This window comes from Oncorhynchus masou, chromosome 17 (genome assembly GCF_036934945.1).
Source record: "Oncorhynchus masou masou isolate Uvic2021 chromosome 17, UVic_Omas_1.1, whole genome shotgun sequence".
NCBI classification, from domain to species: domain Eukaryota; kingdom Metazoa; phylum Chordata; class Actinopteri; order Salmoniformes; family Salmonidae; genus Oncorhynchus; species Oncorhynchus masou.
The window spans coordinates 14,712,520-14,856,698 of NC_088228.1; the positions used below are offsets into that span (position 1 = coordinate 14,712,520).

The 144,179-nt window shown below is 41.8% G+C and overlaps 6 protein-coding genes across 17 annotated transcripts; 3 read left to right on the forward strand and 3 right to left on the reverse strand.

Moving 5' to 3' along the window:
• Positions 1-1,172: 1,172 nt before the first annotated feature.
• LOC135558568 (dual specificity protein phosphatase 12-like) lies at positions 1,173-3,705 on the forward strand. Of its 3 annotated transcripts, none has more exons than XM_064992457.1 (7): positions 1,173-1,301; positions 1,677-1,965; positions 2,050-2,163; positions 2,290-2,408; positions 2,725-2,812; positions 2,966-3,143; positions 3,504-3,705. In XM_064992457.1, exons 2-7 carry the CDS (start codon positions 1,712-1,714, stop codon positions 3,654-3,656), a joined length of 906 nt encoding a protein of 301 aa, XP_064848529.1. In that variant the 5' UTR covers positions 1,173-1,301; positions 1,677-1,711; the 3' UTR covers positions 3,657-3,705. The 3 variants fall into 3 exon arrangements, with proteins under 3 accessions (XP_064848529.1, XP_064848527.1, XP_064848528.1); XM_064992456.1 differs by having other exon boundaries at positions 1,174-1,308; XM_064992455.1 differs by having other exon boundaries at positions 1,173-1,965.
• A 4,413-nt stretch (positions 3,706-8,118) lies between these two features.
• Positions 8,119-58,133, forward strand: LOC135558570 (cyclic AMP-dependent transcription factor ATF-6 alpha-like). Of its 7 annotated transcripts, none has more exons than XM_064992460.1 (16): positions 8,119-8,539; positions 8,848-8,945; positions 9,103-9,169; positions 11,997-12,076; positions 12,181-12,268; positions 12,652-12,846; positions 16,062-16,261; positions 29,264-29,449; positions 29,995-30,086; positions 31,602-31,778; positions 34,520-34,585; positions 35,464-35,587; positions 40,711-40,775; positions 41,387-41,498; positions 50,522-50,606; positions 56,963-58,133. In XM_064992460.1, exons 1-16 carry the CDS (start codon positions 8,443-8,445, stop codon positions 57,130-57,132), a joined length of 1,902 nt encoding a protein of 633 aa, XP_064848532.1. In that variant the 5' UTR covers positions 8,119-8,442; the 3' UTR covers positions 57,133-58,133. The 7 variants fall into 7 exon arrangements, with proteins under 7 accessions (XP_064848532.1, XP_064848534.1, XP_064848536.1 ...); XM_064992462.1 differs by having other exon boundaries at positions 41,390-41,498; XM_064992464.1 differs by having other exon boundaries at positions 16,065-16,261.
• Positions 58,134-58,149: 16 nt separating this feature from the next.
• LOC135558569 (olfactomedin-like protein 2B) lies at positions 58,150-65,160 on the reverse strand. Of its 2 annotated transcripts, none has more exons than XM_064992459.1 (8): positions 64,698-65,160; positions 63,397-63,660; positions 63,027-63,134; positions 62,401-62,571; positions 61,720-61,915; positions 60,995-61,474; positions 60,629-60,805; positions 58,150-60,458 (listed from the first exon to the last, which is right to left on the reverse strand). In XM_064992459.1, the coding sequence occupies exons 1-8, from the start codon at positions 64,866-64,868 to the stop codon at positions 59,860-59,862; spliced, it is 2,166 nt and encodes a 721-aa protein (XP_064848531.1). In that variant the 5' UTR covers positions 64,869-65,160; the 3' UTR covers positions 58,150-59,859. The 2 variants fall into 2 exon arrangements, with proteins under 2 accessions (XP_064848531.1, XP_064848530.1); XM_064992458.1 differs by having other exon boundaries at positions 60,995-61,477.
• Positions 65,161-89,306: 24,146 nt separating this feature from the next.
• LOC135558571 (glycogen debranching enzyme-like) lies at positions 89,307-119,687 on the reverse strand. 3 transcript variants are annotated; one of them, XM_064992470.1, is made up of 35 exons: positions 119,556-119,687; positions 118,719-118,878; positions 117,017-117,227; positions 116,642-116,811; positions 115,829-116,032; positions 114,373-114,554; positions 113,451-113,562; positions 112,725-112,851; positions 112,482-112,584; positions 112,278-112,375; positions 111,810-111,949; positions 111,066-111,253; positions 109,840-109,963; positions 109,451-109,549; positions 109,332-109,396; positions 108,222-108,323; positions 106,958-107,113; positions 106,500-106,650; positions 106,112-106,236; positions 105,509-105,621; positions 103,339-103,473; positions 101,276-101,406; positions 100,585-100,721; positions 100,156-100,289; positions 99,409-99,584; positions 98,975-99,077; positions 98,064-98,289; positions 94,648-94,768; positions 94,277-94,412; positions 93,523-93,635; positions 93,147-93,358; positions 90,806-90,903; positions 90,528-90,615; positions 90,246-90,379; positions 89,307-90,160 (listed from the first exon to the last, which is right to left on the reverse strand). In XM_064992470.1, exons 2-35 carry the CDS (start codon positions 118,801-118,803, stop codon positions 90,043-90,045), a joined length of 4,617 nt encoding a protein of 1,538 aa, XP_064848542.1. In that variant the 5' UTR covers positions 118,804-118,878; positions 119,556-119,687; the 3' UTR covers positions 89,307-90,042. The 3 variants fall into 3 exon arrangements, with proteins under 3 accessions (XP_064848542.1, XP_064848540.1, XP_064848541.1); XM_064992468.1 differs by having other exon boundaries at positions 109,332-109,549; XM_064992469.1 differs by lacking the exon at positions 119,556-119,687 and adding an exon at positions 119,199-119,339 and having other exon boundaries at positions 109,332-109,549.
• A 2,168-nt stretch (positions 119,688-121,855) lies between these two features.
• Positions 121,856-132,021, reverse strand: LOC135558572 (uncharacterized). The gene is made up of 7 exons (XM_064992471.1): positions 131,782-132,021; positions 131,281-131,425; positions 130,802-130,897; positions 128,508-128,652; positions 123,167-123,312; positions 122,826-122,965; positions 121,856-122,471 (listed from the first exon to the last, which is right to left on the reverse strand). Exons 1-7 carry the CDS (start codon positions 131,879-131,881, stop codon positions 122,317-122,319), a joined length of 927 nt encoding a protein of 308 aa, XP_064848543.1. The 5' UTR covers positions 131,882-132,021; the 3' UTR covers positions 121,856-122,316.
• Positions 132,022-132,289: 268 nt separating this feature from the next.
• On the forward strand, positions 132,290-139,595 carry LOC135558574 (uncharacterized). Its single transcript, XM_064992472.1, has 5 exons — positions 132,290-132,422; positions 137,422-137,588; positions 138,478-138,579; positions 138,677-138,829; positions 138,952-139,595. Exons 1-5 carry the CDS (start codon positions 132,293-132,295, stop codon positions 139,270-139,272), a joined length of 873 nt encoding a protein of 290 aa, XP_064848544.1. The 5' UTR covers positions 132,290-132,292; the 3' UTR covers positions 139,273-139,595.
• Positions 139,596-144,179: the final 4,584 nt, after the last annotated feature.

Here is a 144,179-nt window from a genome sequence, read left to right on the forward strand (position 1 = left end):
ATGTTTCAGAACACCTACTCATTCAAGGGTTTTACTTTATTTTTACTACTGTTGACTGCTTTTCCTTCACTCTGTGGTCCGACTCATCCCAAACCATCTCAATTTGGTTGAGGTCAGGGAATTGTGGAGGTCAGGTCATCTAACGCAGCACTCCATCCCTCTCCTTCTTGGTAAAATAGCCGTTACATATCCTGGAGGTGTGTTGGGTCATTGTCCTGTTGAAAAACAAATGATAGTCACACTAAGCCCAAATCAGACGGGATGGCTTATCGTGAAGCATTTATTTGGGCTGCAATTTCTGAGGCTGGTAACTCTAATGAACTTGTCCTCTGCAGCAGAGGTAACTCTGGGTCTTCCTTTCCTCTGGCGGTCCTCATGAGAGCCAGTTTAATCATAGCGCTTCATGGTTTTTGCGACTGCACTTGAAGAAACTTTCAAAGTTCTTGAAATTTTCCGAATTGACTGATCTTCGTGTCTTAAAGTCTTAAAGTAATGATTGACTGTTGTTTCTCTTTTCTTATTTGAGCTGTTCTTGCCGTAATATGGACTTGGTCTTTTACCAAATAGGGCTATCTTCTGTATATCACCCCCCCACCTTGTCACAGAGGTTCTCTAGTGCTTCACTCTCTCTCTCTCTTCTGTTCCTGTTGTTTTTGCTGGTAGCTTTCTATCTTCTATCTTTGATCACACCTTTTGATTACACATTTGATAGATATGGAAATTATAGATTTTCTGTAAATTGTTGTGTATTGCCTAATGTGAAAACTGTAGCTTACAGTTCTGCAGCATATTACTTTCAGCACTTCTAAGGGCGATTTGAAATGCCTGTCTTGCATTGTTTGCTATTTGGATTAACTGGTGGTTAAAATGACACAATTTAAAAGATATCATTATGTTGTGTTTTGGAGATTAAACCAATGGTCTCATTACATTTCACTGTGACCAGTTCAGTTTTGTACTAAGAGTTGTGAAAGTGTACCACTCAACAAACCTTTTATTCACAGCTCAGCTGATGAACGCACAATCCGTTCTCGCAAGACAAGTTCGCAATACTCATCTCAGCCTCAATATACGGAGTTGAGCGTTCCTCAGCTGACTGACACAGCTTCAAACTTCGTTCGCCGTGTAGGAACTAAAGTGGAGCTATCTCCGGAACTAAAAGTGTTCTATTTTTGTTCCCTGATTGGTTACAATTAATAACCGGACCAAACAGTTTAGCAGCCACGCATTACGTTTTTAGTTATGTTTAGTAGCTAGCTAGCTTAGTTCTAAACAACTCACTGAAATAGCACACTTCGTTTGTAAGAGGCACGACTGATATTTTTTCCGATAAGAAGAACATTTATATTTAGGCTAGAAACTTGAGTCTGACTTAGCAGAGCCGTATAAATGAGTCTAGCTAGCTTACGTTAGCTAGCTGTCAAAATGATCATTGAGTGAAGATTATTGAAGATTATTAATGGACAGATCATACCTCATCAATTTGTGGATAAAATATACATATGTTATATTCTGATATTCAGGAAGGAAGCTATGTAGTACAGCATATAGAAACAAAATATGCCAGTAGCTAGCTAACGTAGTGAATGACTTAACGTACATATTCACTATATCATATTCATGTATAGCTATGCAGTCTTTAAATGTCACATGCTAACAACAGGTGTATTTCACAGGTCTTCTACCATAGAGAAATCCTGATTGCCAAGCCATGATTCAGGTAGAGGCAGGAGTCTACATCGGGGCAGCATCTGACCTGAGAGATGCCCAGGACCTGACCAATGCTGGCATCACCCACATACTCACAGTGGATTCAGAGCAGCCAGCTTCACCTGATGGGCCATTTAGGATGAAGTATGTCTATTCCCTGGACGAGTCCTCCACAGACCTACTCAGCCACCTTGATGACTGCATACGCTTCATAAGTGATGCTTGCGAGGCATCAAAATCTGTCCTTGTGCATTGGTGCGTGAGGCCTATCAAGTTATTTAATGCATATCATGATAGCCTCACATGCATTTGACATGCAACGCTGTGTTTGTGTTTTAGCCACGTAGGGCAAAGTCGGAGTGCGACGGTGGTGACTGCTTACTTGATGAAATGTCATAAAATGAACTTCGGCGATGCCTATGCCAAACTCCAGCAACTTAAACCTGATGTAAAGTAAGCAAAAACATATGTGATTTTTTTTTTTTTCAACTGCAGGGTCTGGACACTTTGTTATTTAAAGGAAGTACTGTTATCTTTGTCAACTATGTCTATTGTAAAATGTATTTAATTCATGTTTAGGATGAATGAGGGGTTTGTGGACCAGTTAGCACTATATGAGTCATTGGGTTGTGAAGTAGATGTCACCAGCCCCCAGTACAAGCAGTACAGACTCCAGAAACTCACAGAGAAATACCCAGGTATGTCCTGCTGTTTTCCTCACCTCTTCATCCTTTCTGTTATTTACATTTAGCAGATGCACATTTTTCCCCTAGTCGGCTCGGGGAATCGAACCAGCACCTATTTGGTTACTGCCCAACATTCTTAACTGTTAGGCTACGAACCTGCCACCTTTTTTTTCTTTCTTCCAGTTTCAGGACCGCTGTAGTGTATTTCACTGTACCAGGGGACATTACTCTGTTTAACCTAATTGAAACATTCATCCATATGAATTGAATTGCTGCCAGCTCTGTTTTGTAGAGATCCTCTTAAGACCATTGTTTATCCTTGACGCAGAGCTTCAGAATGTCCCAAAGGAGTTGTTTGCAGTGGACCCTTACCTAAGCACCTGTTCTGAGGTGGTATACAGGTGTAAAAAATGTCGGTAAGGGAACTGAATGAAGCATACACACACCTTTCGGTTTCAGATTCTGAACAGAGACTGAAGTGAGAGTGAAAAATAAAGGCTGTCAGCAAGCAACACAAATATTCTTCATGTTCACCCTCTGTTGTTACCCCCTTCTGTTTTCCCCTTTAGACGGACACTGTTCCGCGCTTCCAGTATCCTCAGTCACACTATTGGCAATGGACCGACTGCTTTTGCCTATAAGAAGATGAGTAACCTACCGAGTGGGGACCAGACCCAATGTACCTCCTACTTCACTGAGCCTGTCCAGTGGATGGAACAGGCCTTGTTAGGGGTGATGGATGGACAGGTAAAAATGACAATTCGCTTTCAGATGGAATAGTCGTACTTAGTTAATGCTGGCATAGAATACTCAGAGACATTTTTCTTCAGTTTAAATCAGTTTTAGTCACATTGTTCAGTGTAAAATGAGAATGCATATTTATCTTGGCACAATATAACAGACTTACTGAAGCAGCTTTACTATATTTAGCAGATCAATTAATAAACAGAATTCAGACTGAATGATAGGTTTGTGGGTATGAAAACCTACAAACGATACTCCCCGATGACCACATTTGAGAATAATTAACTTAGCATTTACTTGTTATATTCAGTGTCTTCTAAATAAAAAAACAAAAAAAACTTGTATTTTTCTTATTTTTTATAGATCTTGTGCCCAAAGTGTAGCTCCAAGTTGGGCTCATTCAGCTGGTGTGGGGAGCAGTGTTCCTGTGGTCGATGGGTGACTCCAGCCTTCCAGATGCATAAAAACAGAGTGGATGAAATCAAACACATCAGTATAGCCACACTCAAATCATGAAAATGTAAAAATGATTCATATCTGTAATAAATTTCTCAGAATAGCTGTCTCCATCTTTCCCTGTCTGCCATTGATGGTTCATAGATATTTGAGGTTACCTAGACTATTTCTCCTACTTGCATATTAATTGAATGAGAAGCCCGAGGGCAATTCCAAAGTAACTGATACTGAGACTCAGATTTATCACTTTAAAATGTATGTCAAATAAAAACCAATGATTGCAAAGTTAAACAAATCATAGAACTCTATGCATGTGGACTACCTTTAACAATTTCCACTGAACATTTTACATAAACATATTTACTTGAAAAACAGTTCAGATGCAGAGTTTGGTACCAGAAGGACGGTTTGTGTCATCATTCTGGTACTGAACTTTGCATCTTTGACTAATTGTATTTTTGTAAGATTTTCTGCGGAAATTGTTGAAAGTAGTCCTTGTGAGTGGAGTTGTATGGTTTATTTAACCACGCAATCATTGATTTTTGTTCAACATTTAAAGTGACATCTGAGTCTGTCACTGTGGAATTGCCCCTAACGAGATGGTATTTATTTTTCTATATTACATGCAACTGAAGCAGATTGCACAAACTGTTGATGAGTGTTTTTTTTTTGTGTTGCTCGTAACTTGTTTTGTACATAATGTTGCTGCTACCGTCTCCTATGACCGAAAAGAGCTTCTCAAATCAGCACTGGGATTGCTCACCTCAAACTGGATGTTTTTCTTCAATGAGATGGACGCAAGGGCTATACTGCTGACACCCAGCCCCGTGTTTCGCTGGAGAAGGAAACGGAGATTTTGAGGAAAAAGATCAGGGTGCCTTGTGAGGTTATTAGTGATGGGCATTCCGGCTCTTTTCAGTGAGTCGGCTCAGCTCACCAAAAAGAGCCAGCTCTTTTGGCTCCCAAACAGCTCTTTAAAAAAAATGTTTTGTAGTTTTTCAAGTCAAAGAGTTTGCGATAGTTTGACTATGATTGCTGTTAAAACAATTCTAATTAAATGAAATCATACTCTACCTTAACCACAATTTATTTAAAATGCATTGGTCTGTTGTGAAAAAGAATGCTATTAAACATTTGTATTTAAAGTATAACTTTTTAATGTATATAAACAAAGTGCATATACATCTAACCATTCAAAACGAATACAATCTGAACAGCATAATATAATATTGCACCATATCAAAGAAAAATAAATAATTTGCAAAACTGCAGCATCCTACAAATTGAAATACATTTAAAAAAGGATGCTATTACACATGTGGATTTAAAGTATAACTTTTTAATGTGTATAAACAAAGTGCATCTACATCTAACCATTCAAAACGAACACAATCTGAACAGCATAAAATAATATTGCACCATATCAAAGAAAAATAAATAATTTGCAAAACTGCAGCATCCCACTTAAAACATTAAACTGATCTCTCTTTTCTCTCTCTTCTTTGTTGCCATGTTATAACCAGCAGCACACAGCAATGCTGACCATATTTTGCTTTTATGAGAGATTTGCGTTCAGAAATGCAAGCTGCCTCACTTTCGAGGGGCTGATGCGGTTTCTTCTCTCAGTAATTATTTGTCCCGAGGGGCTCCTCCAAATAGGATCGGACCTCCGTTATGGCATCTGCTGAGGGATTCTTTCGTGCTGCATCCTCAGTTGCTCTCTCGTCAAACAGCATCCAAAAGCAGACATTTGTGGCACTACTGCTGGTGCTTCTGCTCCATCTGATCCCTCTTTTCCTGTTGACCTGGTGCCTGAGCCTGACTGCTGGGGCTGTCCCTCCCTGCTTCTGAGGTTATTCTTCGAAGAGCCTCATCAATCTCTCTGGCATCATTGAAGGCTAATTTCTTAAACCTGGGGTCAAGTGCAGCGGTTTCTGATGGCACGTGATTATATTCCAGTCTGTGAAACTTTCTGTCCATTGATGAACATGGGGTGTCCATCAACTCTCTGGCGGGTGGCTGGGATTCGCTGCAGACCCTGACACAGGAGTATAATTTTCGAGGCTGTCACAGCTGAAAAAAGAGAAAAGTAACTTATTAGTTCAGGTTCATGTTTTGTCTACTAATCCTACATCTCATCTACTGCTCATATACATATATAATACTGGATTAAATAATGATGTAGTAATAACTGCTTACTGGACCTCTCTCCATTGATCTCCACAGTGACCTGCTCAAAGGGTTCCAGGACTCTGCACACTTCCTCCATCACCTCCCATTATTCCTCTTGGGTCAGAGCATCAACAGGTGCATTGACAATGGCCAGGGTAGAGATGATGGCATCCTTTGACTCAAGAAACCGCTTCAACAAATAAAACGTTGAATTCCACCTTGTAGTGCAGTCTTGTTTAGGCCTCAGCTCAGGCATCCCCATCTGGCGTTGTGTAGACTTTAGTTTTTCAGCACCTACTGTGCTTGTGTGGAAGTATTCCACAGCTGCTTTCACTTTGTCCACGGTGGGCTTCGTCACCTTCAGAGCATCTCTTACAATCAGGTTGATTGTGTGGGCTAAGACATGGAGGATGGGTCCATTTTAAAATTTTCTTGGCTTTTCCATCTACTTGCCATTCTCTGGCCACTCTCAACAGTTCCTCTGCCAAGTTCTCTGAGGTGTGTCTGTCACTGAACTCAAAGCAGTCTAGAAGACAGCTAGCCATAAAAAAAATCTTAAATGAAGTGACATGAAATCGACATGTAAGTGGTTACCCTTGATGACTAGCAGTCACTGCTGGACATCAAGGGTAACCACTTCTTACATGTCGGCACCAGTGACTCAATCTATAAAAAAGTGGTCAGATGAAGCATATGCTAAACAGGACTGTTTTGCTAGCATAGGCTGGAATATATTCCGGGATTCTTCTGATGGCATTGAGGAGTACACCATATCAGTCACTGGCTTCATCAATAAGTGCATCGAGGATGTCGTCCACACAGTGACTGTACGTACATACTCCAATCAGAAGCCATGGATTACAGGCAACATTCACACTGAGGTAAAGGGTAGAGCTTCCGCTTTCAAGGAGCGGGACTCTAACCTGGAAGCTTATAAGAAATACCGCTATGCCAAACCATCAAACAGGCAAAGCGTCAATACAGGACTAAAATCAATTCATACTACACTGGCTCCGACGCTCGTCGGATGTGGCAGGGCTTGCAAACTATTACAGACTACAAAGGGAAGCACAGCCGAGAGCTGCCCAGTGACACAAGCCTACCAGACGGGCTAAATCACTTCTATGCTCGCTTCGAGTTAAGTAACACTGAAACATGCAAGAGAGCACCAACTGTTCCGGATGACTGTGTGATCACACGCTCTCCACAGCCGATGTGAGTAAGACCTTCAAACAGGTCAACATTCACAAGGCCGCTGGGCCAGACAGATTACCTGGATGTGTACTCCGAGCATGCGCTGACCAACTAGCAAGTGTCATCACTGACTTTTTCAACCTCTCACTGTCTGAGTCCGTAATACCAACATGTTTCAAGCAGACCACCATAGTCCCTGTGCCCAAGAACACTAAGGTAACCTGCCTAAATGACTACCAACCCGTAGCACTCACGTCTGTAGCCATGAAATGCTTTGAAAGGCTGGTCATGGCTCACATCAACACCATTTTCACAGAAACCCTAGACCCACTCCAATTTGCATACCGCACCAACAGATCCACAGATGATGCAATCTTTTTGCACTGCCGTTTCACACCTGGACAAAAGGAACACCTATGTGAGAATGCTATTCATTGACTACAGCTCAGAATTCAACACCATAGTGCCCTCAAAGCTCATCACCAAGCTAAGGACCCTGGGACTAATCACCTCCCTCTGCAGCTGGATCCTAGACTTCCTGATGGGCCGCCCCCAGGTGGTAAGGGTAGGTAACAACACATCCGCCACGCTGATCCACATCACGGGGCCCCTCAGGGGGGCGTGCTCAGTCCCCTCCTGCACTCCTTGTTCACTCATGACTGCACGGCCAGGCACAACTCCAACACCATCATTACATTTTCTGATGACACAACAGTGGTAGGCCTGATCACCGACGACAATGAGACAGGCTATAGGGAGGAGGTCAGAGACCTGACCATGTGGTGCAAGGACAACAACCTCTCCCTCAACGTGATCAAGACAAAGGAGATGATTGTGGACTACAGGAAAAAGAGGACCGAGCACGCCCCCATTCTCATCGATGGGGCTGTAGTGGAGAGGTTTGAGAGCTTCAAGTTCCTTGGCGTCCACATCACCAAGAAACTAACATGGTCCAAGCACACCAAGACAGTCGTGAAGAGGGCACGACAAACCTATTCCCCCTCGGGAGACTGAGAAGATTTGGCATGGGTCCTCAGATCCTCAAATGATTTTACAGCTGTATCATCGAGAGAGTCCTGACGGGTTGCATCACTGCCTGGTATAGCAACTGCTCGGCCTCCGACCGTCAAAGACTCCAGCCACCCTAGTCATAGACTGTTCTCTCCGCTACCGCACCTATGTGACAAATAACATTTGATTTGAAATAAGTATTTCTCTTTCAGAATACCTTTCTCTATATTTCTGTCTGTCTTACCAGTATTTCTGCTGCTGTGTGCGGCTACTAGTTCAAATAACCTTTATCACTAGCAGGCGAGACCGGCTGGGAACTGTCATGTTTTGTAAATGTCCCATCGCGGGTTCCGTACTAATAGCAGGACGTGTATTTATTTATTTATGGTATTTATAGTGGAGAGTTGACGGCAAACTAGGAAATGTGAACACTTTGTTGTGACCCTTTTGACAATTTCTAACATTAGAAATGGCAGAGTTGCGTTTGGATTTAGACAGTCATCTACAATATGGGCTATTTGACAGCGATTTAGCCGATATTTGCATTGATCATGATGGCGAATGGGGTAAGTGCGATTCTTATTATATAATAATAGCTGTGTTGTAAACACAACGTGCAACTTCATTGACTGTCTGGATATAATGAATATACTCTACGATATTGAATATAACATACGTTTTAATGCCCAGGCGCAGCAGTACTTGTTTTGACTGAGTGTCAATAAGCAACTTTCCCCCTTACTGTTTTTTTTTATGTATTGAGGCTACTTTGGAAACTCACTGGTCTCTTGCAACATTTTTATAGGCGTAATGTATTAGAATAGATACGTTGGATTCTTTCACTGATCTGTTCCCGCTTGCAACATTGTTACAGACACCAACCTGTTTAAAGAACTTGAAAACCTAAGTGATGCAGAACTGCTTCAAGAATTTGAGTTCACACCACCTAATGAAACAACACTGCAACAAGAGGTATTACACCACATTACCCCGCTATTTAATGCTATGTGTTAATATCATACTAGGCTACATCTAAAATTGTTGGTAATAGTAGCTGCCTAACCTACAGTCAGTCTTAGTGACAGCTAACAGACTGAAAGTGACTGCTAACAGACTGCATGTTTCTCAGGTGAATGACATTAATCTGTTACAATGGAGATCCTTCGCCAGTGGAGATACTGACGGTTGCTGCACAGGTAAAAATCACCAGGATTGCATCACTTTCAGTTTAACTATAACAGCCAAGCCAAGGCAAAGTAGGCTGAGTGTAGCCAACCGTCAGAAACACTACTAGAACCCTGTGTCTTCCTGGTAATAGATTCAAATCTCATACAGGAAACACACACCCACACTGTAAAGGGGATTTTCCGGTGAACAGAAAGGAGAGCATTCGTTGATAATATAAATAAAACAATCTATCCAGTTTATAGTAAGATTTCTGGGTGAACACATCCAGAGCCAAAGCAAAGAAAATGTCTCTGAGAAGGCCCTTATATATTAATCACACTGCACCAAATGTTCTGTAAACACCAGCCTGAGAGGCTTGTAGGAAGTCACATTGTGTGTGTGTGTGTGTGTGTGTGTGTGTGTGTGTGTGTGTGTGTGTGTGTGTGTGTGTGCAATCGCCAGATCTCAACCCAATTGAACACTTATGGGAGATTCTAGAGTGGCACCTGAGACAGCATTTTCCACCACCAACAACAAAACACCATATTATCGTATTTCTCACCAAAGAATGGCGTCACATCCCTCCAGTAGAGTTCCAGACACTTGTAGAATCTAGGCGAAGGCGCATTGAAGCTGTTCTGGTGGCTCGTGGAGACCCAACGCCCTATTAAGACACCTAATGTTACCTGTATATTATGAGTGTGTCCTCAAATCCAGTCTGGTATCAAACTTTTACCATAACATTTAATACTGGCAGACATTTAATATTGGCAGACATTTAATATTGGCAGATATTTAATATTGGCAGTTAAACAGGAACATCAGTACTTGCAACAGATAATTATAGAAAACTACTTAAATAAATATGATACTTAGACACCAGAAATTGCCCGGTGTTACCTGAAGTGATGGACATTATCATCAAAGTTAAAGTTGCAGGAGTTGCTACGGAACTGAAACCTTACTTTTCCAGGACAACTGAGCTGTCAGTACAGTCCGGCTGTCTGCTGTGATGGAGGAGAGTTATCGTTCCACCATCGCTGTGGAAACCAGTGTTCTATCAGCTACACTCAGGTCATTGTGGTTTGCATGAATGAAATCACACAAGCTACTTCTGGTGGCCTGGATTGGATGGAAGCATTGAGGTGAAAGCGAAAATATGTTCCTCATGTCAGAAGGTTCACAAGGTACCTTAACTTGCACCTCTTCATCTGTGGGATTGGCCGGCGGAGGCGTGGCAATGCATACACATAGAATTCACAGGTTCATTCGAAGACTATGCTTCTTGTGGACGTGGATGCTCATAGCAAGTGGCCAGAGGTTGCCATCATGAGATTTTTTATTTTTTATTATATTTTTTACTTTCTCCCCAATTTCATGATATACGGTCTTGTCCTATAGCTGCAACTCCCGTACAGACTCAGGAGAGGCGAATCTCGAGAGCCATGTGTCCTCCACTGCTTCTTGACACACTACTCGCTTAACCCGGAAGCCAGCCGCACCAATGCGTCGGAGGAAACCAAAGTCAGCGTGCATGCACCCGGGCTGCCACAAGGAGTCGCTAGAGGGGGATGGGACAAGGACATCCTGGCCGGCCCAACTCTTCCCTAACAATTGTGAGCTGCCTCATGTGTCTCCCGGTCGCGGCCGGCTGCTACATAGCCTGGGATCGAAACCGGGTCTGTAGTGATGCCTCTAGCACTGTGATGCAGTGCCTTATACCGCTGCGCCACTCGTGTGGCCCACCATCATGAGATCTACTAGGGCAGAGAAGACAATGGAGAAGCTTGGAAAAGTGTTTAGACGGCTCGGATCGCCACTCCAACTCGTTAGCGACAACGGACTGCAGCTCCTGTCCCAAGAAAGTGCCACGTTCCCACAGGTGAATGGCGAACTCATCAGGTCCGCACCGTAACATCCATCAACTAATGGGCTGGCAGAGAGATTCATACAGACCATGAAACATGCCTTAAAAGTGTCTCAAGGTCAAGGGACACTGCACCAATGCTTGAACAGCATCCTGCTATCCTACAGGAACACATTGTACGCAAGTCTTCGCCTGCATCAGTTAATGTTGAGTAATGCAACACAGACAGAACCCCCAGTCAGTCAAGAGTGGTCCAGAACTCTGACTCCGTGACACCCTGACCCAGTAGTCGCTGCCTAGGGGCTCACAGTCATCTTCTCAGGAATGCTGTTCATAATGGGAACAATTTAAGTAGGAGGGGAGGAGATGTGGCGTATTGGGGTTGTACCGCAGAGCATCATGGGGGTTGTGTGTTAAGAACTGCACGTTGTAGATAAATGGTTGGACTGATTCCTGTCTCCCGTCTCATCATTATTGAATTCGTATAAAGATTTGGTTATGAAACCCACAAGACATAACAGTTATGTACTGTTTCCCTTCCCCCAAGGGAATGTGTTTGTCTGCATCTACCTGCACATACTGTACCAATTATTTTATATGATATCTGACTAACATAATCAATTGGGGTCTCCGGTTGCTACTTCGTCCATGATTACTACAAGTTTAGATACCTGGCTAGATTAATTTAGCAATCTAAAAAATGTTAGCTGACATGGGCTATTTGAGTGACTGTCAGTGACTGACATAACAGCAGAAAAATGTACAACCAACAGTTTTTTTGTGTGTGTGGGGCCCATCCCTGCCCTACAAAAGGGCCCATCCCTGCCCTAGTCAGTAGACATTAGGTGGCTGCCATGGGCGTGGGATTGCTGCACCTGTGAGGCCCCCAGACTGTGTTGTAAGGTCAATCACACAGGACGTGAAAGAGGATCGGCAATGTGATGCCCCTGCTTGTCAATTGAAATGAGTTCTAATTGTTTCGTTGGCAGATGTAGGAGTGCCTGGGTCCTCCCTATCATCTGGATCTGTGGTTAGTGATACCTCCTCACTGTCACCACTATCCCTGAAAGTAAGATTTCAATTCGCGCAACACTCTCCCCCTATGTGTAAATAGTAGGCTAAGTACTGACTCCTCTCACTAACTTCTGTCTTGTCCCTGCCGATGCGTACCAGCAGGAAGATGATGTGTCTATGCAGCCTTTACCGACTATGTTGTCTCCTGAAAAGAAAATACACAAGCGAGTCAGCCCTTCTCCCAGAGGTGAAACGTCTCTTTGATGTACATGTCACAATATGGTGGATATCTTCCAAAAAATAATTGAAAGTGTCTGTTTAGTTGTATCATAGTTCACCCCTGTATTAACCAGGGGGCTCCCGAGTGGCGCAGCGGTCTAAGGCACTGCATCTCAGTGCAAGAGGCGACACTACAGTCCCTGGTTCAAATCCAGGCTGAATCACATCTGGCTGTGATTGGGAGTCCCATAGGGCGGCGCACAATTGGCCCAGCGTCGTCCGGGTTTGGCTGGGGTAGGCTGTCATTGTAAATAAAAATGTGTTTTTAACTGACTTGCTTAGTTAAATAACGGTTAAAAAAAATTATATACAAAAACACTCTTACTTATTCTCTTACTCTTTTCCCACCAGCCAAGCGACCCGCCCACCCAAACCAGAGGGTGTCCATTCAGCCCAAACTTCCCCCCTCTGTCCTCCTCACCCAACCCTTGGCCCCTCTTCTCAAAACCAGGACCATTGTCATCCAGCCCGTTGGCCTGCAGACTGTGGTCTCAGTGATCAAGGATCCACCGCCCGTGACTGTGCATGCTACTGTACCCTCTACTGGTGAGAGTCTGAACTTTCACACTTTAACTTTACTCTTGTGTTATCTTACAATGAAATAGTATTTTGTATGCCTACTATTATTTGGAGGGGTTTGAATAGTGTTCTGCACAGTTTTTGTTGTGACGAATGCCCCTTTATATTGGTGGGTCTTATTCACTGAAGTAATTCAGGTTATATGGCTTCCTCAGGGGGGGGTACTATGTTAGTCACATGCAATATCTCAGACCCCACTGGCCCGATGTTGACGAAACTTGGGTGAATGATGCGTCTTGTTATAGTAATCTGGAATTCCAAACTTTGAACTCTCTTACCCCGTTTGAGCTACCGTCATGTAATTTTGCACATAAATGCTTTTTTTTCATGACAGAAAGGTTCCCCATAAGGACCTATAAACTCTGCCGCAAAATATATTTTGAATCATTTGTAGGGGTTGCCGGGTTTACTGTTGCCTTGTTACAGTACATCATGGTATTTGTAAGGTAATGTAAAGCTGAAACAACATTCTGTGAACAAAATGAAACATAGGATGTGTATTTGTAACTCCTACGACTGCATCTGTTGTTATTGACCACAAGGTGTCCTCAAAACAGTGGCTGCTGTGCAAAGAAAGCTACTGGCTTCTCCTCAAATGTAACCTAAAGTAGCAGCAAAATAAATGCCTGAAACTAGATCCACTACATCCAAGAACAAAAAAAAACATTGGGGGAGGTTATCTTCTGCACTGTTCAACCAATCCAGTAAATGTAGAGGAGGAGTTAAGATGGAGTTTTGCCTTTTTAACATCCAAAAGTGGAAGTTAAGACACAGGCTCCTCTTTCTATTTCCTCTGAATTCGGAACATCCGGTTGTTAGGGACTCAGCCAAGACTACCTCAAATGTAACACAATGTCCAGTGTATGACCAGTGCATACCATGCAGGATCCTCGAGGACAGACTCTAAAAACCACTGTAGAAATATTGTTGTTTTAAAACGTATATTTCATGAACGCCAGCACAGAGCACACTCATATCAACTACACCCGTCATAACCTCTCATTTATATACCAATGATCAAACAGATACAGTACATCCATCTGAGGCTGCGTTTACACAGGCAACCCAATTCTGATATTTTTTCAACTAATTGGTCTTTTGACCAATCAGATCTGCTCTTTTGTCTATAATTATCTCTGAGTTCTCTCTGAGGCAGCAGGGTCATGGCCCATTAGTAGCCAGACTAAAAGCCTTTAACCTCACTAGGATCTTAGGTCTACTTGTATTATTACAGTGTAATTAGCATGGGAGTGTTTTCCTCTGTAGGCCCCTAATACACTCTATTAGACTTCAGTAGGCCCAGGGCTTTGAAGGGGACCGTGACAGGGCTTTGAAGGGGACTGTGGCAGGGCTTTGAAGGGGACCGTGACAGGGCTTTGAATGGGACCGTGACAGGGCTTTGAAGGGGACTGTGGCAGGGCTTTGAAGGTGACTGTGGCAGGGCTTTGAAGGGGACCGTGACAGGGCTTTGAAGGTGACTGTGGCAGGGCTTTGAAGGGGACCGTGACAGGGCTTTGAAGGGGACCGTGACAGGGCTTTGAAGGGGACTGTGGCAGGGCTTTGAAGGTGACTGTGGCAGGGCTTTGAAGGGGACCGTGACAGGGCTTTGAATGGGACCGTGACAGGGCTTTGAAGGGGACCGTGACAGGGCTTTGAAGGGGACCGTGACAGGGCTTTGAAGGGGACCGTGGCAGGGCTTTGAAGGGGACCGTGACAGGGCTTTGAAGGGGACCGTGACAGGGCTTTGAAGGGGACCGTGGCAGGGCTTTGAAGGGGACCGTGACAGGGCTTTGAAGGTGACTGTGGCAGGGCTTTGAATGGGACCGTGACAGGGCTTTGAAGGGGACCGTGACAGGGCTTTGAAGGGGACCGTGGCAGGGCTTTGAAGGGGACCGTGACAGGGCTTTGAAGGTGACTGTGGCAGGGCTTTGAATGGGACCGTGACAGGGCTTTGAAGGGGACCGTGACAGGGCTTTGAAGGGGACCGTGACAGGGCTTTGAAGGGGACCGTGACAGGGCTTTGAAGGTGACTGTGGCAGGGCTTTGAAGGTGACTGTGGCAGGGCTTTGAAGGGGACCGTGACAGGGCTTTGAAGGGGACCGTGACAGGGCTTTGAAGGGGACCGTGACAGGGCTTTGAAGGGGACCGTGACAGGGCTTTGAAGGGGACCGTGACAGGGCTTTGAAGGGGACCGTGACAGGGCTTTGAAGGGGACCGTGACAGGGCTTTGAAGGTGACTGTGGCAGGGCTTTGAAGGTGACTGTGGCAGGGCTTTGAATGGGACCGTGACAGGGCTTTGAAGGGGACCGTGACAGGGCTTTGAAGGGGACCGTGGCAGGGCTTTGAAGGGGACCGTGACAGGGCTTTGAAGGGGACCGTGACAGGGCTTTGAAGGGGACCGTGACAGGGCTTTGAAGGTGACTGTGGCAGGGCTTTGAAGGGGACCGTGACAGGGCTTTGAAGGGGACCGTGACAGGGCTTTGAAGGGGACCGTGACAGGGCTTTGAAGGGGACCGTGACAGGGCTTTGAAGGTGACTGGGAAGGTGACTGTGACAGGGCTTTGAAGGGGACCGTGACAGGGCTTTGAAGGGGACCGTGACAGGGCTTTGAAGGGGACCGTGACAGGGCTTTATATGTTTGATAATGGATCCTTGGAGGACTGCTGAAGGTGTCTGAGGGAGGGACAGGCTCTCAGCACTAAACAATAGTCTGACTCTGGGCAGAGAGTGGGATGGATCTGTTTATGGGGGTCAGTATCCCATACAGGTGACCTGACATCCTTAGTGATCGCAGATAAGAAAAAAAGACTGCAGTCTGGATTAGAAAGAAAACAAATTTTATCTGAACCCAGGATTAATCAGTGTGATGAACATTGTGAAGAGCTATTGTACATGTTCCTCAGCTCTAAGGATGCTGGCTACTTTGACTGTTCAGTCAGTTATGTTACAGTGATGTACACTGACTGTATTCAATTAGTTATGTTACAGTGATGTACGCTGAGTGAAGGACACCCCAGAGGGACATAGGATGATCTCAGACCTGGATGTGCTTTAGCCAACACTTCTGACTCTGTTATGCCTCATGAGTTATTCAGAGATGGCTAACATCCAGGTTTAGGACAAGGCTAAAACAGACAGAAGGGTTGACCTCTTTCTTAACTGTATCTGGTCTTTGTCAACAGCAGTTCCCACGATGCATCTCCAGCCGAGACTGTTGATTGGACCCCAGATCGCTTCCCCAGCCCCTCCCCTTCTCGCTGTCACCAACCAGGTGTTCACCATGCCAATTGTACCCCATCATGTTACCATGGAGACCACTGCTGTTTCTGGCCCCACCCATCCCATGGCAATGACCTATCACAACACAGCTGTGGACACTGAGGTATGTTTGAAATGCATCTGACCTCCGAACAGCATGTCTGCTTTCCCTCTGTCTGCTTTCCCTGCTTTCCCTGACCTTTTTGGAGAAGAGCCTTCAGCATTGTGTTCTGTCTTATTCCATGATTTATTCCCTCAGATTAAAGGCACACAGTGCGGAAACATCTAGCCTAAAGTAACATCTTACCCCAGTCTTCTTAGGTGCTCAATCTCACAAAAATAGAGGACATGCTGGGGTCTGCCCAGTGTCCATCCAGACATCTGGAGAGAGGTGGGAGAAGTGGAGGTGGTTGGTAGTTAGGAGGGCAAGGCCACTTTAAAACCAATAGGCCCTGAGGGTGGTCAGACAGACAGATATTGAGCACCTGGCTTTTTACTGTGGTAACACTTACCTGGGGTAGTATGTCTCACGGATGGAACATTTAGGGGGTAGAGGGGTGGGGTCGGGTTCTTATGTGTTTGCTAAGTTAAATATTTTTAAGATTTATGTTTTGCAGCTTATAATATGTGTTGAGAAGAGACAAGTTATTGTTATAACAAAACGCTGCCTGGATCTTTAATTTAAAGACCATTGTTCCCTTCGGTCTCAACATACAGTGCCTTGCAAAAGTATTCACCCCCTTGGCATTTTTCTATTTTGTTGCATTACAACCTGTAATTTAAATTGATTTTTATTTGGATTTCATATAATGGACATACACAAAATAGTCCAAATTGATGAAGTGAAATTTAAAAAATAAGTTGTTTAAAAAAAATAAACAAAAAAGAAATTCGGAAAGTGGTGTGTGCATATGTATTCACCCCATTTGCTATGAAGCCCCTAAATAAGATCTGGTGCAAACAATTACCTTCAGAAGTCACATAATTAGTTAAAATAAAGTCCACCTGTGTGCAATCTAAGTGTCACATGATCTGTCACATGATCTCAGTATATATACACCTGTTCTGAAAGGCCCAAGAGTCTGCAACACCACTAAGCAAGGGGCACTATGAAGACCAAACAGGTCAGTGACAAAGTTGTGGAGAAGTACAGATCAGGGTTGAGTTATAAAAAAATATCAGAAACTTTGAACATCCCACGGAGCACCATTAAATCCATTATTAAAAAATGGAAAGAATATGGCACCACAACAAGAGAGCCGCCCACCAAAACTCACAGACCAGGCAGGGAGGGCATTAATCAGAGAGGCAACAAAGAGACCAAAGATAACCCTGAAGGAGCTGCAAAGCTCCATAGCGGCGATTGGAGTATCTGTCCATAGGACCACTTTAAGCTGTACACTCCACAGAGCTGGGCTTTACGAAAGAATGGTCAGAAAAACATAAGCAAATGCGTTTGGTGTTCACCAAAAGGCATGTGGGAGACTCTCCAAACATATGGAAGAAGGTACTCTGATCAGATGAGACAAAAATGTAGCTTTTTGGCCATCAAGGAAAATGCTATGTCTGGTGCAAACACAATACCTCTCATCACCACGAGAACAGCAGATAGCCTAGTGGTGAAAGCATTGGACTAGTAACCGAAAGGTTGCAAGATCGAATCCCTGAGCTGACAAGGTAAACATCTGTCGTCCTGCCTCTGAACAAGGCAATTAACCCACTGTTCCAAAGCCGTCATTGAAAATAAGGATTTGTTCTTAACTGACTTGCCTAGTTAAATAAAGGTACAAAAACACCGCCACAGTGAAGCATGTTAGTGGCAGCATCATGTTATGGGGATGTTTTTCATCATCAGGGACTGGGAAACTGGTCAGAATTGAAAGAATGATGGCGCTAAATCATCTGAAATTCTTAAGGGAAACCTGTTTCAGTCTTCTAGAGATTTGAGACTGGGACATAGCATCTTGCTAAAGCAACACTCGAGTGGTTTAAAGGGAAACATGTAATGTCTTGGAATGGCCTAGTCAAAGCACAGACCTCAATCCAATTGTGAATTTGTGGTATGACTTAAAGATTGCTGTACACAGCAGAACCCATCCAACTTGAAGGAGCTGGAGCAGTTCTGCCTTGAAGAATGGGCAAAAATCCAATTGGCTGGATGTGCCAAGCTTATAGAGACAAATCCCAAGAGACTTGCAGCTGTAATTGTTGCAAAAGGTGGATCTACAAAGTATTGACTGTGGGGGGGGTGAATAGTTATCCACGCTCAAGTCTTCAGTTTTTTTGGTCTTATTTCTTGTTTGTTTCACAATAAAACATATTTTGCATCTTCATAGTGGTTGTGAAAATCAACTGATACAAACCCCCTAAAATCCATTTTAATTCCAGGTTGTAAGGCAACAAAATAAGAAAAATGCCAAGGGGGGTGAATACTTTTGCAAGCCACTGTAGACTTGATCTGAAGCCATACTTGTGATTTTGCTATTCATTGTAAATGTTTGTAGGCCTTTGTAGCAAAACTGTATTTATGATCATATGTTATCCATTCATGCTTTTTACATGCTCTATTTATATCTGTAAATCAGCCAATGACATCAAGGCACACCCAGCCATAACTACAGACACCTGTGTGTCCTTCCAAACTATATAAACTAGTGACCCGCAGTGTTAGTCATTATAGCCTGATGAAGACAGCTTGGCTGTCATTATAGCCTGATGAAGACAGCTTGGCTGCCAATATAACCTGATGAAGATGGCTTGGCTGTCATTAAATCCTGATGAAGACAGCTTGGCTGTCATTATAGCCTGATGAATACACCTTGGCTGTCATTAGAGCCTGATGAAGACAGCTTGGCTATCATTATAGCCTGATGAAGACAGCTGGGCTGTCATTAGAGCCAGGTGAAGATGGCTTGGCTGTCTTTACCACCTGGTGAAAATAGCTTGGCTGTCATTATAACCTGATGAAGACAGCCTGGCTGTCATTATAACCTGATGAAGACAGCTTGGCTGTCATTATAGCCTGATGAAGACAGCTTGGCTGTCATTATAGCCTGATGAAGACAGCTTGGCTGTCATTGTAGCCTGATGAAGACAGCTTGGCTGTCATTATAGCCTGATGAAGACAGCTGGGCTATCATTATAGCCTGATGAAGACTGCTTGGCTGTCATTATAACCTGATGAAGACAGCTTGGCTGTCATTATAGCTTGATGAAGACAGCTTAGCTGTCCACACGTTGGTATCCAATTATTGCATCTGAGCTCCTAGAGTGTGAGGCTCTCCTTTTCTTTTTCGAGGAGAGAAGAGAAACATTTAGAACATTGTTTTTTCGTAACGCAAAACATGTAGCTGTCTCGTTACACAACTGGGATATTTCAGTGTGTTCTTGAAGTGGTCCCTAAAGTGGACATATGTTTTGATTTAGCCTGTTGGCATGTGTGTCATCATCGTAGAGTAAATGTTAGTATTACTGTGGACACCTTGCGCTGGTAGGCATTGTATCATACATTTTAAAAGACCCAACTTCTATGTAAACCCAGCATGAGAGTAAAAAATACCTGGCTAAAGTATCCCATGTTTGGATTAGTCAAGCAACCCAACTGGCTGGGTCAAAATAACCCAGCATGTGTTCTGTTCACTATTTAACCTGTGCTGGGTTAGAGTTTAGGAAATCCCTCTGAGTCTACTTAACCATTCCAACACTTGGTACAAATTGTATTTAAAATCATTGTAAATACTTTAAATGGGTTTGATTGAGCTTGTGTTGTACAATGGGACCAATAGAACAGATACAAAACTGCAAATCCCACCCATCTGGCTGTCACGCCCTGACCTTAGAGATCCTTATTTATTCTCTATGTTTGGTTAGGTCAGGGTGTGACTCGGGTGGGAAAATCTATGTTTTCTATTTCTTTGTTGTTTTGCCGAGTGTGGTTCCCAATCAGAGGCAGCTGTCTTTCGTTGTCTCTGATTGGGGATCATATATAAGTTGTGATTTTCTGTTTGGGTTTTGCGGGGTGTTATTTTCTGTTTAGTGTCCTTTGCCTGATGGAACTGTTCACATTTTTTTTTTTTTTTTGGGGGGGGGTTGTTATTTTTGTTTGAGTGTTTCTTGAAAATAAGTATCATGAACACTTTCCACGCTGCGCTTTGGTCCACTCTCCCCGCTGGAACAAACAGTACAAGTATTTGACAGATTTCAAATAGTTGCACTCAGGTCTGCATAGGAAAGCCCCTTCACTTTACTTAACCATTCCTACAAGGTGACATTAGGACAGCTGGAGCGACTGGTTTATTTAGCCTGGTTTATTTAGCCTGTCTTGAAGGAATAATACCACATAACGGTTAATCACTGTTTAGGACCATATGTAGCACTGTGTTACGTGCAATACTATTATTGGACTTTTCTCAAATTGAAGAGAGTGGAGTGGATAAGCTAACATTAGAAGAATAAAAATATTATCTTATTGTTTTGAGGCAGAGGTTTCTCCAATAAAATCTCTTTAATTAATGCTACGCTATTTGGGTTTTACTGTGGTAGAGCTTGGCAAAAACATTTGACACAGTAGCCCTAGTAATAAATGTAGAGTTGTGTTGGCTCAGTCAGTTTGTTAACAGCTTGTAATCAGTTCTAGAAGTTTAATACTTTTTCAAACTTTGCTGGATAAATATGAAATTGAAATATTGATCTGGTAGCCCAACAGAGACATAAAACAGTCAACAAAGAACATTATTTCCTACTTTCTCAATATGACAGTGCTATTTTCAGGCTGCATCATGACCTTGGCTGAACTCTTAGACAACCTCAGAAAATGTTATTACTCTAGTCTCTAATTGCAGTGAAAGTGTTTTTTTTTCTCCACCTCAATATCTAAGAGCTATACACTATAAAAACAAATGGTTCTATATAGTGCCAAATAAGGGTTCTTTGGTTCGTAACAATATAATCCTTTTTGAAGGTTCTATGAAGAACCATGCTCATACGGTTCTAAATGGAACCTTTGTGGTGCTATTAAGAACCCTTTCCTAAGGTTCTATAAATTACTATTTAAAAAAAGGTTCTATATAGCACCAAAAAGGGTTTGAATGGCTCCTTATAGAACATTTATTGAGAATTTAATCAATGTCAAAGGTTCTACAAGGAACCATACAGGGTTATTCTGGTCAGATATATTATATGGTTAAGTGTGCTCTACACAGTTCTCAATTGACAAGAAACCATCACTGGCCATAATGAAGTAACCTTGCGAGGTGCGAGCAGGAAGGAGTCCTGTTTCTGTACCATGAGACAGACTAGCGTCCTGAAGCTATCGCAGGGCCGTACCCCAATGTTGAGAGCTAAGCATAGATGTACCAGGTCTCATTTTTACAGTCTTTGGTATGACTCAGCCGAGGATTGAACTCCTAACCTTCCAATCTCAGGGCAAACATTCTAACCACAAGGCCACTGTAGTTAGAATGTGATGGCATAACACAACAGATTAGATCAACTGGAATGGCAATCTCACTCACGGTTGCACAAAAAGAGCTGTGAGCAAACCACCCCCCAAAATATTCTGTTTGATTCCAGACCTTCTTTGAGTCTCTGTGTTAGAAGCATTAGCTGTCTCCAAAGCTTCATTACTGTGTGATGGCAAGAATTTAGTGCTGGGAAGTTTCTTTGAAAGATAAGCATTTTGCTGTGTCATGTGGCTTGTCACCTTTCTAGGAGACAAGGATGGCTTGTGTGTGGATGTGCATCTGCATATGTGAGGAAGTTGTTTGTTTACGATAACGGACCAACCATCAGGCCAGGGAGAAGAGGTCATAGTCTTCCTTGTCCAGTCCCAGGGGACTGACATCTGGCTGGTAATGAATTATGTTTGACCTTTAACCCCCGTGGGAACCTTAGCAGGGCATAGTGTCTGAATGGGTCTTTTGAAAGTCCTATCTGTCTGTTCCCAAGGGCGGAGGAGGCCCATAGGATGATGGGTGATTTATCTTTCTGTCAAACCAAAGGGGAGATAAAACAATCGTGGACATCACTGGTAAAACATGACAGTGGCTTCTGGCTTCGCCTCGTACCTAATAACACCCCTTAGGCTGTGAATATATCAGTGCTATCACAGACTTTCACTGCCTTTTTCTGTTACTTATGCTATCACACATGACCGCATGGCATAGTTTTAGAGCTATTCAGAGCTATTTTAGCCTCGTAAATACCAGACTGATTACCCCTGCCTGCCAGATTAGGCAGTTTGCGATGCTAAATCTATGTAGGACCAATGTAGTTTTACCACTTTCAATTCTGGTGGACTCTTACCAATCGTTTGTTGTAGACTGGTAACAGCTACTGAACGGTGATTCTTTTGAAGAACTCCATTATGCAGTCTGACTGTATGTCGAGCAGGTTTAGGATCATGAGTCTTGTCCTGGAGGAATAATTGAGCGATTTCCCTATAGATACAGTTGAATTCGGAAGTTTACATACACTTAGGTTGGTGTCATTAAAACTCAAAATTCAACCACTCCACAAATTTGTTGTTAACAAACTATAGTTTTGGCAAGTCGGTTAGGACATCTACTTTAGGCATGACACAAGTAATTTTTCCAACAATTGTTTACAGACAGATTGGTTCACTTATAATTCACTGTATCACAATTCCAGTGGGTCAGAAGTTTACATACACTAAATTGACTGTGCCTTTAGATAGCTTGGAAAATTCCAGAAAATGATGTCATGGCTTTAGAAGCTTCTGATAGGCTTATTGACATAATTTGAGTCAATTGAAGGTGAAGTCTGGTTCAGGCATTTGGAAATTGCTCCCAAGGATGAAGGTTCCACATTCATCTGTACAAACAATAGTGCGCAAGTATAAACACCATGGGACGACGCAGCCGTCATACCGCTCAGGAAGGAGAAACATTCCGTCTCCTAGAGATGAACTTACTTTCGTGCGAAAAGTGCAAATCAATCCCAATAAAACAGCAAAGGACTTTGTGAAGATTCTGGAGGAAACAGGTACAAAAGTATCTATATCCACAGTAAAACGAGTCCCATATCGACGTAACCTGAAAGGCCGCTCAGCAAGGAAGAAGCCACTGCTCCAAAACCGCCATAAAAAAACAGACTACTGTTTGCAACTGCACATGGGGACAAAGATCGTACTTTTTGGAGAAATGTCCTCTGGTCTGATGAAACAAAAATGGAACTGTTTGGCCATAATGACCATTGTTATGTTTGGAGGAAAAAGGGGGAGGCTTGCAAGCCGATGGAACACCATCCCAACCATGAAGCACGGGGGTGGCAGCATCATGTTGTGGGGTGCATTGCTGCAGGAGGGACTGGTGCACTTCATAAAATAGATGGCATCATGAGGAAGGGTAAAGTATGTGGATATATTGAAGCAACATCTCAAGACATCAGTCAGGAAGCTTGGTCGCAAATGGGTCTTCCAAATGGACAATGACCCCAAGCATACTTCCAAAAGTGTGGCAAAATGGCTTAAGGACAACAAAGTCAAGGTATTGGAGTGGCCATCACAAAGCACTGACCTCAATCCCATAGAACATTTGTGGGCAGAACTGAAAAAGCATGTGCGAGCAAGGAGGCCTACAAACCTAACTCAGTTACACCAGCTCTCAGGAGGAATGGGCAAAAACTCACCCAACTTATTGTGGGAAGCTTGTGGAAGGCTATCCAAAACGTTTGACCCAAGTTAAACAATTTAACCTGTTTGGGATAGAGGGCAGCAATTTCACGTTTGGATAAAAAGCTTCCTGCTACTCTGGCCCAGAAGCTAAATATATGCATATTATTCGTAGTATTGGATAGAAAACACTGACGTTTCTAAAACTGTTTGAATGATGTCTGTGAGTATAACATCACTCATATGGCAGGTGAAAACCTGAGAAAAATCCAACCAGGCAGTGGGAAATCTGAGGTTTGTAGTTTTTCAACTCATTGCCTATCGAATATAGTGTCTATGGAGTCATATTGCACTTCCTAAGGCTTCCACTAGATGTCAACAGTCTTTGGAACCTTGTTTGAGGCTTCTTTTTTATTTTTTATTTTACCAGGCAAGTCAGTTAAGAACAAATACTTATTTTCAATGACGGCCTGGGAACAGTGGGTTAACTGAATGTTCAGGGACAGAACGACAGATTTGTACCTTGTCAGCTCAGGGGTTTGAACTCACAACCTTGCGGTTACTAGTCCAACGCTCTAACCACTAGGCTACACTGCCACTTCTACTGTGAAGTGGGGGGCGAATGAGAGCTGATTCAGCCAGAGGCCTGCCAGAGTGCCATGAGCTGATCACGCGCGCACACGTGAGAGCGACCTGTGTTCCATTGCAATTCTAAAGACATAGGAATTCTCCTGTTGGACCATTATTGAAGATTTATGTTGAAAACATCCTAAAGATTGATTCTATACATCGTTTGACATGTTTCTAGGAACTGTAATAATAATTTGAACTCTATTTCTGCTTTTTGTGACTCTTTTCTCTCACGCAACTTATTGTGAGAAGCTTGTGGAAGGCTATCCAAAACGTTTGATCCAAGTTAATCAATTTAAAGACCATGCTACCAAATTCTAATTGAATGTATGTAAACTTGTGACCCACTGGGAATGTGATGAAAGAAATAAAAGTCAAAATAAATCATTCTCTCTACTATTATTCTGACATTTCACATTCTTAAAATAAAGTGGTGATCCTACCTGACCTAAGACAGGGAATTTTTAAATGTCAGGATAAATGTCAGGAATTGTGAAAAAAGGAGTTTAAATGTATTTGGCTAGGGGTATGTAAACTTCCAACTTCAACTATATATACCAGCTACAAAGTCAAAATTGTGTATATTGTAAAAAATATTTAATTTAAGATTGGGTTTAGGCATTAGAGTTAGCAGTGTGGTTAGGGTTAAAATCAGATGGTATGATTTTGTGGCTGTGCTAGCTAGTGACCACTTTACAGACCTGCCTCGAACAAGATTCATTACGAAAAATGCTAACCTCTGGATATGAGCGTCTGCTAACTTATCAAAATGTAATTGTCTATTGGATGTTTTCCATGAAACCCTTTATCTCAGCAGATCTTACACATCAAACCTGTGACATCACCTCTCACTGACCGAATCCATGTTCCCTGTTGTGATGTACAGTAGTTGTATCACTGGCTTAGCTGCACCGAAAAACAAACAGACAAGTACAGTCGGAATAGATCATTTGTATGGCTCATGGTGGTGGAGAAGGCTTGAGAACCTTTGTTGGATTTGGAATATAATTCACTGTCTTTGAAAAAATACAGTTTACAGTGCATTCGGAAAGTATTCAGACCCCTTGACCTTTTCTACATTTTGTTACATTACAGCATCATTCTAAAATGGATTAAATGTCCCTCATCAATCTATACACAATACCCAATAATGACAAAGCAAACAGGTTTTAGATTTTTTTGCAAATTTATTAAAAGTAAAACACTGAAATATCACATGTACTTTGAAGCAACTTTGGCAGCAAATACTGCCTTGAGTCTTCTTGGGTATGAAGCTACTGAGGTCTGAGGTCCTGAGCACTCTGGAGCAGGTTTTCATCAAGGATCTTTTGCAGCGATGCTCGGTTCATCTTTCCCTCGATCCTGACTAGTCTCCCAGTCCCTGCCACTGAAAAACATCCCCACAGCATGATGCTGCCACCACCATGCTTCACCGTAGGAATGGTACCAGGTTTCCTCCAGATAGGATGCTTGGCATTCAGGCCAAAGAGTTCAATCTTGATTTCATCAGACCAGAGAATCGCGTTTCTCATTTTCTGAGAGTCCTTTGGCAAAGAGTCCTTTAAGTCAGAGTCCTTTAGCAAGCTCCAAGCAGGCTGTCATGTGCCGTTTACTAAAGAGTGGCTTCCATGTGGCCACTCTACTATAAAGGCCTGAATGGTAGAGTGCTGCAGAGATGGTTGTCCCTCTGGAAGGTTCTCCCATCTCCACAGAGGAGCTCTGTCAGTGACCATCGGGTTCTTGGGCACCTCCCTGACAAAGGCCCTTCTCCCCCGATCACTCAGTTTGGATGGGTGGCCAGCTCTTGGAAGAGTCTTAGTGGTTCCAAACTTCTTCCAATTAAGAATGATGGAGGCCACTGTGTTCTTGGGGACCTTCAATGCTGCAGAAATGTTTTGGTACCCTTCCCCAGATCTGTGCCTTGACACAATTCTGTGCTTGAGCTCTACAGACTATCCTTTGACCTCGTGGCTTGGTTTTTGCTCTGACATGCACTGTCAACTGTGGGACCTTTATATAGACAGGTGTGTGCCTTTCCAAATCATGTCAAATCAGTTGAATTCACCACAAGTGGACTCCAATCATGCTTGAGATGTTTCTACAACTTGATCAATGGAAACAGGATTCACCTGACCTTCATTTTGAGTCTCATAGCAAAGGGTCTGAATACTTATGTAAATAAGGTATTTATGTTTTTTATTTGTAATACATTTACAAAAAAAACTGTTTTACTATGTCATTATGGGGTGTAGATTGAGAAAAGAACAAGCTGTAACTGAACAAAATGTGGAAAATTCAAGGGGTCTGAATACTTCCCGAATGTACAGTAAACCTAGAAAGAAACCTAGATAGGAACCAGGCTATGAGGGGTGGCCAGTCCTCTTCTGGCTGTGCCAGGTGGAGATTACAACAGAACATGGCCAAGAAGTTCAAATATTCATAAATGACCAGCATGGTTAAATAATAATAATCACAGTAGTTGCTGAGGGTGCAACAAGTCAGCACCTCAGGAGTAAATGTCAGTTGGCTTTTCATAGCCGATCATTCAGAGTATCTCTACCGCTCCTGCTGACTCTAGAGAGTTAAACAGCAGGTCTGGGACAGGTAGCACGTCCGGTGAACAGGTCAGGGTTCCATAGCCGCAGGCAGAACAGTTGGAGCAGCAGCACGGCCAGGTGGACTGGGGACAGCAAGTAGTCATCATGACAGGTAGTCCTAAGGCATGGTCCTAGGGCTCAGTTCCTCAAAGAGAGAGAGAGAGAATTAGAGAGAGCATACTTAAATTCACACAGGACACCGGATAAGACAGGAGAAATACTCCAGATATAACAGACTGACCCTAGCCCCCCGACACAAACTACTGCAGCATAAATACTGGAGGCTGAGGGGTCAGTAGCGTTTTCCTGTGATCAAATAAAATCCCTGAATGGTTTTGGGTACTGTTAAAACCTATTCTTTAGGACTACCAGGTAGACATCCCTCTCAGGTGCTGTAGATGCCAATTCTCAGATTAAGAAGTGTGCGTGCATGCGTTTGTAAACAAAGGCACTGTATAAACATTGCAACGGCAAGTTCTCCACCGTAAAACAATAATTTGATGGTTGTGCAAGCCTTATGTTATCTCACTGCACAAAAACTGCTGACTTTTCCACCCCACCGCCCAATCCGAGTTCAACATCAATAAACCTGCAGTCAACAGCTGAAATCTAAATCTCTAGAGAGTAGAGACTCATATGCCGATTCATATAGCTTCATATCAAACTCATTTTCAGCCTCTTATTCAGGCTCCCCGTACTCTCAGTTTACACCAGAGCCAGTGAAGTGCCAGATTGCTGACTCTGTCTACCATTGTGGAGGAGGGGTGGTTTGTTCTGTTGACTATACAGTGGTTGCTTAATGGCAGGGTTGACTTTCCCCTTGCAGGACGTGTATCCCTCACTCCCCGAGCATTGGGTAACCAGACATGCTCCTTTTGATTTCTCAGGACCCCCCCCCACGAAACGAATCTGTTTCTACGGAGGCCAAATTAAACAGTGTAGTCTGAATTTGCATAGCTCCAAAAGCCACGCTATCAGATATGTTAGAGAAAGCAGTGAAAGAGCTGGAGCAGTAGACTTTAGCAGGGTTCTCCTGTGGTCTATGGCTCAGTGGTAGAAATACTAGTCTGAGTGCATTGGAGGACAACAGAATGTATGTTAGTCTACTGCTAGGCAGTGTTATGAATGGTCAATGTCTAGTTTTGATATACATTTGGTCGAGTTGTGAACTAACGTGAATACAAAAATGAATATATATATATATATATATATATTAATATATATATATATATATTAATATATATATATATATTAATATAATATAATATAATCAACATGTCATTGAATTTAGGTTAAAGGTTTGGTCAAAAAAAGACTAAATGCCCTTATGTTGATTCAACATCATCACATTGATTTTTTGGATTGAACGGACGTGGACACAACATTGATTCAACCAGTTTTTGCCCAGTAGGTGGAGACTTCGTCTAGATATAGAATACATCTCTATATATGGGTCTGGATTGACATAATCAAATGCTGTCTGCTTTATACAAATGAGATGGAACTGATGCTGTTTTAAATGTGCATTGTTACTCATAAAGTTATTTATTTTATTACCTAAAACATTGCAAGAACCTTCCTCTTTTGGTAATTTAGTTCACTCTGATAATGCCCTCTCTCTCTCCCTCCATGTATGGCTATCATTGAATATATAATCATTAAATAATCCCACCACTATTCCAGCTCCAACTCAGAGATGGAAAAAGGCAGTGTGTGTGTGTGGCGTCTGTTCTGCAGAAACATGCTGGAGTCATTATCAGCTTGTAATTGATTCTGCGTCAGTTTTTCCATCTTTTTCAGCAGCTGCACCTCTTGGGTGTGACTGAGGGAGTAAGTGACTAAATACATGTGCTGTTAGACAAACAAGTAGCTTAGAGCTGCGTACTGCAGGTGCACTGTCTGGGCAGACAAGATGGCGACCAAAAGGTGTTACTGCCGGGTATGGCTTATGTCTGGTGTCACTGACGTCAACAGATTGGTTTTGTAAACCTACAGCCAACATCATCTGCATGCCAAGGCCAATTTACTCTTATTATATAATCCTCAAGCTCTCCTGTGTTGTGGACATCCATTTTGAATTGTTAATGTATTCTGAGTAGGAGTAGTCAGCTGATGCGTGGTATTTGCAACAACATGGTGGTATGCGTTTTGATTTTCTCATACATCCATGCTGAAATATGTATGAACTTTGAACTTTCCCATAAAAGCATCTCTGTATGACCATGTCAGTCACATTATTTGATCAATCCCTCCCTTTCCACCTGTCCAGGTGTGTGTGGAGCGGCGGCGGCAAAGGATGGTGAAGAACCGTGAGTCGGCCACGCTGTCTAGGCTGAGGAGGAAGGAGGCGCTGCAGGCCCTGGAGGCCCGTCTCAGGGGGGCGCTGTGTGAGAACCAGAGGCTGCTCGTGGAAAACGGATCCCTCAGAACCCAGCTGGACGGACTGCTCACTGAGGTGAGCCGGGATTGACACACAGGGCCCGTGTGTGAATACTTTCCAAACGTATCCTTACTTCCTCGCTTCCTGAAGCAATGACTGATCTGACACGAATTTATAGGTTTAAGTGAGGGTTCCATTCCACTGCTTTCACATATGCACTGACTTCAGACACCAGATCACCCACTCATACAGATGTGGGTTCTTAATTTGATCACCCTATTGCAGGAGAACTTTCCTAAACTTGTAGTGTATTTGAGGTTTAAAAAGGCTTCTGAAGTGTGTAATTTCCACTTTCCCTTACAAAAAATATATCGACCCCTATAAAAATGTCCATTTAATCTTAATCCACATAATAATTCACATTTTCTGTTGCTGCAGCTTTATTTTCCTGCTGTAGCAAACTGGTTCAAATTAAGATCCTACATCTGTAGAACACATCCATTTCTATTTCTCGCTGCTTTGATGTGCAATAATCACTGATCTGGGATGATTTGATACAGTTGCAAGTTCAGAGCTTGTACTGATCCAGTCAGGTAATTCTTCTGCACTTTTCTTCACAGAACACTGTGCTGAAGGTGACTGCTCCAAAGAGACGGGCTGTGTGTCTCATGGTCATCCTGGTGTTCTTCGTGCTCAACACTGGTCCCCCGAGGTGAGCATTTTGTCTGTCTGTCAATGGGGGGCTTTTATGTCAGCCAGTCAGTCATCTCTTTGCCATGTCCAGAGCCCGATAATTCACTAACATGCTGTATAAATTACGTGTTTTCTCCCAATGTCTCAGAAAAAGGGCCAAATCCAAGCCTTTTTTTCTCACGGGGGAAGGCTTCGGAAAGTTGGCTGAGAGTCGGGAGAGGAGAAGGGCTCGCTTGAGTTTTCCATACGCTCAGGCTTCCCAGAATTTCAGAACTAGGAATGGGGGAGCGTTGCTTCCCTTTCACGCCGGCCGGTTCGGAAATTAAACCTGGAGATCAGCTGCACATACGTGCTTATTTATAGACTCCAAATGTATTCTATCACTCTGTTCCGATTGGACATGTTCCTTTGAGAGGATTCAATTAACCCTGGCCAGGGAACTTGAACTTTCGCTAATGTTTCCAGTCATAGCTCAAGTCAATATGAAATGTTTTTTCAATTATTAAGGTCCTGCTGGGTTCATCTTTTGTCACTCACACGTTTGGATTCATTTCCAGGCATTTAGAAAAAGGCATTGGTATGGGGTGTGTTTTCATCTGATGCTACTGCACAAGATTTTGACCACTCTTTGGCATTGTTCTGTTGAGTACCTCTGCCAAATCTTACTGGGTCTCGTATTGTTTTGGCTCGAGTAGGAGGACACAAGTTTATTATCCTCTTCTGTATGTATATGTGTGTGTGTGTGCGTGTGCAAGTGTGCGTACATGTGTGTGTATATGCTTGTGTGTGTCTGTGTGTATACATAGGCTTATGGTATGTGGCCTTCAGATTGCAGGACGGTCTAAGACTAAGGCAAATGAACTGGCAAATTACTGCTCTGTTTCAGCAGTTATGGGCAGCCTAGCTGGGTGTAGAAGGTACTTTTTATATCCTAAAGTGCCCTTGTATCCAATAACTTTGAAATGTTTGAATCATTCCTTGATGTAATGTGATTTGTGGATTCAGATAAAGTATTTAAAATTTAGCCTAGAGCGTAAATTAAAATCTTTGATTTTGTTCACACACAATGGATGTAAGTCATGTCTCTCCTAAGCCAGGTGAAGTCTCTGTGTGGTTTTAAGTCTGTATTCTGGCCACAATGCCCAATCCTCTACTTCCTGACCTGTTGTTGTGATCACTCTTCTTCTTGTCTTCATCACCCGTCTTGCTTGTTTCAAGCTTGTGTGCATTTTGACCTTTTTGATAAAACGTTTTAACTTTTTGAGAAAATGATTTGAAGAGCCTTTATGGATTTATAACAAATTAAACACTACCATGAATTTGTGAAATTGGAAACTTTTTTTTGATCTTTGTAATGGCTTTAGCCACCATTGTATGTGAATGCGTGTTTGTGTGTGACTGATTCACTGCAGAACGATTCGGTCCTCAAAGGGAAATGCTCTAATGTTCTTGAACATGTGTGTGTTAGTCCATGTTGTTCTTGCCGTGTTTGGCCTGGCTTGTGTGACTGAAGACCCTGTCCCTCTGGTCTCAGTGTGTGGGAGTCAGAGCCCAGCAGCTCCAGTCTGTCCACGGGGACGCCACAAAGCAGCCGACATCTGCTCAGCTTCTCCCCAGACCAACAGAGGAGAGGGGAGGAAACACCAGCCCCCCAGTCCCCATTGGAGCCGATGGACGCCCAGTACCCACAATCCCACCAATCCAAGGACAGGTAATTACCACAACAAGAACATGAGGGTTCTCGAGTTTCTGGCCCAATATACATATAATGCTGTGTACTGTATGCACACACGGACAGACGGACTGACTGAGGGAGGGAGGGAGAGAGAGAGAGAGGGTGGGGGGGGGCCTACTTGCTTTGGTGCAGCGCTATGTAACAAGGAGATCCAATGGTTTCTGCTAAATCGCTCACTGACTTCTAATTAACAAGTCTATTTACACATCGGGTGCATTAGAGTTAGGCACAGGCTTGGATTGATAGGCTTTAAAGTCACATCTTTGACTTTGCAAAATGCTCACAAACCAGGAAGAATATTTTGTTTTTTAAGAAGGACAAAAAAACTGAATTAAAGAAAGTGGGTACCCTCAAGTGTTGGCTTCTGGAGGAGAATAGGATCCATCCAAGAGAACTTCATTCTGTCCAGGGAACCAGAACTGTAGAGGAATTGGCCGGTCGTTTCAGTTTGACTAAGCATCTATTTCCAGCCCTGTTTTCTTTGTTGGAAAGGAAAGATTGCTCATTTTATCTTGGTGATAATATTTACATCCATTTTATTTATTTAGAGGGGACAGTGCACATTCATCAATATTACAGTAATTCAACATCCATGTAAATGTGCCGGGGCTAGCCAATAGCTTACACAGGACTCCTATATTTACCTTATTTAGACTCATTATTCTGTGGTGAAAAATCACTGTGTTTAATAGGAGCTTTGCAAGCAGAGCACAATATAATAGTATTACTTGTGGCGTCTCTTTTTAGTGGCCAGTTTAATTTGAACCAACTTGGCAAACTAATGTTGTCTCGCAAGTTTCCTCTTTAACATCAGTGTATAATTTCAGCACTAGTTATACTCGTGTTGTGTGTGCAGCTGTAGGATCTTAATTTGAGACAGTTTGCAACAGCAGAAAAACAATCCTGCATCAACAGGAAATGTGAATTATTATATGGATTATAATTTATGGACATTTTTGTAGGGGTTAATACATTTTTTTGTTGGGGCAAATCTACAAGTTTGCATTTAATTCTTAAAAACAAAATAGTGATGAAATTAAGATCCTACATCTGTATCTCACTCAGTCAAAGACTATGACCTTGCTGTGTACAAGTCCTATAGTTGAGTATTTATTTTGGCCTGAGTGATACAAAGCACACAACAGAGGCCTTAAGAGATGACAGACAGGTTTGCAGGAAGCATGCACTGTGCCGTGGATGAGTCCTCCTGTATGTCACTCCTGCAAACAATCTATTCATATCCAGATTGACAGACACTTTATAAACTCCTGGCTCACCACCAGTTGTCCCCATGTGTCCAGATCTCTGCTACAAAGTACTACATAACTTCACTACAAATACCTTGTGGTAGTACAGCAGTAGTCTAACTGGAAGGCTTGGAGAAGGTTACATAGTCTCCCACTGAGAGAGACCACTTAAGGAGTTGAGCATTATGTAACCTATAGCTTAGTCATCTGGGCCCAGGCTATAGAACACAATACTGAATATCATCAAAGTATATGTTCACCAGCACAATGTGTGTGGACTCCTCCTTTTTGGCTTATGGGCCATGTTAATGCCCTTTCTCCACCCTATTGTTCTGATCTGGAGCCCAGGGCTCATCTGGACACGTGGATGTTCCACACAGATTTCAGGAACAGACCATTGATCTAACTATTCCCAGGAGAAATCCAGTCCAAACTCTCTGCTCCTGCTGTGTATGTCTGTGCCTACCTGCGTTTGTGTGTGTGAAGATCCCACTGGCTCTGCTGGTTATTGTTGCAGCTGACTGAGCAGAACTCCGTAAGACTTATTAACTCAAACCGTTTAGTTTGACATCATTAATCAACTCAACCCCTTCTTTAATGTATGGCATTATTCATCAACTCAACCCCTTTATTTATGACTTTGTTCATAAACTCAACACCTTTTAATTGTGACATCTGTAAGAACCGATGCTGGAGATGAGCAGCAGGTACAGGTAGTACACATTTAATGAACGGACAAGTGACAGAACAGGAACAGTGTCAGAACGGGGAACAAACGACATGACAATATGCTGAAGTCGGGGAACAACCTCGGGAACAGACAGATATAGGGGAGGTCATGAAAGCAGGTGATTGAGTCCAGGTGAGTCCAATGAATCGCTGATGCGTGTGACAAGGGAAGCAGGTGTGCGTAATGATGGTGGCAGGAGTGTGTAACGCTGGGCAGCCTGGCGCCCTTGAGCGCCAGGGAGGGAGTGCGGAAGCAGGCGTGTGTAACGCTGGGCAGCCTGGCGCCCTCGAGCGCCAGAGAGGGAGAGCGGGAGCAGGCGTGTGTAACGCTGGGAAGCCTGGCGCCCTCGAGCGCCAGGGAGGGAGAGGCGTGACAACATCATTCATCAACTCAACTCGTTCTTTAATTTATGACTTCATTCATCAAGTTGTTTTGTCTATTGAGTCATCTGCACAGTTTTTGTTCCAGATGCTCGTTTAGAACTGATGAACACCTGGGACGTCCAGAGTAAGTGACTGGTATTCCGGTTAATGCATTAAGGTCTATAGACCACAAGGAAAACCCACAACATACTGCAGTATGGTCCTGTAGCATATCAGCTGCTGAATCACAACGAGATCAGAGGGGAGGGGAATGTGTTGTTGATGATTAATGTCTCCCTCGCTTCCTGTCTCTCTCTCAATCTACCCCTTTGTTTCTGTTATCTTTTTCTCCCCCCCCCCCATCTATCTGTGCTCTAGGTGGGAGGACTATGCTCCAGAGGAGATGGCTTCCCACTCTCCTGTCTCCAGGACCAAGTCCCTCCGGTCAGTACTAACCAAGTCAATCTGATCAGTAGCCTTCTACCAGCAGATCATTCGGTTTGACAACTGTAGGATCTTAATTTGATCACACTTTTTTTTTTTTGCTGAGAATTTTTAGTGTGAGCTTCGCGATTGACATATTCACTGAAAACCCACGGTTATATTATCAGTATTGTACTTTTCATGTAGCCTACTTTTGGCCAGCTAATAGCCTCACCACCGTTTAATTAACATTATGGACTAAACGTTCAAATCCAGTTGCTGCAGGAATATTTTGCTGTGACAATATAGGTCAAATTAAGATCTTACATCTGTACTTAGCCTCAATCGTCCAGCCTTCTTGTCTATATTACCAGTATGAAAGCAATATTTGAACATCCGGTTAGGTAAGACTTGTGTACATCGATTTCAGAATTTGAATTCCATATTGAAGTCACGGTGATAGCTACCTCAATTGAGTATCAATGAGTCCACTCAGTACTCTCTGAAGAGCAAGACTTTGTCCTCCTCATTGTCAAGTAGACTCTAATGTGATCCACGTGGACCACTCATCAAACCAAAGTCTTCACCAGTCGTTTTGACGCCGTCACAGTTGACTGACAAGATGGATGGTGCTCAGTATGAAAACTGATTGCCCACACTTTAGCTCCACCCATGAGGTTGGATGAGGTTCATACTGTATGAAAGCCAGCAGCAGTCTTCAACAGCTTTTACATAGAAAAATCCCTGAAAATCAAAAGTTTTATAATTCCGTCATAATAAAATACAATATGGCTACCAAGTTCACTCCGAAGATGAACAGAAAGCAAATTTTCTTTCAGGCAATCAAAATAAGTTAATAAAGTATGATTTCTAACTGAATATTGGTTCTTCCCCTCTAGTCTGACTCAGAACCTGAGAGGCTGGGTTCATCGACACGAAGAGGAGAGGACCAAGTCCACACGTTCTACCACCGATCAATCCAGACATACAACAACTGAACAGCACACAACCAAAACTGTCCTGGTAGGTTAGACACGCTTCTTCCCTAAAAACAGGGAAAAAGATACTAACTAGGTCCTAAGTTTTCCCTGGTCAGGCAGGTTACATGGCCCTAATAATGAAGACATTTTAATGTCTGATCAGACGTCAGTAATGGGCCTTGCTGATTTTTGGACAGGTTAAGCAGTACCTCAGAGGCTATTTAAACTGTCAGTACGTAGGCCAATGTGTACTCCAGAAGAGGTTTCAGGCCCTTGTCAACACCTCTCTCCGTAATGGCCCATTAAGTAGAGCTGCCACAGCAACATACACATTCTCACTAGACTGTTTATCTTTCTTGTTATGAGGTCACAGCTGCCGACATCTGACACCATTTGGCTAATATTGTAACGATGTACTCTGAAAGTCGGGAAGCAAGTTCAGGGAGTGAAAACATTTAATAAATAAAAGAACAAAACAAACACGAACAGCGCACCGACATAGAACAGAAACAATGACGACTGGGGAAGAAACCAAAGGGAGTGACATATATATAGGGCAGGTAATCAAGGAGGTGATGGAGTCCAGGTGAGTGTCATTATGCGCCTACCGCTTGTGACAGGTGTGCGCCCTAACGAGCAGCCTGGTGACCTAGAGGCCGGAGAGGGAGCACACGTGACAAATAGCTAAATATGTTTTTGTTGTTAAAACTAACACAAATTTAACCTCCGGGTTATAAATTCTTCCTTAGGTTAGATACTGATATTAGTTGATTGCATTTGATTTATTTTTGATATAGCACTTTTTATTTTGTTTTTGACATCTGGAATGTGTTGTCTTTGACAGCTTAAATAGAGAGGTAGAATACTGGGGGCTATAGGTGAAGTGTTACAGTTTCAAACTGGCTTACATTTGAACTCAGACCCAGTGAGTCTAGTCTGTAGTCTGCTGTGCTGCAGTCAGAATGTGAGGAGCCCAAATCATTAAATCAGTTTTACAGACCTAAAATATTGGCCCCACTTGGAGACAAAGTCCTTAGAATTTTTGTGTTTTGCTGTTTTAACTTTGACAGTAACAATGTCTTCATACAGTTTTGTGAAGCTCACAGTCTTTTGGTTCTCACGTTCAGCCAGTACTCAGCAGTGTGTCAGGCTCAGTTACATATACAAATGGTTTGAGGACATTATTGTTGATACATTGTGTTACTGTATGCACCACTTACTCTAGAAATAAAACAAACTAGTAAAAACACCCAAAGATATGGTGCCACTAACATTAGTTGACATGGGAAGCAAATGATAACCAATGGTGTTTCTTCTCTTTGGGAGGATTCCACGTGCATCTCTAGCTTCCTGTGTAAGACATATTTAGGGGTTGCCCAATTGGAAGTGGGGGGTTTCCACTGTGTATGACACCCTCAGGGAGTTCCAGGAAGTTAGGGAATTATCTGTGATGATCGTGGTAAGTAAGAGGAGGAAGAGGATATAAATGAATGTTTAATAATGTTAGTTGTGCAGCGTTTCATGCTCAAGGCTTTCCTGCACACGTAACCCTCATGGCTAGACCTGGTCCTTGACTCAGCCTTTCTTTTCATTAGCTCCATCTCAAATGATACCATATTGTCTGTGTAGTGCACTACTACGGATGATTAGGGGGCCAGAACATAATTACAAATCATTTGTAGACTGCAAATTGAAGTCAAGAAGCCCAAACCGATATAATATTTGTCTAAAGCAGAATCATTTCAAATCAAATCAAATGTTATTTGTCACATACACATGGTTAGCAGATGTTAATGCGAGTGTAGCGAAATGCTTGTGCCTCTAGTTCCGACTATGCAGTAATAACCAACAAGTAATCTAACTAACAATTCCTAAACTACTGTCTTATACACAGTGTAAGGGGATAAAGAATATGTACATAAGGATATATGAATGAGTGATGGTACAGAGCAGCAAAGGCAAGATACAGTAGATGGTATCGAGTACAGTATATACATATGAGATGAGTATGTAAACAAAGTGGCATAGTTAAAGTGGCTAGTGATACATGTATTACATAAGGATGCAGTCGATGATATAGAGTACAGTATATACGTATGCATATGAGATGAATAATGTAGGGTAAGTAACATTATATAAGGTAGCATTGTTTAAAGTGGCTAGTGATATAATTACATCATTTAAAACCTTGCTGACATTTGTATATAATCACATACTGTATATCTCTATTATGCGTGGGAATACGTTGAAACAGATTTCCAAAATTAAAATCACTTTGAGCTGATTTGCTGGTGATTTTACAGTCTTATGTCCAACAATAAATATAAAAATATACTCTATAAATTTGTTTCGCTTCGACCAGTGGGCTACCAGTTGGGGAATCCTGGCATATAGTATTAGTGATAAACTCTTCTCAAGGGAGTACTTTTATAAGTGAGATTTACAGTTTGCACACTGTGCCTCTGGATGTGTTTAACTTCTTCCAGACTTTGGGAAAACCCCTCTGCATTTGCTCTACCAACTGAAGAGGCACAATAGAGATTCATGATTTGTCAGACCAGGAGATGTTGTCTATGTAGCTTTGCACAATGTTGGCATATCCTCACACTTTGACATCATGCATCTGCTTTTTTCTGTGTTCCAACTTTGAAGTACACTTATCAATCAGTTTTGTTTGCCATTTGATGAAAAGCAGTGAGATCTATTTTAGCCCTGTGTAATTCAACCCCAGACTTGGAGTTTATGGGGAAAAACCCCCACTGATCCCAATGAAATGCACGGTAAAGCACAGACTTGGAGAGCCCTCGTCGAATTGGATGAAAAACGCCTGTCTGTAAATCTCTCTCTCCATCCTCACCAACCTGTTGTGCAGAAAGAAAAGGGACAAAGAGGAGACAGGGTTTGTTTTTGTCATATTTCCTGTGATATCACTTGAATATTATACTGCCGTGTCCTACCAGGTCAGGCCAGATTCGTTGCAGAGCTCTTCTTGAAAACCGCTTAGCTCCACTCGTGTAGTCGCACAGGAATAAGGCTAGCACGCATAGTTTTAGGAGGATGGATATTTCAGGTGAAATGGGAATCAAATTTACAGGACAGACTGTACCTGATACAGTCGGGCAAAAGACAAAACTCAAGCTAAAGTGGCGCCACTGTCTCAGATTCTGCAGTAGAAGCTGATTTCTTTTGTAACATTTTTGGTTTCTCTGGTGTGCGTGTCAATATATGCCTGCATTTGGTTTATCTTGATTTCTTACCTCTCTAGCTCAGTGAAGAGGAGCGTGTCCTAAATTGAGAAACTTGGCACAGAAAAAGTTATCTGTTTTTATCTGTTTCTGTATAGCACATCTGTGTGTGAGACTGTTTTCGATAGCATCTAACTTGCTCAATTATGGAGAGTTGGACGAGCATCTTCTAGATTTGCAATCCCTTGCCTCTATCTCCTTTTGCACAGAGCAGATATCCCACTTCCTGGCTAGTCTCCCAGTCCCTGCCTCTGAAAAACATCCCCACAGCATGATGCCGCCACCACCGGGATGGCGCCAGGTTTCCTCCAGCCAAAGAGTTCAATCTTGGTTTCATCAGACCAGAGAATCTTGTTTCCATGGTCTGAGAGTCCTTTAGGTGCCTTTTGGTAAATTCCAAGCGGGCTGTCATGTGCCTTCTACTGAGGAGTGGCGTCTGTCTGGCCATTCCACCTAAAAGGCCCGATTGGTGGAGTGCTGCAGAGATTGTTGTCCTTCTGGAAGGTTCTCCCATCTTCACAGAGGAACTCTGTTGTTCTGTCAGTGACCATCGAGTTCTTGGTCACCTCCATGATCAAGGCCCTTCTACCCCAATCGCTCAGTTTAGCAGGGCGGCCAGCTCTAGGAAGAGTTGTGGTGGTTCCAAACGTCTTCCATTTAAGAATGATGGAGGCCACTGTGTTCTTGGGGACCTTCAATGTTGCAGACATTTTTTGGTACCCTTCCCCAGATCTGTGCCTCGACACAATCCTGTCTCGGAGCTCTACGGTCAATTCCTTCGACCTCATGGCTTGGTTTTTGCTCTGATATGCACTGTCAACTGTGGGATCTTATATAATCAGGTGTGTGCCTTACCAAATCATGATCCATTGAAAAATTGAGTCTCATTGCAAAAGGTCTGAATACCTATGTAAATAAGTTTTGTTTTTTTAAACACATTTGAAAAAGTTTCTAAAAACCTGTTTTTGCTTTGTCATTATGGGGTATTGTGTGTAGATATGTTTTAAAATCAATTTTTAGAAAAAGGCTGTAACGTAACAAATGTGGAAAAAGTCAAGGGGTCTGAATACTGTATATGGAGTTTTAGTGCAAACTAAAATTCAACTGTTTCAATGGAATCCTTATACTGGGGTGTGGTGTACATTTTAGGACACCCTCAGCCTCATGCCTCACCCCTCTTTAATTAAGTCAATAGTCAGCTCTCCTTGAAGCGTGCGGCATGACGATTAACTCCAGGAGGGTTGTTGATTGACCCATTGAGGGGTGAGTTTTGAGGCTGATGGTGTCCGAAAATGTACACACTGATCTTCATCCACAGTGAAACATGTTTTCTCAGCCGAGGGCCACTCATGCAGTGACCCTTTGAACTGGCATGCCTGGATTCTGTCATTGCCTTTGATAGGCTTTAGTCAATTGTTTTTAAAGTGTTACTTTCATCCCATCAATGTTAGTTTTTACAGTAATATTGCATGTGTCATCCAACAATAACGGTTGTATAAATTTTTAATTTAGATTTTTCCTTCAAAATATTTTAAAGGAACTTTTCAGCTTACATTTATTTTGAAGGTTATATACCTGTGCTTCTGTTTCACATGTAAATCACAGGATATGTGTAGAGCAGAGACAGGATGAGGATCAGTGCTTTTTCAGGTAAAACACATAATACAGTGGGCAATGCTGTCAGAGAGCATGGGTAAATCTATACTGGCATACTGGCTAAGGAAATGGTCAAATACAAGAAAAAATATTTATTTATGTGGCAAACAAAATGTCTAAGTTCCACTTGATTTTTTTGTCATCAATCAGCCAAGACAAAAGACACTGATATAGTGTTCTTCATTCAATGATTCAAGTTTCAGAATGGAGCAGTCTGGTTTAATAGCAGTGACTCACTGACCACCATTCTATAACATTTTCACAGAATTCACCTGAGAAGCCTCAGACGACCCAGTCCAGTAACCAGGTTGTAACAGTCAGCTACTCTGAGTAAGTATTCGTCAAAAATGGCAGAAACCATGTGTTGTGCAAATCCATTTTAAATGGACCCTACAGTATTTTCAGTGTCTTACTTCAAACTCTTCAAAATAATTTTATGGTCATGTTTTCCCTTTTGTCTCCACTACTGTGGAGAATGAGAGGCCAAAACAGTTGTTGCTATTTACCAGCCCAACTACAACAGTAGCCTTTGCTACCAAGTCAATGGTAGACCTATGATACATCGATGCCCCACACATACAACTTGTTACACTGTGAGCTAGAAGTGGGAAGATGTTCCTCTAGATTCAACAGGGGAACTTAGAGTACTATTACTAGATTACTTATTCCCTTAAACATAGTAATAGCATGGTAATAACTTTGTAGTAATGTTTCATGTGAAGGAGATGGTGATTTTAGATACAGTAAATGTAGTTACATTTAATCAAGATCTTCTAGGTCTCTTTCTTTTAAATTCACTGACACAGCAGGTTGCAGTCATAAATATTGTCAGACCTTTAAGATGTCAACTAACTTAATTACATATCAGATTTCTATTATGTTAGATTTAGTTTTGATATGTCATATAGTCTATTTCACTGCCACCTCTCGCTCTCTTTCAGCAGACCAGGAAGTGAGGTTCTGGTGTACTACTCACACCATCAAAGCTACAGCGACTTCTTCGATGAGTTAAATCGACGAGGCGATACTTTCTATATGGTGTCCTTTCGCCGGGTGAGTCACTCCATGCATATTCCATAGCATATTCCGTAGAAGCAGGCAACCATGTATCCTTCTGGTTGTGACAATGTGCTGATCTCAAGGCCAAATTAAAATCTGGTCTGTAACTGTTTCATGACACAGTTTTGCCTTCAGCAAGTCTTCAGCGGATGAAACTAAGTAGGGAAGAAATGGAATCATGAAGTGGTTGTGGAACTATTTTTGAAGAGCATACTGAGCACTAATCCAGGGCACCCAAATTCAAGAGCAGATGGTCTTTTGAAGCTCATGGAAATATTTGTTTTTCTTTCCTTCCTCTTTTACCTCCCAAATGCATGAATGAATGGGGTTAGAAAAATGGCTGGTGCTGCTGATTAAACATGTACATTAGCGTTTCAATCATCACATATGAGCGTATTTAATGCATTTATATGTGATTTGTAACTTTATCAGTGTACAGTTAATGATTCACTAATTGACCTTGACACAAATTGCATTGGTGTGTTTTGATGTAGACCTTTTGGATTCTGAGCGAGCACATTCGGACGGGATGTTATGGCTTTCAGAGACCTAAGGCATGTAGACCTTATGAAATCGGTGTCCAAATTCAATCGGTGTCCATCTAGAACAATAAAGAAGATGATCATTGATGCTGTTCTTATATTCCTTTCAATCTGTGTGGTGTTTTGGCTGAAATGACCATTTACGGTAACCAATGGTGTCCGTTTCTTGTTAAGCTACCAGATTGGAATTTCACTGCAATTTTTATTTGATGTTGCCTAACCACTGAGAATCTTTTGATGTATTGATTGAGCACATTGTCCTTCCGTCCCACACATCTTGAAATCTTTTCTCTGTTGAAGTGGAATGATGTAGTTAAACATCTCCAATACATTTACATTAAAGTGAACATTTAAATCATATTCACAACTGTTTATCGGCAACCTCTGCCATTAAAGTCTTTTCGATGACGAGAATGCATACCTCCATTTCATTAAAAACCCATTAACTGTAAACTATGAGATTCTTATATCTGTTATTGGGGCGGCGGGGTAGCCTAGTGGTTAGAGTGTTGGACCAGTAACCGAAAGGTTGCAAGTTCAAATCCCCGAGCTGACAAGGTACACATCTGTCGTTCTGCCCCTGAACAGGCAGTTAACCCACTGTTCCTAGGCCGTCATTGTAAATAAGAATTTGTTCTTAACTGACTTGCCTAGTTAAATAAAGGTAAAAAAAAAAAAAAAAATCCATCTCCTCTGATATGTCTCCAGACATTCCTTTATATATTTGATGGAGTGTTTTATACACTTCTGAGGCTTTGTGAAAGCAGTCTCATGATGCTCATCGGGTGAATCCCTTCTTAGTTCTGTCTGTTTTATTCTCATTCTCAACCATTGCACCCCTAACACCACCCTATTCATTTAGCCATCTATTCAGACAGCCTCTCTGATGTCTTGGTCTGATTTTCTACATTATTCTAACCTGATGACTGGTCAGGAAAGTCAGCAGGGACCATTCTTTGATGGCCTGCCAACGTCTGTTTTGTGAGAACCTGAGAGAGAAAGAGAGAGAGACAAACAGACAGAGAGAAGAAAAGTGAGCTCTGATTGCAATCTCTCAACCCAATTAATTCAGAGCATCAACTCCAAGGGGCCCCTCTTCAGCTCTTTTGTGTGCCCATCAGCTCTGCTCTCTTAGGGCCTTTTATCCAGGATCAGATATCTGTTTCCTAAAGGCCCATTAACTGAGCCCCGATGGAGGCATCAACCCACCCAATCAACCCACCCACCACCTGCCTTCAGACCTGCCTGCATCATTCAGTCCGGATAAGAAGCTCTTGTACAATCGCCATTGTTTTGAATCATGGCCTCAATAGAAACCCTTTGCTGGCAAACCAAGTATGCTCCTTTCCAGAAGGTACTGTACATACTCCGTACATTGAGAGCTGTTGTCAATGTGTCAATCCCACACTCTGACGATCTTAAGCTGAGTGTGACACACGTACAGTAATTGCATGAATTGCACCTGGTTTAACCTCAAACAAGAGTTGTGATGTCATTGGAAATGGCTGCCTGCTTCTGTACGGTCTGTACTTCTAGCCCTCAAATTGGTCATTCAGCCAGCCATTGGATTGGAGTCCCTGTACTAGTAGATCGATTTTTAATTTAAATTCACTTTTTCACTCTTCATGCGATGCACACTGCAGAGAACACCGTAGGAAGAATTATCACTGAATTATCACAGTAAATTATTGTAATAATTTGTTAATGTGTCAATTAATACCATAAGGGATGGGTTGCCAACTGGGTATTTGACACGGAAATAAAATGTCATTCATTAATTTCCTTTTTTTTAAAAATCATTCAGTAGAGGAGAATGTATTTTAGACGAGGGTGTGCAGCTGCAGCCGGCTCTCCTAAACCTAAGCTCTCTGTCTGGCCTGATGGGATGAACAGAGCAGCGTCTGGTCTCAGTGGCCTGTCTCAAAGAGCACGCCATGGCGCAAGTGATGGAAAGAGCAGAATGCTAACTTATTGCATTGGACCATGGCTGCTGTGGGAAAGAAAAGCTGAGCCCAAAGTTTTGTAGGTGAACATGATGATCAGGAATATATTCATACAGTATTTTACTGAATCACTTTTGATGATGATAATTGGCTCGCTGGGGGTACTATGCAAAGGGCAAAGAAATTTTCGGACAAAATGGTAGAAATGTTTCCCAATCATTTTTTTTCTTCCCGAAGCTCATGGAAACGTTCCATCTCCGAGTTCAGGGCTACCCGCTTTTACAATCTTTGCCAAAGAGAATTCTAAAGGGAATTTCATACATTTTTTAAATTTAAAACATTTAAAAAGGTATCCTTTTTTAGATAAAACTACACTAAATATAATCACATCACTAAATAATTGATCAACAGCACTCTGTAGGGTAGCACCATGGTGTAGCCGTAGGACAGCTAGCTTCCATCCTCCACTGAGTACATTGACTTCAATACAAAACCTAGGAGGATCATGGTTCTCACTCTTCCATAGACTTACATAGTAATTATGACAATGTCCGGAGGATGTCCTCCAACCTATCATAAGTTACAGCTAGCTAGCACTGCAGTGCATAGAATGTGGGGAGTAGTTGACTCAGAACTATTTTGAAAAAATTCATTTTGCCTTTTTTTCACTTAGTTTCACTTACTTAGCTAGCAAATGCAGCTAGCTAGTTTAGCTTCCTGAAACACCCTGCTCAAACAGAGGGATGCTATGTTAGCTAGCTGGCTATGTCTATCCAGCACAATAGTGGAACTCTTCCAAGTCAAGGTAAGCTTTTAGTTTTACAAATGTAATGCCACTGGGGCCCTCCGGTGTAAAGTAGATGTGAGAAGGAATACAACGTGGCTGCTATGAAACTGAACTGTGTTTACGTGTGATCTGTGGTGTATTCATTCCACCGATTCTGTTGAAAAAATGTTTCTTAAACAGAAGTAAACGGGGATAAACATACCTGAATTTGTCCAATAGAAACTCTTGTTTGTAACTGTTGGACTAATTATACCCACTAACAGCTAGATGCAGGCAAGCGTGTGCAAGTCGGTATTGAATGTCACTATCTGTCCGTGTCACTGTCTGTCACATCAATTTTGTCTCTCGACCTGTGTGCACCTACGTTGTAAATTTTCATTCATAGGCTAGGTTGTAGCAACCTCATGATGGGTATAGGGAGAATTTGAGTATCATGTAGTAGCCTAAACCTATCGCTGTTATATTTAACTGGGTGATTGGAATATGAATGTCATCTAATATGCTGTAATAGAAAATAAAATGCTCATTAAAAAAAAAATGTTCCTCCTTCATCTGAAATGGCCACAACTGACATAGACAGCTAGCACTATCCCTTAAAGCTTTTACTTCCTGCTTTGCTCCTATGGCTATACTCGCAATAGCCACCAGTCCGCCCATTATGCCATCATTGATTTGAATGGGGACGCCCGTTTTATTCAATCTATTTCTATGTGTTTAACACTGTATCAAAGCTCCATAGTTTTGTCAATGTTTAGAACTAGTGTTATTTGAAGGGCTGGAACAGAACCAGTCTCTCTGTCTATTTCAAGACTGGTTGTCCCTGGCTTCCATGTCTTAAAGCAGTGTTTCCCAACTCCATTCCTTGAGTACCCCACAACAGCACACATTTTTGTTGTAGCCCCAAACAAACGCACGTGATTCAACTCCTTGAGGGCTTGATCGTTAGTTGAAACAAGTGTGCTTGTCTGGGGCTACAACAAAATGTGTGTTAGGGGTTATCAAGGACTGTCTTAAGCCAGAAGTCTCAATGTTTATGTTATTTACACACTGTATTGCGCTGATCCAAACCGTTCCGCTGATCCAAACTGTTCCGTATTTCACTCGGAAGCGGACTAATCATGTTGCTCGCTACCTTTAGCACACGCTAATGTTTACCTTAGCCAGCTATGTTGATCTGAGGCACAGTCACATGTACTCCCAATAGTGGCAGCTGGCTTCAAAACAAAATATTTACCTCTGTGCCATCACTCTACACTGTAAACGTCTGACTTTTTGAGTCTTTTGGTATGAAAACTAGTCCTTGAGAGCCCTAAATTCAATGGTGTGTTTAGGAAGGGACCTCATAGCCCCTTCAAAGCCTACAGTATAGGCCTACTTTATAGTATATCTATGCTACATCAGTGAGCTTTGGGATTAAGTTTCTAGTATTTCCATGACTTCTTCTCTTTTCCCAGGGACAGCTCTGTTTTAACCAGACCTGGGTTCAAATACTCCTTGAAGTATTTTCAAATGCTTTAGCTGGACTTGATTGAGCTGGCCTGGCGCTTTGGAACCAATAGAATAGTCATAAAACTGAAAAACCCACCACTCAGGCAGGTGAAAACAAACATGGAAAGTACTTTTACTGCTGCTCTATTCCAACTGGGAGTGGAACCGTCTGGTCTGGTCAAGCTGGTGACAGCAGTCGCTCAACCATGCATGGATCTCCTCTCCCAGACCACCAATATTTCTCAAGACTTTTAGTTACTGTGTTTAAATGCTAATAAAGGCTAGGGCTCCTTGGAAGGGGCCGAGATGACTGGCTCAATCCACCGCATCCGCCTATGTTGCACTTCCGCATCTGCGGTGAAATGTGACAGAGCTAGAGCAGTGTTTGTCAGACCATGAGACATCCCGAAAATTGGTCTTCTCACAAAATCGTCTGTAGCGTCAACTGTTTTCCCTGTTCTTGAGAGACTCATGAACACGATGATGTTCTGTTTTCCCCTATAACACCTAAACGGGTCTTAGAACTCGTCTGAAGTTGGTACAGCCGAAGTGGTCCGATGACGTGTCTGCTACGCTACAAGACTTATTTGCTGGCGCAGACTGGAATACGTTTTCCGGTATTCATCCAATGGCATTGAGGAGTATACCACCTCAGTTACTGGCTTCAGCAATAAGGGCATCGACAACGTCGTCCCCACTGTGACCGTACTTACATATCCCAACCAGAAGCTATGTGTTACAGGCAACATCCGCACAGAGTTAAAAGCTAGAGCTGCCGCTTTCAAGGAGCGGGACACTATGCCGGACGCTTATAAGAAATCCCTCTATGCCCTCAGACGAACCAGTGATGGCAAAGTGCCAATACATGACTGACTAAGATTAAATCCTGCAACACCGGCTCTGACGCTCGTCAGATGTGGCAGGGCTTGCAAACTGTTACAGACTACAAAGGGAAACCCAGCTACGAGCTGCCCAATGACGTGAACCGACCAGACGGGCTAAATGCCTTTATGCTCGCTTCAAGGCAAGCAACACTGAAGCATGCATGAGAGCACCAGCTGTTCCGGGCGACTGAGTGATCACGTTCTCCGTAGCCGATGTGAGCAAGACCTTTAAACAGATCAACATTCACAAGGCCTCTGGGCCAGCCGGATTACCAGGACATGTACTTAGAGCATGTGCGGACCAACTGGCAAGTGTCTTCACGGACATTTTCAACCTCTCCCTGACTGAGTCTGTAATACCTACATGTTTCAAGCAGACTGCCATAGTCTCTGTGCCCAAGAAAGCTAAGGTAACCTACCTAAATTGATACCGCCCTGTAGCACTCACGTCGGTAGCCATGTAGTGCTTTGAAAGGCTGGTCATGGCTCACATCATCATCTTGGAAATCCTAGACCCACTCCAATTCGCATAACGCCCCAACAGATCCACAGATGATGAATCACACTCCCCACTGCCCTTTCCGACCTTGACAAAAGGAACACCTAAGCTACCGTTCAAAAGTTTGGGGTCACTTATAAATATCCTTGTTTTTAAAAGAAAAGCAATGTTTTTGTCCTTTAAAATTTCAAGTTGATCAGAAATACAGTGTAGACATTGTTAATATTATAAATGATTTTTAATTGAATATCTACATAGGTGTACAGAGGCCCATTATCAGCAAACATCACTCCTGTGTTCCAATAGCACGTTGTGTTAGCTAATACAAGTTTATAATTTTAAAAGGCTAATTGATCATTAGAAAATCCTTTTGCAATTATGTTAGCACAGCTGAAAACTGTTGTCCTGATTTAAAGAATCAATAAAACTGTCCTTCTTTAGACTAGTTGAGTATCTGGAGCGTCAGCATTTGTGTGTTCGATTACTGGCTTAAAATGGCCAGACAAAAATAGCTTAATTCTGAAACTCTTCAGTCTATTCTTGTTCTTAGAAATGAAGGCTATTCCATATGAGAAATTGCCAAGGAACTGAAGATCTCATACAACGCTGTGTACTACTCCCTTTACAGAACAGCGCAAACTGGCTATACCAGAATAGAAAGAGGAGTGGGAGGCCCCGGTGCACAACTGAGCAAGAGGACAACTACATTAGTGCCTAGTTTGAGAAACAGACGCCTCAAGTCCTCAACTGGCAGCTTCATTAAATAGTAGCCACAAAACACCAGTCTCAACGTCAACAGTGAAGAGTCGACTCCTGGATGCTGGCATTCTAGGAGTTGCAAAGAAAAGGCCATATCTAAGACTGGCCAATAAAAAGAAAAGATTAAGATGGGCAAAAGAACAGCCACTGGACAGAGGAACCAGAGTCTCCTCTTCACTGTTGACGTTGAGACTGGCGTTTTGCGGGTACTATTTAATGTATTTACTCATCAATCTGCAAACAATAGTCAAAGTGAAAACAGGTTTAGATTTTTATTTTTTTATTTATTAAAAATTAAGACATACCTTGTTTACGTAAGTATTCAGAACCTTTGCAATGAGACTCCAAATTGAGCTCAGGTGCAACCTGTTTCCATTGATTATCCTTGATGTTTCTACAACTTCATTGGAGTTCACCTGTGATAAATTCAATTGATTGGACATGATTTAGAAAGGCACACACCTGTCTATATAAGGTCCCACAGTTGACAGTGCATGTCAGAGCAAAAACCAAGCCATGAGGTCAAAGGAATTGTCCGTAGAGCTCAGAGACGGGATTGTGTCAAGGCACAGATCTGGGGAAGGGTACCAAAAAATGTATGCAACATCGAAGGTCTCCAAGAACACAGTGGCCTCCATCATTCTTAAATGGAAGAAGTTTGGAACCACTAAGACTCTTCCTAGAGCTGGCCACCCGGCCAGGGAGGTGACCAAGAACTCGATTGCCAAGCTGACAGAGCTCCAGGCTTCCTCTGTGGAGATGGTTGTCCTTCTGGAAGGTTCTCCCACCTCTGCATCATTCCACCAATAAGGCCTTTATGGTAGGTTGGCCAGACGGAAGCCACTCCTCAGTAAAAGGCACATGACAGCCTTGCTTGGAGTTTGCCAAAAGGCACCTAAAAGACTATTAGACCATGAGAAACAAGATTATCTGTTCTGATGAAACCAAGACTAAACTCTTTGGCCTGGATGCCAAGCTTCACGTCTGGAGGAAACCTGGAACCCTCCAGAGGGTGAAGCATGGTGGTGGCAGCATCATACTATGGGGATATTTTTCAGCAGCAGGGACTGGGAGACTAGTTAGGGTTGAGGGAAAGATGAACGGAGCAAAGAACAGGGAGATCCTTGATGAAGACCTGCTCCAGAGCTCTCGGGACCTTAGACTGGGGGGCGACGATTCACCTTCCAACAGGACAACAACCTTAAGCACACAGCCAAGACAACGCAGGAGTGGCTTTGGGACAAGTCTGAATGTCTTTAAATTGCCCAGCCAGAGCCCAGACTTGAACCCGATTGAACCTGGACTTGAACCCGATTGAACATCTCTGGAAATACCTCAAAATAGCTGTTTCAGCGACACTCCCCATTCAACCTCACAGAGCTTGAGAGGATCTGCAGAGAAGAATGGGAGAAACTTCCCAAATACAAGTGTGCCAAGCTTGTAGCGTCATACCCAAGAATACTTGAGGCTGTAATCGCTTCAACAAAGTACTGAGTAAAGGGCCTGAATACTTATGTATTTGTGATATCTCAGTTTTGTATTTTCTAAAAATAAATTTGGAAACATTTCTAAAAACCTGTTTTTGCTTTGTAATGGGGTATTGTGTGTAGCTTAATGAGGGATTTAATTATTTATTTTTTAGCATAAGGCAGTAACGAAACAAAATGTGGAAAAAGTCAAGAGGGTCTGAATACTTTCTGAATACATTGTGTATATAGAAACTGTTTAGTACCACAAAATACATTAAATAAATAAAATCCTGATTTTTTATCTCTCAGATATAGAACTGACACATCAGAACAAACTTCTTTTTAGATTTTTTTTTCTGTTTTTCCATGTAGTGAATTTGTTATTCAATATGTTTGTATGGGCTAAAAGCAGTGTTAGGCCAAATAACATTTTTATTAAAAAAATTTAGACTTCAAGGGGTATGAAAATTCTAACTCGAATAGCAAAATGACCATTGATATGACCTTCTTAAAACAATTCCATATAGCTTAATAGAACCCCCACCCCCACCCTCCGGCTTAGACTATAATGGGTTTAGGACCAGTTCAACTTAGTTAATGCAGTTAGTCATTAGTTATCTAACGCCAACTCTTTCTTTCCTTGTAGGATCACCTTCTGCTCCCTGCGACCAACCACAGCAAAGGGAGAAGGCCAAAGATGTCCTTGGTGTTACCAGCTATTAATGTGAATGGTAAGGACTAGTAACCGATGGGAACTGAGCAATAGCAAGCCAAAAATAACCATTTGACTTTAAACTCTAAGGAAGTTTATTGATGTAAGTTTTGGAGAAGAGCTTTCAGGTAATCAGAAGCCACAGCCAATTTACATCTCCACCTTCCTTCTGTGTATAAACAGACCACCTGCGCTCACTATACACTATAGTAATCAGTTTAGTTACAGCTTGAACAAATGACTGTTTTTGTGATGGCTGAATGCTCACTTTTTCTTTTCGTCTTGAAAGCTTTCCTCTATATTTACTTCCTATTGTATTAGTGACAGAAATAGCTTTCAGGTGTAAACTAAGCTATTTATATTTTTTTTATTTTTTTTGCCTCTCCAGTAGCAGGGGAGGGTTAAGCTTTCGAGAAGAGCTTGTCTGGGGGAGCCAGATAAACGGTTTTAAAATACGAGTTGGCTTATATTACATATGTAGGATCTTCATTTTACCACTTTCTCATGGCAGGATAATTAGTCTGCAGTAGCAGGAAATGTGAATTATTATGTGGATTCTAATTCATGAAAATTGTCGTAGGGTTGATACATGGATTGTTAGGGCAAATCAAATCAGAAATTTGGAAATTACAAATTTTAGAAGCCCTTTTAAACCTTGAATGCAGTTACAGTTGCAGGTACAGTTGAAGTCGGATGCAGGCACAGTTGAAGTCGGGAGTTTACATACACCTTAGCCAAGTACATTTAAACTCAGTTTTTCACAATTCCTAACATTTAATCCAAGTTAACTCCCTGTTTTAGGTCAATTAGGATCACCACTTTATTTTAATAATGTGAAATGTCAGAATAATAGTAGTGAATGATTTATTTCAGCTTTAATTTCTTTCATCACATTCCCAGTGGGTCAGAAGTTTACATACATCCAATTAGTATTTGGTAGCATTGCCTTTAAATGGTTTAACTTGGGGCAAATGTTTTGGGTAGTTTGGTGGTGTTCTTCGGCTTGCAAGCGTACCCCTTTTTCCTCCAAACATAACGATGGTCATTATGGCCAAACAGTTCTATTTTTGTTTCATCAGACCAGAAGACATTTCTCCAAAAAGTACAATCTTTGTCCCCATGTGTAGTTGAAAACTGTAGTCTGGCTTTTTTATGGAGGTTTTGGAGCAGTGGCTTCTTCCTTGCTGAATTGCCTTCAGGTTGTGTTGATGTAGGACTCGTTTTACTGTGGATATAGATACTTTTGTACCTGTTTCCTCCAGCATCTTCACAAGGTCCTTTGCTGTTCTGGGATTGATTTGCACTTTTTGCACCAAAGTACGTTCATCTCTAGGAGACAGAACGTGTCTCCTTCCTGAGCGGTATGACCGCTGCGTGGTCACATGGTGTTTATACTTGCGTACTATTGTTTGTACAGATGAACCTGTTACCTTCAGGCGTTTGGAAATTGCTCCCAAGGGTGAACCAGACTTGTGGAGCTCTACATTTTTTTGGAAATTGGAAATTGAAATACATCCACAGATAAACCTCCAATTGACTCAAATGATGTCAATTAGCCTATCAGAAGCTTCTAAAGCCATGATGACATCAATTTCTAGAATTCTCCAAGCTGTTTCTAAAGGCACAGTCAACTTAGTGTATGTAATCTTCGGACCCACTGCAATTGTGATACAGTGAATTCTAAGTGAAATTATCTGTCTTAACAATTATTGGAACAATTACTTGTGTCATGCACAAAGTAGATGTCCTAACCGACTTGCCAAAACTATAGTTTGTTAACAAGAAATGTGTGGAGTGGTTGAAACACTTAGTTTGGGGTAATTAAAACTAGTTCATGTAAACCTCTGACTTCAAGTGTATGTATTTTAAGCTAGTAAGTATTTCCATACTATGTACTATAATTAGCATTTAACTGTTTAAAAAAAAGGGTAGATGAAGTGTGAAAATTCCAGATTACAAAGCAACCACTGCACTTGATTCTCATAGCGTCTGAGGTTTCAGAGGTACCGTTTCTCATAAAGGCTCTATGCTCAGCACTAAATGCTGTGAGACCACCATGCTTTGGAGTTGTTATCATGGTTCATTCACCAATACTGTCTTTTCAAAGCTCAGTCGATACAGACAAGCGCCTCCGGCCAAAGGAAAACCTCCCTCCCTGGACACCTCTGGGGATCGGATGCCTTCAGTGCAGGAGCCTCACCATTATGGCCTTGAGCCAGGCCCCTGTAAACATACTTTAGTGGGTCCCAGAGGCCCGCCAGTACAGAACATTGCAGAGGCTGCTTTAACCCTCCTCACACTGTTAATGGTCCTGAAACATTCCAAGACCTGTTTCCTGAGTCTTATGGATCAAGTTTGTTATGCAAACATGCATCATCCTACAAAACCTAACTTTATGCTGACTGCTTGTTGATAGCAGTTTTGCTTTCTCTGAATCCAGACATATAAATCTGAAGTTTGGCATGTTTTTGTAGGGAAAGATTCATCATTAACTTCTTTGTTTAAGGTCTAGGCCATTAGCTCCCACAACATTAGCCAGCATGTTTTGGATCTGCTATTATGCAATATCTAGATTAGATCTTTAGAGTGATTATGAGGAGAAGAGGGAGTGGGATAGAGGCGTTGGTGGAATACAATGCAGTCCTGTCATGGGAATGCTTTTGGTTTATTTCTTTATCTCTGTTTCTCTTGCTCACAGTCTGTTTTCTTTTGTTACCACAGTCTCGGTTTCTTTTGTTACCACAGTCTCGGTTTCTTTTGTTACCACAGTCTCGGTTTCTTTTGTTACCACCGACTCGGTTTCTTTTGTTACCACAGTCTCGGTTTCTTTTGTTACCACAGTCTCGGTTTCTTTTGTTACCACAGTCTCGGTTTCTTTTGTTACCACCGTCTCGGTTTCTTTTGTTACCACCGTCTCGGTTTCTTTTGTTACCACCGTCTCGGTTTCTTTTGTTACCACAGTCTCGGTTTCTTTTGTTACCACCGTCTCGGTTTCTTTTGTTACCACCGTCTCGGTTTCTTTTGTTACCACCGTTTTCTTTTGTTACCACCGTCTCGGTTTCTTTTGTTACCACCGTCTCGGTTTCTTTTGTTACCACCGACTCGGTTTCTTTTGTTACCACCGTCTCGGTTTCTTTTGTTACCACAGTCTCGGTTTCTTTTGTTACCACAGTCTCGGTTTCTTTTGTTACCACCGTCTCGGTTTCTTTTGTTACCACCGACTCGGTTTCTTTTGTTACCACCGTCTCGGTTTCTTTTGTTACCACAGTCTCGGTTTCTTTTGTTACCACAGTCTCGGTTTCTTTTGTTACCACCGTCTCGGTTTCTTTTGTTACCACAGTCTCGGTTTCTTTTGTTACCACCGTCTCGGTTTCTTTTGTTACCACAGTCTCGGTTTCTTTTGTTACCACAGTCTCGGTTTCTTTTGTTACCACCGTCTCGGTTTCTTTTGTTACCACAGTCTCGGTTTCTTTTGTTACCACCGTCTCGGTTTCTTTTGTTACCACAGTCTCGGTTTCTTTTGTTACCACAGTCTCGGTTTCTTTTACCACAGTTACCACCGTCTCGGTTTCTTTTGTTACCACAGTCTCGGTTTCTTTTGTTACCACAGTCTCGGTTTCTTTTGTTACCACAGTCTCGGTTTCTTTTGTTACCACCGTCTCGGTTTCTTTTGTTACCACAGTCTCGGTTTCTTTTGTTACCACAGTCTCGGTTTCTTTTGTTACCACAGTCTGGTTTCTTTTGTTACCACAGTCTCGGTTTCTTTTGTTACCACCGTCTCGGTTTCTTTTGTTACCACCGTCTCGGTTTCTTTTGTTACCACAGTCTCGGTTTCTTTTGTTACCACCGTCTCGGTTTCTTTTGTTACCACAGTCTCGGTTTCTTTTGTTACCACCGTTTTCTTTTGTTACCACCGTCTCGGTTTCTTTTGTTACCACCGTCTTTCTTTTTTACCACCGTCTTTTGTTACCACAGTCTCGGTTTCTTTTGTTACCACCGTCTCGGTTTCTTTTGTTACCACCGTCTGGTTTCTTTTGTTACCACAGTCTCGGTTTCTTTTGTTACCACCGTCTCGGTTTCTTTTGTTACCACCGTCTCGGTTTCTTTTGTTACCACCGTCTCGGTTTCTTTTGTTACCACCGTTTTTCTTTTGTTACCACCGTCTCGGTTTCTTTTGTTACCACCGTCTCGGTTTCTTTTGTTACCACAGTCTGTTTTCTTTTGTTACCACAGTCTCGGTTTCTTTTGTTACCACAGTCTGGTTTCTTTTGTTACCCACCGACTCGGTTTCTTTTGTTACCACCGTCTCGGTTTCTTTTGTTACCACAGTCTCGGTTTCTTTTGTTACCACAGTCTCGGTTTCTTTTGTTACCACCGTCTCGGTTTCTTTTGTTACCACCGTCTCGGTTTCTTTTGTTACCACACCGTCTCGGTTTCTTTTGTTACCACAGTCTTTTCTTTTGTTACCACAGTCTCGGTTTCTTTTGTTACCACAGTCTCGGTTTCTTTTGTTACCACCGTCTCGGTTTCTTTTGTTACCACAGTCTCGGTTTCTTTTGTTACCACAGTCTCGGTTTCTTTTGTTACCACAGTCTCGGTTTCTTTTGTTACCACAGTCTCGGTTTCTTTTGTTACCACAGTCTCGGTTTCTTTTGTTACCACCGACTCGGTTTCTTTTGTTACCACCGTCTCGGTTTCTTTTGTTACCACAGTCTCGGTTTCTTTTGTTACCACAGTCTCGGTTTCTTTTGTTACCACAGTCTCGGTTTCTTTTGTTACCACCGTTTTCTTTTGTTACCACCGACTCGGTTTCTTTTGTTACCACCGACTCGGTTTCTTTTGTTACCACAGTCTCGGTTTCTTTTGTTACCACAGTCTCGGTTTCTTTTGTTACCACCGTCTCGGTTTCTTTTGTTACCACCGACTCGGTTTCTTTTGTTACCACAGTCTCGGTTTCTTTTGTTACCACAGTCTCGGTTTCTTTTGTTACCACCGACTCGGTTTCTTTTGTTTTCAGTTTTTTTTTGCGGTGCAGAAGTGGATGCCAGAGAGGAATTTGTTTGATGTGCTTATGGCTTTGTTGAAAGGATATGCTATGCTTATTACATATCATTAGATAATATCCTTGGAGAGGCACAGTGGTGGCTGCATATAATTGCCAGGTGATTGTAACGGTAGGTTGTAATTTTCCCCAGCCACAGAGTGTGGTTGTTGAGAAAGACATATTCTTGCCATAAATAGCTTCCATCTGTAGAAATCAGTTTGATATTCCTCACTACTTGAATAGAAGATTTACCATAGTTTTGTCCTCAGAATCACTCTTCTGGGCTACAACATACGGTGCAAGAATGCCAAGTGGCCTTTTGGGTAACTGTCATAACCAATTGGCCTCAGTTGAAGGCTGCATGGTATGTGGAGGGTAATTGAGTATTTTCATCTCATGATTTGAAATAAGCCATTTCACTGTGTTGTCTTGACAGACCAACATATTTTCTCATGTTCACATAGTTTAATTTATGGTTGGTCTGACGCAAATAGTTCCACCATTTTGGAATTAGCTATGCTCAGGTAAGTGCTGTGCCATTTGGAATAAGGTATGGTCTGTATGAATACACAAGTGTTCCATTTGGAATTAGCTATGAAATAAGCTGTGTGTCTGCCAAACAACTCAACACCTTCAAGTTCCAAGCCTTCACTGTAATCTCGAGACAATGCAAGTGTACACCTGGCAGCTAAAACTCAGATTCCTTGCACAGATATACGGGCGGATTCAGCTCTCAAAAAAAAAAACAGTAACAAAAGTGTTAAATAGAATTTATCTTTAGTGGGTAATATTTTTGAATAGTATATCTACAGTAGTGTATTCAGGTACTATGGGCTTATCATATTAGTTTTCATCAAACATACAGTAGAAACACACATACTTTGAACGTCCATGTGATCACAAAATGTGATCGGTTGCATAACCCTTTCAATTTAATTTCCATATGCATTAATCACCTTTAGATCCAGAGCCTGATCCCTACATGTGCCAATAAATTCCTCCCGCTGGCTAAGCCACATGGACCTGGCCTTTCTAGCCAGGCTGATGGCTTCAGACAGTGTTCTTCCTGGAGCTGGTGTTCAGCCTCCAGCCGTCCTGCAGGCTCCTCAGCCACCTGGCACCAGACAGGGTCTCTGGGAGAAGGCAGTGAACCAAATAATGACTTGCATTTGGGCTCTAGAGCGCTAAGAGGACGGACTTTGGGATTGAATCCTCACAGAGAGACACTAGAAGGGGATCCCCTCGATCCTCATTGGATGTCTTGACCCAAGATGACTGAATATCATTTAGATTTTAACCATATTTTTGTTACTTATTGTATTTCATTACAGACTCTGTCATCAAGGATGACAAATTTGAGGTGATGATGCAGATTGACTGTGAGGTCATGGACACCAAGATCCTCCACATCAAAACCTCCAGCATCCCAGAGTTCCTACGTGCCAACACCACTGACTTCCAGGCTGCAGCATCGGTTGGTGTTCTATCAGACTCTGCCTGAACTTCACTTCAACCGGAATACCTGCCAATCTGAAAGCCTAGAATTTAGCCAACATTTTGATATATTGATAAACTGTGACAATAAATGTAGCTCTGTTGTATCCTCTCTGGAAATGTTCTGCATCAATTTCGCACATCCTCTTATCTTCCACATTTCACAAGTCCTTGTACCTCCGATGTTACAAATCTATCAAGACTTATAAAGAAGTTGTCCAGCAACTGTTTGCCTCCATATTGCTTGGTTTAGAGCATCTGGTTTATGTTAAATTGACAGGCTGCCAATGCAGGCATCTAGGTCACTTGTTAGAATAAATATGGGACTTAATGTTGAACCCTTTGTAACCCCTTCAAAAAATTCCTTCACCGTCTTGACCCTACAGCCATTGCGCTCTTTTAATTAAGCCATCATTTTACCAAATGTAACCTAATACCTTTATACAAAACAGTAATTGATTCTGGACCCTATTGATGGAACCAAGCCACGTTAACAAGATCCTTTTCACATATATTAAAGTTGTTAATAGACATATCTCGTGGAGTTATGATTCTTACTTTTTGTGAAGCCATGTTGAGTGAACAAAATGACTTACTAAAATCCCAAACAATGTAAGCAATACATTTACATTTTTGTCATTTAGTAGATGTTCTTGTCCAGATCAATGTACAGTTTGTGCATTCATCTTAAGATAGCTAGGTGGGACAACCACATATCAGAGACATAGTAAGTATGCTTTCCTCAAAGTAGTTATCAGGAAAGTCAGAGCTAGAAAGGGGTGGGGGGTCAAGTGCAAGTGTGGTTCAGTTGAATGATTATTATTTTTGTGTAGTAGCAGTATCACACAAACATGATGTAAGGTATGATGTGGCCATTATTTTCAGAAAAGTGTACATTTTGGGTGTAAAAATGAATTTGTTTTGTTTGAGTTGCTTAATGGTTTGTCATGGTTTTCAGAGTTTTTCAGAAATAAAACCATGGACAGTAACATGTTCTAATACTGATGACTAGTGTGTGTCAGCATTCATGTTTGAAGGCATTTATTTTATTAAAAGCTTCATTTTAAATTACAGTATACACAACATACACTTTTCAAACTTCTAACAAGCAGTAAGAAATAACCGTGTCTTACTTCGCTGAATGATCTGCTGCCATTTGGGCAGTTAAATGGTGACCATTAAATATAAAAATACAATAACATGTGTTGGGACAAAATGGGAGACATTTTGAGAAATAAAACACAAACAGAGCAACAGAGATTATAAAGTGCAAAACACAATGGCCCTGTAGACTGATCTACAATCCACTAAGACATCAAATGTACACTACCGTTCAAAAGTTTGAGAACACCTACTCATTCAAGGGTTTTGCTTTATTTTTTTTATTTTTTCACATAGTGAAGACAAAACTATGAAATAAGACCTATAGTAACCAAACAAATCAAAATATATTTTATATTTGAGATTCTTCAAATAGCCACCCGTTGCCTTTGACAGCTTTGCACACTCTTGGCATTCTCTCAAGCAGCTTCATGAGGTAGTCAACTGGAAAGCATTTCAATTAACAGGTGTGCTTTGTTAAAAGTTAATTTGTGGAATTTCTTTCCTTCTTAATGTGTTTGAGCCAATCAGTCACAAAAACCATCAAGCGATATAAAACTGGCTCTCACGAGGACCACCACAGGAAAGGAATAACCAGTTACCTCTGCCTGCAGAGGATAAGTTCATTAGAGTTACCAGCCTCTGAAATTGCAGCCCAAATAAATGCACAGACACATCTCAACATCAACTGTTCAGAGTAGACTGTGTGAATCAGACCTTCATGATTGAATGGCTGCAAAGAAACCACTAAAGGACACCAATAAAAGAAGAGACTTGCTTGGGCCAAGAAACACGAGGAATAGACATTAGATCGCTGGAAATTTGTCCTTTGGCCTGGAGTCCAAATTAGAGATTTTTGGTTCCAACCGCTGTGTCTTTGTGAGACGCGGTGTGGGTGAACGGATGATCTCCACATGTGTATTTCCCACCGTGAAGCATGGAGGAGGAGGTGTTATGGTGTGAGGATGCTTTGCTGGTGACACTGTCTGGGATTTATTTAGAATTCAAGGCACACTTAACCAGCATGGCTAACACAGCATTCTGCAGCGATACGCCATCCCATCTGGTTTGGACTTACTGGGACTATCATTTGTTTTTCAACAGGACAATGACCCAACACACCTCCAGGCTGTGTAAGGGCTATTTGACCAAGAAGGAGAGTGATGGAGTGCTGCATCAGATGACCTGGCCTCCACAATCCCCCGACCTCAACCAAATTTAGATGGTTTACGATGAGTCGGACTGCAAAGTCTAGGAAAAGCAGCCAACAAGTGCTCAGCATATGTGGAATCTCCTTTAAGACTGTTGGAAAAGCATTCCAGGTGAAGCTGGTTAAAATAGAGTGTGCAAAGCTGTCATCCAGGCAAAGGGTGGCTAATTGAAGAATCTCAAATAAAAAAATGTATTTTGATTTGTTTAACACTTTTTTGGTTACTACATGATTCCATATGTGTTATTTCATAGTTTTGATGTCTTCACTATTATTCTACAATGTAGAAAATAGTACAAATGAAGAAAAACCCTTGAATGAGTAGGTGTTCTTAAACCTTTGAATGGTAGTGTATATATTTAGGATCTTTAATACAAAAAAGTGCTCGTCCCTTTATTATATGGATCACTACTCGTCTGCTTTTTAATATGCAAATATAACATTGTAGGTCACCTGGTGACCGTTGTCCCATGCGTACAGCTTTTTGTCCTTGGGGTTGTAGTCGATTTGCGTCGTGTATGTGTAGTTGTTTGTGAAAGGTATTCTGGGGATCATTTGGGTGTGTGTGTGCGTATCGAAGGCGTAGGATATATTGGCGTGGGTGCGCTCATAGTTGTCCACCGCATACAGGACACCACAAATGACAAAGGAGTTTCCGTAGAAGTGTCTCCTCAGGCCCGTTCTGAACGTACTCTGGAGGCTGAGGTCGGTCGGGTTCACACGGCTTAGGATGATTACTTCCTGATGGAAGCCCTCCTCATCCAGAGCAGGGTACACTAACCACAGGCCGCTCTCATCCACCGCAAAGTCGATATCCGAGTGTCCTCGCCACCTCCAGGAGGCGTCCTCCTCCTCTAACACTGCGTCGTGCAGCGTCGTCCAGGCCGCCACGTAGAGCAGATGCAGGTCAAACTTGATGATGTCACGGGAGAAGGCGCGGTTGTAATAGAAAGCTCCGTTGTACACCACGTGGCCTGTGCCGATCCAGTTGTACGGTAGCTTGTAGGAATTGGTGAAGTGTCCTGACAGGAAACAGACCAGAGAAATAATAAAGTATTCAATACTGAGCAGCACACATTGCACAAATCAAATGACACCATTACATGAATATATTGCCATGTCTGTCTCGTAATCATGGCACCTAGAACCAAAGCAGTTACTTGGCTTTGAGACTATTCTATTGTGAAAATACCTTGTTTGAAGTTGTCCATGTCATGGAATTCCAGTAGGTGGTTACCGTAGTAGTAGTTGGTGACATATATGACATTTCCGTTGCCTTTTGGGTCCTTCATCCAGGCCCCTTCCTTCCGGCCGTAGGTGTTATGGGTCACTGGGTCCGAGATGGAGGCCAGAGTGTCTTTGCACATGCCTGTAAGTAAAAATACAGAGATAAAAGTAATCTGTACTCCCCTCAGGTATTTAACGATCAAACAAATAACACTATTTCCCTCCCAAAAAGATCAATGTAGTGTATAATACAAATCATGCCTTTTTCAGCATCAAATTTGAATTTTACTTTGGAAAATAAAAAATCTGATCAACCAAAGATATTTTTTACCAGGGACTTTTGGGATCGCCGAGGGGACCTCTGAGGGGCCCTCTGTCCAGCTGATGTGATGCTTGGGTTTGGGTGCACCCGTCACCTTGCTGGGTGGGGCTGTGGTGCTGTTGACCTGTCGCACCGCACCGGTTCGAGACGTGGTCAAAACAGACAAGGTTTCAGGTTTCCTAGTGGCCACTGGTTGAGTGGTGCTTGCGCTTGTCGCAACCATTGTAGTAGTGGTGGTTGGAATGGTTGTGGTCGGGATGAAGACAGTGGTTGATGGTGTCTCGGTAGCTCTAGGGGCAGATGTGGTGGGATTCCCTTGGGGACTAGGGGCTGTTTTGGAGGCACGGGTGGCCTGGTTGTCTGGGTTCCACTTCCTGTCTTGCGATGTTGGTGTCGGGGTGCCTGCTACAGGTCTGGGCTGGGTGGGTCTCAGGAGCTGGTCATCGATGAGCATGTCCATGGAACCATCACCGCTCAGGGCTTCGTCTGCTGCTGGTGAATGAGCATCACAAGCATCATCTACAGTACACCAATATACTCAAGAAGCCTCTCCAATCTCATATTAAACCCCAGAACAAAACATGTCTATAGGCACAGACCCAATATAGAGACCCCCAAAAAGAAGCCATCGACAGCACTAAAATCCATGGGAAGATGTGCTGTATGTTCTGAACTGGATAGACCACTGCTATGTTAGTTGTTCTAGTATATGTCCAGTATTTTAATGGACTTACTGAGCTCCTCAGCTGCTCCATCGTCCACCGTGTTGGCCTTGTAGAAAGTCACTCCTCTGATGACCATGCCGTTGAGTCCCACCTTGCCTTTCATGGGCCTCTGGGGCTCCTCCCTGTTTTGCTGCTGGCTCCTCTTCAGCATGGGCCTGGTGGTCCCCTGGCCCTTGGCCCCAATGTAGCGCTCCTCATACTTCTTCTATAGGAGGATCCAATCACAAAGGCCCAAATGTTACCATTGTGTTATCGTAAAGCTTTTAGTGAGACAACTGTACTACATATTATACCTGTTGATTTTTAGTTACAATAAGTTCTTAGCAGCTATTTGTCGCATGGCAGTAAAGTTTTCTGTTTCTGATTTTAAATTGTAATACTAGGCTACAGAAACAAATGCTATGGTTTTGAACATATTGTTTTTCTGAAAATGTATGCAGTTGAGGTTCAAAGTAAGAAAGTAATTTATTGTCAAATATTCTGAAGTCTGAAGAAAATTCATTGTTTTCTGAGACATCTGGAAACTGTTGTACCAAAAAGCAGACTGGTTTTGATCCTGCCACACTGTAATAAAGACAGCGCCAGGCTACTGGCTACCTTAATGTCTTGCCAACGTTTCCACTACAAGTCCAAAGAGACTGACTGCCTTGGTTAGCATAGACTTTGTGTGTGTATGTGTGTGCGTCTTACCTCTGTGCTAGCATCCTTCTGCAGGGACGGCTGCAACTCAGTCAGACCTTTTCTCTTTTCCATCCACTGCTGGGCTCTTCTCTCCTCTCTCTCCTTCTCTCTCTCCTTTTCCTCACTAGAGGGGCTCCTCATACTCACTTTATCCTTCTCCGTGTGGTTACAAGAAAAGGTCTGGACACCCACAGAGACAAAGCAAAATGGTGAGAAGCCAGTACCATGACCATAGACTCTAAGGCAGGGCTCATCGACTAGATGCAACCGGGGGCAGATTCTTTTCTTGAGCAGATGGTCGGGGGGCTGGAACATCATTACAAATAACCTGTAGACTGCAAATTGACCACAGGGAGCACCAACAGCTATAATATTTGACTAAAACATAATAATTTCAAACCTTGCTTACATTTGTATACGATCAAATATATCTCGCTATCATGTGTGTGAATAATTTGGAACAGATTTCCAAAATGAAAATCACTTGGAGCTGATTTTTTGGTGTTTTTACATTCTTTTATGCCCTTCCCACCCAAATATAATCACCCTCAGGCCAGCAGTTAGGGAACCCTGCTGTAAGCTATGCAAGCTATGACTGCCCATTCTGAAATGCCTATGAGTGTCAGATAACAAACCTTTTCTATATTGTCAACCCGGTTGAGGAGTTTGGTTGTAACTGAGTGCAACTTTAATAGATCCATCCCGTAAAACGCTCCCTCTAGTAACTCCATTACTGTTGAGAGCTGTAAGAGAAAGAGATCAGAATCATTGCAGTACATTTTAGATAACGTACATGTACATGTCGTGCTCCTGTCTCACGCTGTTTTCAACCACATGTTTTCAATCACAGATGTGGACATTTTCATTCAGATCAAATAAAGTTTGAGGAAAAATTCCATTGCAAAGGGACCTGGCTAACTCCTTGTTTTACAAAGTCTATGGGTTATTTTATGATGGACCAGTGTAGTGTTTTTTGTCCTAAGAGGTAGGCGCTTATGTTTTTACCTTGATGTCATCTTTCCCCGCCTCCTGCAGCTTCTTGAACCTGTATTCTCCCTCGCAGGGATTCAGAGCAGAGGGTGGGGCTATACAGGCACACTTTTTACAACTGGGCCCCGATTGGGTCTCCACTGTGTAAAAGTCTTCGGCCTTAGCGACGCCCTCCTCTATCCGCCGGCAGGCACTTCTGCTCAGCGGTCTGACAACACATTTACAGCGACAGTCAGAGCCTTCCGACAGCGTTTTCACTTTGTCATAATCTCCCAGCAGCTATAATTGAGAAGAGATGGGTAGAGCATGGGTAGTCCACCAATTTAGGAGCACACCATTTCACAATTGTCACAGACACAAGGCATTGACACATGCATTGGGTCAGTTCAGTGGAGGCTGGTGGAAGGAGATGTAGGAGGACAGCCTAGTGGTTAGAGCATTGGGTCAGTAACCGAAATGTTGCTGGATCGAATCCCTGAGCTGACAAGGTAAAAATCTGTCGTTCTGCCTCTGAGCAAGGCAGTTAACCCACTGTTTCCTGGGCGCTGTGGATGTTGATTAAGGAAGCCCCTGCACCTCTCTGATTCAGAGGTTAAAGCTGAAGACACATTTCAGTTCGAGGCATTAAGTTACCTAGTCAGACGAGGTATCCCATTTTCCATGGAATGGAATAAATGGAACTGAGTCAAACATGTTGGTTTGATAAATTCTCTTTGTTCCAGTCCCAATCCAGCCACGACAATGAGCCCGTCCTCATATAGCTCCTCCCACCAGCCTCCTCGGGTGCAGTTACTTATAGGATGGATCAACATAGAATATTAATGAGCATGTATACATTTATCACTACATAGGAAAAACTACCATCTCATCTCTCTGATACCAAATATTTTATGCACATTGCACATTGAAATCGACTAATGTAGAAAATGTAGCAAAAAAATACTGCTTTTTAACTCTTTATATGGGTATGAAAAATATTTTTGTCTTACGAACATATTTCACATTTAGGAGAACATTTTAAAACTAAAGTAACTATAATACTAAAATGACAACGCTCGGCGTGCATGCGTAAGTACGCATGATAAGTGCTCAATGTAATAGGTAAACTTTTCCAAGGACAAGATTCATAGACCATGAAGTGTCAATTATTAATATCCTAAACTAAACGAAATTAAAATGCTTGGGGAAATTACATTATTCTTCCTCTGAGTTATTCTCATTAACTGTCGCACTTGCCTTTAGATAGGTATGGGCTGTGCGTAAAATTAGGCTATCTAATCAATCCTGTTACAAATACCGAGGAAGGTCGTAAATACCTGAGTTAAAACGTTCTCCTGGTTGTCCATCTCATCATCTAGCAGTGGTCCGTCGGTCTGTTCTAGTTCCTCTTTTATTCCATTATCCATTACGTCGCTGAATGCAACTTGTGCCCAAGTGAGAGCGACCGCAAACCAAAACAAGAGCAATATCTGCAACCTAGACACCATCTCCTAAACCAGGTGCACAATTGATAAATTGCTAATCAAAAAATGATGTATTTGAAACTCTCTGCAGCGAATAAAAAAAATAATAAAGTCGTTTAAAATATTCAAATGTTGTAATAAGGAATATTCAAATGTTATAATAAGATGTCCATGATAAAATACCAAAAAATGTGATCTCGCAATGGAAGTTAATCCGAGATGTATTTAGAGTCCTGAAAATGATTGTGTTGCCCTCGCTGTAAGTGATAGGTATGACCCCTGTTGATGGTTGGAGGTGAATGAACAGACAGGCAAGTGAACGTTCTAATGGCTGGTTATGGATAGGTGGGACGGACTTTATCATTATTGGATACAGGGTGCAGTCTGTCTCACAGAATGTTACAAGAGATTAAACAATAGTTTTCAAACATAATATTTGGTCATTAATGTTCTTACTTCTTAACTGTATAGTTGTATAAATGCCTCTTCTGGCCATTGGTAAATGTTTGCTATAGAATTCCTGACTACTAGGGTATTATTATAGGTGATATTATTTGATGGACTGCAGAATGAAGCTCATAAATCTGACACAATTTTAGAATAGGCTATTTGTGGTTGAAATAATGAGAAAACGTGAGCCCCAGATTTACCCGATAGCGCCATCTAGGGGATTATTTCTGTCATCGTCTGTTTATGTGATGGACATTAATTCTCCCACCATTTCAGCAACGTGGGAATCAAGATACATGAATATTATCCGTTATATATTATTTAGAGTGAACAGCCATGATACATAGTGTATTTCATAATAATGTGCATTTCCCTCACAGAGTGGATCCTGTCATAACTGTTCAGCAGTTATTTACTGGTATACTGGTCTTGATACACAGGCCACAGGTCTTGCAATTGTTCCTTAGATCAGTAGGTGGACTATAAGTGAACTTTTCCAATGCAGAATATTGTACTCAAATGCCTAAAGTATGAACACAAATGCCTAAAGTATGAACACAAATGCCAATATTGTATGTTTTACTTACAACTTACTTTTGATTATCTTGTTTGGGGCTAATGAACTTGTTTCCCAAATATAACGTCTGGGGGCCAGAAACAGTCATACATGTATTTTCAAGTAATTTAATCTCACCTTTGCTCCAACTTAGACACTTTATTCTGTGTTTGGTAGGTAGTTCTGAAAGGTTCTCTTAAAGAGAGAATAGAAAGTTTCAACAGCCTGTGCTCTTATTAACACAAGTCACTCAAACCAGTGACAATAACCTCCTCACCCTCTGAAGGATAGTTCTCCTAGTTGAGTAATACTTGATTAATAATTCCCTGAGCTGTGGAATATGTACAGTGGGGCAAAAAAAAATATTTAGTCAGCCACCAATCGTGCAAGTTCTCCCACTTAAAAAGATGAGAGAGGCCTGTAATTTGCATCATAGGTACACTTCAACTATGACAGACAAAATGAGAAAAAAAATTCCAGAAAATCATATTGTAGGATTTTTAATTAATTTAATTGCAAATTATGGTGGAAAATAAGTATTTGGTTACATACAAACAAGCAAGATTTCTGGCTCTCACAGACCTGTAACTTCTTCTTTAAGAGGCTCCTGTGTCCTCCACTCGTTACCTGTATTAATGGCACCTGTTTGAACTTGTTATCAGTATAAAAGACACCTGTCCACAACCTCAAACAGTCACACTCCAAACTCCACTATGGCCAAGACCAAAGAGCTGTCATAGGACACCAGAAATAAAATTGTAGACCTGCACCAGGCTGGGAAGACTGAATCTGCAATAGGTAAGCAGCTTGGTTTGAAGAAATCAACTGTAGGAGCAATTATTAGGAAATGGAAGACATACAAGACCACGGATAATCTCCCTCGATCTGGGGCTCCACGCAAGATCTCACACCGTGGGGTCAAAATGATCACAAGAACGGTGAGCTAAAATCCCAGAACCACACGTGGGGACCTAGTGAATGACCTGCAGAGAGCTGGGACCAAAGTAACAAAGCCTACCATCAGTAACACACTACGCCGCCAGGGACTCAAATCCTGCAGTGCCAGACGTGTCCCCCTGTTTAAGCCAGTACATGTCCAGGCCCGTCTGAAGTTTGCTAGAGAGCATTTGGATGATCCAGAAGAAGATTGGGAGAATATATGGTATGGTCAGATGAAACCAAAATATAACTTTTTGGTAAAAACTCAACTCGTCATGTTTGGAGGACAAAGAATACTGAGTTGCATCCAAAGAACACCATACCTACTGTGAAGCATGGGGGTGGAAACATCATGCTTTGGGGCTGTTTTTCTGCAAAGGGACCAGGACGACTGATCCGTGTAAAGGAAAGACTGAATGGGGCCATGTATAGTGAGATTTTGAGTGAAAACCTCCTTCCATCAGCAAGGGCATTGAAGATGAAACGTGGCTGGGTCTTTCAGCATGACAATGATCCCAAACACACCGCCCGGGCAACGAAGGAGTGGCTTTGTAAGAAGCATTTCGAGGTCCTGGAGTGGCCTAGCCAGTCTCCAGATCTCAACCCCATAGAAAATCTTTGGATGGAGTTGAAAGTCCGTGTTGCCTAGCAACAGCCCCAAAACATCACTGCTCTAGAGGAGATCTGCATGGAGGAATGGGCCAAAATACCAGAAACAGTGTGTGAAAACCTTGTGAAGACTTACAGAAAACGTTTGACCTCTGTAATTGCCAACAAAGGGTATATATATATATATAGGTATATAGATAAACTTTTGTTATTGACCAAATACTTATTTTCCACCATAATTTGCTAATAAATTCATAAAAAATCCTACAATGTGATTTTCTGGATTTTATTTTTTCATTTTGTCTGTCATCATTGAAGTGTACCTATGACGAAAATTGCAGGCCTCTCTCATCTTTTTAAGTGGGAAAACTTGCACAATTGGTGGCTGACTAAATACTTTTTGCCCCACTGTATATGCCAGTGTTTATGTAAGGGTAAGAGGTGCAGATCCGTTTAGCTTGGCATCCCTCATTCAAAGCTGTTAGGACAACAGTCTATTGTGTAGGTACAGAGCCCTCCAGCAGTAGCAGTATGTGGTAGCTCGGGAGGTTGAAGTTGTTGCTTTGACAGAAACCTACAACTATGCCACAGCCGCTAGAGGTCCTCTTTAATGGGTACAATGTGTGAGTGATATCACAGATCCTTTTTGTTTAAAAAATACCTGCAATAGTATTACAACATGTCAGGGAGTGCAGCTACTAATCTCAGTGATAATATTTTATTTTGTCGTTGGGGTTGAAGAAAAGTAGAAAATGTAATTGTGTATTAGTCAGCGTTGGAGGTCAGAGTTGTTTGTTGGGTATAAGGTCTCACTGATTTACTTATTTTCCTTTTAGAAATAATAAAAAATTTATGTTATGGTCAGCATGGTCAAACACTTGGTTGGTTTAGGACTGTTTTCCATTTGATACAGTTTCCTTTCCTCCCCAAAGAACTTTGAAGGTGAAAGATTCATTTTTAAGTATTCCATATGATGTGTTCAGTGAACCACAAAGATAGTGAATTCCTAAAAGAGGGACTCTGACAGCAACGTTATTTTGGGTGAAACGTCTGAACATGCCTCTTCAGTCAAACCTTTATATTCACAGTAACACAAGAACAAGATTGCATTATCCAAGGTGACATACTATTGTCTGGTTGGAGTTCAGATGGGTTGGTGCAACCGACCACAGGAAATATATTCAGCAGGTTACCGGACTGGGAAATCTCCTGCAATCTGTTCATTAAAGAGACCCCATCAAAGTCCTCCATAAATATTACATTCATTGGCCTCTATGTAAGATCTTCTGTTGGGGAGCAGGAAATGTTTTGTAGTAACAAGAACTACTACAAAACATACACCTCCCCCTGGGCTTTGGCCTTCGTTTACTCCCTCCTTTTACATCGCTCCATATGGAACAGCTTATACACATTGATGGAAACATGGAGACATTTGGCCAGAAAACCAAGTGAAACAGCTACAGGCTTTATTTCCAGTTGTTGGGGCTGGATTTGACTTCCATAAGCGTATTTAATAGAATATACAGGTTTCATAGATTTTCGGCTTTAAGTGGAACAGTTGTTGGAGTCTGTAACCTTGTTTCCCGGGGAAGACAAAAGCAACATCCTTCCAGCACTGAGAGAATGAATTGCAAGCTTGGGATTGTGTAAATCAATAAAATAATGTTAACAGTATGAAACTAAATCAACTTTACGCCGGCGTATTTATTCCAACTTACTTTCTAGCAGCATGGGAGGAAGGATATTTCAACAAGCTTTCACAGTCTTACTGCAGAATTAGACGTTCATCCACGTTCTCCAAACGTCACATTTTGAAGTTGCTCCTGCTCTGTATCATTCCATATTTCTCCAATGAAAACCAGTGTTTACGACTGGGATTGAACACACAACCTTCTGATCCACCACCACCCACATCCACATCCACATCCACAATGCCCTAGCAAAACTCATGCCCACTTGATAGCAATATCGCTCACTGTTGCCCCTAGTGGCTGGTTTGGAAGGCATTACCCGAGGTTGTCAGGACACGGATAGACGTCCAATTTCAACATCAATCTTGAACAACCTGGCTGGATATTTTTGCCTTAGCTGTGGAACTCTAATCACTTTTGATAGATTGGGGCTCATATTAGAAATGTTGGTTTTGTACAGTAAAGCCTATGCATTGTTCACTCACAGCCAAGACCATTGTGTCTGTGTTTAAAGGATTTGTGAGATATTCCTTTCTTGAAGACCAGGACAAAGAGGTTATGCTCTCAAGGAAAGTCAGTCAATGTTATGCATAAGCAGGACATGAGATTTTAGTGAAATTACCCCACCTCCCCTTCTGTTACATCATAATACCATAGTTCTTGTTACATCATAATACCATAGGTCTTGTTACATCATAATACCATAGGTCTTGTTACATCATAATACCATAGGTCTTGTTACATCATAATACCATAGGTCTTGTTACATCATAATACCATAGGTCTTGTCTTTCCCCTTTTAATACTATAAATAATTGCTTCTCTTACACCCTGTAAAAGCTCACTCACTCACTGACTCCCGCACGCACGCACGCACGCACACACACACACGCACGCACGTACACACACACACACACACACACACACACACACACACACACACACACACACACACACACACACACACACACACACAGGAGAAGAGAACTACTCCTCTACCCCTGCAGGCAGTCACTATTGAAAGAGCCAAACGTAGGTTTTAGAGTACAAGGTTCTGCAAGTCTACAATGTATAGCAAAGCCGGCTTTACCAACCCTCCTTTTCCTCCAGGCCTGCAGGTTGTAAAGCCATTAAAAAGCATCTAGGATTTTCTTACCAATAGGCCTCTTAGTGCAACCCTCCCTTTGAAACTGTGGTTAAGGTTGGGGGGGGGGGGGGCGCGAGCGCATGATTCTGTATTATTCTTATTCACAGCGCTGTCTTGCTATTCTGAACCTTTGAGAGAGCATCCACCAGCAACTTTAAGGTAAATCGCATACTTTTCATTCATAAAAGTTATTTATAATCTTAATCCGTCGTGTGCAGAAAGCAGTGCGCTTCAAACATCGTTGTTCTCAAATGTCTAGTGTGCATGTATCCCGGTACTTGTCTGCAACTAAAGCCTTCGGATGGCAAGAGGATACTCTGTTTCTAGACTACTAACCCATGCTTGCCCGCAACAGTTTCAATCTATTTGGGACTGTATTAGCCAAATTTAGGTTTTGCGCCTTCTCCCCCCCACTCCGTTTTATGCCCAAATACTTTTTCTGGACTCTTTATGCTTCAATATCAAAGCCCCAGCTGGAGTCTACATGTGTGCCTGGAAATGTCATAAGCAGTTGAAGTGGCTGCATATTATTAGAGAACTTCGTAGTCTACTGGACCAAAACTAATGAGGCTGGGCGGGAGACATGGATACCGTACAGAGTTCTACTTTAGTTCTAAATGAAGGAAGGCAGTCTGTAGACGTCTGACATGGGACGATGCTCTAATGCGTTAACAAAACAGTCTAGGCTAGTCTACATCTAACCAACATCAGGGGAACCGTTATAAAACAGCTTCTGGAAAAAAAAGTTAGTTGAACATTTCCCCAACTTTTTTTTACAGACATACATGCGTCAAAACAGCTGTTTAGTGACATATGGTTTTCCAATTCCAAGGGTTAATTTCTATTAATGACATACTCAAGCCTCTTGAATCATCTACATGGCCTCCACCTGACCAGCATCAGACCTGCTCAACTCCGGTGACTTTGAAGTGAAACTGACCAATGTCCAACTGGCAACATGGTCTCAGAGAGAATAATCAAGCATGGCAATATAACACAACCTGTGGTGCCCAGCCCCCTGCCCTAGCAGACAGCACGGAGGCTGGTATGCTGTACCCCGCAAAACTCTGAGTAACTGGCAAACGTGCCCTGATAACCACACAACAACAGAACGTCAGAACACAAGCACACAAAACTGTCCAAGCATGTCGCTACAGATGAAGTAATTTATAATACATCTTGGAGTACGTATAGTATTATAATCTTTATTTGAGACCAGGTTGCTTGGTACATCCTAACAACAAAGAAGAAATATAGCTGTAAGCAGCCATGCCGGGGGTCAAGCTATGGTCCCACAGCACCACCATTAGGACACATCGCCCTAGGACGAGCTACTTCTGAACACCTTACCATGACCATGTCAAACCACAGTGCTGTCTCATCCATGGCAATGATGTTGCTCTCCTTTATCTTCTTTTGCCCTATCTTTTTTTGGTACTCACTGTAGGTCACTCATTAACAATTCATTTAGACCCATCGTTTATTTGAAACAGCCGTTTATTTGGTGAATTATGTGCTGATGCTCGGCTTTAAAAGGGACAGGCAGCAATAGCATCTATGGATGCACATCTTTAAACTCAACATTTTCCAAGAGTCTCGCTAAAACAACACAGCCCCTATAAGCCAATGAGCTGCATAAATGTTTTTTCTTGTCCATCAGCGCTAACATGCGGCCAAACTCAACCGTTCTCTACAGGTTAGTTAGAATCACATCCCCGAGCATGTGTGTGAAATGTAACCACAGTGAGTCAAACAGATCAAGGGATATGAATACGTTCCTGTAACAGTGCCACCGTGTGGTCGATCTGAATGTGCTTCCATATGTTGATTCTTGACAGTGTTTGGAACATGGTAATCAAGTTTTATTACAATACGAATGTCTCTGTCTGAATTATATGCATTTATGTGCCAGGTCACGTCCACTTGAGTGTTTATTGGACAGTATCGGACATATTTTTCGACATACTAGTCTGTAAGAACATACATTGAAAGACCTTGGTCCATTGATGCCATGTATCAAGTTTCGTGCAGACCGATTATTTGGTGCTAGAGAAATAGTGTTTTATGTGTTTTTCACAAAATTCTAAATAGCAGAAAATCCATCATGCTGGACCTTATGGATCCTTGAGGCAACTTTGTTCCTTGTGAGGAGAGGATCATATGTACTGAATTTAATGACTAGGTCACACGGGGTAAGGGGCCTGACCTTTCAAAGTTTGCATTTTCAATTGTGTGTTATAGCGCCACCACGTGGCCATTGGCATGGCATTGCATGAGAGGGTGTGGCCCTTGCTGCTTTACCAACATGCAAGTTTGCACCCTCCTAAGCCTTACCATCTCACGGGAATTATATATATATATATATATATATATATTATATATTTTTTTTTCACCAAATCATCGGCAGGGAAATTATCATGAATTGCTACAAATACAAAAGGGTTTTACACAGCTTCACTACTTGAACCCGTAATTATGGGGAGAATTTACGTTGGTGGTTAGGTGAACTAACGAAGAAGGTTAGGATAATTTACGTGAGAGGATCCAAGAACTAAAACGACATTGGTCAGGTAAATTTATATAGCAGGTTAGGTGAATTGGGTTAAGTTTAGAATAAGTTTTACGGGAAGGGTTTGCTAATATGCTACTCGAACACACAACCTTTGGATTGTTAGACAGTTGCCTTTTACGCTGTAACGCTCAATGAGTGAATGGGTGTGGAGTCAGGCGCAGAGAGCAAAGGATGCGGGAAAAAACACGCTTTCATGTCCAAAAATCACAGGAACAAAATAGTATACCCAACACAGGTGTAGCTATAAAACAAAATAGTACCCTATTAGTACCCTGTCTAAACCCACAGGGCACAGACGTCAATTCAACATCTATTCCACATTGGTTCAAAGTAATTTAATTGAAATGATGTGGTTCAGAGTGGGAAGTAACTAGACCATTGGTAGGTATCAATTGTCCTTGATATGGCTGGGCAACAATCGTCCTTGATATGGCTGGGCAACAATCGTCCTTGATATGGCTGGGCAACAATCGTCCTTGATATGGCTGGGCAACAATCGTCCTTGATATGGCTGGGCAACAATCGTCCTTGATATGGCTGGGCAACAATCGTCCTTGATATGGCTGGGCAACAATCGTCCTTGATATGGCTGGGCAACAATTGTCCTTGATATGGCTGGGCAACAATTGTCCTTGATATGGCTGGGCAACAATCATCCTTGATATGGCTGGGCAACAATTGTCCTTGATATGGCTGGGCAACAATTGTCCTTGATATGGCTGGGCAACAATCGTCCTTGATATGGCTGGGCAACAATTGTCCCCACTGCTGGTCGCCACCACCTCCAAAAAGGTAGTGATTTGGAACTTCCGGGAGGCTCCGGATTTGATAGCCGTGTGCATTAAAACCTGAAAAGTGGGGCCTGCACATTCTTGTTTGGACATGCATCACTCTAGTACCCTAGTTGAGTTACAGAATTGTCAGACTTTTGGGGTTTCTACCCATGTTTGTGATTTCAACAAAATAATTTATTTCATACCTCTTCTTGTGTTCAAAGATGTAAAATGAGTTTGTCTTAAAATCTATATGACTATCATATACAGTTGAAGTTGGAGGTTTACATACACCTTAGCCAAATACATTTAAACACAATTCCTGACATTTAATCCGCGTAAAAATGCCCTGTCATAGGTCAGGTAGGATCACCACTTTATTTTAAGAATGTGAAATGTCAGATTGAATAGTAGAGACAAATATTTATTTCAGCTTTTATTTCTTTCATCACATTCCCAGTGGGTCAGAAGTTTACATACATTCAATTAGTATTTGGTAGCATTGCCTTTAAATTGTTTAACTTGGGTCAAATGTTTCAGGCAGCCTTCCACAAGCTTCCCACAATAAGTTGGGTGAATTTTGGCCCATTCCACCTGACAGAGCTGGTGTAACTGAGTCAGGTTTGTAGGCCTCCTTGCTCGCACACGATTTTTCAGTTATGCCCACACATTTTCTATAGGATTGAGGTCAGGGCTTAGTGATGGCCACTCCAATACCCTGACTTTGTTGTCCTTAAGCCATTTTGCCACAACTTTGTAAGTATGCTTGGGGTCCTTGCCCATTTGGAAGACCCATTTGCGACCAAGCTTTAACTTCTTGACTGATGTCTTGAGATGTTGTTTCAAAATATCCACATAATTTCCCTCACTCATGATGCCATCTATTTTTTAAGTTCCAGCACCAGTCCCTCCTGCAGTTTTGGAGTAGTGGCTTCTTCCTTGCTGAGCAGCCTTTCAGGTTGTGTCGATATAGGACTCGTTTTACTGTGGATATAGATATTTTTGTACCTGTTTCCTCCAGCATCTTAACAAGGTCCTTTGCTGTTGTTCTGTGATTGATTTGCACTTTTCGCACCAAAGTACGTTTATCTTTAGGAGACAGAACGCGTCTCTTTCCTGAGCGGTATGACGGCTGCGTGGTCCCATTGTAATGGCCGTTGTTGGTGGAAGAAGGTGAGGACCAATGCGCAGCGTGGTAAGTGTCCAACGATTGACAGCTGCCTCTGATGAGATCCATACCAGGCCAAACACAGAAATAACAAATCATAGAAAAACAAACATAGACAACCCACCCGACTCACACCCTGACCATACTAAAACAAAGACATAACAAACGAACTAAGGTCAGAACGTGACACCCATGGTGTTTATTACTGTACTATTGTTTGTACAGATGAATGTGGTACCTTCAGGCGTTTGGAAATTGCTCCCAATGATGAACCATTGGGGGGGGGGGGGGTGCTACATGCACAGGACACAAATTCATATAATTTAATAGTTTGCTCGCATCCACCTGTGTGCTGCCACTCAAAAAGAAGAACGAACGTTTTAAAAAGGTACGCTAATACAAAGAATTGATCACCATGATCATAACATTTAGACAAAAAGTAACAATGCATTTAGTATGGAAAAATGGAAAAGAAACAAAAGAAAAAATAAGTGAGGCTCCACCCCATTCCCCTGACCACACCCATTCAACATGTCTCCCTCCAACCACAAATCTTCTGCCCCCGCACCCTTTAACCATGTTTTCCACTCCTTCCCACCCCACCTAGCAACTTGGGTTGGAACGAGGGTTGCTTGTCAGTCCCCCTCATCCCACATCAACCCCCCCACCTCTAAAAAAACCTTTCATTCCTTCTCAGTGGGCCTAAAAAGAAAAGAAAATATATATTTTTTTAAATAGGTACGTGAAGTATATATACAGTGCCTTGCGAAAGTATTCGGCCCCCTTGAACTTTGCAACCTTTTGCCACATTTCAGGCTTCAAACATAAATATATAAAACTGTATTTTGTTGTGAAGAATAAACAACAAGTGGGACACAATCATGAAGTGGAACAACATTTATTGGATATTTCAAACTTTTTTAACAAATCAAAAACTGAAAAATTGGGCGTGCAAAATTATTCAGCCCCTTTACTTTCAGTGCAGCAAACTCTCTCCAGAAGTTCAGGGAGGATCTCTGAATGATCCAATGTTGACCTAAATGACTAATGATGATAAATACAATCCACCTGTGTGTAATCAAGTCTCCGTATAAATGCACCTGCACTGTGATAGTCTCAAAGGTTCGTTGAAAGCGCAGAGAGCATCATGAAGAACAAGGAACACACCAGGCAGGTCCGAGATACTGTTGTGAAGAAGTTTAAAGCCGGATTTGGATACAAAAAGATTTCCCAAGCTTTAAACATCCCAAGGAGCACTGTGCAAGCGATAATATTGAAATGGAAGGAGTATCAGACCACTGCAAATCTACCAAGACCTGGCCGTCCCTCTAAACTTTCAGCTCATACAAGGAGAAGACTGATCAGAGATGCAGCCAAGAGGCCCATGATCACTCTGGATGAACTGCAGAGATCTACAGCTGAGGTGGGAGACTCTGTCCATAGGACAACAATCAGTTGTATATTGCACAGATCTGGCCTTTATGGAAGAGTGGCAAGAAGAAAGCCATTTCTTAAAGATATCCATAAAAAGTGTTTAAAGTTTGCCACACACCACCTGGGAGACACACCAAACATGTGGAAGAAGGTGCTCTGGTCAGATGAAACCAAAATTTAACTTTTTGGCAACAATGCAAAACGTTATGTTTGGTGTAAAAGCAACACAGCTCATCACCGTGAACACACTATACCCACTGTCAAACATGGTGGTGGCAGCATCATGGATTGGGCCTGCTTTTCTTAAGCAGGGACAGGGAAGATGGTTAAAATTGATGGGAAGATGGATGGAGCCAAATACAGGACCATTCTGGAAGAAAACCTGATGGAGTCTGCAAAAGACCTGAGACTGGGACGGAGATTTGTCTTCCAACAAGACAATGATCCAAAACATAAAGCAAAATCTACAAAACTGATAGAGACATACCCCAAGCGACTTACAGCTGTAATCGCAGCAAAAGGTGGCACTACAAATGATTAACTTAAGGGGGCTGAATAATTTTGCACGCCCAATTTTTTAGTTTTTGAATTGTTAAAAAAGTTTGAAATATCCAATAAATGTCATTCCACTTCATGATTGTGTCCCACTTGTTGATTCTTCACAAAAAATACAGTTTAATATCTTTATGTTTGAAGCCTGAAATGTGGCAAAAGGTCGCAAAGTTCAAGGGGGCCGAATACTTTCGCAAGGCACTGTATATGCAGTCAAAAGTGTCAACACACCTAGTCATTCAAAGGTTTTTCATTATTTAAAAAAAAATACATTATAGAATAATAGTGCAGACATCACACTATAAAATAACACATATGGAATCATGTAGTAACCAAAAAAAGTTTGAAACAAATCATAATACATTTTATATATGAGATTCTGAGGCTGGTAACTCTAATGAACTTATCCTCTGCAGCAGTTAGAGTTAACTCTGGGTCTTCCTTTCCTATGGCGGTCCTCATGAGAGCCAGTTTCATCATAGCGCTTGATGGTTTTTGCGACTGTACTTGAAGAAACGTTCAAAGTTCTTGACATTTTCCGCATTGAATGACCTTCATATCTTAAAGTAATGATGGACTGTCATTTCTCTTTGATTATTTGAGCTGTTCATGCCATAATATGGACTTAGTTATTTACCAAATAGGGCTATATTCTGTATATCACCCTGACCTTGTCACAACACAACTGATTTGCTCAAAGGTATTAAGAAGGAAAGAAATTCCACAAATTAACTTTCAACAAGGCAAACCCTTTCATTGAAATGCATTCCAGGTGACTACTCATTAAGTTGGTTGATAAAATGCCAAGAGTGTGCAAAGCTGTCATCTAGGCCAAGGGTGGCTACTTTGAAGAATCTCAAATATAAAATATATTTTGATTTGTTTAACACTTTTTTGGTTACTACATTATTCCATATATGTTATTTCATAGTTTTGATGTTTTCACTATTATTCTACAGTGTAGAAAATAGTAAAAATAAAGAAAAACCCTTGAATGAGTAGATGTGTCCAAACTTTTGACTGGTACTGTATATTGTTTGTATGCTTAGGCTTTATAGATTGTTTATTTGTATGTGTTGGGCTTCAGCTGAGATTATTCTTTACAGAGTCAGGTGTATTTGACCAGGCCTCAATCGTTTCCCAATAATTCTAATGTTATAACTTCTAATTGTTGAAAATAAAAGAGAGCCGCACACTCTAGGAGCTCAGATGCAAAATTTTGTTACCAACGTTTCGACAGCCAAGCTGTCTTCATCAGGGTATTACTTCTAATAGTAACTACATACACTGGCGAATTGGGAGAGAGTGAGGTGATTGCCATCTAAGAGCCAACCTCTTTTTTGCAGTAGTGCCAGCAGTAATCATCTCTGATTTACAGAGAGATTCAAGGAGCTATCATTGTTAAGTAACATAGTAGATACAAAGCATTGAATATTTACATTCATGCACTTCAAAATTGATTTTGTAACAGCATTTAGCTGCTGTGCACTCCCACATCATATGAAGGGGGGGACGCAGTGAACAGTTAGGAGTAGGGGCCAATTTAATCGTAAAACATTTCCTTCATGTTAAATACTATCTGCGAACCTTCTTAAAATGTAAACATTGATGGTTTGGGTTATGGGATGCCCAAGGCCAGATGTTTTAATTGTCTGTTCCAGTTAAAGTTTTATTGGCAAGCTCAGAATATGAACTTTCCAAAAGTTGTTTATATGTATTATAGAGATCAGTTCTATCAGGAGCCTAGATCATTTATTTATGAATCCCACCATAGGATGGTTTGTTAGTTGGGTTTCCCAAGCTGAAAAAAGGAGTTTCCTGGTAATGTGTTCTCAAACCATTACTGTCCATTATATCTGCAAGGGTATGGATTCCACATTTGGACATTTGGGGGGATGCAAAAGGCTGCCCTCCAGATCACAAGGAATGATTGTGACATATTGGAGTATGGGCATGCTATTTTGATTCCCAGTTACATTTGTTTTCTGACATTTTGTGCATTATAGAGATTGTGGGAGCAATAATAGGACCAAAGCGTAGCTTACGCCGTTTAAGGGATATATGCGTGAAGAACATCTTTTCCAGGGCAATAGGATTCACCATATTTCTCTCTATACTCAGCCAGGGGGCAGAATAATCATGTCTAAACCCATTTAGAATGGGATGAAATGCTAGGGCCTGGAAATACACAATTTAAAGTTTGTTATGGATAGTCCTCCTACATCCTTCCGTCTTTGTAAATGTGTTAATTTAATCTGGGATCACTTACCTTGCCATATACACTACCGTTCAAAAGTTTGGGGTCTCTTAGAAATGTCCTTGTTTTTTAAAGAAAAGCACATTTTTTGTCCATTAATTAAAATAACATCAAATTGATCAGAAATACATTGTAGACATTGTTAACGTTGTAAATGACTATTGTAGCTGGAAACGGCAGATTTTAATGTAATATCTACATAGGCGTACAGAGGCCCATTATCAGCAACCATCACTCCTGTGTTCCAATGGCACGTTGTGTTAGCTAATTCAAGTTTATCATTTCAAAAGGCTAATTGATCATTAGAAGCCCATTTGAAAGTATGTTAGCACAGCTGAAAACTGTTGTTCTGATTAAAGAAACAATAAAACTGGCCTTCTTTAGACTAGTTGGGTATCTGGAGCATCAGCATTTGTGGGTTCGATTACAGGCTCAAAATGGCCAGAAACAAAGCACTTTCTTCTGAAACTCATCAGTCTATTCTTGTTCTGAGAAATGAAGGCTATTCTATGTGAGAAATTGTCAAGAAACTGAAGATCTGCTCCCTTCACAGAACAGCGCAAACGGTCTCTACCAGAATAGAAAGAGGAGTGTGAGGCCCCGGTGCACAACTGAGCAAGAGGACAACTACATTAGAGTGTCTAGTTTGAGAAACAGACGGCTCACAAGTCCTCAACTGGCATCTTCATTAAATAGTAGCCACAAAACACCAGTCTCAATGTCAACAGTGAAGAGGCGACTCCGGGATGCTGGCCAAGGAGATGTAACTGCCCAGGGAGCTTTGGTTTCTGAGGAAGCATGTAAGATATGTAACAGACGACAGAGGTTATCTGAGAATAATTTATTTTTAACAAACCCGCTTTAGTACAGATGTACCAGTTTGGGTAAGTTTATAGACGGAACAACAGAATTTTATAAAATAGTTTAAAATCTATGTTTATCAAAGATAAGAGGCTATAGTGAGTACACTGGGTGGCGTCCTTCATTTAAAAAAAATAAAACCTACATTTTGTGCTGTTAATCATTTCAACTAACAGTGGACTTAATTGGTTCCAAAATGTTAAATAAACCTCATGAGGAATACTGTCCCGACTAGGTGATTTGCCTTTATTCCTGTGATCCAATGGCAGTTTGAGTTAATTGAGAGAGAGATGTGGGCTCCCAGCAAGGCGACTTCCTTAGTTGAAGGAAGTTGAGTTCTTCTATCTTTTTAAAAGGACTCAATCGGCCTTGATGTGGATTTACAATTAGAGGTATACAATTCTTCATAGAAATGGGAGAATCTTTGGTTGATTCATTTGGGTTCTGATAGTGATTCACCTGATTCAGATTCAATAGTTGCAATATCCACCAATTGATCATTACTGCGAAGCCTGTTAGCCAGTAGACGACTGGGTCGATTGCCATGGAGAGAGAAGTTGCTACCTGGTCTGAAATGTTTTGTTGTTGTTCAGAACGCTCTAATGTCGTTCCAATTCTGATATCTTATTCAATTGTGATTTATTCAGCCCAGATGCAAATGCAGTTGAATTGTTTTTAATAAAACCTTCGATGACATCCCATAAAATCAGAGGGTCATCGCATGATGATCAAATAGGCTCATATGTCTGTTGAGCCCTACTAGGCTGTACGTTTCATTGGTTCTCTCTTTCTTGTTCTTTTGTGGTTATCCTTAAAGAATATGATTAACCTACCCCACGCTGCATCTTGGTCTAATTACACCAACGAAGATCGTTACAATGCTAGCTATGATGATAGCTACTATAATGAACTCCAGTTCAATCTTACCACACTCCCAAGTCATATTCAGGAAGCCTGGAAATAGAGGTTGAACCATCACACACTCAACCAATCAAGACTTATAAAACGCTTCCAGTTTCTTGCTGTCACCACCTGTTACCATTACACTTATGACAGCCTGATGTAGTTGTTACAACACACATTTGTAAGTGTTACGGAAATGTCTGCCAGTCAAGGGCTGATGAGGCCTGACAGGCTGCAGTGCTGTTAGCACACACGCACACACACATACACACACGCACGCACACACACACAGTTTGACAGTTTGACCCTGAACTGAACCCACTCCTCATACTGGGGGGTGTCAGTCCTCATCAGCGAGTTCGACTCCAGAGTTAATTTAAGCGGCTGATAATTGGGGGCTCAATGACCTCTGGTGGGAAGTGTCCGTGTTCAACCCTGCCTGACGGCCCTGCGTGTGTGTGTGACATACACTGAGTGTACAAAACACGGGTAACTTTCCGTGACATCGACTGACCAGGTGAATCCAAGTGAAAGCTATGATCACTTGTTAAATCCACCTCAGTCAGTGTAGATGAAGGGGATGAGACAGGTTAAAGTAGGATTTTTAAACCTTGAGACAATTGAGACATGGATTGTGTATGTATGCCATTCAACAGGTGAATGGGCAAGACAAAAGATTGACTTTGAACGAGTTATGGTAGGTGGCAGGCACACCGGTTTGTGTCAAGAAATGCAACGCTGCTGGGTTTTTCCACATTCAACAGTTTCCCATGTGTATCAAGAATGGTCGACCACCCAAAGGACATCCAGACAACTTCACACAACTGTGGGAAGCGTTGGAGTCAGAAGTCTGGCCAGAGTGACAGCCATATTTCTAAAAGGCTTTTAGTCAGGCGGTGGGCCATTTAGCGGGAGATTCCCCCCACAGATAAGCACCAGCTGACGACCATTGGCACTCCCCCTGTGGGGTTGGGGGAAAAGGTAAAAAGGAAGATGTGGGTGAAGAGAGAGTGAGTGGAAAGGAGAGAGAAAGATATAGGGAGAGGGGAAAAGAGAGAACAAGAGAAAGAAAGAAAGAAAGAAAGAAAGAAAGAAAGAACAAGAGAAAGAAAAAAAGAAAGAGAGAGAGAAAGAAAGAAAGAAAGAAAGAAAGAAAGAGAAAGAAAGAAAGAGAGAGAGAGAAAGAGAGAGAGAAGGGGAGACTCACATCTGCAGGGGAGGAGTGGAAGAGGTGTTCAGCATCTGGAGTCTAGGTGGGAATTGGGGCTTAGACACATCAAGCTGTCGGACTCTATCTCGTGTTAGTCCTGTGGAAGGCAGGCTAAACATAAAGGTCTGACTCCATCACAGTGGAGCAACTAGAGGTGAACATATAACCTGAACTTATCGTGAACTGTGAGAGAACTTTTGAGTTCATTTCAACCTTACAAATGTTAAGGAGTGTACAGTGAGACCAATAACAGTGTTTAAACTGAGGTATATTGTAATGTCACATTTCATGTAATCACATTTCGCCTGCTCATGCAAGATAAGCTCATATGTTTAACCCTTTCTCTCCATATTGGTCTCACTGTACACTAGAGGTGAACACACCATGAAATTAAAATGCTCCTCTCATTTCAGAAGTACACTATATATACAAAAGTATGTGCCCTTCAAATTAGTAGATTTGGCTATTTCAGCCGTGTATACAATCGAGCACACAGCGATGAAATCTCCACAGTGGCATTAGAATGGTCTTATTGAAGATGTCAGTGACTTTCAACATGGCACCGTCATAGGATGCCACCTTTCCACAAGCCAGTTTGTTAAATTTCTGCCCTGTTAGAGCAGCCCCAGGTTAACTGTAAGTGCTGTTATTGTCAAGTGGAAACATCTAGGAGCAACAACAGCTCAGCCTCGAAGTGGTAGGCCACACAAGCTCACAGAATGGGACCACCAAGTGCTGAAGCACGTAGTGTGTAAAAATCGTCTGTTCTCGGTTGAAACACTCACTATTGAGTTCCAAACTGCCTCTGGAAGCAACGTCAGCACAATAACTGTTCGTCGGCAGCTTCATGAAATGGGTTTCCATGGCCGAGCAGCCGCACACAAGCCAAAGCAATGACAAGCGTCGGCTGGAGTGATGTAAAGCTTGCTGCCATTGGACTCTGGAACAGTGGAAATGCTTTTTCTGGAGTGATGAATCACACTCCACCATCTGGCAGTCCGACAAACAAATCTGGGTTTGGCGGATGTCAGGAGAATGCTACGTTCTCCAATGCATAGTGCCAGCTGTAAACTTTGGTGGAGGAGGAATAATGGTCTGGGGCTGTTTTTCAAGGTTCGGGCTAGGCCCCTTAGTTCCAGTGAAAGGAAATGTTAAGGCTACAGCATACAATGACATTCAAGACAATTCTGTGCTTCCAACTTTGTGGCAACAGTTTGAGGAAGGCCTTTTCCTGTTTCAGCATGACAATGCCCCTGTTTCAGCATGACAATGCCCCTGTTTCAGCATGACAATGCCCCTGTGCACAAAACAAGGTCCATACAGAAATGATTTGTCGAAATCGGTGTGGAAGAACTTGACTGGCCTGCACAGAGCCCTGACCTCAACCCCATCGAACACCTTTGGGATGAATTGGAACACCAATTGCGAGCCAGGCCTAAGCGGCCCAACATCCGTGCCTGACCTCACTGATACGCTTGTGGCTGAATGGAAGTCCCCGCAGCAATGTTCCAACATCTAGTGTAAAGCCTTCCCAGAACAGTGGAGGCTGTTATAGCAGCGAAGGGGGGACCAACTCCATATTAATGCCCATGATTTTGTAATGAGATGTTCGATGAGCAGGTGGCCACATACTTTTGGTCATGTGTATCAACAGAGTCAGTGCTGACAGTCAGTGCTGTCAGCTTCAAGCAGCAGCAGTGCTCCCAGTTTAATGCCAAAGCCTTTGGTAGGAGACACTATGAGTGGGTGCCTTTCTATCAGGCAAGCAATGAATTAGTCATGGCTTTCATTCTCGCTCTTGTCTTTATCCTCATCTATCATGCTTATTTTGTCTCTGACTATGTCCCAATTATCTCTCCTTTCTCCCAAAGGGTGCACTTGTTCACTTCTTTTCACTGATTTGAAAGGAAATTACTGGTATAAGAAATATATTGGAAAATCCCACTAGCCTATGACTCCACCAATCCAATGCTTTTATATTTGTGGGAAGTAGTGAACGAGTGTACACTTCAGGAGATTTGTTTAGCAACAAAACCAACACTTGTGCAACTTTGGGGCAAAAAGGATGGGTTAGGCTTAGATTGTTGACAGTATGTACACTATATTTCCTCTCTAATATTTATTGAAAACATAAAGATATTTGCACAATGAGAATTGGTTCTCTCAAATATATATTTGCAGTTGTTGGTTAGCTAGCTAGTAAATTTGAGACATATTAGCATAGATGTGACTTCAGTCAAAACACCTCAAAACAAGACATGGTATCAAAAACAAGATAAGACTAGCTGAAATGAGCCACCCAAGATCCCCCACACGTCAGCTTCTTGTCATTGTTACTAGCTGTCTGGCCATCCAGAATCACAACAACACACTGCCTTCTTCCCCATTGAAGAGTGCACATTGTTTGGAACTAGGTCTCTAATGAGTTATTGCTAGGTTTTCCTGATTATCTACTCAAATCTTGTTTAGTTCAAAGCATCTACCAAACAATATAGATAGTTTTTTTCTGGTCAGGTTACAGGAAAATGAGGAAAATTATCCCTAGCAATGAGGTCTCTGTTCTCCTCTCTCCCCTTAATGCCCTATACAACAGATGGTGGGGTGTGACAGCAAGCATTACTCCAGTTAAATGGTAGATAAGTGCAGTGTGTGTGGCGGGAATGGCAGCTCCTGCTATATCTGAAGTAGTACAGTATTTATACAGCATATCCTATGTTTTAAGTAACTTTTCAACATCTGTAAAATCAAAGAGCTTCAACCTCAATGTCACAATGTGCCTGGAAATAAAGGCTCAACTAAAGTGGGTGTTATTGTTTTTCCTTTGGATCAGGTTATGTGTTTATTACCAACATTCCTACCGGTGCAACGACATCCAGATCATTGAGAGACGGAAAACAGAACATTTTCTCGGTAACATCCAGATCATGATGTATGGAGATTAATTGGGATACAGTAATTACAATTTTTAAAACTTAACAAGCAGAACATGCTTGGAGGATATTATTCAACTTTAAAGTTTGGGTAGTAGCCCTTTCCTGCAGTCAAATGACCAAATCTCACTCTAGTGGCCTCATGGGTGGAATGTTATTCATATTTTTCATATTTTCATAATTACTAAACATAATTTTTTTAAACACGCCAAACATGCAGTGTTTCTATGTCAAACGGTTTAGTTATATTCCAGTCTTCTGTGATTTATATAAAGTGAAATTTTGGGATGCAAACTCTAAATTTATTATATTTCAACTCAATATCTGACATGATGAAGGTGTCTTCTTCTTTTTTAAACCCCTATCCATGTGTGTGAGGTGGGTGTATACTTTTGTTTCAAAGTAGATTTGTTTAAGACAAAGAAACACTGCATGACCCTGATTTAGCCCACTGCAGTAAAAGGTTAAGTTATAGTTGCTAGAATTAAAAAATATGAGCAGTTGTTGATTTCTGCGTGATTAAAAAGGCCTTATCCAATCAACACTGTCAGGGTTTGTGGAATAAGTAAAAAACAAAATTAAAAAGACAGATATATTTGCTTTGCCCCAGCCCTAGTCCTAGCCGATGAATCAGGACACTCCTTTTTCAATGGGAACACAATTATTGACAATCCCCAGGGACCAGGGGCTAAATGTCATGGTAGGTATTTAGGTACAGTATGTAATGAAAGTAACTAGGGCATGCTTTACAGTGATTACTCAAATAAACCTTGACATGTTGGCTTTGTTGTATATGTGATTACAATTCATCATACTATTTTCTACAAGTACTACAGCCTGAATGGAAAACTGCCCCATATCACATACGAGTACACCATACCTCGCACTCCCGAAGCCAGCACATCCACCCCTAGACTCAGCTCCAGATGAAGTTCAGATACGAGCACTATCCATGATCTCCCCACCTCAGGATCCAGTGGTCCCGGAACCGTGGACCCCAGTGGCCCCAGAAACGATAGGCAACGACATCACCACAGAACTCTCCTTCACCGATAATGAGGCTATGGATCATTATGGAAAGCTGGGAAACCATAGTGACCTTCTGGTCTCGGACGAGCCCCCAGATGTAGACAATGGTCTGGATCATGACCATGAAGGTCTTCCTCAGCCACCAACCAGCCATGCTGGTGTTCAGACCTGTCAGTGAGATCTACCACAACAACCTGGAGAATAAGCTTGGAGACCAGGGATATCCTGCACCTGCTAACTACAGTGTCTGGATATGAACTTTGCATCTGGGCTGTGTATCCACTTGACTATTTAACAGAGTTTTGGTATCTGTATTACCGGACATTGCCCGGTAGTCTGTTTCTTTTATTTGGCAAATTTCTTGATATCTTATAATTATTTATATGGGTCATGTATTTATATTACGGGATATTAGGAAAAGGTTTTGATGCCCTTTTGTGATGTTAGTGTTCTGTAGAATTATGTGACCTTATGTATTAGATTTAAAATAATTTGTCTATGTATTTAACCAGTGACAGATTCAAACTTGATCGACAGTGACTCTCCCGGTTCAAAGAGCACCCATCGACCATCAAAGCCCCTCCGACGAAGCATGTTCCAGGAGGCCCCAGACAAGCCTGGAGGCCCCAGACGAGCCTGCCAGGATGGCTCCAACCTCTGCCCTTTCCTGGAGCTCAACTCCAGCAGCTCCCTGGCCATAACCTGAACCGGCTGGAGATCTACCCAGGCAGCCTCAACCTCCACGGGGGCATGGCCGAGGACAACGCCCCCTATGGACTCCTCTTCGAACCAGAGCCCAATGGGACAGATAGCTTTTACCTCGTCAACCTCCAGCAGGTGGCACCAGTACAGGCCCCTAACACAGAGAGGTGAGCTGCCTCGGTGGAGCGGTGGGGAAAAGATTTTGGGAGTGGGTGAGAGGAGAGTCTGCCCAAATAATGTTGAAGTCGGAAGTTTACATACACCTTAGCCAAATACATTTAAACTCAGTTTTTCACAATTCCTGACATTTAATCCTAGTAAAAATTCCCTGTCTTAGGTCAGGTAGGGTCACCACTTTATTTTAAGAATGTGAAATGTCACAATAATAGTAGAGAGAATGATTTCTTTTAGCTTTTATTTCTTTCAACTTTTATTTATTTCATCACATTCCCAGTGGGTCAGAAGTTTACATACACTGAATTAGTATTTGGTAGCATTGCCTTTAAATTGTTTCACCTGGGTCAAACTTTCGGGTAGCCTCATACAATAAGTTGGGTGTTTTTTAACCTATTCCTTCTGACAGAGCTGGTATAACTGAGTCAGGTTGGTAGGCCTCCTTGCTCACACAGGCTTTTTCTATAGGATTAAGGTCAGGGCTTTGTGATGGCCACTTCAATACCTTGACTATGTTGTCCTTAAGCCAATCCGGCCCACCTTTGAAGTATGCTTGTGGTCATTGTTCATTTGGAAGACCCATTTTCCCATGATGTCAAGCAAAGAGGCACTGAGTTTGAAGGTTGGCCTTGAAATACATCCACAGGTACACCTCCAATTGACTCAAATGATTTCAATTAGCCTGTCAGACGCTTCTAAAACCATGACATAATTTTCTGGAATTTTCCAAGCTGTTTAAAGGCACAGTCAACTTAGTGTATGTAAACGTCGACCCACTGGAATTGAGATACAGTGAATTATAAGTGAAATAATTTGTCTGTAAACAATTGTTGGAAAAATTACTTGTGTCATGCACAAAGTAGATGTCCTAACCGACTTGCCAAAACAATAGTTTTCTAACAAAAGAATGTGGAGTGGTTGAAAAACGAGTTTTAATGACTCCAACCTAAGTGTATGTAAACTTACGACTTCAACTGTAGATGTGCTTTTGTTTGAAGGCTCTTTGCACCTTCATATTGAATTACCACGACTACCTTTATATTAATGACCTAATTTGTTGGCTTCAATTTAGTTTAATTCAGACATTCAATCACCTTTCTCCCTCTGTGTGCATCTCTTTTTCCTATCCTCTGGTTTTATCATTCTTTCTCCTTCTCTCTCCCGTGCGTTCCAGCAGCAATGAGTTTGAGGTGCGATTGCTAGACCATGACATCAGCCTTGCTGACTTGTACAGATGGAAGGTATCTGCCTATGCACCCTGCAGTTCAACATGTACCACAGGTGCAGCTACCAGTCACACCACACATACAATGTACACATACACACACATACTCTCAAACACATTCACATACATTACACCAACATTAACAAACACACATACCGGTACTGGCAAATCACTTCTTGTCTCTTCTCTACACATTGATCATACCTCCCACTAAAGATAGTTTAGTCTCATGAACAAAAGAACCATAAAGGATACATGTTCAGTGGGATATTTAGTGTAAGCCTGATTGTTTAGTATTATATTGGTCATGGTAGTCTATGCTCTGCAGGTATCAGTGTGTCCACTATGATGGCTCGAGGTGGACGAGACTTACTGCAACACCGTGACCAGACCTGCACCCACACATGAGTTCTGCACTGGGAGGAGTGTCCACCAAGGTGACATCACATCAGAGTTCTCACGGACTAGGACCTGATGGTGTGAATTAGGGCTGATACATTGACCGTATTACCGCCACACCGGCAGTCACAAGTCACGACGGCAGTCAGATTCCACGTGACCGTTTAGTCACGGAAATTAGGCTTCTCCAAGCTCTGATGGTAATTAGCCTACCAAACTTGCTAACTGCCTGGCACTCCATTGCCCCTCGAATATTCTGACATCAATTCAAATGCAATGTAAAATCCAATCAAACACTTCATGAGAGCCCATGTTGCGCAACGGTTCTATAAGCTATGCAATTGCGTGAGAAAACAGAGTTGTGATGGTGTCTTAAAAATATTTGTGTCATTCTCAAAACTATTGGCCACGACTGTACACTGTTACTGCATGATGCTCTCGATAGTGCAGCTGTAGAACGTTGAGGATCTGGGGACCCATGCCAAATCGTTTCAGTCTCCTGAGGGGGAAAAGGTTTTGTCGTGCGCCCTTCACAACGGTCTTGGTGGGTTTGGACCATGATAGTTCATTGGTGATGTGGACACCAAGGAACTTGAAACCCACGATCCACTCCACTTCAGCAAGGTCAATGTTAATGGGGGCCCTCCTTTTCCTATAGTCCACAATCAGCTCCTTTGTCTTGCTTATACTTAGGGAGAGGTTGTTGTGAGACAAAGGAGCTGATCGAGTAGGTGTGTCCAGCCTTTTGACTGGTACTGTATAAAAAACATTTATTTTGTGCTGTGTCTAACAATCCGGAGAAAAAAAGCTGGTGAACAGGCTCACCCTATAATGGTTTTCTTCACCTCAACACAAACATCAAGTCAAAGACACAGAATGTCTCATGTTGCAGACTGTTTATGTGACAACACTATGTAGGCAGACACACTTATCAATCACACTATAAACTGGGAACATGCTGACTCATAAAAAGTGGCACCAGATTCACAAGGAGCGATGCATCACATTTAGGGTGGGTTATGGATAGAACAGCTACTCTACAAGTTCTTCTGTCACAGTGATGCTTTCCACAGAGGTTTATTTTTAGGGATCTAAATTCTAATAAAAAGGCATGGAAGCACACAGCAATGGGTTGTCACTTGACTAATTTCATAGTACAGTACATTTTGATACCATCTTTAAAAGGATCTCCATGGACCGGGTAGCAGTGCAGTCGACACACGGTTAAAGTTCAACTGCCTATGAGGTTAGCTGGTTTAAAACAGTCGGTCTTCCAAACCCTTCCAATACTTCATCTTTAATACTTTATCATTAAGTGCTTTAACATTAGCTCATGTATCTACTGTAACACAGGGATCATACCTTGACAACACTAAGTCAGCCGTCAAATGAGGCCGTGAGCAAAAATTTCCCAATGCCGTCCACAACCACTAGAATTGCTGGTGTTCACAAGGCATTACTTTATACTTGCGAGCCCAGTAGGTTTAATGCATAGGGTGTACATGTGGTCCAAAACAAGACAACAAACACCACACTATGAAGGTGAATTAAAACAGTGCCGGACTACAGGAGGACATTAGATCATGGGGCGAGTCTCCGCCCACAGGAAGTGAGGTGCTATATGTCGTGGAGGACTTCCAGCACCGTGGAGATGGACCAGGCCTGTGATTCGCAGCTGAAGGGACAGTACTGGCCATTCTCATTGGTCAGCTCTGGCAGACCCTTCCAGCTAGACCTTAGGGTAAGAAGAGACATGGATGAAAGTTCAAAGTGTGTGTGTGTGTGCACATGTGCAAATGTGTGTGTTAGTGTGTATTTACCTCTCCAGGTGGACATAATGCTGAGAGAGAATGCTCTTCACCAGGTACACTGTCTGTTCATAGGTCTCCTTCCCAAGCTTCTTGGCAAAATAAAGCTTTGCTCGCAGGAAGTACCCAATTGGCCATAGCCACTCCTAAAAAACAAACAAAAAGTAATTAAACCAATCAAATCAATTTAATACATCTTTATTTATACCCTCTGGAGCATTGACATAATAAAGTTAACAATAACTCCTAATTCAAGGTATAATACAACTCAATTCCTCAGTAAGGGACGCTCACCGGTCCTTGGTGGTAGTTGAAACCTCTGGCCACGTTGTAGTTATCGTTGTCCAGGGCATTGTCATAGACACCACAGTACACCATATCACTAGGGGAGAAATTAACTTGATGTCAGTATATGTGCCAGGAAAATAAGTATTGAAAATGAATCAGTTAATGAACAAGTATGAGTGGGGCCAGGAGTTTTTCTTGAACATATGACCTGAATAAGAAAAACTCAGGGCCCTAGGTTCTCCTGGTCAGGTCCCATGGTGATGAGGGATAATGAGGTCTCTTACTCTGGGTCCAACGTCTTCATTCCCAGAGGTCCTAGCAGCTTCTTCTCAGCAATTCCCAGGGCTTTCCAGGCTCTCTCCACAGTGAACAACTCCGGAGCCTCAAGGACAGAATAGAGAACACCATTCAGGTCAACTTATTAACCCATAAGAGTTATTGTGAAGTGAAAATGTCTAGAAGCAACAACAGCTCAGCCACGAAGTGGTAGGCCACACAAGTTCACAGAAACAAGACCGCAGAGTGCTGAAGCTGATAACGCGTAAAAATCATCTGTCCTCAGTTGCAACACTCACTACTGAGTTCCAAACAGCCTCTGGAAGCAACGTCAGCACAATAACTGTTCATCGGGAGCTTCATGAAATGGGTTTCCATGGCCGAGTAGCCACACACAAGCTTTGCTGCCATTGGACTCTGGAGCAGTGGAAACACGTTCTCTGGAGTGTGATCAAGCTTCACCATCTGGCAGTCCGACGGACTACCAATGACATTCTAGACGATTCTGTGCTTCCAACTTTGTGTAAGGCTCTTTCCCGTTTCAGCATGACAATGGCACCGTGCACAAAGCAAGGTCCATACGGAAATGATTTGTCGAGATCAGTGTGGAAGAACTTGACTGGCCTCAACAGAGCCCTGATCTGAACCCCATCGAACACCAACCTCATTAATGCTCGTGGCTGAATGGAAGTAAGTCTTCGCGGCAATGTTCCAACATCTAGTGAAAAGCCTTTGCAGAAGAGTGGAGGCTATTATAGCAGCAAACGGGGGACCAATTCCAAATTGATCATAAATACAGTGTAGACATTGTTGATGTTGTTAATATTGTTAATGACTATTGTAGCTAGAAATGGCAGATTTTTTATGGAATATCTACATAGGCATACAGAGGCCCTTTGTCAGCCCATTACCCTTTGCAATTATGTTAACACAGCTGAAAACTATTGTACTAATTAAAGAAGCAATAAAGCTGGCCTTCTTTAGAAAAGTTGAGTATCTGGAGCGTCAGCATTTGTGGGTTCGATTACAGGCTCAAAATTGCCAGAAATAAATACCTTTCTTTTGAAACTCATCAGTCTATTCTTGTTCTGAGAAGTGAAGGCTATTCCATGCGAGAAATTGCCAAGAAACTGAACATCTCGTACAACGCTGTGTACTACTTCCTTCACAGAACAGCACAAACTGGCTCTAACCAGAATAGAGAGAGAAGTGTGAGGCCCCGGTGCACAACTGAGCAAGAGGACAAGTACATTAGAGTGTTTAGTTTAAGAAACATGTTGGGGCTAGGGGGCAGCATTTTCACTTTTGGATGGAAGGCATGCCCAGAGTAAACTGCCTCCTACTCTTTCCCAGATGGGAATATATGCATATTATTATTACTGGTGGATAGAAAACACTCTGAAGTTTCTAAAACTGTTTGAATTATGTCTGTGAGTATAATGGAACTCATATAGATAAAGATAAATATAGATAAAATGAATCACTAACCTTTGATTCTCTCCATCAGATGACACTCATAGGACATCATGTTATACATGTATTGTGTGTTTTGTTTGATAATGTGCATATATATATATATATGCTTTTGTGACTGAAAAATTGCTGTGTGTTTTTGAATTTGGTGGTCATCTAACATAAATATATGTTGTGTTTTCACTGTAAAACATTTTTTAAAAATCGGACACCATGGGTAGATTAACAAGATGTTTATCTTTCATTTGCTGTATTGGACTTGTTAATGTGTGAAAGTTAAATATTTCTAAAGAATATTTTTTCAGCTGAATGGGATCCCTTTAGGGAACTCCTTGTGCCCCCTAGCCCCAACAGGTTTTAAGAAACAGACGCCTCCTCAACTAGCAGCTTCATTAAATAGTACCCGCAAAACACCTGTATCAACGTCAACAGTGAAGAGGCGACTCCGGGATGCTGGCCTTCTAGGCAGAGTTCTTCTGTCCAGTGTCTGTGTTTTTTTGCCCATCTTAATCTTTTCTTTTTTATTGGCCAGTCTGAGCTATGGCTTTTTCTTTGCAACTCTGCATAACAGTGATGGTTGCTGATAAATGGGCCTCTGTACGTGTATGTAGATATTCCATAAAAAATCTTGCCGTTTACAGCTACAATAGTCATTTACAACATCAACCATGTCTACACTGAAAAATTTGCTTTTCTTTCAAAAACAAGGACATGTCTAAGTGACCCCAAACTTTTGAACGGTAGTGTATATGGGCTAAGGACCAGGGTTGGTGTCAATTCCATTTCAATTCAGTCAATGCTGGAAGAAAACTGACATTACAATGCTTCTCTATGAGAAAAAAACATGCAAAGGATTGAAGGAACGGGGCAACTCACCACCACCATGGCAATGCAAAAGTTGGGCCTGAGCTGGTAGTCACACCAGGGGCTGGAGGCTCCGTGGCTGTCCTTGTAGATGCCTCTCTTGTGGACCAGGTCAGGGTGCTTCTCGTTGGGGTCCTTCTCGTCGTGGGACACATAGAAGTTCCTCTCAAAGTTGGCCAGGATCTTATGGTTCCACTCCTCATAGGAAACCTTCACCTCCTTACCTGCAAGGGAAAACAATCATATGATAAAACATGTTTCATTAGGTCTTATTAGTGAAACAATTGTCTCTGAGGGAGGGACATTGCACATGTATGTTTGCATACATGTCAATGTGTGTGTATGCCAGCACTGCTGGTGGATGTGTGTGTGTCCAGGCAGCACTCACCGTCCCGGTGTATTTTCATGGAGCTGTGGGGGAACAGGCCCTTCTTATGGAGCTCCACCAGCCAGCGCACCGCAGACTTACTGAGGCCCACAATCTCCACCGCTGACCCATCTCTGGAGACACACAACCAGGGAGACAAGTCACATCAAATCAATTTAATATGCATTATTACATCTTCACAAACTTCAGGAGAAGCAGGAAAGACACCCAACTAAAACATACACTGGCTTTTCCCTTTTCCCTAGTTTGGTTTAATTGTATTGTTTTATAGGTTTAAAGGCCCAGAGCAGTCAAAAGCTTGATTTTCCTGTATTTTATATACTATATTTCCACACCATGAGGTTGGAATAATACTGTGAAATTGTGAAAATGATGGCAATGCCCTTTTAGTGTAAGAGCTGTTTGAAAAGACAGGCTGAAATTTCAGCCTGTTGTGGTGGGATGGAGTTTTGGCCTGCCTGGTGACCGGTAAATTAGTAAATAGACCAATAAGAAAGACTGTTCCAAACCTCTCAGCCAAAAACAGCTCGTTTTCAGTTGTCCCCTCCCTACTCAGACAACTCCCAGACAGTCCTAGCAAAATTCTTGTTTGAGAAATTACTCTTTGCTAAGAAGCTATTTTTAGTTTAATTTTGACCATTTTAATTAAATCACATTAAGGTGATTAAATGTTACCCAGAAATAATTTGATGTTGAGATAAAAACAGCTGAATTGGACCTTTGAGAAATAGGGGTAAAGAGGATAGAGTCTTACCTGGGTGTTGCAGGCATGCCCTTGTTGCGAGCTTTGTCACTCTCTCCCATTTTGTCCATCCATGTTCCGCAGTTGAAGCGGTTGCCACCGTAAACAAAGCCAGTATCACGGTGCACTTTGGCCACAACATTGAAGCCTGGGAGCAAGGAGAATAATAACAATATACCATATTTGCTGAAGCAAGACAACAAGCAAGACAATGTGCACCTCATAACAAAAACCTTAAAAACCAAAAAGAGCCACTTGAAGGGAATAACAAGTGGCCCAGAGTTTTTCCTTGTCAGGTAACTTGGTCAGTACAAACTCCTGGTACTACTTATTAACTCAAAGTGTGACCAAAACGAGAGGTGACTAGACTGTGGCAAACTCACCCTCGTCCTTCATGTGCATGTCGATCTTTGGTCCTGCGTTGCGCTCTCTGAAGTCGATTCCCTGCATGTGACGTTGCATGGCCTCGTGGATGACATCACACAAGGGCTGTGTGAGCAGGGACTGAAACACACAAGGATCAAGTTAGACTGTACCTGATGTACAGAGCCTTTAGAAATGTTTCACACCCCTTGACTTTTCCACATTTTGTTGTGTTACAGCCTGAATTTGAAATGGATTAAATTGAAATTGTGACACTGACCTACACACAATACCCCATAGTGTCAATGTGGAAATGTTTGCAAATTAATAAAACATTTGTCAATTAGTATTCACACCTTTGTTATGGCAAGCCTAAATAAGTTCAAGAGTAAACATTTTCTTAACAAATCACATAAGTTGCATAGACATTGAATGACTACCTCATCCCTGTACCCCACTGGTCCCTCAGTCGAATTTCAAACAGAGTCAACCACAAAGACCAGGGAGGTTTTCCAGTGCCTCGAAAACAAGGGCAACTATTGGTAGATGAGTAAAAATAAAAAAGCATACGTTAAAAATATATCCCGTTGAGCATGGTGAAGTTATTAATTCATTGTTTATTTTTATTGAACCTTTAATTACACTTTGGATGGTGTATTAATACACCCAGTCACAAGATACAGGTGTCCTTCCTAACTCAGTTGCCGGAGAGGAAGGAAACCGCTCAAGGATTTCACCATGAGGCCAATGGTGACATTAAAACAGTTACAGAGTTTAATGGCTGTGATAGGAGAAAACTGAGGATGGTTCAACACTGTAGTTACTCCACAATACTAACCTAATCAACAGAGTGAAAAAGAAGCCTTTACAGAATAAACATATTCCAAAACATGCATCCTATTTGCAACAATGCAAGTAATAGTGCAAAGCAATTCACTTTTTGTCCTGAATACAACGTGTTATATCTGCGGCATATCCAACACAACACATGACTGAATACCACTCTCCATATTTTCAAGCATAGTGGTGGATGCATCATGTTATATGTATGTTTGTAATCGTTAAGGACAAGGGGGGTTTTGTAGGATAAGAAAGAAACAGAATGAAGCTAAGCACAGGCAAAATCCTAGAGGAATACCTGGTTCACCAAGGAAACCTGGCTTTCCCACAGACACTGGGAGATGAATTCACCTTTCAGCAGGACAATAACATAAAACACAATGCTAAATCTACACTAGAGATGCTTACCAAGAAGACTGACTATCTGACTACTATGTCTGAGTTACAGTTTTGACTTAAATCTACATGAAAACCTATGGCAAGACCTGAAAATGGTTGTCTAGCAATGATCAACAACCAATTTGACAGAGCTTGAACAATTTCGAAAATAATCAAATAGGCAAATGTTGCACAATCCAGGTGAGGAAAGCTCGAGACTTACTTTATTTTTTACCCCTTTTCCCCCACAATTTCATGGTATCCGATTGGAAGTTACAGTCTTGTCTCATCGATGCAACTCCCGTACAGACTCGGGAGAGGCGAAGGTCGAGAGCCGTGCATCCTCCGAAACACAACCCAACCAAGCCGCACCGCTTCTTGACACAATGCCCACTTAACCAGGGAGCCAGCCGCACCAATGTGTCAGAGGAAACACAGTGCACCTGGCTACAGTGTCAGCGTGCACTGCGCCTGGCCCGCCACAGGAGTCGCTAGTGCGCGATGGGACAAGGACATCCCTGCCGACCAAACCCTGCCCTATCCTGGACGACGCTGGGCCAATTGCATGCCACCCCATTGGTCTCCCGGTCATGGCACACGGTCGCCGGCTGCGACAGAGCCTGGACTCGAACCCAGAATCTCTAGTGGCACAGCTAGCACTGCGATGCAGTGCCTTAGACCACAGCGACACTCGGGAGGCCGGAAAGCACTTAGAGACTTAATCGCTGCCAAAGGTGCTTATACAAATGTGTCATTGTACACTGATGAGTCATGTTATGTTCTTTTAAATCCACAATTTGGATCAGTCCACAGCCTCAGAGGATCTAAATCATTTCCCTAACCTCTGGATTACAACCTAATTAAGTGTACTATATTACGTATTGGATCACAATTATTATTATTATTTTTACATTTGACATTACCATGTAGTTTACCAATAAAATGGTCTGACGGTGAAGTGGGCATAATAGGTATTCATATCCCGAAATAAATGTACTTGTTCACTGACAAGGATGTAAACAAATTTGTGCACAAAATTTGAGAGAAATAAGCCCCTTGTGCATATTGAACATTTCAGGGATATTTTATTTCAGCTCCTGAAACATCGGACCATGTTGCGTTTATATTTTTGTTCAGTATATAATTGCAGCATTTCCGCAAAAATGGAAGAGGCAAGTGGAAAGGGGAGGAGGTAAGGAACTTGTCTGTCGGCCCGAGATTAAAAAACAAAACTGGTTAAAGAAAATTGTGATAAATAAAGAAGTATACAAGTTTAATTTAAGGACCCAAACAATGACAGCTGTGCCATACAGATTGCAAAACAGTTGGAAAGAGATTTTCGATGTACCGATTCCATGGCACATGGTTAATGAACTGATACACAAAAAATGTTGAGTTTTTTCATTAGATTTTGGTGCAAAGAGACAGAATCATTAGATCACTTGTTTTGGCCCATATGTAGCTTGTTTTCAGTCACAGGTATCTTGAGGCAATTTTGCAAATAGCACTGCTGTGTGATATGAAAACTCCTAGACAATTGATCAATAATATAATAGTACTCTTAGCAAAACATTTGATCTTTAATTTACAATCTGTAGAATCTTTGAGAATAGAAAGGTTCAGAAACTTCATGAAACATCATAGCACAATTGAAAAATACTGTATATAGCAAATAGAATATTTAACAAAAAAATATATGGGGGATTGAACATGATGCAGATAATTACATTGATAGAAGTTACAATCTATTTGCAATACTAATGCTCGTCTACCCCCCAAAAATCTATTGACTCAGGGGTGTGAATACTTATGTAAATGAGATATTTCTATATTTCACTTTCAATAAATTAGCTACAATTTCTAAAACATGTTTTCACTTTGTCATTATGGGGTATTATGTGCAGATGGCTGAGAGAAAAACATTTTTTCAATCAATTTTGAATTCCGGCAGTAACAACAAAATGTGGAATAAGTCTAGGGGTATGAATACTTTCTGAAGGCACTGTATGTTGGTGTGGACCTGTATGTGTTTATGGATATGTGTGTCTATATTTGTGCATGTGAGAGTGTGTGGGTGGGAAAGAGGGAGAGATGGAGTGTGTGTGTGTGTGTGTGTGTGCGTGTGTGTGTGTCTGATGTGTACACGTGGGTGTGTGTGTGAGAGAGAGAGGGATGTGTGTGTGTGTATGCATAATGTGTATGTATAGATATGACCTACCGGAGTGCCAGAGACCTGGGGCTCAGAGTCGTCATGGGGGTACATCCTGACCACAGGGCAGCGGAGGATGGCAATGCCCTCGGGCACCAAGGTACAGTAGTCCTGGATGCACTGCAGCCACCACCACACGGCATCACGGCAGTTGAAGCGGGCGCAGATGCCCTCGCCCAACAGGTTGGGGATAAGACCGTGTCTCAGGGTGCCTGCAAATGCCAGGATGATGTTTCTGTAGGAAAAAGAGACATTCAATGAATCAACTGTACTCCAGTGTAATATCCAGAGGTGGAAACCCAATTGTCATAAAAAAAGGAAAGACACCTTAATAGAAAATGACTCAAGTGAAAATCACCCAGTAAAATACTACTTTAGTAAAAGTCTAAAAGTATTTGGTTTTAAATATACTTAAGTATCAAAAGTAAATGTAATTGCTAAAAGATACTTAAGTATTAAAATTAAAAGTATAAATCATTTTAAATTCCTTATATTAACGCCATCATTTTCTTTCTTGTTTTTTTTATTTACGGCTAGCCACGGGCACAGACAGAATTTACAAACAATCATGTGTGTTTAGTGAGTCCGTCAGATCAGATGCAGTAGGGATGACAAGGGATATTCTCTTGATAAGTGCATGAATTTCACAATTTTCCTGTCCTTCTAAACATTCAAAATGGAACGAGTACTTTTGGGTGTCAGGGAAAATATATGCAGGAAAAATAACTTTATTTCTTGAAGAATATAGTGAAGTAAAAGTTGTCAAAAACATCGATAGTAAAGTACAGATACCCTCAAAAAACTACTTCAGTAGGACTCCAAAGTATTTTCACTTAAATACTTTACACCACTGGTTATATATTTTCTAATAGCTAAGAAGTTCAATTAGGATACTACTACAGTACAGACAGAATACACACCTAGCCTCCAGGTGACGACCAGTGACCAGCATGAGTCCACGCAGAGCAATGAAGGTGTCTCGGCCCCAGCATCGGAAGATCCCAGAGGAGAAGTGAGGCAGACCTGTGAAACAGGAAGGCAGAGATGAATAAAGGAAGAAGACGTTCGAATGCAGCTGAAATTCGAACACCAATTCTCAAAACGGTACCGAGACACAAATAGGACTTTGTCAGCTGACAGCTACTGGATTGGACTGAAGCTTGTAGAATTGTGTCAGCTTAAAAATACACAGCGACTGACTATAATAGAGCATTTTGCTGACCAACAATAGACACCACTTATTGGTTTCGTGAATATCAACAGAGAAGAATTATGGTTATTAGGTTGGCATCCGACTACTGTTTACAGAAGTAGAATAGAATATATAATAGAAATTGGTTGTTGCTAGGCAGACCTGCGGCCAGGGAGATGCAGCACTGCTCCTTCTTGCCGGTGTCCTTGTTGAGGCGGTAGGGGACGTCGGGTAGTTCCAGGGACAAGGGAGGCAGAGCCGGGAAACTTCCCACACCACCCATCTGGACCGAGCCCAGAGCTAGCAGTTTGACAAAGGTCGAGCCGTTCTGGACGAAACTGAAAGAGACAGAAACCAGAAAAAAAACATGGTTTTACATAAAAAAATATTGTGCACCATTACTGGACAAAACTGAAGACGCCACGAGAAAATACATATGTTGTAAAAAAGGATAGAGGTTAAAAGTTATTGTCAAAAACATTTAATGGTATGGTTCTGGGTTTCGGCATAAATACCCTTAAAGGTGCAGGGCCTTTTTTAATACAAATATTCTCACTAAATCTAATCATTTAAGAATATTCCATTCTTCTATTGCATCATTTCCTCAATGAATGTTGGGTATGAGATAAATGTTATAGGGTTGTTTGTTTGAGACATCCAGGTGCTAGATTTTAATTTGACCAGTTTCTCGCAGCTTCAGGAAATCTAAATTATTGTGTGGCTTATAATTAATGGAGATTTTTGTAGGGGTTGTTACATTATTAGAACAATTCAAGACTGAAATGTGTAAGTGTAAATTACAAACTTTAGAATCTTTTTAAAACCTTGAATACACTAGAAGTTTGCATTTTCTACTGTGCAGGACATTTCCTGCAACATGGTGATCAAATTAAGATCCTAAATTTGTACCTGGACATCTTGTTGAAGGTGGTGTCAAGAGCCGTGGTGTAGACTCCCACTAAAATGGCATCAAAGTAGCAGGGGATGAGATAGCGAGGGATGTGCTTCAGATAATGGAACATCGCCTTGAGCCACTTCCCCACCTAGAAACAACACATGTTATCTGGATAGCACCAATCTCAAAGATTATGACAACGAAAAATGGTGACAATGATGATAATCATCTTCCTATTATCATACTGCTACCACAGTGGTTGATTTAAAACTCAGGTCTTTGACCTTACCTGGGCTGAGTTGTAGGATTAATTTATATTTACAATAATCATTGTCAAGTTCAGACCATCTCGTTTGTCTACTTCTTACCATCATAAGGCCTATAAAAAAATCAAAAGGGGATTCATTAATTCGGTTTAAATTACTGTCACTCAAACCTCTCACCTCTCCTAGAGCGCCACTGTGGCACACCAGCCTGTTACTGACGTAGTCGATCATCCAGTCCCCCTGTCTCAGATTGTCACACACCGGGTGGCCCAGGTCGTTCTTGGGACGAATGTCCGCCATCACTGACAGAAGACCTGTATGAACACAATGAATCCCGTTTTCAATGTCTAAGTCCAGTTTCATTCAACAATATGTGTACAGCTGCTTGTAGACACAGCTCTATGATGAGCTAACCACCTCAAATCCTAACCTTAACCATTGTGGGGGATGGAAAAATATCTGACCCTGTATCAGTGGTTGGGGCAACTTCCACAATGTGTGCTGACCAGGGTTAGGATTAAATCAGTCAATTCAGGAAGTAAACTGTAAAATTCCAATTTACTCTGAATTGACCGAATTGAAATGGAATTGACCCCAATCCTGGTGATGACTGGACCACCTCACTGTGCACTGGGGCAAAATTGGGCATCCCGAGTGGCGCAGCGGTCTAAGGCACTGCATCTCATCCTGGTTCGAATCCAGGCTGTATCACAACCAGCCGTGATTGTGAGTCCCATAGGGCGGGGCACATTTGGCCCAGCATCCAGGGTTTGGCTGGGGTACAGTGGGATATCATTGTAAATAAGAATTTGTTCTTAACTGACTTGCCTAGTTAAATAAAGGTTAAATACATTTTATTTTACTGTACCTTGCAGGCCACCGTACTTGAAGCTGGTCCAGGAAGGGATGTTGTAGCAGCCTCCTCCGTCCTCCTGTTCCTCAGAGTCACAGCGGAACAGCAGCATGTTCATGTCACCCAGAGTCAGCTTAGACATGATCCTGAATGGGGACAGAAAATGGAGTCACATAACATTAGAACACACCCACCTGAGAGCACAACTGGAGACGACAGAGCCCTGCTGATCAGTATTTCAACACGTACTGTATGGACAAAATGCATCACTATACAAAGCCACCAGGAAAACCCAAACATACTATACCTCCCAAGCCATTGTAAGCATAACGCTTTTCCAATACACTTGGTGAGTGAATTTGGAAAGCATTCAGACCTTCAGTTTTTCCACATTTTTTTACGTTAAAGCCTTATTCTGAAATTGATTAAATTTTTTTTTTACCCCCTCATCGATCTACACACAATACCCCATAAATGGCACAGCAAAACCAGATTTGGAATAACTGAAATATCACATTTACATAAGTATTCAGACCCTATACTCAGTACCCTATACCCATGACAGGTTGCAGTTGTAAATGAGAACTTGTTCTCAACTGGCCTACCTGGTTAAATAAAGGTGAAATAAAGGTGAAATAAAAAATGCTTTGTTTAAGCAGAAATTACAGCCTCCAGTGTTCTTGGGTATGACACTACAAGATTGGCACATCTGTATTTGGGGAGTTTCTCTCATTCTTCTCTGCAGATCCTCTCAAGCTCTGTAAGGTTGGATGGGGAGCGTCGCTGCACAACCATTTTGTTGTCCTATTGGAAGGTGAACCTTCGTGCTCTGGAGCAGGTTTTCATCTCTCTGTACTTTACTCCCCTCATCATCTTTCCCTCGTCCCTGCCACTGAAAAACATCCCCACAGCATGATGCTGCCACCACCATGCTTCACCGTAGGGAAGGTCCCAGGTTTCCTCCAGACAGGATGCTTGGCATTCAGGCCAAAGGTTTCAATCTTGGTTCCATCAAACCAGAGAATCTTGTTTCTGATGGTCTGAGAGTCATTTAGGTTCCGTTTGGCAAACTCCAAGCGGGATGTCATGTGACTTTTACTGAGGAGTGGCTTCTGTCTGGCCACTCTACCATAAAGGCCTGATAGGTGGAGTGCTGCAGAGATGGAAGAAACTTCCAGAAGGCAACCATCTCCATAGAGGAAATCTATCAGAGTGACCATCAGGCTCTTGGTCACCTCCCTGACCAAGGCCATTCTCCCCCTGATTGCTCAGTTTGGTCAGGCAGCCAGCTCTAGGAAGAGTCTCCAAACTTCTTCCATTTAAGAACGATGGAGGCCACGGTGTTCTTGCGGACCTTCAATGCTGCAGAACTTTTTTGGTACCCGTCCCCAGATCTGTGCCTCAACACAATCCCGTCTTGGATCTCCACGGACAAATCCACTTCGACGACATGGCTTGGTTTTTGCTCTGACATGCACTGTCAACTGTGGAACCTTACATAGACAGGTGTGTGCCTTTCCAAATCATGTCCAATCAATTGAATGTACCACAGGTGGACTCCAATCAAGTTGTAGAAACATCTCAAGGATGATCACCGGACACACGATGTACCTGAGCTCAATTTCGAGTCTCATAGTAAAGGGTCTGAATACTTATGTAAATGGGATATTTACATATTTTCTTTTTAGTACATTTGCAAAAATGTCTAAAAACCTGTTCTCGCTGTCATTATTATGTGTAGATTGACTCAGAAATGTTTTTGTTTAATCCATTTTAGAATAAGGCTGTAATGTAACAAAATGTGGAAAAAGTTAAGGAGCCTGATAACTTTCCCGAATGCAGTGTATATGTCTGCAATGCAGTGTATATGTCTGCAATGCAGTGTATATGTCTGCAATGCAGTGTATATGTCTGCAATGCAGTGTATATGTCTGCAATGCAGTGTATATGTCTGCAATGCAGTGTATATGTTTGCAATGCAGTGTATATGTTTGCAATGCAGTGTATATGTTTGCAATGCAGTGCGTGTGTGTGTGTGTAAAGGTACATTTGCGTGTTTTTGTGTGATGTATACTCACTGTGCCAGTGGTGTCTCCAGTATGGGTGGTGTGTGCTGGTCAGGCAGACTGCCAGGCTTGTACTTGGGGCTGAATTGGATCAGGTGATGTCTGATGACTCCCACCAGCCCCTGAGCCTTAGGGTCCAGACTCACCCTGGTGAGGGAAACACATATACACTTCCAGTCAAAAGTTTTAAAACACCTACTCATTCAAGGGTTTTTCTTTGATAGTGACGACATCAAAACTATGAAATAACACATATGGAATCATGTAGTAACCAAAAAAAGTGTTACACCAATCAAAAATATTTTATATTTGAGATTCTTCAAATAGCCACCCTTTTGCCTTGATGACAGCTTTGCACACTCTTGGCATTCTCTCAACCAAGCTTCATGAGGTAATCACCTGGAATGCATTTCAATTAACAGGTGTGCCTTCTTAAAAGTGAATTTATGGAATTTCTTTCCTTCTTAATGTTTTCAAGCCAATCAGTTGTGTTGTGACAAGGTCAGGGTAGTTACAGAAAGTAGCCCTATTTGGTAAAAGACAAAGTTCATATTATGGCAAGAACTGCTCAAATAAGCAAAGAGAAACGACAGTCCATCATTACTTTAAGACATGAAGGCCAGTCAATATGGAACATAAAGAACTTGAAAGTTTCTTCAGGTACAGTCGCAAAAACCATCAAGCGCTATGATGAAACTGGCTCTGATGAGGACCGTCACAGGAATGGAAGACCCAGAGTTACCTCTGCTGCAGAGGATAAGTTCATTAGAGTTACCAGCCTCAGAAATTGCAGCCCAAATAAATGCTTCACAGAGTTCAAGTAACAGACACATCTCAACATCAACTGTTCAGAGGAAACTGCAGTGATCAGGCCTTCATGGTTGAATTGATGCATTGAAACCACTACTAAAGGACACCAATAATAAGAAGATAATTTCTTGGGCCTACAAACACAGAAATGGACATTAGACCTGTGGAAATTTGTCCTTTGGTCTGGAATCCAAATTGGAGATTTTTGGTTCCAACTGCAATGTCTTTGTGAGATGCTGTGGGTGAGCGGATGATCTCTGCATGTGTATTTCACACTTAACGTTTCGACAGGCAAGCTGTCTTCATCAGGGTAATCACAAACACTGCAGGGTGACTCATTTATATAGTGTCAAAAGACACACAGGTGTCGTCATCATGGCCAAGTATGGCCTAATATCATTGGTTAATTCTCAAATATTAAAATGGCATACAAAGAACAGCATACAAAAAACAAGTGGATAGCATACGATCATAGATTAATTTTAGACTACACAAGCTTACAAACAATTACAATGGCAAAACTCACAATAATCACAAGAATGGCTTCAGATCAAAGTCTACGTTTTTGAGACCAAAGGGAGCGAGGGTCTTTCAATTAAAGATCCAAGCAGCCTCTCATTTTAACAATAAATTATCAAGGTCACCCCCTCTCCTAGGGAGGGTGACATGTTCGATGCCAATATAACGCAGAGACGAAATCGAGTGGTTTGCTTCCAAAAAGCATGCAGGACGATGTGTTATGGTGTGGGGGTGCTTTGCTGGTGACACTGTCTGTGATTTATTTAGAATTCAAGGCACACTTAACCAGCATGGCTACCACAGCATTCTGCAGTGATACGCCATCCCATCTGGTTTGGGCTTAGTGGGACTATCATTTGTTTTTCTACAGGACAATGATCCAACACACCTCCAGGATATGTAATGGCTATTTTACCAAGAAGGAGAGTGATGAGTGCTGCATCAGATGACCTGGCGTCCACAATCCCCCGACCTAACCGATTTGGGGTCAGGCTAGGAGACATACTGTACAGGCTCTTCAAGGCTGGAGAGATTCCTGGATTTATGCCATGAAAGGTCAGCCAAAAGCTAGAGGGAAAGGTTTCTTCCTTCGAGCCAAATTTGAACCCGCGACCTAAGGACCACTGCTATTTTACCTACAGTCCTCCGCTCTACCAACTGAGCTATCGAAGGGGTGCAGACTCAACAGTATTATCTGTGAGTTGTGAGTGGACAATAGGGGCTAAACAACAGTGTACAATAAGGAGCCAAACTGGCCAGAGAATATCCCTCATTGGTGTGTGCTACAGTAGACTATGCTTTGAAATTCTATTTAATGTGTGTATATATTGGTCTGCTCATCATGACCTCTGACCTGAAAGCGATGACGCTGCCAGGGGTGAGGCGCTCGAAGATGATCTCCTGGACAAACTCACTGCTGCCCTTAGAAGTCACGCCTGCGTGTTTTACAACGCCACTGTCTTTCAGCTGGGTGACAGGGGACACAGAAGACCAGGGGTGAATAATGTTTCACTACCACATCAAACAGTATGAAGGTGCACAATGGGCGATTGAGAGGAGAGTTGAGGACAATTATGAAATGGCTTTTGCTGGTCTATATAACCAAATATTGTGTGTAGATTGAGGAGGATTTTATTTTTCATACATTTTAGAATAAGGCTGTAACGTAACAAAATGTGGAAAAAGTCAAGGGGTCTGAATATTTTCCAAATGCACTGTAAACTAAATGGCATTCAACAGAAACTGACAAACATTCCAGACAGAATACAGACACAATACCAGCTTGTGAAATGTAACCAGATGCCACTGAAGCTTCTTGCTTTTCAAGACCCAGTCTGAAAATGGATTTGTTTGGTTTGAGGAAATATTTTTCACAAGGCGATCTTTACTGCTCAAGCCCATTGTGACAGGAGGCCTAAACAACTAATTATTACCCACATTCCCAGCGTCACGTCACCTGGATGTGCTCCTTAATCTCCACGGTGTACTCCGGCATGCCGTTGATGTACTTCTCGCACTTCTTGTAGGTCCCGGCTTGCCGGTCAATGATACGCGCCTCCAGAATGACCTCCTCAATTTTACCTGGAGATGGAGAGAGATGAAGGGGATTGTGTTAAAATAGTAGGTGCATACAGGTCAGTAGTGTTCTCCTGTGCCTCTCTTGACATGTTTTTCTCTCTAATTATACTGGTTTTAAATTATCCCTGACTAAGATGGCTGCCATTATCAGCACATTCTAGAGTTCTGAAGATTAATGACATAGGCCACTCAAGTATAATTGTATTTTTATAGATAGCCCATTCTGAGGACAGTGTCTTGTTCATGGTAACAGTGAAGCATCACACCAGGGATAAACATGGGTGGAACCTCCTTCCTGTACTGGTGGTGTTTGGGGTTATGGAAGGCAGTGCGACACACGGCCACCACAGACTGGTGGGTGCTGGGACAGTGACGTGTCACCGCTACAATGTCCTCGTCCACCTGGTCAACGTACACCTAGGAGAGGGCCAGGGGACAAGCAGTGTTACAAACAACTTTTATCAGGCAAATACATTTCCACATTCATACACACATACTGACCTGAATACTGTAGGACCAATGTCAAAATGATCCTTTGGCTATTATCGACTCCTCTTCACATCTCAAAGGACTAAATAGGAGTAACTCCTATGTCATATCTATTTAATCCAGTCTACAATTACCATTCACCATGTTGCCAATACCCATTCAAAGGCATATGGATATGGGCAAGAAATTGGTTTGAGATTGAGTCAGACGAACACCCATTCCCCCACACACCCACCTGGTTGAAGCCTTTGGAAGCCAGTTCCTGGTGCATTTTGTTGAGGGCCAGCTTGCCAGCGATGATACCCGTCTTCAAGTTGACCTCCCCGGGTGTCGAGGCCTTGGCTTCAGGGTTCCACTTGGGGTAGAAACGCTCCTCCTTGACCACTGAGATCTACAGGCAGACAGGCAGGAGAGATGGTCACTAAAGAGTCTGGTCCAGGCAGGAGAGATGGGCACTAAAGAGTCTAGTCCAGGCAGGAGAGATGGTCACTAAAGAGTCTAGTCCAGGCAGGAGAGATGGTCACTAAAGAGTCTAGTCCAGGCAGGAGAGATGGTCACTAAAGAGTCTGGTCCAGGCAGGAGAGATGGTCACTAAAGAGTCTGGTCCAGGCAGGAGAGATGGTCACTAAAGAGTCTGGTCCAGGCAGGAGAGATGGTCACTAAAGAGTCTGGTCCAGGAAGGAGAGATGGTCACTAAAGAGTCTGGTCCAGGAAGGAGAGATGGTCACTAAAGAGTCTAGTCCAGGCAGCGGTGCTCAAGTACTACTCAAGTACTACTAGTCCAGGCAGGAGAGATGGTCACTAAAGAGTCTAGTCCAGGCAGGAGAGATGGTCACTAAAGAGTCTGGTCCAGGAAGGAGAGGTGGTCACTAAAGAGTCTAGTCCAGGCAGCGGTGCTCAAGTACGATTTGAGAAGGTCCAGTCACACAAATTTCCTAGATGGCAAAGGTCCAGATGGATATTGTCATTTAATCAGCATAGTAACAAACCCCCACGGCAGGTAGCCTAGTGGTTAGAGCGTTTGACTCTTAACCGAAAGGTTGTAAGATCGAATCCCGAGCTGACAAGGTAAAAAAATGTTGTTCTGCCCCTGAACAAGGCAGTTAATCCACTGTTCCGAGGCCGTCATTGTAAATAAGAATTTGTTCTTAACTGACTTGCCTAGTTAAATAAAGATTAAAAAATGTAAATTAAAAAAAAAAATATTCACACCCCTCTTATTGGAGTAGAGAACATTTTGCAGTTTTAAACATAATTTCATGCAATTCTACAAATGTTCCTATGGGCCGGAGAGAAATGTTGCAGTTATAAATCTCCTTTCCTGAAATTCTACATATGATACCAGGGGTAACTAGCTACCATCATTCTAAACTCCTTGGTTTTATACTTAGTGATTCAAGATATTGTGACGCTATAGTGGTGTATATGCATTTAAGATATACAAATATCTGTCTAAAAGTCATTATACTGTTATGACCAAGAAAAGGTGTGAGAGTTACCTGGTGAGGCACCATCTCATCATATCCCCTGGTGCTGCCAGAGCAACAGCAGGCCATTGAGACGATGGCAGAACTGGGGAGCGAGTCGTACGCAGAGCGGAGCTGGAACATAGACAACAACAAAGGAATTGACACACACCAAGGTTTGTGGTTGTCTCTTTTTTGCCACTAGGGGAAATGTTCCCAGAGAGTAAACATGGAAACAGCACACACACCTCACTGGAGTTTCATATTGTGCTGGAATTAAACCAAAAGTTCATACTGAAATCAACCAGGCTCTCAACAGATCACCTTGTTGCAGGATAATTTTCCTGCAATGCACACAATAGCATACCACTTAGAATGCATGGCCAATATAATTGCTTCATTCTACGCAGCAGTATGCCAGCTATTGTGCATATTGAAATAGTGCCTAGATATTTTATTTACAGCAATGAAATAGCAATGGCCACTATAACACTGTGATGTACCTGAATAGCAGAACTCAAGGATAGGCTAAGAATAAAGTACCTGAATAGCAGAACTCAAGGATAGGCTAAGAATAAAGTACCTGAATAGCAGAACTCAAGGATAGGCTAAGAATAAAGTACCTGAATAGCAGAACTCAAGGATAGGCTAAGAATAAAGTACCTGGATAGCAGAACTCAAGGATAGGCCAAGAATAAAGTACCTGGATAGCGGAACTCAAGGATAGGCCAAGAATAAAGTACCTGAATAGCGGAACTCAAGGATAGGCTAAGAATAAAGTACCTGGATAGCGGAACTCAAGGATAGGCTAAGAATAAAGTACCTGAATAGCGGAACTCAAGGATAGGCTAAGAATAAAGTACCTGAATAGCGGAACTCAAGGATAGGCTAAGAATAAAGTACCTGAATAGCAGAACTCAAGGATAGGCTAAGAATAAAGTACCTGAATAGCGGAACTCAAGGATAGGCCAAGAATAAAGTACCTGAATAGCGGAACTCAAGGATAGGCTAAGAATAAAGTACCTGAATAGCGGAACTCAAGGATAGGCTAAGAATAAAGTACCTGGATAGCGGAACTCAAGGATAGGCCAAGAATAAAGTACCTGAATAGCAGAACTCAAGGATAGGCCAAGAATAAAGTACCTGGATGGGGCACTCGTTGTCGTGGGTGACGTCCAGGAACATGGCGTGGGCGATGCTGGGCACCAAGAATAAAGTACCTGAATAGCAGAACTCAAGGATAGGCCAAGAATAAAGTACCTGGGGGCGGAGGCTGGGCTGGACGAAGGCCCCGACGGGCTCCCCTCCGTACCGGTACACAAGCCTGCCCTCCTCGTGACTGTCCCCTGCACTCATTGCCTCTGGAGGGGCCAGGAAGGGAGGGAGGGGTTCACAGTTACACCACTGTGTTAGTTTGTAGTCTTTTCAATCACATGCAATGGTGTCAACATGCACAATGGTGTCAACATACAGGAATTGAGAACGCCCGTTGGTACAATGTTTCATTCACAGATGCAGTGATGCGTTAACCTGGTCTCAGATCTGTTTGTGGTGTATTACCAACTCCTATGGTTATTAATGACAATAACCAAAGGAGTTGGCAAGACGGCACAAACCATTCTGGGACCAAGCTAGTGGTGTGCAATCCTACCTCTGACGAGCGAGGTAATGCCTAGCTTAGTCACAAAGACATTGTCCAGGTCCTCGCTGCCCGTGAACAGCTCAGCCACCACGTACAGACTGGGCCTCAACACACGAGCCACGTCCAACATGTACTACATGTTCACATCCACAGGTCAGTCAACGGTGGGTTAAAGCACAGAGAGGGTGGGGGTAGAGGGTAGAGGAAGGAGAGGGAGAAGAAGTCGAAATGTAGGGAGGTACGGCAAAGCTCAGCAGGAAAGCAGGTTAGTATGGAAGAGGGGGTTCAAGGTTCAAAAGAAAACATGCCAAACACCAAACCAAACAAAGAGACAGAAATATGGGAAGGGAACCGATAAAGGGGTGAGGAGGACGCCAATGATAAAGGTCAAAAGGTCAATGAGGTGTTTCGACCAGGAAGTAAACGAAAGGTGATATGTTTAAAGCAAAAATGTTTAGCAGAGAGCGAGATAGTATGTAAAGTGAGGTATAGGAATGATGAAATGAGGATTGTAAATGGGAGATATTAGAGACAAAAGAGACACACAGAAAGAGACAAAAACAGAGACTAGATTTAGTGTCATGCCAAAACAAAACGTTTTAGGTAACACTTTATTTTACAGTCCTAAGATGGTATTTGGTGTTTACTCAAAAATGATTTTGTAACCAACGATACTTTCTGGTTATTGCTTTGAAGAAACTGGTACCAGATGTTACAAATATATCTGTTTTTCAATTAATCTCAACGACACCAAAATGCAATTATTATGACATTTAAATAAACATTTTCAATTGAATGTCTAGTAAACACCAGATACGTCAAATAAAGTGTAACCTGGGATTTAACCCCCACCACTCCAGTGCTGTATCTACTACATGTCAACGTCCAGTACCTCTGACAAGACTGGTTATCCCCAGGCGGTTAACAAACACATTGTCAATCAGCTCGCTGCCCGTAAAGAGCTCAGCGATTACATACAGGTTGGGCCTGATCGCCCTGGCTGCAGACAGCATGTGCTACGGAAGGAGAGTGGTTTCAGTAATGACATTGTTGTCACTTTACAGCGAATTATCACTAACTTTACTCATACATCAACTGTATCAATTATCTTGGAAGATACCTGAATCGTATTAATTGGCCATTCAGTAACGTTATGGGTTTCATAGATAGCATGGCCTACGTGGACTGTATTAACAAACTCAATGGCTCAGACTGAATGGAATTGTGTACAGTACCTCAGCGACATGCAGAGGGGTGGAGTGACAGTTGTCCAGGCGGACCCCAGCGAAGTGCTTGGCCGTGATCTCTGTGTACTTCTGCATGTGGGCCCACAGGTAGGGACAGTCCTCGGGCTTGTTGCCGTAGCGAAGTTTGACACTGTCGCCCCAGCAGATCAACTCTCTCCTAATGTACACGTTGGAGCCTGAAAGATGGAAAGGCATTTGTTTTCTTTAAAATCTCAGACTTGGCCTTTAGTAACACTAGGAATTATATTTACATCACACTGGCTCCCCCTTGTGGAATGATCAGGTTACCACAGAACCAGCATCACCATTTCCAGCTTTTTGTGTCTAAAGTCTGAACTAAAAATGTATCTTTATATTCATCCCTATCACTTAGGCTAAATATGTTTGGTAACATAGGAGTTGTTCTTAAATCAGAGTGACTTGATCACGCATCTCTACACTGTTTGCGTGTGATTGACCCATGGAGAGACACTGGTCTTTGCCCTGAAGAAAAAAGTGAGCATAAAGTTATCTTCCTTAGCTGAATGCACTTATTGCAAGTTGTTCTAGATAAAAGCCCACGTTTGAATTATTATAATTGAAAACAATTGACTGAGCTCCAACATCCCCAGAGCTGGGGAACAGTGGGGAAACAGCCGAAGATCATCAGAAGTGAAGATTATTTTGTTGCTGCCTAAGTGCCAGCCGGCAAAATGGGCAGGAATGAATGAATGTAAAAGAAAAAGTATGGACCTGGCTCAGCAAAGTTCCTAAGAGGGTCATCTCCCATCACCCAGCCGTTGTGAGCCAGGAAGTGACGGGCCTTGTCTGGCTGGTCCATCATTAGCAGGTCTTCCTCCAGGCTTTTCTCCTCGAATGGGAAGGTGAAGTATCTGTCAACATACAAACGCATTTATTTATTTGGATCCAGAATGAGATGTGTAAACAAATGACCCAAATTGAATTTAGATGTGCATGACTGCTTCGGCTCTAAGGACGGCACTCCTGTGTAAATAAGCTTAGCATGATATAGTCGCTGATGTCACAGATGGAACTCCCCATTTTTTCAATGCCAGGAAATAAAGTTAATCTCCTTCTTTAACATTACAGTCCTAATACTGTAGACCTTGTTTCTAAATCTGTTTTTATATTAATGTGAGTGAAGTAAAATAATTAATCAAGCCTTTTAAAATCTACATACAGTCAGCACACACAGCATACCTGGTAACAATAGGGTCTTTCCTGGTGACGGGGCCCAGCTTGGGCCCGTGGTCAGCCAGGCGCTCATAAACTACATTTCCCACGATGCAGTTAGCAGCCTGTTTGGAAAAAATAAGCAGAACAAAGAATTGTAAAATGGACGGACTACATTACGTGTTTCTGGGTATGGCACATACCAGAGCTACTGCTGGGAGTGTGCCCTACCTGCTCCTGGTGTTGTAACATCTGCTGGTACTGCTCTTTATTGATCTCCTCCAATCTCCCCCACAGCCAGTTACAGGCCTCCAGAATGGCTTGAGGACTGCGGCTGGACAGGGACAAAGAATCAACAATGTGCAGGATGAGACTTGGCTTTAGATTTGGGGATCGATTCATTCAAGAGAATCTACTCAATGAACTGATGTTAAGTCATGATTATCGTTTCATCACACACACACACACACAAACCTGTGAGGCACAAAGGTCTCCAGAGCAGAGTCCATGTCCACTTTATTTCCGAACCGTCTGAACTTGGGGTCCTGGATGATCTTAAGTCCCTGTTTACCCTCAGTCTTCTTCTGGTTTGGTTTCGCTCCTGAGTCCAATCACATAATACCACAATATATAAATGACTTCATCAATACCAACACATTCAAGCATATCCTCAATACCAAATCACAATTTCTCTGACTGAGAAATTATAGCTATCAAAAAAGGAACATTGGATAATGATAAATCAACAACACTTTTGCAATTTCTCCTCATTTATATGATGTTTCTTTTTTATGGAGTCATTTGTTTCACATCAGACATGGACAAACTGAGGTGGAGGTAGGTGCCTGCTTGACTGTGACTTGGCTCTACTTCTCATGCGAATCCATACAGGGTCACTGTTTGGACAGGTGGAGATCATAAGGAGAGGAGATGGTTACTCTTTTGAACAACAGTCTGACATAAGGTGTTTATAAATCAAAGGTGTATTCATTAGTGCACACCATAGCAAACCGTATTAAACATTCTGCAATGAAAACGAGAGTTTGTCATTGGACAAGTTCATGTAAGTCGGTTGGTCTCTCCACGTTTTGGCCTGCTTGCTTCCTTGTGAATACACACCATTTATTATAATGACACAGCAGATGTCATGAACAGAAAGATAAAGACAGTGCTGTACAGTGCTCAGTTGAATGCTCCCACCTTCTGTGAGCAGGGTCCTGAACTCCTCCACAGTGCTCTCGATTTTGACCTGGAAGAATTCCCACAGCTTGACCTTGGGGAACACCTGCTCCCACAAAACACTGCGGATCGCCTTAGAGAGGTAAAAATGAAAAAAAATAAAGGTTTAGGTCTTCACAAAAGGAGCTCACATTTTCATTAAGACAAACTGAACGAGGTGTTATGTATAAGGCCCTGGAGTTTTTCCTGACCACATCTGACATGACCAGGAAAAACTCTAGACCACCATTATAGTGCTTTTGCCAGGGTACAAAAATTAAGTAAGCTTTCCTTAAAGGTCCAATGCAGCCATTTTTATCACAATATCAAATCATTTCTGGATAACAATTAGGCACCTTACTGTGGTTGTTTTCATTAAAATGGTTAAAAAAATACATAGCTTGTTTGTTAGAAAATAGCAATTTCTCAAGAAAGAATTTTGCTAGGACTGTCTGGGAGTGTTCTGAGTGGAGAGGGGAAAACTATATGCTATTGGTAGAGAGATTTGTAACTCTTTCTTATTGGTCTATTGACAAATTTACTCCATGGTGATATCACCAGGCAGGCCAAAACTCCATCTCACCAAAACAGGCTGAAATTCCAGGCAGTCTCTTCAAACAGCTCTTACACAGTCTCTTCAAACAGCTCTTACACTAAAAGGGGATTATCATCTTTTCACTATTTTATTCCAACCTCAGTGTGGAAATATATATAAAACACAGAAATATCAAATGTTTGACTGCACTGTGCCTTTAAGTTCCCGGTTTGAGGATTCCCTCCCGCTTATTCCCTCCAGATTCCAAGAATCCTCCAACCGGGATTTATTATTTTTTTTAAACATGGGAATTTTGGGAAGGTTGGAATTTCACAATCCTAGCTGAGAAAGTAAACCTCAGACACTCACATTGAGGTGCCCCTCGTTTTGGACCTGGGCGGGGAGGCCCATAGCAGCGTACTTAGCGTCAGCCATGTTGCAGGTCATGTGCCATATGGCCCGGTCCAGGACCCAGGCTGACCTCAGGTGGGGGGAGTTGACCAGGTTGTAACCACACTCAGGATGCTCCTTGATCCACGGGCTGTTGGCGGCTGCACAGGCAGGGAAAGCACACAAAGCAACAGGTACCACACTGAAATCCTCAGTTATGGAGGACATTGAGGCCTTTGTCAAGGAATATTACAGAGGGGAATGAAGGTTCATTGATTCTATGCAGACACTCCCTGAGAACTAACCTTCTATCAGTGGTAGGATAATCGTTGGGCACATGACCAAAATGGCAGCGGTAGTATCTCGGCACTCGAGTAAACCCTAGAGACTTTTTTTTGCATGAAAAATATGTCGTTTTTATGTAAACACTGAAAATTTTCACTTTTGATCTAGGTTATTCCTCAGATAATACACTGACCACAGATCAGAGTTCAGCAGGTTTCTTGACATCAATCAGCACATGGCCTTTAAGCTGCCATGGAGATAAGGTTTCTCTGACCATCTGACCTTTCACAATACTGGGTCTTGGCCATAGAGTGCTGCTCTCAAGACCTCATCCTCTCCAAGCCTTACCTGGGTTTCTGAAGCAGGCTACCTACAGTACACTGAACCTTATTACAGACACTTGCAAACCATAAAGGATACAACTGCCCTGAATAGAAACTAGTAGACAATAGAAAAACAACTCAACTACCTCCATGCAAACACCACACTCAAACACTGAAGACAAAAGAAACCACCGCTGAACCAATGGCAAGGAGCCACTTTGACGCAGGTTCCATTCAAAACACATCTAATCAATAGGAGCTTGAGTCAGCGAAAGCATTCTCTCTTTTAGCTTAGCATGCTAGTCACATAGATTCTGTTATGCAACAGCTTGGCTGCAGGGCTGCACACACAGAGACTGGGTTCACCAGCAGCCATGACCAAGTGGTGCAGAATTATCTAGGGAGGGTATTTTTAACACGCCACTCATCTTTAAAGCTCGCTCTAGACTCGAGGACCATGACGTGTCATTATTTTAGAGACTGTGGCCTTTTCCTAGTGACCTTTCCCTAGTCTACATTCAGTAAGAGACATGCAGTACGCAAACATTGGCTAGAGTGGGACTTTAAAAATGTTGTAGATGTAGAGGTTATTTAATGATATTAGACTGTTAACCTATGAATTGTGAGACCTGCCTGGATCTTTGACAATGCTGGTTCTTGTTCTCAGGACTTTGAGAGGAACTGCTCTTTAGGTATGGCCTCACAGTTACGGACTGTGAAGCAACATCTCTAACCTAATACGCAGCTGTTGCAATGACCCTTCAACCAAACAGACGGAGACACGCACTCGCATAGGCACACGTTCACCCCACGTCCCACCTACACACCTGTGTGATTGTAGACCACGTCAGTGATACAGATCATATTCCACTCTTTCTTCAGTTTCTGCACCAACTCTCCCACTTCTGTCCAGGTGTAGTTCTTTCCCGGTGGTGAAAACTCTGGGTTCAGGCTTAGTTGGTCAGCTAGAGAGTAGCAGGACCTGGATATCCCTAGAGTCTGGAGTGGGGTGAAGTGGATCATGTTGTAGCCTGTGAAACAAACAAAATGAATTTGTTAATATCCAAGCATTGGAGCTAAATGTTCTCAGTTTACTTAGTTGATGAAGTTTCATACGAAAAACTCAGGGAATGGCCTCCTCGCATGGCATGATAGCTATGCTTTCCATTTCACTTTAATGCATGTACGGTTATTACTACTACATACAGTATGTGTTTTGGAACCAGCTTGTTAATGATTAAACTAACCCTCTTTCTATTGTCAAGTGAGGACAAGCCTGGGATATTGCAAAATGACAAGATGAAAATGTAGTGTAAACATTGACTTGGAACCATGAACTGAACTGGTGTCCGTAGGTGACCTAAAACTAATTCTGCCAAACCTGTTAAATGGGATTCAAACTTCCTGGTGAGACGACGGACTTACAAGACAATTCTTTGCTCTTGATCCAGGAAAACTGCAGGCATAACACACCTAATACTGTACAGCTAATTTAGTTGATGACTAGTTGAATCAGGTACTCTAGTCCTGGGTTGGAACAATTAAAGCCCTACACAGACTAGACAGCCCTCCAGGACAAGGATGGAAGAGAAGTACAGGTAAAAGCAGGCTGGCATAAAGACGTCACCCTTCTCTCTCACCAGACTCCTTGGCCACCCTCAGTCTGGCTGGCCAGTCATCCAGGTGTCCCAGGCATTTGGACAGGTAGGTCTGGATGGTGATACAGTCCAGATGGACGTGGTGGTTGTCAGCCCCGGCTCGCAGCACTGGGTCCACCACTATGTAGCCACCGCCTGACTTCTCCTCATGGCTGGGGGTGAAAACATGTAGAATATTTACTTATAGTGGTGATATCAAGCATTATATAAGGACAATAAATGATTATATGAAGACAATCTGGACAATGGTCCAACTTGAACATACAACACGAAACTATAGTTGCTCAGTGATGTTGTGGCTCATGTAGAAATGCAATATGAATACTGGTCTCTATTACAATAGTGCTTAACTCTCACCCGTGACCAAAGTAGTATTGGTATGATCCAGCGATCTGTAGGTCTAGGGTGCAAAACTTGTCAGAGTCGTCCTCTCTTCCCATGGGGTTGTGCCAGGCCAGGGCCTGGAAGGTGTGACGGTCAAAGTGTTTGCCCGGAGCAGGGTAGTTAGTGTGCACATGCACATGTTTTCCCTGGAGAGTAGGGCCCAGACGGAACTGGAGCTCAAAGCCTTAGAAGAAACATATAGTACAAACAGGCCTGAGCATACAATACATTTCTATGACTGTATGCTGCAAGGCACATGAATCAAGTTACGTCCCCCCTTTCGCCATGCTTTTGAATGCACCACTAACTGATTACAATCCGTTTCAACCAACCTTTGCTACTCATTCTCCAAAAAATGCAAGAAATTAGATTTTGCACATTGCTATTAATGAACCAGCTAACAAATTTGGGACCAGTTTCCCAGACACATATTTTGCCTAGTCCCGGACTACAAATAAACTTCAACTACATTGAGCTTGGTTTTCAGTCTAGTACTTGGCTTAATTTGTGTAAACCACCCCTTAATCTGCTAAACCACCCCTTAAAGTCTAGTTGCCATAGAGTCTAGTTGCCATAGACCAGGCATGGGCGGCACATTTTTCTCGCCGCCACCATGGCAAAACAAGTAGAATTCCATTAAATTAGTTAGAACATTTCAAAATCTCTCTGTCCCATGGCAAACTATGTACAATTGCAGAAATCAACTCTAAAACTTCAAGTTCTTTTCTCCACTGTCAAGAAGGGAGGGGGGGGCAAACAAAATACTTCACTTAGGGCCCCCAAAAGGCTAGGGCCGGCTCTGACTGCATGTGTGGGTATGAATGTGGGTAGGTACGAAGACCCGAGAGCCACTGCGGCCCCCTTCGGCGATGAGTTCAGATTTTTTTGTGGCCCCCACCCCTTTAAAGTTGCCCATCCCTGCCCTAGACTATAAGTTATTGATAGATATAGGAATAACAATGAGTTGTCTGATCTCTGAAAATAGATTCTGCTGATAAGCTCAGCAGCAGCTGCCTTATCAAGAATGGTTGAGACTGCAACGCTGCAGTTGCTCAACTGGAGAAGTGGAGTGATACTGGATTGCCACTATTTCCTGTTGTTGCTCTGCAACTGTACTTGTGGTTTATGAATATAATTTAGACAATGAACAAGATTATTTGAATCATCTAAACCAGAATCTCTTCTTAAGGACGAAAACTATGTTGGCTTTGTCTTATAATAGTATCATGTTACCAGATATCACTGAATTAAAATGAATAATGACTGGGATGAGGCTATTACGGATTATGTATAACGTCAGTGTTATCTAGAAAACGTTGATGCATTTGTATACTGGAAATCTTGGATGAACAACAGATGTCTTAATTCATGCAACAATTTGGTCTATATTAAACTAAAACAAGGCAACACTCTCACCTCACAAGAACAACAAAAAAATTACTACAAAATAACAAAATGTTCAAAAACTGCAATGCAACAATACAGGGAGGGACATGCCTGTGTCTGCCTGCAACCATACTCCCCATGGGCTATCTATAGAAACAGCACACTAGCAAATATTTCTACACGTCTCATGTTTAAATACCACCTTAACTGTAACGTTATTCTCATTCTCAATTAATCAATACCATGGTGGCCTAAGTCATGCATAAAAAGGGAAATAATGTCCAGGTACCTTGGTCCAGGCGGAAGAGTGTCCTTCCCAGCTGTTCCATATCGTTGAGGACCAGGACTCTGACTTGTTTTGTCTGGAGGGACATTTTGACTTTGCCTATATAGGTCGTCCTTTACTGTACAGGGGATGATGATATGAATTTTCTTTTACCGAGAACCTCCTGTTGAAAAAAAATTTAATATGTCACCAGCCATCAACAACATATTTCAGCTGTCTAAAAATAGTTACATTTTAGCAGCCTATTTCAGTTTCTAACATAATATTGTTGACACGTTGTGACAGATGAATGGTGTGGTTGAAATTGGACAACTGGATCCAGTTCTTAAAGATCAATGCATTTGGAATGTGATAATAGTCACTACAAAGGTGAAGTTCTTAGAAGTGGAGCTGTCACTTGACGCAATTGGCAGAATTGGAAACCATGTAGCTAGCCAATGGTCCAGTTTAAATCCGGTCCATTATCAACTAAATTCGGCAGACCTAATTTTGAATCTTTTTCAGTTGTTCAGTTGTATCCCACGGCTCCTCGCGTCCACAATGCGCGCATCACCAACACGCACTGTCAACAAACGCCCACTTGAAATTGCGCAGCGCATGAGTGTCCATATTTAAATCATAACTCATTCTGGATAAGGTCCAGAATTCAGTCGCTTAAAAGGCCAACCAGGCTATTAAATACTCGATCTACCGTGTCCAGTCTGTCGGCCACTCACTAAAGTATAAGGACCAAGCAGACAACCACAAAACCTGAATCTGCAAGATGCGAAAACTGTACACAAAATTGTGTTGAAACATTATGCGTAGCTTACAAACTATCGAAAATAAAAAGTTATGCACCTGTAACACCAAACTTTAAATACTCAACGCATCGTGAAAAGTTGCTTTCATGTCATTTGCAAAAATACAAAGTATCGGTATTTTTCCTGTATTGAAGAATAGGCTTGGCATCTGAGCAGGGGGGCGTGTCGATTTTGCATCAACCTTTAACCCGACTACCGTACATTTACGAATATAAGAAAGCGGTATTATCATACTTTCTTGTAGACAGGTGCAATACAAATCTTACCTGTTTGGCAACATTATGGCCTTATTACAGCGCACCATTCGACTGAAACACCAAATGTTGCAATATAATGTATTAAATAAGAAACGATACAATATAGAACCGCGAACAGGATTGCGCTGCTTCTACATGAAGAGGACGTGTGTTAGGTAACATGTAGGAAACATGACTGCACTGCAGAACTCAATAGAGTTCACGCGCTTTAAAGAACGTTCTCGATGGAGTAGTAAGGTGAAAGCAGTCCGAGAAGTCGTGGCTGTAGACGAAATCCAAGGTGTGAAGTCGGGGAGATGGTTTTCCAACAGCAAGGCTCAGTGCAACATGGCAGTGTTGCCATTGTTTATAAAAAATATTCTTTATAATGTCGAAATAAACAAGTCTCCAACCCCCATATCACAAACTGAAAATATATGTGTGTATATCAATGGAGACTGCTGAGGGCAGGACAGCTTATAATGATGGCTAGAATGGAGTATAATGGAGTGAATGTAATGGTATCAAACACATGAAACCATGTTTGATACCATTACATTCACTCCATTATACTCCATTCCAGCCATTATTATGAGCCGTCCTCCCCCGGTGTATATTGTAGTATCAATTGGTGAGAGAGAGCCTCAAATATTACATTCAATTGTACATATCCCCTTGGTTCCTGATTAAATCTTTGGTAACGTTCGCATGGATCAAACAAAAACACCCTAATGATTGGTTGACAATCCAGCTTCCCACAATGCAGGTAATGGCTAAAGGAGGAAGTTGGTGAAGAGCAACTTCCGAAATTTGCATGGTTGGTTTTTGTCAATTTCATGCAGTCTTCATGTAGGCGCAAGTTGGACAATTTTTGTCCACATAACTCTGTGACCACTGATTGTCACCAAATTGACAAAAGTCATCCGCTCTAACACACCCAATATTACTGTGTTTTCTATTTAATCATGTGGTATATATGTATTATTTTCTGCAGCTCATTTCACACTACAAGAAAATTTCCAATTTGACTTATGGGCTTTCAAAATGTGCTGCATTACGGGATAGAAATTGTCCCGACTTCCACCTACATGTCAACTGCATCAACTTCATCCTGCAGCCATTGACTGAATTGTGGAAGGCTCTATTGTCAACCAATCATTAGGGTGTTTTTGTTTGACACCCAAACGTAACCAAAAACATGACTGAAACAAACTCTGCAGAGATTCATGTATAGTGGATACATACAAATGAATGTGTTATTTGAGGCTGTCTCATTGACTGTACATTGAACACATATTTTAGTATGTCAGTGTGCACTTCACAAAATAGATGGCATTATGAGGATGGAAAATTGTGTATACATTGAAGCGAAATCTCAAGTTATCAGTCAGGAAGTTAAAGCTTGGTCGCAAATGGGTCTTCCAAATGGACAATGACCCCAAGCATACTTCCAAAGTTGTGCATACTTCCAAAATGGCTTAAGGACAACAAAGTCAAGGTATAAGTGTGGCCAAAACAAAGCCCTAACCTCAATCCCATAGACAATTTGTGGGCAGAACTGAAAAATCGTGTGCGAACAAGGAGGCCTACAAACCTGACTCAGTTACACCAGCTCTGTCAGGAGGAATGGGCCAAAATTCACCCAACTTGTGGGAAGCTTGTGGAAGGCTACCTGACACATTTGACCCAAGTTAAACAATTTAAAGGCAATGCTACCAAATACTAATTGAATGTATGTATACTTCTGACCACTGGGAATGTGATGAAAGAAATAAAAGCTGAAATAAATCACTACTATTATTCTGACATTTCACATTCTTAAAATAAAGTGGTGATCCTAACTGACCTAAGACAAGGAATTTTCACTAGGAATAAATATCAGAAATTGTGAAAAACTAAGTTTAAATGTATTTGGCTAAGGTGTATGTAAACTTCCGACTTCAACTGTATGTAATCATAGGAAAGAAAATGTTCTAGCCCCACATCATCCATATAATAAAACATTAACATCCCATTTTATTTTAGCATTCCATCTTTCTACTCATACTCAGTGTGTAGACTAATAGTTTCATCAAGTGAAAAAAGCATTGTCAATACAGGATAGGCAAAATATGTTTTTATGTATCAGATCAATACAAAATAGTAAGAATCAAGTAAAAATAAAAAGTGTTATTTACACTGGAATTGTATGATTATTCAGTGCATTGATTAGTGTACAAACATCTCTTATTACATGTATTATAAACATAGAAAGTGTTATGCATTACAGTGTAGTGGAATGTTATGATAGGATGAATACAGGTTTTTTTATACAGTGTGCGTAATACAGGATTATATGTTTTATGGGAAGCATAGGCTTTGACACTTCGTACAGATCGTACAGATCGATTACAGATCGTACTATGTAGAAGACTACCAGTCTTCTACATGAATATCTTCATCTGTTTCTTGTCCAAACTGAATAATGAATGTGTATGGTTTAATATAGGCAATGTGTTATGTTAAAGATTATTAAGGTTTGACACTTCGTGAAAAGATGGTATTTTGGTGTGTACCAGTCTTCTACATGAATATCTTATTCTGCTTCTTGTTCAGGCTGCTGGGCGAGATCAGAGCCTCCAGGCTCATGCCAGCGTACAGGGGCTGGTTCCGATTTCTCCTGAATACCAAGGCGACTCGCACCACCAGGAGCACACAGGAAACCACCAAGAGACAAACTGGAAGTGATAGAAGACAGAGTAAATTATCCTATTTATCTTTAACATGTATATTCGTTTCTAATATGATTTACGGAGAATAGAGAGGGAGGTTCTAAAACATTTAAGTGTTTCACATGAAGAGAATTGAGCCCAGTCCAAAACGAAGCTAGACATTTCTTGTAGATCTGAAAGAATCTGTTGGGTCTAAGCAATATGGTGGGAATGCCATTTAGCCTATCACATGACTCATGGAGCTATTGCTTACACACATCCAATCCTTTCAGATCTAGAATATGTTTTCAGGTTTAGGAAACAAGGGTTGAAGTTTTACTTGGTAATAGATCTCTAGTCTGAGAGATGAGGCCTACTCACCCATGAAGATAGCGTTTGCGCTTGGTGCTGCAGGGTCATAGTGCTTGAACACATTCCCAACCAGAGCAATGATCACCACAGGGTAAATAGTCAGGATGTACCTCACATGCTGATCCAGCAGGAAGTTCTCAATACCAAACCTACAATAAACACATTACGATACCATTGAAAGTGTGTGGCTGTGTGCACAAATGTGCTGAGTCTTATTTATATTGGTAACGTCTATATAATTAACAAATAAAACATACGCATCGAGTGTGATTGGATCACATGCCCAAAAATGTCATCAAAAGACGATGAGCCTGATTCTCATAAGACAGACGTTGTTAAACTGTGCTTACCATCCAATCACCTCCACCAGTAGGATACAGAGAGACACGGTGGCTGCAGTGCTACTTGCCACTCCAGAGAGGTCCAACACCAGGGTGAAGTTGATCAGAGTGGCGATGGTTGTCCATGTGGTATACAGGGCAATGCCATTCTGCACCTAAGATTTAACAAAACGTTACTTGTAGTATAAGACAGTAGAATTCCTCATAAGAGGACAGAGGAAGGGATAGAGAAACTGAAAAAGTGGATTACCTAAAACATTACAATAGAATGATTATGTAAAGTAAAATGCAGTAGGATGGCCAGAGTTGTATGTGCTTTAGGAAACTAATCTCAAGGGGTATGAAAGTATTCATACCCCTTGACTTGTTCCACATTTTGTTGTTACAGCCTGAATACAAAATTGTTTTCTTTTTCCTCAACCTACTACACACAATACCACATAATGTGAAAGTAAAGACGTGTTTTTAGAAATGTTTGCAAATATATTGAAAATGAAATCTCACACCTGGGTCAATACAAGTTAGAATCATCTTTAGCAGTGATTACAGTTATGAGTCTATATTAGCTTTCCACACCTGGATTGTGCAACATTTGCCCATTATTCTTTTGAAAATTCTTCAAGCTCTGTCAAATTGGTTATTTTCAGGTATTTCCATAGTTATAACTTAAATCTGCTTGAAAATCTAACTCAGCCAAACAGGAACATTCACTGTGTTCTTGGTAATCAACTCCAGTGTAGAGTTGGCCTTGTGTTTTAGGTTATTGTCCTGCTGAAAGATTCATCTCCCAGTGTCTGGTGGAAAGCAGACTGAACCAGGTTTTCCTCGCTTAGCTTCAATCCGTTTGCTTTTTATCCGGACTCCCCAGTCCGTAACAATTACAAGCAAAGCCATAACATGATGCAGCCACCACTATGCTTGAAAATAGAGTGGTACTCAGTAATGTGTTGAATTGGATTTGCGCCAAAATTAACACTTTGTATTCAGAACAAAAAGTGAATTGCTTTGCCACATTTTTTGCAGCATTACTTTAGTGCCTTGTTGCAAATAGGATGCATGTTTTGGAATATGTTTATTCTGTAAAGGCTTCCTTCTTTTCACTCTGTCAATTAGGTTAGTATTGTGATGTAACTACAATATTGTTGATCCATTCTCAGTTGTCCTAACACAGTCATTAAACTCTGTTTTAAAGTCACCATGGCATCATGGTGAAATCCCAGAGTGGTTTCCTTCCTCTCCGGCAATTGAGTTAGGAAGGACGCCTGTATCTTTGGAGTGACTGGGTGTTTTGATATACCATCCAAAGTGTAATTAATAACTTTCCCATACTCAAAAGGGACGTTCAATGTCTGCCTTGATTTTTTTTTTTTGGAACGCATCTACCAATAGGTGCCCTTTTTTGCGAGGCATTGGAAAACCTCCTTGGTCTTTGTGGTTGAATCTGTTTGAAATTCCCTGCTCGACCTTACAGATAATTATACCGTATGTGAGGGGTACATGGATAAGGTAGCCAATAAAAAAAAAATGATAAACACTATTATTGCACAGAGTGAGTCCTTGCTATTTATTATGTGACTTGTTCAGCAAAGTTGTACTCCTGAACTTAATTAGGCTTGCCATAACAAAGGGTTTGAATACGTAATGACTCATTTTAGCGTTTCATTTTTAAATAATTTGTAATAATTTCGGAAAATATAATTCCACTTTTACATTATGGTAGTGTGTAGGCCAGTGACAAAAATCAATTTAATCCATTTTAAATTTCAGGCTGTACCATGACAAAATGTAGAAAAAGTCAAGGGGTGTGAATACTTCGAAGGCACTGTGATGTGTTCTGACTTCTAAACTTGAAATATTGTTAATCATCAGGTATCCTATGGAAAGGAGGAGGGCCACAGTCTGGTTTCTACACCAGATGATAATGGTTATCTGTAGGAGGAATGTATATGGTTGTGGTCACTGATAAGGGTGGAGAGCTGTGGATTAGTGAGGAATGGGGGCCGAGGTCATGTCACATTAAGGGAGAAGGAACAGTTTATTACCCGCATCACTTACATCTTTATTGCTAGGCAAGAAGTTAATGTTTAGAGAGAAGGAGACTTAACCCAAATTGGAGTGGGTGGATACATACAGTTGGGAGAACAAGTATTTGATAACCTGCATAATTGGCAGTGTTTCCTACTTACAAAGCATGTAGAGGTCTGTAATTTTTATCATAGGTACACTTCAACTGCGAGAGACGGAATCTAAAACAAAAATCCAGAAAAATCACATTGTGTGATTTAAGTAATTCATTTGCATTTTATTGCATGACATAAGTATTTGATCACCTTCCAACCAGTAAGAATTCCAGCTCACAGACCTGTTAGTTTTTCTTTAAGAAGCCCTCCTGTTCTCCACTCATTACCTGTATTAACTGCACCTGTTTGAAGTCGTTACCTGTATAAAAGACACCTGTCCACACACTCAAACCTCTCCACAATGGCCACGATCAGTGAGCTGTGTAAGGACATCAGGGATAAAATTGTATACCTGCACAAGGCTGGGATGGGCTGCTTGCCTATTGTCCTGTAGCTTGGTGAGAAGGCAACAACTGTTGGCGCAATTATTAGAAAATGGAAGAAGTTCAAGATGATTGTCAATCAACCTCGGTCTGGGGCTCCATGCAAGGTCTCACCTCGTGGGGCATCAATGAGGAAGGTGAGGTATCAGCCTAGAACTACACGGCAGGACCTGGTCAATGATCTGAAGAGAGCTGGGACCACAGTCTCAAAGAAAACCATTAGTAACACACTACGCCGTCATGGATTAAAATCCTGCAGCGCACGCAAGGTCCTCTGCTCAAGCCAGCGCATGTCCAGGCCCGTCTGAAGGTTGCCAATGACCATCTGAATGATCCAGAGGAGGAATGGGAGAAGGTCATGTGGTCTGATGAAACAATAGAGCTTTTTGGTCTAAACTCCACTCGCACAGTTTGGAGGAAGAAGGATGAGTACAAACCCAAAAATACCATCCCAACCGTGAAGCATGGAGGTGGAAACATCATTCTTTGGGCATGATTTTCTGCAAAGGGGACAGGACGACTGCACTGTATTGAGGGGAAGATGGTTGGGCCCATGTATCGCGAGATCTTGGCCAACAACCTCCTTCCCTCAGTAAGAGCATTGAAGATGAGTCGTGGCTGGGTCTTCTAGCATGACAACGACCCAAAACACACAGCCAGGGAAACTAAGGAGTGGCTCCGTAAGAAGAGTCTCAAGGTCCTGGAGTGGCCTAGCCAGTCTCCAGACATGAACCCAATAGAAAATCTTTGGAGGAAGCTAAAAGTCTGTATTGCCCAGCGACAGCCCCGAAACCTGAAAGATCTGGAGAAGGTCTGTATGGAGGAGTGGGCCAAAATCCCCGCTGCAGTGTGTGCAAACCTGGTCAAGAACTACAGGAAACATATGATCTCTGTAATTGCAAACAAAGGTTTCTGTACCAAATATTAAGTTCTGCTTTTCTGATGTTTCAAATACTTGTCATGTAAAGAAATGCAAATGACTTAAATCATGTGATTTTCTGGATTTTTGTTTCAGATTCCGTCTCTCACAGTTGAAGTGTACCTATGATAAAAATGACAGACCTCTACATGCTTTGTAAGTAGGAAAACATGCAAAAGCGGCAGTGTCTCATACTTGTTCTCCCCTCTGTAAATACAGTTGAAGTCTGGAATATTCCATACACCTGAGCCAAATATATTCCCTGTCTTAGGTCAGTTAGGATCACCACTTTATTTTAAGAATGAAATGTCAGAATAATATTAGAATGATTTCAGCTTTTATTTCTTTCACATTCCCAGTGGGTCAGTTTGCACACTCTCAATTAGTATTTGACCTTAATTTAAACTTGGGTCAAATGTTTCAGGTAACTATCCACAAGCTTCACACTAATTTGGGTGAATGTTGGCCCATTCCTCCTGACAGAGCTGGTGTAGCTGAGTCAGGTTTGTAGGCTTCCTTGCTCGCACACATTTAAGTTCTGCCCACAAATTGTCTATGGGATTGAGGTCAGGGCTTTGTGATATCCACTCCAATACCTTGACTTTGTTGTCCTTAAGCCATTTTTCCACAACTTTGGAAGTATGCAAGGGGTCATTGTCCATTGTGAAGACCCATTTGCGTCCAAGCTTTAACTTCCTGACTGATGTCTTGAGATGTTGCTTCAATATATCCACAATTTTCCTGCCTCATGACACCATCAATTTTGTGAAATGCACCAGTCCCTCCTACAGCAAAGCACCCCACATGATACTGCCACCCTCGTGCTTCACGGTTGGGATGGTGTTCTTCGGCTTGCAAGCCTCCCCCTTTTTCCTCCAAACATAACGATGGTCATATGGCCAAACAGTTATTTTTGTTTCATCAGACCAGAGGACATTTCTCCAAAAACTACGATCTTTGTCCCCATGTGCAGTTGCAAACTGTAGTCTGGCAATTTTATGCCGGTTTTAGAGCGCTGGCTTCTTCCTTTCAGGTTATGTGGATATAGATACTTTTGTGCTTGTTTCCTCCAGCATCTTCACAAGGTCCTTTGCTGTTGTTCTGGGATTGATTTGCACTTTTTGCACCAAAGTACATTCATCTCTAGGAGATGAGTCTCCTTCCTGAGCAGTATGACAGCTGCAGTATGACTCCCTGAGGTCTTGGCTGATTTCTTTTGATTTTCCCATGATGTCAAGCAAAGAGGCACTGAGTTTGAAGGTAGGCCTTGAAATACATCCACAGGTACACCTCCAATTGACTCAAATTATGTCAGTTAGCCTATCAGAAGCTTCTAAAGCCATGACATCATTTTATGGAATATTCCAAGCTGTTTAAAGGCACAGTCAACTTATTGTATGTAAACTTCTGACGCACTGGAATTGTGATAGTGAATTATAAGTGAAATAATCTGTCTGTAAACAATTGTTGGCACAATGACTTGTGTCATGCACAAAGTAGATGTCCTAACCGACTTGCCAAAACAATAGTTTGTTAACAAGGAATTTGTGGAGTGGTTGAAAAACAAGTTTTAATGACTCCAACCTAAGTGTATGTAAACGTTCGACTTCAACTGTACATGCACACACGCTGGTGGGAACATGTCTTTGCTGTCTGGGTGAACAAACTTGGTTTTTAGCTTTTATCTGTCTGTTTTTACCCTGTTATTTAGAACCTAAGTGTTGCCATAAAACTAAATGGGATAAGTGAATTCTATGAAAAACAATACTCTGACTTGATTGTAGCATGGTCACAGATGTGCTTTAGCCAACTCATGAGGATGGTGTGAGTCTAACAACTAACTCAATTAAGCCTCAAATTAAACTCACCAGCACCCGGATGCACCAAAGATCACGAGGTTGGTTCTGGCTGAGCCAGGCTCCGTAAACATTCAGCCCATAGCAGGAGAAAAAGATCATAGAGTAGTTGGTGACAGCAATGATCCCCAGTACAATCAACGCAGCAATCATCTGCCTGTGCGGAACAGTGAAAAAAGACCTCATTGATCCACAAGTTACCTTGGTGTTTTGAGCAGACGATTATTATTTTATTTTTTTCACCAGGTCGGCTAGCCGAGAACAAGTTCTCATTTACAACTGTGACCTGGCCAAGATAAAGCAAAGCAGTTCGACACATACCACAACAGAGTAACACATGGAATAAACAAATATACAGTCAATAATACAGTAGAAAAGTCTATATAGTATGTGCAAATGAGGTAGGATATGGGAGGTAAGGCAATAAATACGCCATGGTGGCGTAGTAATTACAATATAACAATTAAACACTGGAATGGCAGATGTGCAGAAGACGAATGTGCAAGTAGAGATACTGGGGTGCAAAGGAGCAAGATAAATAAATACAGTATGGGGATGAGGTAGTTGGATGGGCTATGTACAGGTGCAGTGATCAGTGAGCTGCTATGACAAGCTGGTGCTTAAAGCTAGTGAGGCAGATAGGAGTCTCCAGCTTCAGTGATTTTTGCAGTTCGTTTCAGTCATTGGCAGCAGAGAACTGGAAGGTAAGGCGGCCAAAGTAAGAATTGGCTTTGGGGTGACCAGTGAGATATACCTGCTAGAGTGCGTGCTACGGGTGGGTGCTGCTATGGTGACCAGTGAGCTGAGGTAAGGCGGGGCTTTACCTAGCAGAGACTTGTAGATGACCTGTGGCCCGTGGTTTTGGTTTCGAGTATGAAGCGAGGGCCAGCCAACGAGAGCATTCAGGTCGCAGTGGTGGGTAGTATATGGGATTTTGGTGACAAAATGGATGCCACTGTGATAGACTGCATCCAATTTGTTGAGTAGAGTGTTGGAGGCTATTTTGGAAATGACATCGCCGAAGTCGAGGCTCGGTAGGATAGTCAGTATGTTTGGCAGCATGAGTGAAGGATGCTTTGTTGCGAAATAGGAAGCCGATTCTAGATTTAATTTTGGATTGGAGATGCTTAATGTGAGTCTGGAAGGAGAGTTTACAATCTAACTAGACACCTAGGTATTTGCAGTTGTCCACATATTCTCAGTCAGAACCGTCCATAGTGATGCTGGACGGGCGGGAAGGTGCGCGCAGCGATCGGTTGAAGAGCATGCATTTAGTTTTACTTGCCTTTAAGAGCAGTTGGAGGCCATGGAAGGAGAGTTGTATGGCATTGAAGCTCGTCTGGAGGTTAGTTAACAGTGTCCAAAGGGCCAGAGGTATACAGAATTCCTGTCCTACAATCTATAGGCCTGGTTTTTATCACAGCATGATAGAGACCCACAAAAATACGATGAATCTCATTGGGTCCAATTATATGAACCTTGTGTCATAACATTGTATTCCAGACATTATGCATTTCTATTTTAATTGTAAAGTAAAGAAGTTAAGGGGGGAACGCTAGGCCTATGTGGTTCAACTTCTCTCAATGTTCTCTACAGACTGACAGAGGCCCACAGTGTGGGTAGGTGTGGTATGGTTATAGTAACACCTTGAATACACCGTCCACATTACGTGTGCGAGCATTGCAAAATAAATTTACACAGATGTTATTCAATAATTTCAACCAAACTAATCACGCGTCACAGTGTCTGTGTAGCGTAGCAAAGTGGTAAATATAACTTGGTTCTATTTAAGATGCTCGACGGGCTGCAAATGCCATCCTTATTGGTTATCAGGAAAATACAAACCCACGTGGATGACAAAGACAAACGAGGAGTGATTCATCAGAGAACTTAATAAAAAACAAACTAAGTTTCCCTTTTTATCTGTTGATTAATCGTCTGAGTAGAGAAACATAATTTTGTATGAATCTGGGTCCTTTTTTTTTTTTTTTTTACAAAGAACCAGCTATAAAGAGGACCATATGCATGTCAGGTTAAACAACCCAATGTTAATCTCCCAAAACAAATGAGCTAGCAACATGCATGTTTCAACCTGCCTGGAAATAAAATATTGATTTTGATATTATAACCTACATGTAAAGATTGCGCTTGGTGGAGATAGGCAAAATGATCACGAACTTTGGCGCAGGGCTGGTCGAGCCATGGTGGAAGTGGAGATGCGGTATTTTGCTTCCACCCATGTACTTAAAAACAGGTTAGTCAGGCAACAGGAACTCATTGGTTTAGGTGTTAAAAGTGTTACGCACTCTTGAACCCATAGGACAAGCCAGGTCATGTTGAAGGCCATGTTGACTATCCAGGACACGTAGAAACCGTACGGCAGCACAGAGAGGGTCCAGCTCCTGAGGAAAATAAAGTTGGCATCAGAACAAACATTCTACTGTAGGTTTTAAAAATGTTTTATTTAAATGTAACCTTTATTTAATTAGACAAGTCATTAAGAACAAATTCTTATCTACAATGATGGCGCTGGGCCAATTGTGCACCGCCTTATGGGACTCCCAATGACGGCCGGTTGTGCTGTAATACCTACATAACCATACATCTAATACATTAATTACTGCATTTCACTGTCTACGTGTTGATACTACAGCAGAAGGATGGTGTCCTAAAATAATAGAATACTATAGAATACTATAGAATAGTAGCTTAAAAGATAGATGGCTGCATGGTTGAGCTATTGATTTATTGACTGATATAGGTAGGTGAATAATTGTGTCTGTACCCTCTGTAGAGGAAGGAGATGACATAGATGAGCATGAGAGACAACCAGGTGTAGATGAGCCCCCAGATAGAAAAGGTCCATCCGGCCGGAGTTATGTCGGTTTCATACTTCTTGGAAATGTTCCCTGTACTCGAATGGAATGGTCCTAGGAGAGAGGAGGTTGCAAAACAAGTACAGCAAAACTGTTAGGGAAACGAGTGTTGCATCAGTCAGTTATGTAGTCTCAAGCACCAGACTTCCTCCCCTGAGGACAAGGTTGTCATTGACTTTGTGTAATAGGGTGGCTTCTGCATGTCCCTTGCTAAACATAAAGCTAGGAACTTTTAATGCTTCTACTTAAGAATAGAATAACGTGCAGCTGTGCTGCCAATAAAATGTTATTTCCGGTCCTACAGTTTAGTATGAAAAGCCACATAGGAAGCGCTACACAGTTAAAACATAGCAAGTTACACAACACTGCGTTCACATGAGTTAGCGTTACCTAAGTTACATGAGACTCACCTTTTCCAGCGCCTGCCATGGCATTAATTGCTAAAGCAGAAATGTAGATCAGCACAGACAGTGCAATGACCACAATACGAGGAATGCTTCTATCTTCCATTATTTTTTAACTACACCAGCTACAGTGTATCTAGATAACTGGCTAGTCTAGTCGATTGATGATCTTGAAAGTCCACACTGGGTGGTGTTTGGTTGGGTAACAATATAAGAGTGTAAACAATCTTCTTCGGGAATTTCTTGCCTGCTGCATGTCCACTGTCAACAATAGGCATAGCACCACCTGCTGTGCAGGAGAAGCCTATACAAAAACAAAAGACAACTGGAATGGTTGTCTTATTTTCACTGTCCATGTGTCAAATGATAAATCCCCAAATAATATGAGTTAACATTTTTGGTGTTATCAAATCAAAATAACACGCGGACTTGCTTTATTCGGCCAAGTAGTTGCAAAGTAGGAAGCACCATCATCCAACCAATCAGATGAGGCAGTGATAGCCCCGTCATTTTCAAAATGGCAGCAACATTGCAAATAAGCGAGTTTGATAGTGAAGACCAAATAATTAAAGAAATAGCAAAACAAGAAGAGACAACGTCGTTGAAATACATAATCTTGCGCAAAGACAAACGTTTTGGGCGAAAGGGTAAGCTAGTTGCCAATCACCGTCTGATGTACTAGGCTACTTACTCCCGGGGCGAAGTGGCTAGCGTTAAGATGGTTTAACGTTAGCTAGTTAGTACACTGTGGCCATGCTGAGCTGGTGTAGGTAGACCACTGGGGTATACAGTAACAAATAACGATGTAGACATGCTGTGGGAATAGCTAGCAAACTAGGTCTGTAGCTTTTTGTCTGGTTATTTAGTAAAGGACTGCCTCTTCCTCCACATCTTAAAATGAGCTAACGCTAGCTAGCAGATTGTAACCAGGGTTGCCATGTCCCCGCTTCTTTTGCCAAATTGGGCTACTTTGAAAACGATGTCGCGGATGAAAATGTATTGGTGGCGGGGTTTTGGCCTACTTCTAATTGGCACCGCGGCATCTTATTCTAGCTGTTGCTGACTATCAGGCAATGTGCAGGTTGATACCAAGGGGATGGCCAGAGAGAGGGGGTGGGGGTGCGCTTTGAGAGAGTGCTGCAACTGAGTCAACGAGAGAACAGCGCGCGCACATCAACTTCTCTTCTTTTTTTTACCAGTTGGTAGGCTATTAAGAATGTCTCCACAATGCCACTTTTTCCTTAAAACTATAACAGCGACAAAGCGCTTTAGATAAATTCGCTAAAAAGTTGGTTTAAAGTAAACTACATTCAAAAGTCGACTTTTCTCATGGTTAACCATATCAAACAAAGGGTTTAGTCATGTTCAGTTCCAGGGTCTGGAGCGCTGCGCGAGTGAAAATGTGATATCGAACTTCCTCGCGTGCTTCTGTTATGGGAGAAAAGTCCAATGAAAATGACCTTGAATGATGGGCTACATTTGGATCTGTTGGCCGTCAAGTAGGCGATTAATTGCACTGCCATTCGGCTACTGTAGCCTACCACTTGATACAGTACAATAAATGTTGAAATCACTGGAGTCATTGCAAATCCATGTGTCACTTGTGTAGCCTAGCCGGAGCTGGCAAACGGAATTAATAGCCTATAACTCCGTTGTTGTTGTAGCCTTGTGTTATGCAATTGTTTATGGCCATGTTTAGTTAATTCAATTGGAAGTTATCAATTGTGATCATGGTTACAGCTCTATCGCGAATGTATCTGTGTCCACATTTAATGTCAGTTTCATTGTGGACTTCTCCCTGAAATGAGAGCATATAGCCCCTGGAAGGACATCTGCATCTAGCTCAGTAAACCATGGCAAAGTTGAATTGCAATTATAACCCCAGATTTTAGTCATTAGCCTATGCCTATCGAAATAACAAGTCAATCTCGCAAAGAGGCCATTTATAACAGATAGTCTTAACATCTGGCACATAATGAAGGCACAATTGCCAGAAAATAGCCTAAAGTTTTTTTTAAAAGTTCTTCCAAGTGTTTCCTGCACAGAGATTGAGACCCTCTGTCCAAGTTACCACTCACTTTCCCATAGGATTTATCTATAGTTATGCACATGCACAAACTAGACTTATTTACAATTAGAAACTGGGTAGTTTGAGCCCTGAATTCATATTGGTTGAAAGCCATGGCATATCAGACTGTGTACTATGGGAATGACAATTCAAACATTTTTACAATTCTAATTACTTTGTTAACCCATTTATAATAGCAATAAGGCTCCTCAGGGATTAGTGGTATATGACCAATATACCATGGCTAAGGGCTATTCTTCAAAGAATGTACCCTTAGCTATGGTATATTGTCCATCTACCATGTCCTAGGACCTTATTGTTAATCATGGCAGTCAAAACAAGTTGACATCCACTGATGAAAAATTCTGGGGAGTTTAATAAGGGAAGTTTCTTGTGACATTCTTAAACATACATTTTTTTCTGGTGGAAAACCACATTTTCCTTCATTGCCTACGTAGTTAAATTGTCGATATTCCTTATTTCGCTCAATAATGTTATGGCAAAAGGGTCTCATGGATAAATGCAAAAAAAAAATTGGGGGGGGGGCTAATTCTCAGGCCTTGTGGGAAGGTTTTCAGAGGTCATTGGGCAGGAAATTTTAGTTGAACCTGGCAAAACTGATTAATGGTCATGACTGGCTCCAGCTTTGGTCAAATTAACATCAGGTTAGAAGTTACTCAGTAGGTTAGGAGAATTAGGTTCAGAAAAGGGTCAACTAAAATGCTAAACATTTCAACTTTAAGTTAATTTGACAAAAGCGCGATGCCTTCTAGCTATGTCCATTTGGTAATGGGCTAATAGAGGTTGTCACTAGTTACCACAGCCACAAAGACAAACTTGTTAATTGTTTTTTTGTTAGAAAATGGCAATAATCATCGCTTGCGATAAAGCTTTCAAAACATGGCCTCTTTCATCAGCGAGAAAGAATCCTTCAAATAAAAATATACTTACTGTAGCAGTTTTGCACAGATCCGTACAGCTATGGGTGCCTTTAGTTGACAACTACACTTTCTCTAAACTTTTGAGTTACGCTTACACACGTGTTTAGAGCATGTTAGATAGCTACAGTGGCTTGTGAAAATATTCACCCCCCCCTAACTTTTGCTGCAATTACAGCTGCAAGTCTCTTGGGGTATGTCGCTATAAGCTTGGCACATCTAGCCACAGATTTTTGTCCGTTCATCAAGGCGAAACTGCTCCAGCTCCTTCAAGTTGGATGGGTTCTGCTGGTGTACAGCAATCTAAAACATACCACAGATTCTCAATTGGATTGAGATCTGGGCTTTAACTAGGCCATTCCATGACATTTAAATGTTTCCCCTTAAACCACTCAAGTGTTGCTTTAGCAGTATGCTTAGGGTCATTGTCCTGCTGGAAGGTGAACCTCCATCCCAGTCTCAAGTCTCTGGAAGACTGAAACAGGTTTCCCTCAAGGATTTCCCTGTATTTAGCGGCATCCATCATTCCTGACCAGTGTCCCAGTCCCTGCCGATGGAAAAACATCCCCACAGCATGATGCTGCCACCACCATGGGATTATGTTCTCAGGGTGATGAGGTGTTGGGTTTGTGCCTGACAGTTTTCCTTGATGGCCAAAAAACTTAATTTGTCTCATCTGACCAGAGTACCTTCTTCCATATGTTTGGGGAGTCTCCCACATGCCTTTTGGCGAACACCAAACGTTTGCATATTTTCTTTAATTAATGGCTTTTCTGGCCACTCTTCCATATAGCCCAGCTCTGTGGAGTGTACAGCTTAAAATAGTCCTATGGACAGATACTCCAATCTTCGCTGTGGAGCTTTGCAGCTCCTTCAGGGTTATCTTTGGCACCTCTCTGATTAATGCCCTCCTTGCCTGGTTCGTGAGTTTTGGTGGGCGGCCCTCTCTGAGCAGTTTTGTTGTGGTGCCATATTCTTTCATATTTTTAATAGATTTAATGGTGCTCTGGGATGTTCAAAGTTTTAGATACTTTTTTTATAAGCCAACCCTGATATTTACTTCTCCACAACTTTATCCCTGACCTATTTGGATAGCTCCTTGGTCTTCATGGTGTGTCTGGCTTGGTGGTGTTGCAGACTCTGGGGCCTATCAGAACAGGTGTATATAAACTGAGATCATGTGACAGATCATGTGACACTTAGATTGCACACAGGTGGACTTTATTTAACATATTGTGTCACTTCTGAAGGTAATTGGTTGCACCAGATCTTATTTAGGGGTTTCATAGCAAATGGGGTGCATACATATGCGCACACCACTTTTCAGCTTTTTATTTTATAGAATATTTTTCATTTCACTAAATCAATTTGGACTATTTTGTGTATGTCCATTACATGAAATCCAAATAAAAATGCATTTAAATTATAGGTTGTAATGCAACAAAATAGGAAAAACGCTAAGGGGGATAAATACTTTTGCAAGGCACTGTAATTAGCATAGGTGGTCGCCTCGTCTTCTCTCTGTTTTCCGTAAACATGCGCTGAAACATGGGGATATGGCTGTATGGGAATGCTAAACCAAACCTTTTCAATGATATGGAAGATAAGGTCATTATGCTTCCAAAACTATACTGGAAGTGATATGTTAATGTTCAGATTGAGCTCTTAACAAAACTCCCTTGTATAGAAGACACCTTCATCCAATGACTTATCTCTAATGTAATGGAACTGAGAGTCATGATCAAGGACTAACCTTACAGGAGCTGTTGATATGGTGAATCTCCTTTTAAGCCCAGAATTTTTTATTTAACTAGACAAGTCAGTTAAGAACAAATTATTATTTACAGTGACTGCCTACCCCGGCCAAACCCTCTCCTAACCTGGATGATGCTGGGCCAATTGTGCGCTGCCTTATGGGACTCCCAATCATGTCCGGTTGTGATATAGCCCGCGATCAAACCCAGGTCTGTAGTGACACCACGAGCCTTAGACCGCTGCACCTCTCAGGATCCAAGGAAGCAGCCATTCACCAGCTTTTCAAGTTTAATAATGAGAAAATATGCTAGATTGTCACCAAGTATGGAGTTTAGATTGCTATCATCAAGCTTCATACAACCTAAAAAAAATGCCTCTTTGTCACCTCCATTGTATTGAGTTGTTGTAGACTCCCGATCATTTTCTAAATTCATACAAACCCCCTGCAGCTAGACATGGATGTTTAGAAGACATTGGTTGTGAGTCAGGAAGTATCAACACGTTAAGGTTGGTCAAATGATCTGTGTCACACCAAACATTACCTATCTAATAACACCCAGCCAGCCAGCTGGAACAGACAATATTTTTAATAGTTGCTAGCATATGGGATTATATTCCAAGCACAGAGGAGTTCTTGGATAGAGAAACTTTGCTACTTTATTTATTTTTGCATTTAGCAGACGCTTTTATCCAGAGCGGCTTACAGGAGCAATTAGGGTTAAGTGCCTTGTTCAAGGGCACATCCACATATTTTTCACCTAGTCGGCTTGGGGCATCGAACCAGCGATCTTTCGGTTACTGGCCCAACGTGCTTAACAGCTAGGTTACCTGCCGCCCTACGTTAGTTTCCCAATAGTAATATATCCAATTCTTGTCCTTCGACAGATGCACACCCTTTGGAAGGAAAGAAGATCAGCTGGGAGGTAAAAAGTCACCCATTCAATGGAGTTCCATTTCAGGTTGTGGGCACAAGCACATATGAATGCCATCAGGGGAAAGACCGACAAGTAAAAGCTAAAGAGAAACATGCTGCTAAAATGAACAAGAAGGCGGTAAGTTCAAAGTCGGATTGCTGTCATTTCTACCATACACTTTTGCAACATTAATTTAATTTCAATAATGTTGAAGTGTACTAGGCTCACTTACAATAGACTGTAACTCAATGAAATAGAAGATTGGACGTTAAATGGGTGTCCTGACTCTATGTGGTCACTAAAGAAAGATCCCATGGCACTTATTGCAAGAGTAGCCTCTGGCTAAAATCCAATTCCCAACCAGGCCTCATTCCATTATCATTCTTGTAATTGGCATATATATTACTCCTCGTCTCTCCACCATGATAGCTAATGTGTGGTGAGCAGTCTGGATCAAAATGGTAGTGGGTGAGATACAGGTAACTGCCCAAAAAAAGGAAACATGAGTAAATGAGGGATAATAAGTATATTGAATGCAGGTGCTTCCACACAGATGTGGTTTGTGAGTTAATTAAGTAATTATCATCCCATCATGCTTAAGATCATGTATAAATAATACCCAGTTGCCCATTATTTTGGCTACCATGATTAGAAGAAGAGATCTGTAACTTTGAAAGAGGGGTCTCAAAGAGGTATAGGGGCTGTCTGTCACCAGATCTCAACCCAATTGAACATTTATGGGAGATTCTGGAGCGGTGCCTGAGACACCATTTTCACCACCACCAACAAAACACCAAATGATGTTGCCTCCCTCCAAATACACTTGTAGAATCTATGCCAAGGCACATTGAAGCTGCTCTGGTGGCCCGATGCCCTATTAAGAAACTTGGTGTTTCCTTTATTTTGGCAGTTACGTATAAATTGGTGGATGAGGTGAGTTCCCCCTACACATTAAAGTGCTTCAGTTGTCTCAAATTGCTATATAAGTCCAATCAATTATTATAAAATGTTTTGCCACCTTCCATAGCTTGAAGACCATGCCTTAAAGAGACGGAAACAAAATACAAAGAAGGTGGACTGCAAGGCTTTAATAAACATTGCCCACATTATCCGCTTTCCTGGTTTTAAGGTAAATATGAAGAACTATCATGGTTTAGCCCTGTAGCTGACCGTCTAATGCTGTACATAACAGTACACATTTAACAAGCATGTTATTTCCTGTCTAGATTGAGGAGAGTACTGTGCGCTCTAAAAAGGAGGCCTCCAAAGATCTGAAGGCAGCTCTAAGTGAAAAACCAAGCTCTGTGAAGGCAGAGGTTGTCTACTGTGTCAGGTTCCCCTCTCTCTCTGAGCATAGCTCACACGCACTTGTTGGTGAGGTATGTGTGTGTGTATATATATATATATATGTATATGCAAGCTGTCCTACCTAAGAATGATGTACTTAAAAAAAAAAAAAAAATTACTCCTCTGTGATAAACCCATATTCTTTATCCCAAAGAGGTCCTCTAAGAAGAACTTGAAGATGTTGCAGAAGCAATGTGCAGGCTATCTAAAAGAAATCACAGACCTCACCTATCATCTTCAAGATGAACAGTACATGACTGGCCTGTCTTCACATCTGCAAAGCCTATTGCAGGAAATGAAAGGACTTGTCCCACAGGATAAAGATCTCACACTGACCCTTTCCCCAAGGAAGAGAAAGGCTGAGGAGGACATGGCCACCCTACCAACCCAGGGAGCATCGCAACCTTTCACCGACAGTGTAGGACAGCATGCAGATTTACAGAACACATGCGAAGAACCATGTTTGCCAAACTGAGTGTGGAGTGAGATTGCTTGTAGGCAGGGAGCCTAGGGCGCCGGAGATGGCAGTGTGTGTATATATATATATGTGTTGTTTTTTTTTTTTTTTTTCAGAATATTTTATTTTTGAGAGCTGTGTTTTGTGGTAACCCAAGCCTGCCAGCATACTTGTTGTACCATTTTAATATTAATTGTAATAAAATAAAAATACAATTGGGTGATAATCCTGTATGCAGTGGTGAAAAAATTACCCAATTGTCATACTTGAGTAAAAGTAAAGATGCCTTAATAGAAAATGAAAGTCACCCAATAAAAAACTACTTCAGTAAAAGTCTAAAAGTATTTGGTTTTAAATATACTTAAGTATCAAAAGTAAAAGTATAAATCATTTAAAATTCCTTATATTAAGCAAACCAGACGGCACCATTTTCTTGTTCTTTTTATTTATTTATGGATATCCAGGTGCACACTAACACTCAAGACATAATTTACAAAGGAAGCATTTGTGTTTAGTGAGTCTGCTAGATCAGTAAGGATGACCAGGGATTAGTTATGTGTGAATTGGAAAAATGTTCTGTCTTGCTAAGCATTCAAAATGTAATACTTTTGGGTGTAACGGAAAGCATAGATTATTTGATGATGTTGAAATGGTGCTGGAATAGTGGAGGCAGCTCCTGTTTTCTTTGTGACTTGTGATAACACTCTGTGGTTCTAAATCAATAGTTGTTTACTAGTCCAAAAATGTCAGAAACATTAACCTGCTTGACCATGCTGTAGGTAATTTAATACCACATGCTTTGTGGACTTCACCAGACAGCTGTTGCTCTCCGGTTTTGTGATGAAACAAAGGTGTGGTTAAATTTGTACTCTCCCAGCCCTGGCTATACTTCAGCCCATAATGGCCTCTCTCAGACCTTCTCCAGGTAACGCCCAACTGTCATCTACATCTCATACATGATCATACTCTAAAGATGCTGATGCTGTAAAATAAGGTTTCTCTAAACTGCTGGTATGGATGTGTGGTTATTACCTGTGTATGTGTGGATGGATGCTGTGTTTAATGGGGTGCTGTTGTTTTCCGTAAATCCTCTCCATGGCTGTTATATAATGTGTGCTTCTATTATTAACCTGTACTCTTACCACTGATTAGTTGTTCTCTCGATGCAGGAGGTGAGTATTTCACTGGATGTAATGGGGAGATTATGGCTGGTTATTCCATCTTTGGAACTTATGTTATTTTAGTACATTTTTGTTTCTATTTGATAGTCGAGCTAAATAACTTAAAGTGCATGCATTATCCTAATTTTGTCGTATTTCATGTCACTGTTACTGAGCAGTTAGCTGATTATGACCACTTCCCATCATTGAATAATTGTTGTTTAGAGCCAGGAGTTTTTCCTGACTTTAACAGGAAAATCTCTTCACCCTATCTATAACTTGGGCCCATAGTTTTTCCTGACCGTCTGGCCATGAAAATTATTAGCCCTTCTCATTGGTTTCCACTAGTTTCTATCATCCCAAGGTCCTGTTCCACAGTCACAACGTCAGGTTCCACTGTCACTGAGTCAGGTTCCACAGCCACAAAGACAAAATTAGCTACAAAATTAGCTTTTTGGTTTAAAGTTAGTGTTAGGCATAAGGTTAGGTTGAAAATCTAATTTTAAGAAGATAAATTGTGGAAATGGGCATGTTTTGTGACTGTGTCTATAAAAGCTACTGACGACCCTTTTCATGTGATACTCTTTTCCTGTTGGGATGCAGTCGGCAATGTTTTTGGGGATTGGTCCGCAGTCTGCCTCACCCCTGGTAGCTGGGGGTGCTGACTGGGTTTCTCCTTGAGAGTCTTCCTTGGGCTCCATAAAAAAGCCTACATTAAAACACATAACTTGTTTCATGATTTATAGGTCTGTTGCTTGAATATATAAATTATTTTCAGACAATGCACTTTTCCCATTAATTTTAACATGTATAGCAGGTTGGAAAGATTGGAAAGATGTTCTGTCTTGCTAAGCATTCAAAATGTAATACTTTTGGGTGTAACGGAAAAAGTATAGAGTAAAAATTAAATTATTTTGTTTGGGAATGTAGTGAAGTAAAAGTTGTCAAATATAAGTAATATAGTACAGATACCCCAAAAAACTACTTAAGTAGTACTTTAAAGTATTTTTACTTAAGTGCTTTACACCACTGCTTGTATGTGGTGCATTTCCTCATCCAGTACCCAGGTCAGGTCTTCTGTCTGATTCCCTCCTTGGTGGAGTACTGTGGCTACCAATATCCCTGTGATCCTTCCATGTCCATGTTGCAGAGGGTTAAGAGTATAAATCGTAGATTAATAATATTACATTGTATTACACTCTCTAAACTTGTTCTATGGATTTCTTGGCCAAAATCTGTTAACTGTTTTTTTTTAATACATTTTGAGATCTGGCTGTGGAACCCATTTGTAGAACCTCTGATTTATACGTTCATTGTGTGGTCTTGTCGGTTTCCACTCCAATATAAGAGAGATCTCAAAAATGGAGAATGCAGTGATAAGGCTATAATATTTTAAGACGTAGTTTTGGTCTGTGATATAGTCTTGAGTGGCTTTGATATGAAAGTGAAACACTCTTATACTTTCACATGTTATCTTGTTTAGCTGATTAGGACATGTATCTGATTCACCTGGGAACACACTGCCCTCCCCAGAACCTGTTTGATCTCTCTTGTCATTCTATAATTGCATACAGTTGCATAACTGTTTACACAACTGTTTGTCTATGGATTTTGGTGGGGGGAAAAGGTCTAACACATTCTAAAAGTTATCTGATAACTTTACATAATGTGCTGCATTTCAAATTGATTTTTTTTTACACCCGTTAGTGGGTTTGGTATTCCACACACCTTTCTTTGTACATAAAATAAAAATGCAACTTCAATCTGGTCTTCTCAGCTCCCTGGCTTTACTAGTTATCTCCTGGTTCTCAAAAATGTAATGTCAGTCAGTGTTTTCTTTCGTCCATGAGGTCAAGGGGTTTGTGGTTTGATATTGGTTTGTCTTACTGCCCCTGGGGTAAAGTCTCATAACATTTATGTCACATTATTGTTTAATGACACCCACGCTTCAGCCAAAAATGTTTAACTAACCCAAAATAGACTCATTTACAATGGGAGCAAATGAATTATAGTGAGCAGAACAAGCCCAAGCTAGCGAGATCCTATTGGTGTGTCCCAGCATGTATTTGCATATTTCCATTAGGAAACACCTACTCTTAAGTGCGTGTGTGCAATGGCTCAATTCGTGCTTGCACTTCTTTTAAACAACGCCCTTTTTTAAAACTTTGGTAAAGGGCAAAGTCTACAAAACATAGTCCACTCTGTTTGTAAGAGATTCTAGTTTTGGAAACAGAAAATTTTTAATTGATGAGAACATTTGCAGAATGTGGGCCAAAATCCATCTTCTCACACTGCCGGCCACTGGGCTTGTTCTTATCACCATATTTGGTGGTAAGTGGAAATTCCAACTGATTACTTCAGATATTTACATCCGCTGAAACATCTGGCTCATTGTTTTGTCGGAGCTTCTGCTACTGACCACATTTTTTTAATTTAACCTTAATTTAACATTTACTGTAAGTGTCAGATAAATTGTGGTATAAATATAATATGGGGGGGGGGGGGGTCCTGAAAGAAGGCCTCAATCATTTATATAGCTATACATTTCCCCCTCAATGGCCACTTCATGACCTGTTTATGACGGTAATGATAAGCTGTCAAAGAATCGAGAATAGAGATTTTAAAACATTTGGATGAAGGTTGGCGAAAGGATTTATTTAGTAATTCTGCCTTTGAAATGCCTTCCAATCATGCTGTCATAGGACAGCATGCATCGTATTAATTGTATGCCCTATTTCTAAAGATGGAGTCGACCCGTTGAATGTCACCTCACCTTCACTGACATATTAGTCACAGTATATGTCACTGATGGTACGAGAAGCCGACTTTCTGTAAGTGACTGACTACTAACTCGTCCACCTCTGTGACTGTTGCCTGGTCAGGGTGGTGCACAGGCATGACCTAACCCCTCATATCCTCACGGTAGAAGGTCATCAATGTTCCAGCAGAGATTCTCACCGGCTCCCGATCACCCTTCCTCGTGAAATTTCACAGTGAGTGGAATGAACACTGAAAATAGCAGGAAAACAAATGCATAAGAATGTACCCTTCCCAGAACTGTCGGTGATACCATGTTAATATGGTTGGGGCGGCAGGTAGCCTAGTGATTAGAGCGTTGGGCTAGTAACCAAAAGGTTGCTAGATTGAATCCCTGAGCTGACAAGGTAAAAATCTGTTGTTCTCCTGAACAAGGAAGTTAACCCACTGTTCCATTTATTTATTTTTATTTACCGTTATTTTACCAGGTAAGTTGACTGAGAACACGTTCTCATTTACAGCAACGACCTGGGGAATAGTTACAGGGGAGAGGAGGGGGATGAATGAGCCAATTGTAAACTGGGGATGATTAGGTGACCGTGATGGTATGAGGGACAGCTTGAGAATTTAGCCAGGACACTAGGGTTATCACCCCTACTCTTCATAGGCCGTCATTGAGAATAAGAATTTGTTCTTAACTGACTTCCCTAGTTAAAAGTTCATTAAATATATATATATATATATCATGTCAGACTTTCGTCAACAATTTGATATATACGGCATTAATTGACTTGATTTATGAATGATTAAGTGTAATCTAAAATTGTTTACATTATCGCTTTTGTAATATCAAGCACTCCCATGTTGATTGCTTGGATGTTGGCTGGAAGCACGGACACTTTCATAGCCAGCTACTTGAGACCTGATTGCCCAGAGCAAACACCGTTCAATCAGAAAATGAGTTTCCAGGTATGTAACAACAAACAGATGAGCTAAAATGTAACATCT

What these genes read in the sequence shown, in the direction of transcription:
- LOC135558572 (XM_064992471.1), bottom strand. Translation starts at nt 131,881, where the DNA reads ATGGAAGATAGAAGCATTCCTCGTATTGTGGTCATTGCACTGTCTGTG. An exon ending in CATGGCAGGCGCTGGAAAAG is followed by an intron (nt 131,426 to 131,781) that starts GTGAGTCTCATG and finishes CCTCTCTCCTAG; the next exon opens with GACCATTCCATTCGAGTACA. An exon ending in TTTGGTGCATCCGGGTGCTG is followed by an intron (nt 123,313 to 128,507) that starts GTGAGTTTAATT and finishes GTTAAATCTTAG; the next exon opens with GTGCAGAATGGCATTGCCCT.
- LOC135558574 (XM_064992472.1), top strand. Translation starts at nt 132,293, where the DNA reads ATGGCAGCAACATTGCAAATAAGCGAGTTTGATAGTGAAGACCAAATA. An exon ending in CTAAAATGAACAAGAAGGCG is followed by an intron (nt 137,589 to 138,477) that starts GTAAGTTCAAAG and finishes CACCTTCCATAG; the next exon opens with CTTGAAGACCATGCCTTAAA. An exon ending in TCCGCTTTCCTGGTTTTAAG is followed by an intron (nt 138,580 to 138,676) that starts GTAAATATGAAG and finishes TTTCCTGTCTAG; the next exon opens with ATTGAGGAGAGTACTGTGCG.
- LOC135558570 (XM_064992460.1), top strand. Translation starts at nt 8,443, where the DNA reads ATGGCAGAGTTGCGTTTGGATTTAGACAGTCATCTACAATATGGGCTA. An exon ending in TCCAGGACCAAGTCCCTCCG is followed by an intron (nt 34,586 to 35,463) that starts GTCAGTACTAAC and finishes CTTCCCCTCTAG; the next exon opens with TCTGACTCAGAACCTGAGAG. An exon ending in ACCAGCTATTAATGTGAATG is followed by an intron (nt 50,607 to 56,962) that starts GTAAGGACTAGT and finishes ATTTCATTACAG; the next exon opens with ACTCTGTCATCAAGGATGAC.
- LOC135558568 (XM_064992455.1), top strand. Translation starts at nt 1,712, where the DNA reads ATGATTCAGGTAGAGGCAGGAGTCTACATCGGGGCAGCATCTGACCTG. An exon ending in AAATCTGTCCTTGTGCATTG is followed by an intron (nt 1,966 to 2,049) that starts GTGCGTGAGGCC and finishes TTTGTGTTTTAG; the next exon opens with CCACGTAGGGCAAAGTCGGA. An exon ending in ACTCACAGAGAAATACCCAG is followed by an intron (nt 2,409 to 2,724) that starts GTATGTCCTGCT and finishes TCCTTGACGCAG; the next exon opens with AGCTTCAGAATGTCCCAAAG.
- LOC135558571 (XM_064992468.1), bottom strand. Translation starts at nt 118,803, where the DNA reads ATGTCCCTCCAGACAAAACAAGTCAGAGTCCTGGTCCTCAACGATATG. An exon ending in CAGGACCCTGCTCACAGAAG is followed by an intron (nt 112,852 to 113,450) that starts GTGGGAGCATTC and finishes GATTGGACTCAG; the next exon opens with GAGCGAAACCAAACCAGAAG. An exon ending in AGATTAAGGAGCACATCCAG is followed by an intron (nt 105,622 to 106,111) that starts GTGACGTGACGC and finishes CCTGTCACCCAG; the next exon opens with CTGAAAGACAGTGGCGTTGT.
- LOC135558569 (XM_064992458.1), bottom strand. Translation starts at nt 64,868, where the DNA reads ATGGTGTCTAGGTTGCAGATATTGCTCTTGTTTTGGTTTGCGGTCGCT. An exon ending in AGAAGGATGCTAGCACAGAG is followed by an intron (nt 61,916 to 62,400) that starts GTAAGACGCACA and finishes ATCCTCCTATAG; the next exon opens with AAGAAGTATGAGGAGCGCTA. An exon ending in CATGGACAACTTCAAACAAG is followed by an intron (nt 60,459 to 60,628) that starts GTATTTTCACAA and finishes GTTTCCTGTCAG; the next exon opens with GACACTTCACCAATTCCTAC.